The sequence below is a fragment of the Lonchura striata genome, chromosome 8, assembly GCF_050655825.1.
Source record: "Lonchura striata isolate lonStrDom1 chromosome 8, ASM5065582v1, whole genome shotgun sequence".
NCBI classification, from domain to species: Eukaryota; Metazoa; Chordata; class Aves; order Passeriformes; family Estrildidae; genus Lonchura; species Lonchura striata.
The window spans coordinates 5,233,968-5,337,422 of record NC_140710.1 but is presented as its reverse complement, the minus strand read 5'-3'; the positions used below and the strand labels follow the sequence as shown (position 1 = coordinate 5,337,422).

Below are 103,455 nucleotides of genomic sequence, written 5' to 3'. Positions count from 1 at the left end.
CTTAATACTGGGCAAAACAAGCTCTCTGGTGGGATTTATTATAAATAACCTGGTTGCAAAGGAACTGTCAATTTACACACAGCAGTTTATTTACAAAGACATGCCAAGCCCAGACTTGTTTTTGTTTTAATTTACTGCACCACAGATAGCAAAAGAGAAACAACCAGGCAAAAACTGAGCCAAAAGAACTGTCTTTGCGAGTATGCCCGTTTCTTAGAGATTGCCCATATCCCTTTAAGACAGCACAAAGCCCTTCTTTATAGTGGTTTGAAAATGACCTCCTAAATTAAGGCAGCAGGGTCAAACTGACCACACATTATCTAGTGATGGACTCAACTATTGCCTCATAACTTAAGAGATTTGTTTATAGTTCTTGTAGTTAGAAAAAATAAATTCCTCAGATCATGCTGATTTATCTTTTAAAAACAAACCTCTTTACAACAGCGTATTTTGGGAAAATTACATGGTAATCTTGAATCCACCTTTGTCTTGCAGGAACTGCAAGAAACAACCGTCATCTCCAAAAGCCACTGGAACACTACAGATCCCTCCTGCCTCTCCAGTTAATTGGCAGATCATTCTTGTGAGTTTTGAGGAAAACACCTCTAAAGAAGGGTCCAACCAGGCTCCATTCAGGATATGGTTGTTTATACCTGCAGTTAGTTTCCTTTAACATTCATCTGTACTATTTCTCTGCATCAGTCTATAAATAGATTAATCTCTCACACCATGTACACACAACATAGGTAGTAAAATAAACTTCAATCATAAACAAACAAACAAAATCCCCTCAGAACAGCACAACTTAAGATGTTCAGCTTGTAAAACCCAGTCCTTGGCACTGGGATGTGCCAGGATTAGAATTGCTGGTACAAACTTGACTCATGCCTACTCTAAATGAGTTACAGAACTGGAGTTATAGCATGACCTCCAGTTATTTTGCCTGGGGTTCCATATATTCAATGCACTGAAGACAGTGATTGCTGAATGAGCAGCGTCACTCATCTTTCTGTTTTCTCTTCATTGGCACAGTGTCTGGGCCACACAGTGAATGTATTTGCTGAACACCAGCCAAGCCCTGTGCAGAATACAGAATTATTCATTTACTCCAGAGCATTACTTTGGTGTCCATCACTGCAACAGCCTACTGATTTGGACACCAACATTTCATTATCATCACTGGAGGTGAGGAAGGGTGGGGTCAAGCTAAACCCCATTTTACAACAGGGGCCCAGAAGCCAAAATCTTCAGTTTGAGTGCTAAATTTGTGACAAAGAGTGACTGCTTCCCTCCCCCATCACTCCAGGTTATTTAGCATTTCCCATAATTGTCTATGGTAAAACTCATTTCCAGTTCCATTGGTTAAATTCAACCCTTGGTGCCCCAAACAGAACATGCAGAATTTGGGAGACTTGCAAAGTGGCCACATATGAAGAGCTGAAGTGCTGCACAGGATCTCAATGCAAAGCACAAAAAAGACAAACCCACATTTCCCTGGCAGTTTTCAGCTTGCAGTAATTACAAGAGTGGACTTTCTCTTCCTAAAACACACTGTGGTTGCTGATAATGCTTTCCCAGAACCGATTCCAAGTGTGTGCAAAGACAAAAGTCCCTCAGTACCCAACTTTGAGATGCAGCCATGCTCAACCCAAAACTTTTACCACCCCTGACAAGGTCCACAGTCTGTACCTGCTCTGAGCAGTGACCTCTGGCAGTGAGCAGACAGGAAACCCAGTGCCTTACAGAGCTACTGCCCCATCTCCCTGCTCCTCAGAGCTTGCCCTGGAGGTGGGCACATAGTCTGTCTCTTGAACTGAAACTTCAAACACTAGTAAGCCCACAACTGGAATTTGCTTAGCAAGAGCAGAGAACGATGCTTACACATAACCCTCAACAATCTTTGACTCACAGGCAGTTATATATTTCCATTCCTAATTCCAGCAAAATTCCTCCAGGGCTCTTGTCATACCTTTTCAGACAAGATGCAGTTATATACAACAGCCCACCCCAGCCCTGTGTTTTAGGAGTCAGATTTAAAAGTGGAGATATTCAAGAAGTGAAAGGCAAAGCCTGTAATTTTTTGTGTGTTTTGGGCAGGAGTAGAGAGGAACTCAAGAGTACAGTCAGCACTGGGTTCCTTTGATGATTGAATGAGTACATACATGTGGCTTCAGCCCTAGTTTTCTCTGCAATTCTTACTGTAGGAACTGACTCTTTAGGGAGACAGAAAAAGAAACTGTAGAGGAAATTCCTGAGCCATCACCATTTATTTGATGAATCAGCTTGCATGATTTCCTACAGGGAATTATTCCCACTTGAATTTGTGTTTTGTTCTCATGGCAGGCTCCAGAAACCCCATGTTCACCTGTCTCCTGACTGACTAGGTCTACTGTAGTCCCAAGATTTTTTTAAGGACAGAAAGGTGAGATCATCTCTAGGTTATTTTTTTATTTTCTGAAATCTGAGCATGGTGCAGGCTTTGCTCCCTCAGACATGAGGAAGCTGCACTGTTTGTTTATTCTGCACCATTTGTGCAAAGCCAATCTGGCAGATGCAAATCTCTACCATGAGTCTGCAGCAAAAGAAAGCAACATTCTACATCCCCTTACAACACAAGAGCTTGGCAAACCACATTCCAGGCAAGTCCACAGCATCCAAATGCATTTAATCCACACAGCAAATACATTAACACAGTACAGGTGATGGAAAATATCAAAGACCACAGAGGGAGGAGGGTATGGGGATAGTGGGGAGGATTCTCAACTTGAAGTGTAGTGTCTGTGATTATTCCACACAGACCTTCACTGGTTTATTGCATCTTTGGGGAGAAGTGGTGATGGGAGTGGTGGGAACGTGGCTGTCGTCGGTGTGTGAAACCCTGCAGCTACATCACACCTGCTTGAACAGGGAAAGCACTGCAAGCTGCCACCATTCATCCCACAGGGAAAGGGGAGAGCACTCTATGTGGCAAAGCACCTCCACAGCCAAGGGTGCTCCTGAGGCCACCTCTTATGGATTCCATACATCCACCCATCCCCAGTGCATCAGGCCCTCCCCAGGCAGAGCACCCATCCCGCAGGTGGGCATGTACAGGAGCTGGGGGAGGCCTGGCAAGCACAGAGCCTGCAGACTGCAGCACTTGCCTGTGACTGAACAGGTACCAGAGCATTCATCAGCAGGAGCCTGGCGCTGCCCTGGGAGCCGGAGGAGCGTGGTGGGAGGTGGGAAGATGGCTGCTGCAGGCCGCAGGACACCGAGCACAGCACACACAATGGAGCCTCTGTTCAAAGCACGCAGCAACAGAATTGAAACCACTTCATTTCAAGGGGCATTCAGGCCTGGAGCCGCGACTGGCACTGGGACAATTCTCCAAAGTGGCAGAGCTCCTGTTGAAGGAGTGAGTCCTGCCTGCCTCCCGTGGATACAGCAGCGTGCAAGAGCTTCAAGGACCAGGGCCTCTGCATTTGTCCACCCACAGTCTGACTTTTCAAAGCTGTGTCTCAGAAAATGAAGGAAGATAGTTCTTTTTCAGATTTATAATTGAATGCTTAGGAGCTTAAGCCTCTATTTCATGACTCCACTGTAACAGGAACACAGATCTGAACCATCAACCACATACCTCTTCAGATTTGCAGTGGGTATTATTTCAGGTACTCTTGATTGTAGCTCACTTATGGGAGGGGCAGGTTGTTCACAAGGTTACCAGAATGCTCTTCCACCTGTGCATGCAGCAGGCAATCCAGCAACAAGATGCAGCTCAGCTTTGAGATGAATAAATAGATGAAAAATATCAGGCTTCAGGGATCCAGTTTAGTTGCAACTACACAGAAACCAACTGTAAAAAGGCTTTATTTTTTTTTCTCAGTACCCAGAATGAAGAATTGAACTCGGGAGACTCTTCCCCTACCTCACAGAGGCTTCACAGACTGATTCTTATGTTAAGACAAAAGGACTTGGAACACCACCACAGTTTGCCAGGGGAAGAGAATTATTCCCAAAGCCAAAACCTAAGTAAGATGTTATCAGTTACTCAACTTCAAAGCGCACCCAACATACACTTCATATTCTTGTACACTGTGATTCACAGGCATGAGATACTGTTAAAGATGCACTTTTAAGTTAAGGCTTAAAAAAAAAAAGTCTTCAGCTCTTTAAATACTGGAGCTCTTAAAGAAACCACAAAAGCAATCAGCTTTTGAAAACTTTTCTGTCATAGGGAGAATGCCATGAATCACACACACATTGGCAGATATGTGCAAATCTCTGCTGCAACACAAGAACAGACCTCCACCACTTTGCCATCAAAAACTCATCTACATTTTAAGCCTGTTGTTCAGAACTGTTAACACTTAATTAGAACTTGCAGATTATGGCTGTGGGAATGTTGCAGAAAATACCACAGCAACAAAAAAAAAAACCTGTACCTGTTCAAAAGTGTGAAAAAATTATTGGAAACTTTCATCTGCGGTATTTGGGTTGCCAGTTACACCTGAGGTACCAGCTAAAGCACCAGGTGCACATTGCAATGCCAAAAAATATGCAAATTACATTATTCAATAAGTCCGACAGGCAAGAGGCCTGTCAGACCTGTGGTAGAAGGCAAGCATGGGGAAACTTTAGCTTAACCTTTAAACATTGTGAAAGGCTATCACCTGTGTTTCCTACGCAAAAAGAACAATATAATTCTCATTTCCACTACCAAATCTAACATCTGCAGTGTCTGCATTACAAATGTCTGCATTACAAAAAAATTACCTCTCTGCACTGAAGAAAGCAATATGCAGTTCTCACTGGAGATTCAGGGGTTTCTGTTTTACCCAAGCCTTACAGACACCCTATTACTACACAGCCACATCACACCAACATAACTAACCATGGCCAACCTCAAATCTTGGGCCCTCTATTAAAAAAAAAAAAAAAAAAACCACAACAAAAACCACAGGATTAACAGCACTGAAGGAAGATAGGAAGATTATAGTTTCGTTTCCCCTTATCAAACTAAATTCATTTGCAAGACCATTTAGCTTACTGTTCTCATCTTCATACTCCACACATTTTCCAATATAGGTATCACAGTAACTGGAGTCCATTTAAAAATTGAGTAATTAATTTTCAAATTATTTAGATAGGTTTTCAGATAAAAAGCTTTAAAAAAGCAGTATTTTTCACCAGAATCTACCAATAATGTATACCATTTTGAAAAATTTGGATGTGCTGCAAACATCCTTCCTACGCCCCGAACAGAAAGCTGTTGATCTAAACTTTAATTCCCTGTATCATTACTTGGTAGTTTTACTAAATGCAGTATTGTATCCTGTAAGTTTCTATATAGATCAGAACTTGGTTTGCTAAGTCACCTTAAAGATAAAATCTGAGCTGCTCGCTTTCCAGGCAGTATTTGTGTGCTAATAATGTGCCTTTCTGCACACCCATTTTATTCTGAAGGAGTATTTCCAGCTTACGGAGGAGCAGCAAATTTTATTCTTGAGCACATCTGTTTCCTACACTTAAACTACACTCTTGATCTAAAAGTGTTATCAACTAAATTTATGAAGCACTTAAGCACTAAGTGATTCTCTCCTCAGCCCCTTAACAGAAGAGAGTAGGGAAAGAACACAGTGTGAAAAACAATGAAAGATCTGAGTGTCAAAATAACTCTGGCAATCTTAAATGTCATAGTCTTACCTAGAAAGAAGAACTGGCACTTTCTCACTTGTGATATTAAAAGAAGGCAAGATTAATTTTACAAGTTTTATTATACAAAAAATTATCCAAACCCATAGGAACTCTTCTACATTTCTAAAAGTTTTGTTCTGCAACTTATACTTCCATATGCTTTTCCAAAAAGCCAAGGTAAAAAGCCTCATTAGTCCCAGTTTCTTCTCAGCGATAGTCTTGAAAAAACCAACCGTAGCTGCATCAAAATTTATTCTTTGTAGTCCAGGAATTGCTGAAGTCTTTTCTTATGTTCTGTAGACACTTGTACAGCACTAGAAACAAATGCAGAATATTTTACATTAGAAGTAATACAGCACAAAAATAAAGTCTCATGCCAAAACTGAGTGTACATTGAAATCAATTACACTGAAGCTAAATTTTATGAAAAACCATCAATGTTCCAAGACAAAGAAGCATATTAACCCCTGAAACTGTCAATTCTTACTCTCAACAGCTTCTAAAAAATACCTGTATCAGGAAACCTTGCCCATTTCCTTACCTCTAAACAGCAACTAATTAACTTGCAAGGATGATTTCGGTAAGAAAGAATCTCCTAAAATGATCTCTCCTGTATATTCAGCACTTCAAAACTGAGGGACATCTCATCCCCAGAGGGAGAGATGGGTAGCTACAAGGAAGTTTCAGTCCCACATATTCTAAATCCAAGTATGGAAGTTTGCCTGCTGGGAGAGTGGCTGAGGAAGAGCTGTTGGACAACCAGGCAGCAATGGAATTTCATTATTTGGACCCTTCATAGGATTTTCTCTCTGCAGAACAATTGCCTCTATTTGATTTATTTTCTTTTCAGCAACTCAGATTTATTAAACAAGTGGTATTCATGAACTGCTTCTAAGGAGTTCATGAAAAGTCACTAGGAAAAATTGCCCAAAAATCTATGAATAATAAATTTTGAAGGGGGACCATATATCTACACAGGAACTTTTTAAGGTTCCACAAATCAAAAAATACTAAAATACCATGTTATAATAATGACCAGAAGGGATTTTTTCCCCTAAACTTTGCTTTTCACAGGTCCTACAAATTAATAACGTTAATTAAACTAAATTTAACTAAATTCAACTGCTTAAGGAAGCAATTGTGAGGAAGCTCTTACTTCAAGTGTTGTCCAAAGACAGTAGTTATCCGGTACAGGGCTGTTTTCAGAGATGCTCTAAGTGCAAATCGTAGTGTTTTGTAGGATGTGTCCACCAGACTCCCTGAAATCCGGGGAGGTTTGCTAGAAACATGTGGCAGCTTGAAATGTCTGTCTACAACCTGATTGAGAAAAACAAACAGATTACTGTCATCTGTTCAATTATTTAATAATGTAACTAATTACATGTTTGTGTCAAATAAAGCAAAAACAAAGTGCAAGTTCGGAAATTCCACCAAGACACGAAAAAATGTTTTGGAGACTGAGCATTTCCCAGTCATCAGAATGAAGTTCTGTGAAATAAGATTCTCTGTTACTGAGTCTTAAGCTAAGAACATCACATGTTGCAGAAGAAACACAATTCTGTCCTCTATTATGACTTGTTTCTTTCACAAACAAGGGCATTGGCTTTTTTTCCCCCTGGTGCCTGTTCTTGGAATAGATGACTTACACTGAAGAACTTTAATAACCTCTAAATTCTTTCCAAGAACCTCCATTAGGGCAGTGTAAAATGGTTGTGTTAATAGGACACGGATAGCCTTGGAAATAAATCTGGATTTTTTAAAACACACATTACACAAGTATCGGTAATTTGAGAATAGTGTCTTACTATTAGCAGAGACACAGATTTTATCTCTTGAGATTTGCAATGTCTCCAAGTGCTCCATGTTGCACCAGGAATTGTGTGCAACCAGATAAAGTTCTAGCTCTGCAAAAGATATTGCATTAGAATTGCTGTATCCCTGAAATAAACTCTTCAACTGAGCACACAGCAGCATTTCTTTAAAATTAAATATTCCATATTTTCTCCTTCCACATTTTAAAAAACCAACAGGTTTTTTAATTCAGCTGTTTCATAGTATACATAGTGGCAACCAGCTGTTTTGGTTAGGTTAACTACAGAAGAGCTGTTTTAGTGGCAGCAATTTCAATGTTATGACTAGTCAGCAAGGTTATTATGTAAAATCAACAAGACTCCTTCTCCTCTCCTAAACTTGCTTTATAGCAAGGAAAAGTTAACAGTTTTACCTCCTGAAGAGTCAGTAATGTGTTCAGGATAGCTGGCAGTGTAGTTTGGACAACTCCAAACTGGTCTTCAGTGAAGGAGGCTGCTACCAAGTGAGACAGGCCTTTAAAAAAAAAGGAATTTGTTGTAACTAATGCTTCAAAAGGTGAGAATTCAGTATCAAAGATCATCGGGTTGCCTGAAGATTCCACTAGTGTGCTGGAATACCTCAGGACTTGCTGCTGCCAGCTGAAAGTCACCTCAGCTCTGGCTCAAGGACCAAACCACTCACTGGTTTGACAGGTGCACGATAGCTTGAGGTTGGTAAAGTCAGATTATATAAAAATTATGTGTGATTCCCATCTCCAGACTCTATATATCCCAAGCCATCACCTTCAATCTGACACAGCATGGCACATCTGCCCATGAATCACATCAGCAAGGAAACTGATCAACTTTGCATAGTCAAATGTAATAGAAGGTTCTATCAATATCGGTATTTACTTATGACTTTGAAAGAAAAAATAAAAGTCCTAAATGTAATTTCATATTGTCATTGTTCTTCCAATTCTCTGCAAATCATCTTTTTATTTGCTAAGTTAGTATCTGAATGCCTCCCTCAGCTTTCTGATAAACAAAGACCCAGAGCCTTTAGTCAGAAAAGCTGTTGTAAAAAGGCACCATAAATCTGTCACTACAAAAAATGCAAAAATGATACATGAGTTCACATGAGAGAGAAACACCAGAAATCAAGTTTAGGAATCTGTACAGAACATAAAGTAAGAGATCTCACAAGGGATCTCAAAACTAACAAGTGAATTAGACTTTAGTCATGTTGGTGTCTGAAATGCAGTTGTGTTTTTGTCAAAAGCATTTCAAAGATTTTTACTGTTACATTTATAAAGCACAGAGCTCAGAGAGTTTTCCATGAACCAACAGAGTGATCACCTGGAAACCACTCACCTTCCAAAGCCCAGATGTGCATTTGGGCATCACAGAAGACAGCCTGGATGGAGGCTTCTGGGTGCTGAGAAAGAAACCAAAGTGTTGTGAGTGCAACATTATTTATATTATTCCAACAACATTATTTATAAATAATATTGCCAAGCGTCCAGCTTTCAGAACAGACCTGCAAGGCCAAAAGATCCTGGGAAATAGCCAGAAAATCTGATCTAAAGAAGTAAAATTCTTTTTGGACAGGACCTGCCCACAGTGCTACAGCTGTAATTGTGAGGAGAAAAAAAAGGGGGGGAAAGGATATATACTAGCTAGTTTTAAAGGGCTAAGAATGTCTTAAGTAAAATGCAGTTTCTAACCAGATGAGTTTAAAAAAGCATTGTTATTCTTATTTTCTGTCAGTATGGGACAATCCTGCTGTAAAACCCACAGCAAACAAGAAGCCGTACTTATGGAAAGCTTTAGATGAAAATACAGGTTTTAAAGCCATTACCTGTGTCTCAAACACAGGACCACCCTTACCTTGCTGAAGAAATACATTATCAATGCCCGTTTCAACAGGAAGTTTTTTATCTGAAAAGAAACAAAGATTAAACATATCATCTGCATTTGTTTAAGGTATGCACAGTTAGCCCTTCTCAACCCTACCCCCTTCACGCAGCATAAAGGCATTAGGAGTGGAGGGAAGAATTTGTGGTATATAAGCTAAGTAGAGAAGGAAGTATTCATTCCATAAAGGGGAATGCACTGCAATTTTACTCCACCTGTTCTTGCTTGTTCTGAAGCCATGTGTAAAAGATAAATCTTGGCTGCACTGCCTCGCTGCCAGTTCTTACAGCAGAGGGCATTGGGGAGGATTCATGATGGGAACCATTCATTTGCTGATCTGCAAAAAAAAAAAATACAGTATCTCTAGAAAAACTGATTACTGTCACTTTCATCCTCACAATACTCTCCACTGACAAGGCTACTACACTTATGGCTGTGGAAAAATCTCTACCTGAAACCGATGTCCACAGCTTTGGTCCTCTTCTCGTGACATGGGGAGTTTGGACTGCTCCATGCCAAGGAGACTTTATATCCACAACTCCCATCTTGTAACTTAAAGCAGGAGAGCTGAAAGGTGAACCAACATCAGAGCCAGGAGATGCCTTCACAGGCATCAGGGATGGCTTAACCAGTGGAGACATGGAGGCTCTGAGGACAATGTTGGACCTCTGTGACTGGAAGGACATGTCTTCTACCCCAACAGCTCCTAGTGACAAAAACACGCTGCATGAAGACAACAGGCTGGCACAACGACACAGGAGATGGGTTTGTTATCTGACTGCAATTTCAACAACTTCTGTATCAGAGCCATTGTGAAAGGACATGGTTAGCACTCTGGTCTTGCCAAGAAGTACACATCAACTCAAGCATGGAGCATTTTCAAAGTTCATCAACTTAAAAACAGCAAATGATGAGGAAATAAATATAAAATATAAATACAACCATAACTATAAATATATCTTGTGGATTTATTTATTTTACTCCTCCTAGCCAACATTACAACACCCTGCTATATATGTACATAAAGTGAGCTCTTTGTAGTAAGTACTAGAAAAAAGGCTGTCCATAGAAGAGTGAAAAGTCATTCTGACTGGCATGTAGGAAAAGGCAGGTCTGTCTCCAAATCCAAGGATCAGCAGCACAAGAAGAAATTCAGCTGTGACACTCCAACAGTGCCTGCTGTTTCCAGGGCACTGCCTGCTGAGGGATTCCATTACCTGGCAGCCTGGTGCTAACACAGCTGTGCTGCCAGGAATGATGCCCAAGTCTGGCATGTAAAACACTCAAAATGCCTGGAGGCTGCTCACAGCACAGGAGTCAGACTGGGCTTTCCTCACTCTACAGTGATATTAGCAAATCACACAAACAGAACCTGATTTTACTATCTTAAACTTATCATAAGAGCAGTTATGCAAATTACAGAGCATCTCTTGGCAAGACCTAAATTCTCCCTGTGCTGTGTTGAGCCACTTACTGAAACTGTGACAATCAGACTTTTTTTAATTCATGCAAGTATTGAAGAAATAGTGTATTGAATTTAATATTATACAAATAAACAAATGAGTAAACATAATTGCATGTTTTCTAGCTATTTTGGGATTACTTCAACACAAATACCTAAGATTAATTGGGGGAGGATCTTTTTTGTCTGTATTTATTCACAGATATCCCCCATTTTCCTCATAAAATTTATTTGAGACTAAGGTATCTATTGCTACTTTCATGCTTTACAAACCTTTATGAGCACTTCCTGGAGTCTGTGGAGGCACTTTCAGCTCTCCCACTGGTGGCTTTGCTCTCCCATTTGCTGCTGCTGCTTCCTGCTGTGCAATCAGCCTCTGGGTCAGGTCACTGAGGAGACTCAAACACTCCCGGGATATCGCAGTCCAGTTGTGTGGGTGCCCACCTGGCAGGGCACACAAAGAGCAGGGTTAACCCAGCTGCTCCTCCCTGGATCCCTCTGACAGTGCCCATGTGCTCTCTGGAGCTTCACTGTCACAGTGCCACTCAGCTTCTAAAAAGCCACAGGGCATTTCCACTGTGACAGCTTGTTTGTACTGAGAAGATGAAAACATGGACAGATTCAATGGATAACTATAAAAATACTTCAGTGGAACCTGCTAAGCAAGCAGGCAACACAGGAGTTCAGCCTATCAGATCTGAAATCACTGAACAGCTAAAATGAACAAATACCAGTGGTGATGTCAACACAGTTTTGAAGCAGTACAAACACTAGAATTCCAGATAAGGTGCTACAAAAAGTTCCTGAAGGCTTCTAAGCAGTTTTAATTGACCTCCTCTGCCATATCTGAGTACAGCAAAAAAAGGATTGTGCACTAACTGAAGTTACAGCCAGTGTTTGCTCTCACAGCTGCAGTGGTGACTCAGTTATTTGTACCTGATTTCCCCTCACTCACACATCAACATTCAGCTTCCATACACATCTGTTAGGTTATCCAGTCTGGACTGTCTGACTGGTGGATGAAGTGGACCCTGCTTTCAAAATGCTAAACCTGTATTCCCTCCTGGCTATCATTTAAACCAAGCAGACACCACAACTGGTTGAGTTTAGCAGGTGAAACAATATGAATATAAATAATTCAGCAGTCTTTTGGAAAAGGCACCACATGGAAGAGGCTCCTGGCTTATGCAGCATACCTTACTACATTACATAATTTCCAAGAGTGTTTGACTAATGATTTAGAAAACTGAATCGACACAAAATAATTTTTATAATTACCTGGCTGACTAAGGCTAAAGACTTCCTGTCGTCTAACAGGAGAATACTGGGAAAGTAACATCAAGTCTTGTAAGGCTAAAAACTGCAAAGAAAGGAAAATGGTTTAATGCATGCAAAATCCAATGTATCTGCTAAAAACATATGTAATTATCCATACAAAAATCAATCCCTGCCAAAGAATGAGTTCACACTGGCTAAAACCAGTCATGTAACACAAGAGAATGGAGGCAAATTCCCAAAACCACCCTGGATGGGGCTGCAGAGCTATTAAGAGCTTTAGTGATATGTCAATTCTCAGAAATTCAAGATGATCTAACTAACTCTTGTTTGATTCTAATAGCTCAGGCAGAAAGATATTAAAAAGTCTAAGAAAATAAGTATTTTTGCAAACCAGAACTCAACTACAGTTTGAGGGTCAGTGCCTTACAGGACCAACCTACCAATGCTTTTTCTTGTGATTAAACAATGTGCCAAACTAAAAATAACCAGATTTCTCACAATATTCAAAACCCTATTATAAATTGGACATTTTAAAGACATCTGAGATCATGTATTAGATATCCTGTTCCTTTAACTGTTTGTACTCAACTCTTCCCCATCTATCCTCCGATAATGCAGCAAAGCTTAAAAATGTATTGTGTCATATTTTATCTCCAGCCTTATCAGAAATTTGTAAAATCAGTAAAGGTAGAATTTGCATGTGCAAGAGAATATTCTTATCTTTATTTACATAATACCTCTTAAATGAGGCCTCCAATTTCTAAGTGTTATAATCAGTAAGTCCTATTAATGTTTACCATAGACCAAAATTCCTCTTCCTTACTCACAGGTTCTAAGTAGCTTTCTACTATTGCCTTTTATAAAAAAGAAACCCAACTTCCAAACTAAGTATGGATGTATTTTTAATTTCAAGAGAGAACACACATGTCAAGACCCCAAATATATGTTGCAGGGACAAGATGTTGAGAGTACAAAGGTTTGAGAAAACACCTGCTTGTGTGACAAGACTCAAAGTTGAGTTACAAAAACTTGAGTGCCACTAAGCTGCTGGTTTTGCACCAGTACACACCATGACACTTCTGTTGCACACAGATCTTACCTGCAGCTAAATCAATCTTCAGCTAACAGTAACAGTGTGGTGAGCACCAGCAGATGTCACTACTAAACTGATTTTCATCATTAAATGCAACAGCCTGTGAGTGCTCTGATGCAGATTTTCAAGGAACTGACACCTCAGTGAACAGGAAGATGTGACTGGATGCCCTGAAAAACACCTTTTCAGCACACACCTGTCAGGGGAGAGGTAGGAGTTCAATTACCTTTATGAGGAGGGGAGGATTGCTGTTTAAGATTTTAGGCAGGCACTGGTCTGTCTCCTGAGCAAATGTTGGTTGAATGGGAAAATGATGACTCTAAATACAAACATCAAAACTTATGTTATACAGAGGAAAACACAAGAAAATCTTATGAAAGACCAGTAAACTGGCCTGGAATTTCTAACTTTTCTGACTTTTCAGTTAGCACATGCAGATATTTAAAAGCAACTTTGGAAGTTTTTTAGCTTATTAAGAAAAACAAAATTGTGTGGATAAACAAATCTTTTTTCACCATCCAAAAGGGCAAAGTCCATTTTATACTTACACAGATGGATTTCTTTTGTCTTCCACAGTTTTATAAGCAATACAATAATTAGAGATGTTGACAGGATGTTCACTGGTGCTTGTTATTATCCTTTGAGGCAGGTTGCTCACACCTCAGAGCTGTTGTCATGCTTGACTCATTGTTGACCTTTTCTCAATAAAGTCACAACAACTACACCTTTCTAATTAAAGCTAATTAAACACCCCAACAGCACTGCATTTGCCATTTCGTTCCATGAGTGCTTTGCAAAATGAGTACTTTGCACCAATACATTGAGCCAGGATTTAAACCTCACTTTTTTTTTCTCTTTTATCAAGAGTCTCATAGTGTTTTAATTAACAGAAAATAAAAATCAAGTTAGATGAACAATTTTTTCCTCTCTAAGGAAATATCTGGAAACAGAAGCTGAGGAGTAAGAGGAGGAGGTTGCTGTAACAAAACATGAATTTTGTAAGGAGCACAGGACCTGCTATGTGAAAAAAGGGAAAGTCAATTAATGCCAGCCCTCTCTTGACTATTCAGTTATCAGTTACTATCTGTAGTGCAAATTCAAGAACTCACAATGAGTTATTTCCTAGTAGAACTGCTTTTGAAATGAAAGAATTATCTGTGCCACACTGATGATGTAACAGGAGCACTGTCACAAGTACTGACCTCTGTGGCATAGATTTTGAAGAGCAGCCAAGCAATGTACCAGGTCATCAGAAGGAAAACACCACTCAGCCAAGTATGGTAAAACAAGGAGAGATCCAATAAGCCACTCAGAGTGTCAAGAGGATGTAATTTACTGCAGGTAAAAAAACCAAGAGGATATAAGTATTTTAGTATTCTTATTAAGAAAAATTAATGAAATTAAGGAAAATTAAAATGAATTAATAATGACTACAGTTTTAGCCAATTAAGGTATTAAGACTCCAGCTTCCCTATTTTAAAACAAACTACAGTCATAAAAAGTAAGAATGTTCCCCCTCCCCCCCAAAAAAAACCCTCACCATAAAATCAGATAAAACTCATAGATACAATCTGGAGTGTTTAGCCTAATACTTTAGAAACTTATAGAAAAGAAAATAAAAGGTGATTTCCTAACTACTATCTTAATGACAAGATGATTTTTACAAGGGGATGCTGGTTCCTTTAGGATTCATTTCAGAAATGGCCAGAGCTCCCCACATTCGTTGTGGGGAGGCAAAAACTGAGTCCTGCTGCCAAGCTGCACTTCCTCAGCAAAGGAACCTCTCAACAACATTCCAAGTTTCCAGCACAATGTCCTACACCTACCTGTCTATATGAAGACCCATCGTGGTACATATCCATACCCTTGGGATATAACCTAGGGGTTCAAAAAGAAACTCTGAAACAAATACAACACTACAAAACACACACACAGTAGGCCAAAAAAAAAAGAGAGAAATAGAATTCATGCAGAGACAAGAGAGACAAGAAGACCAGTGTCTTGTAAGGCACATGGATAAGGACACAATCTGCCTTTGGGGTTACTTTGTTTCAAGAAACACAAAAAAAATGAACAAAGTGTTCAGGCTAGCACTGAGGAAGCACTCTCAGCTATACACTGCTTTTCTGCAGTGAGTTGTGTTTCCTCACTAACAAAAGAGGGTTAATTGTAATTTAATATTAATTATCACTACAGCCCAGGCGGCAGCAAAGTGCTTTAAAAGACTTAATGGAATCTGATACAGAACCACCATACTTCTAATTTCTCCCCTGATGTAAATAAAGGGATAATAATTCTTGCATATTTTGACATCATTTAGGAGGATAATTACAACCCTAACAAAGAATTCCTGATTTTTAGAAAGACCAGTGCAATCATCTTCATCAGCACAAATTTATTTTTTTTTTACCACAGACCAGACTCCATTTTCATATGGGAGTGAGCCATCCTGCCTTTGTTTCCCTGGCTCCCTCCAAATAATATACAGGGCACTTGAGAGTAATGCCAAAGTGCTGATCTTTGCCTAAAAAAATGGGATGGTACAGCAACATTACACACAGTGAAGTCCTGTCCACTGCTGGAGTGCCAGGTTCAGCTCCAGGACTCCACATCTCCACTACCAGGCAATGGAAGGAGCAGTCCAAGCCTGATGGATCACAGTTTTCAAACACAGGAATTACAAATAAAAATATAGAGAATTTCAGGAACCCTTACCAAAAAAGTAATATGTGACACAGAAGTTTCTAACAAAATATAGTGATTCCACACAGCTGTGTTTTATCAGGAGAGGCAAAGATCTTCTGAAACGTAAATACTTGTATTGCTAAAAGCAAACAAAATAAACAGTTTAGTATTCCACATTCAGAACTAATCAATGAAACAGTTAATAAAAATAATACAACAAAAAAGGGCAAGGTACTTGAAAGTCTGAAGTCTAGATAAATTAAAAACTTAATTTAAGGTAATTCCAGGTGTTACATTTATTAATTATGCTCCCAGTCTTCCCTAACATCTCATAATCATTTCTAGTTCTTGTCCTGTTTCCTGCTTGTAGCAGTGAAAATGAAGAAAGGGGTAGACTGACTCAATACAAAAGGGAACAAAGCAAAATAACCCTGTCTGATGCAAAACAAAGGAAAAAGAAAAGGGCATATTTAATCTACTAGATTTCATTATATTCTAAATGTTCAATTAAAATATAGGGAAAATTTAGACAAGCCTGAGTTCCAGAGCAAGTAATCCTCCAAGCAGCCAAAACAACATAACACTGATGCTTTCCTCCAAATAAATAAACTATATGTTTCTAAATTACTTTAGTAATCCACATGACAAATGAAAACATGAAACTATGCAAATGCAACCAAAGTGATTTAATTTTTATTTTACTAGCTTGCATTAGGAAAAAAAAAAAAAAGAAAAAAGGAGAAAACAAACAAAGCCAAAACCAAACAGAAAACCCAAAGAAACAACAACAAAAAAGAAATTAACAATATTGAAATAGATTTTAAAAATAATATTTTAACTACACCACAGCCAAAATGCTGCTTGGTTTGCTGATGAACTGAATGGCCAACATAATGCAGCACACATGCTCTCCACTAATACAACCAACCTTGGTTAAAAACATCTCTTGCCAAATTGGTTTGACTGTGTCAGTCTGGGAATCAGGAAAAGTTCATGGCTGCTGTGAGGCTGCAGCAACAGAAGTATTTTTAAAGAGATGCTTCACACTGGTTCAGATTTCTGCAGGACTCCTCCAGAGGAATTAATGGAATTTCAGTTTCCATAGTGCTACACTATGGAATTAACACAAAAAGACTTCGGATGTTGAGCTCTAATCAAGATTTAATGTGCTGTTTAGACTTCAAGTGGTGGTTTTTTGTTTTGTTGTTTTTTTTTTTTAATTGCCAAGATTTTCAGCTTTTAGGTGACTCTTGTCAGTTCCTGAAATTGATACCTGGTTTGTGCACATTGTCTTTTTCCTGTTGTTCCACTTCAGCCAGCTTTTAACAGGCATCAGAGGGCTGTAGTCTAAATGTGAAGAGTCACAGAATTCCAGTTTCAGTGTTCATTGAAAAGGAGCATTTAAAGAGCTGACATTTAAAGCTGGGTGTACACTTCATCTATCAGTGACAGTAGCTGCACACAGGCAGCTCCTGCTGCCATACTCATAAATTATCTAGGCTTTATTAAGCACTGTTTTACTTATAAGTGTCTTTCTACAAAGATGCTTAAACCTCTTACCTGTATGATCGGAAATGGCAAATAATTCATGTTGTTAATAAGAAAGAAAAGGCTGTAGCTGAATCCCAAGAAAGCTCCAGAAAGTATAAAGAAGAGGTGATACTCATTTAGGCACATCTGAGGAACAGCATCTTCTAGGCTAAAATAGAAAACTTAGAATCAATTCTGAGTTCGAAACAAAAAGCTGTTCAAGCCTTAGGAAACTAAAATCAGAATTTTGGTTTTACTTTCCTGATCAGTACCTCTGATGATCTCAGCAAGTTGTTTGCTAAAGTAGGAATCCCACCACCAGTTTTTGTAATTTATGCATTAAATATATGCCATTGACCACAAGGCCAGGACTTAGTTCAAGTGACAACCAACTTGTCATCAAGAAAGAAGAATCCATTAAGAATCCTGGAAATGTATTTTTTCTGGTCCAATTCTCTGTACATTGTAACATGTACAAAAGGGGGGCATTTTTTGTTCTTTAATGAAGAAAATCAATGTATAATTGCTGGGTTTTGAGAATACCCAAATTCTTGGGATTCTTTTTGAAAGAAATGATCAGTAAATACATTTTACAATAAAAGTTCTTTGCTTATCTTTGACACACACACAATTACCTTTCTGAAGGTGTGCAGGACACAGCAAGAAACTGGAATCTCCCTTTTGTCATGACTGTAGCACACCAAGCAACCAGCATTCCCATGACAGCATGAACAAAGGAATGGATTACTTGCTGAGGGTGAATAATCTTTCCTATCAGTGCTAATCGAGAGCATGCTATCGATGGCACAACTGTAAATAAAAGCAGAAAAATCATTTCCACTTCTTACTAATAAAATCTTTCATTAAAATAAAAAAAGAGAAAAAAACCCACCATTGTCACTAAAAAACTTTTCACAGTCAGGATCAGTGACTAAATTATAAATGATCATCCTGTTTAATTTAGGTATCAAAGACAGTTCAACAATGTACACAAACCCACCTGCATAAAATTCAACGTTGAAGATGCTTATTATTATTATCACCACAGACATCAGGAAGATACAAAAGATGACATAAGAAGTATACAAATCATTGAAAGAACCTAAAAAATAAAAACATCATTGTTCAGAAAATTGCAGTAACACAGCAGCAACACAGTAACAGAAAAGAGCACTTAAGCAATGGAAAATATTCCAGTGAATGCTTAAAGGGGAGTAATGGTCAATGGACTTTCTAATCCCACATGAGGTCTGCACAAAAGCAAATTTAAACGTCAGAGAAACTGTTTTACATCCTTATAACTGGTTTTCTTATAAGTGAGCACTTTGAGTTTTGTTTAAAAAAAGCCCAAAACATTAAACTGTAGTTCAAGTATCACATTTCCCTTCATTTAAGAAAAGCTGCAACCATCCAGTCACACCAAAAAGGGAAGAAATTTCTTACAGAGTGGTTCTTTTGGGCTTTTCTATTTTCAAGGAAGGAAGGAAGTCAATTCACTGCCTGGAGCAGCTCAGTGATCACAGGCATCGAGATTCCAGCTAAGCATCTCTCAATTTTCATTGCAGGCACCCAGGGGAAGTTATTCTCACCATGCAGAGTGGCTGCTTCAGGAACTTCTCTTAGGATTCAGTGCACCATAGAGAAAACAAGCTATTTATGTAAATAGCAGCTGCTCAGGGTAGAAGGAGAAGTGTGTACAAGGACTCAGAGCAGACAACTAAAGCACTTAACCTGTTTTTTTTGTTTTTTAATTCTGTGAGGAATAGACTCACATGAACTTGCAACAGTAATTCCTACCTAGGGTGGACTGCGGCTGCTGCAGCTGTAACGAAGAAACATTTCAAAGGCCAAAAGCTATTCGAAACGCAAGGAGTGTAAGACGTTGCCACCGTCAGTTCCTGTTATCTCGTACTGAACCCAACACAAAGTGCAGAAAAAACCCCAGAAACGCAAACCCGTGAGAGAAAAACCAGCAAAACGCGGCCGGGCACCTACTGGAGATCCAGCGCAGCGGGTGGAACGGGTCGAGGCCGCTGAGCACGACGAAGGCCGCAGTGCAGAGGGGCAGCAGCAGCACGGACCAGGTCACGGCGGCGGCCACTCGCCAGCCCAGAACCTGCGGGGACACAGCGTGAGGGACCGGGACCGCCAGCTCAGAGCCTGCCCGGTGACAATGGGACGGGAGCGGGACCCGCCAGCCCAGCGCCTGAGGGGCGCGCAGGGTGAGGAGACGGAGCTCACCGCCCCACAACGTGAGGGGAGACAGAGCGAGGGGACCGGGGACCGACACCATCCGCCAGCGCAGCGCCTGCGGGAAGACAGCGGGATAGAAGCGGGATAGAAGCGGGATAGAAGCGGGATAGAAGCGGGATAGAAGCGGGATAGAAGCGGGATAGAAGCGGGATAGAAGCGGGATAGAAGCGGGATAGAAGCGGGATAGAAGCGGGATAGAAGCGGGAGCGATGCGCAGCCCGAGCACCGACCTGCCGGAGCAGCGCCCGCTGCCCGCCCGCCGCCGCCTCCATGGCCGCGGCCCGGCCGCCCGTTCAAAGCCGCCGCCCAACGGCCCCGCGTGCCGGCCCCGCGGCACTTCCGCCGCGCGCCCCGGCGGCAGCCAATGGGAGGGCGCGCACGCCCGCTCCCCGGGAGGGCGCGGGTGACGTCACTCGCCGCGGAAACTACAACTCCCGGCGTCCCCCGCGCGGCCATGGCGGCCTGAGGGGCCTGAGGTCTCCCCTAAGGGTCTAAGGGGGCCGAATGCAGCCCGGGGCGGCGAGGAAAGGAAATGTCACATTAGTGCTCATCACGTCCGTTTGTTTTCACTTTGAAAGCCTCGCTGGCGGCCCACCTCAAGTGGGTCCAGTCCTGTCATAACACCATGCGTTGGACCAAACCCTCCTCACAGAGCCTGAAGATGCTTTGTGCACAAAACGTCTCACATCACCTTTAGAAGGCTTTATTCAGAGGCAAAACAGTGTGGCGAGCATAGAATTAAAGAAAAAAACAAATCCCCCCCACCAAAAGCGAAAACAAAACATAAAATAATCCCAACCAAACAAAGCAACCCTTTCTGTTCTGTACTGGGATCAATGGTTCACTCTCCTCCTGGAACAAGCCAGTGTCCAGTGAGCATGGGGATGTCCACATGTCCATGGGACATCACTGTCTGTCCTGCTGCAAAACACATCCTTGTCCTTGACGTTTCCAAGGTCATCAGTGAAAAAATAATCTAAAATAAAACTACTGTCTAGATGGAGAAAGTGGTGCTGTCATCTGAAAGAAACAAGTAATTTCAATTAATATTTCAGCTCCTCATCTCAGGACACAATAGGGCACATATTTAAGTCTCAATACTAAAATCCATTACTGTCATATTGATTCTTATTAGGCATCTGGAATGAAAAAACTGATTTTGCAGGAGGAAAAGACCCTAAAATTGATTTGCATGAATGTATTGTGCAATTTCTATGTGCCTTTCACTAGGCACATGTGGCTATTTTTTATATTATTTATTTTAAATCTAATATAGCTTCTATTCAGTAAATGCCCTGATTTTCACAAACACACTTGTGGCCGGTGTACTTGGAATGGCCTGGCCTTTACATGTCTATTAGCCTGTTCGTAGACCTCCTCCACAGAATTATCCAACAGAATTCAAATATTATCTGCTGCTGGCAGCAGTCCTGGATGCCAGGAAGCAAATGCTCAATCTATCCCACAGAAAGAATGCAGTCCAGAGGGATGGATGTCTCAGGCTCTGAGCCCACACAGAAGTCCCCACACAGGGCTGCTGCTCTGGAACACTGTCTCAAACATCAACGGGAAAAACCCAATCTGCTTTTTATATTAAAAGGAAAGAAAAACTGGAGTGTAACAGTTTATTCCTCAAGTTTCACTTGTGCAGAATAAATTTAAATAAATGCTTTGGGGTTTCTGTAAAGGAGTGGCCTCTGGGATTTAGTATATTATTTATTTAAATGTGAGTATCTTTGCCAAGAGCAAACCTCAAAGAAAATGTTCCTCAGAGTCTCTTCAGTTTTTATATCTGTACTTAAAACTTACAACTGAAATAAAGTTAATAAATGCTACTTATATATAGACCCCATTTAGCAAAATTTGTCTGTTAAATACCTTTCCATTCAACCATAGGGATGGGGAAAAGTTTCAAGACGTCTGCGATGACTGCAGAAAAAGGAAGTTTAGATAGAATTCTCACCTTATTTAGTGACTCTTTGTTATTACTGTTGTTCCATTGTGAGCAGGGATAATAGGTGCAGGAATATCCAGTTCAGGGGCATCAAAAAAGTATGCCTACATTATCAGAGAAAAAAAATTATTTAGAGAGAAACAAAGTGCTGCCTCATCCTAGCTCTTTCTTTCCATACCCATAAAACAGAGGTACAACAAACACAGCACTGAAATGGCAAATTTGAATATTTTTCTATTTTTATATGATTATAAATGGTCAGTTAAAATGATGCTCTGAACTGTACTTGAAAATTTAACTGTTAGCAGCCAAGGTCTTTGAAAAAGACCTGTACTGGAAAGGGCTGGATTGCAGATCCAGGGAGAGATGTGTTTTGCTGTCACCTCCCTGCACACTGAGCTGTGGGGAGCCAGATCCATCTACTCTGGAAGCTGTGGAAACTGAGGACTGGCTGACACCCTTCTACCCACTGCAATAAGGAAACAAATAATTTAAGTGTTCATTGTGTATTTCAGTGGCCTTAGGGTCTTCTGTTTTCTAACACTTACTGTGTGTGAAAACATGTGCTAAAACTCCTAAGCACATTCTTTATATTGAACATTTAATCCTTCTAAAGGACTAAGCATAGTACTCATTGGAATAAAGTACAACTGGATTCTATAAAGATTGATACTTTGCTGATACTATGATGCATTCCAGGTAAATTAAAGACCATCCTGTGGAAGTTGGACTCAATGATCCTGATGGGTACCCTCCACCTTGGTGATATTCTATGACCCCATAATTTAATTTATTACCAGCACTGTCAGGGTCACACTGGCATCAATTTTTGCTGTGTTTAAAAGAACTGCAATTTTTACATTGGAGGTTTTCCAGTGACCAGCCAATCCTTCCTTCTCTGTCCCATAACATGCCACATGTCCTAGGCAATACGAGATTAGGGAAAAGGAATGTCCCACCAAACATCCAACAGCCAGCAGGGCGTGCAGCAGCAGGACGGTGGCCACGGTGGCCACCGCGATCCTGCGGTTGTCGTCACGGACCGCGGGCCAGAAGGTCATCACCAGCACGGAGCCCGAGACACACAGCGAGAACACCACCAGCACCCAGCGCACCACCTTCTGGGGGATGATCCACAAGATCTGGAAAAGGCAGGAGAAGGCTTGCAAAGAGGCTGTGTGTTCCGTGACACCGCCATCACTTCCATTTGTGCACAAATCGATTCACGCCTTCATCTGACACATCTCTTTTGGAGGATAGAGTAAGAGCAGTGATGAGCTTTACTCCCAGACACAAGAGTGAATCCCAAGTTATGCCACTCCCTCCCAAGGCCTGTCCCCAACCAGGGAAACTTGTCCTTGGAGCTTGCAGTCCTGCACATCTATCTGTTTCCTGGGGATACAAACATCCTGATTGCTGAGGCTGCCCTGGGCTGCCTGCCAGGCTCACCAGCAGCACCTTGCTCGGTTTTGCGGTCTCTGGGGAAATGATGTGTTCTGAGTTTTTCCAGCACCCACAAGACACCTTGACACTAGACAAGCTTCAAGAAAAAGAGCAAAAGATTCCCCCAGTCTCTAAAATTTCAACAAGTATCAACAATATTATAAGAAACAGCAAACCTTCTCAAGCAGGACTTGTGAGAGGGGCACTCTTTAGCCATACGTACCGCTGTGGGAATGTAAATGAAGAGGGAGTAGCCATATACACACACTATCTCCAGGAATGAGTAGGAGACAATGTTCATGACTTTACTGTTCCTCCACATCAGGAATCCCCAGAGAGCAAGGGGAACAAGCCAAGCATATGCATATATCGTTGTAGCTGCTATGGACACTGAAAACACAACAAAGGGTTTAATGTTCTACTTTGAATCCTGCCAGAATCAAAGGTGTAGAAGTATTCAGCATGAAAACTAGAAAGCTACCAGGGAAGATAATTCCAAAAGATGAAGTCTGAATTATTAATAAACTGAAAACTTTGCATTTGTATCTAGTTTACACCCAGTACTCTGCCAGTGCTTCAAGTCAGCTTAAAAGTAAAGATTTCTGAAAAAAAATCTCTAGGTAACTTCAATTGCTTTATTACGCCTGGGTACAAAATGCTGTCAGTTTCAGTTGGAAATTAAAAGCCACAGAGGCAGGAAAAACTTAGTTAAAAATAGAAATTCAGCTAATACTAATAGCTAGTATCAAATCTGAATATCCAAGTGACTGCATTCCCAAGTGGCAACATTCTTCCCAGTACACTAAGGACTCTGGAAAAAAGGAGAAGCTGTGTTCCTCTGCAGGGACAGCAGCCTCTCTCATAATATAAAAACAGATGTAGACAAACTGGCTCCTCACTCTAGTTCTTTGTGGAATAAATCAATTGAGCATCCTTTGCTCATTTTTTAATTTGCCAGAAGGTAACAACTTCCAGCCCTTGGTAGGTGGTATCAGTGATAATCTGATCTGGTAATTTTCTGCCTGAGGCCTGCAGGCTCTGGGAGGCCACAGATCCAGGAAGACCCCACCAAAGCACCACAGTGGCCAGTGCTGGGCTTTCACTCTCTGTACAAGGAGACATCCACTAAGGCTAGAAAATAACTAATTACTCCTGCTTGCTCTTCTAAAACTCCAAAACTAGCTTATGCTCTGAAGAAACAGGGTTCTGCCAGTCACAGCCCATCGTAAGGGCTGGTTTCACAGGTCTAAAAATTTAAAGACAGCAATCAAAAGACTTGTGCTAAATCAAAGCCATGACCTGGTTTTATATTACCTCATTTGCACATTAAAAAAAAGACAAAAAAACACCCAAACAACCAAAAAAGCCCCACAAATGACTACTTACAAACCTTTTCTGAACTCAGGCACGTAGCGGTACGTTGGTTTGCCCAGATGGATGAAAAAGTTTGAGAGATTGCCACTAACAGCAATGGTGAAGACAAGTGTAGCACATATCCAAAATGGACCTTAAAAGGAAACAAAAATCAATAGCACTTCCTCTGCTCTCTTGCTTTCTCAAGCCAGGAAGTAAAAGGTAATGCAGACTCAAAATACTTGGCACAGAAAATAACTTCTCCCACCTCACACCTACCATAAAGGTCAGGATTGCTGCGGATATACAGCCTTACAAAGTTCTTCCCAGGGACTGGGAACACTGACCCTTTGATTCTGTCCAGGACCTGTGAAACATAAGGATCTGTCTGACTGACAATGCAAGAAGGAAATAAACCTCAATGGATAAAGCAAAATTCAGACAACAGTTCTCCTCTGGAGCAGAGTATTAACCTGGTATGTGTCCACGTCGAAGAAGGTCTGGTAGTAATCAAAAGTCCAGAAAGGGGCACTTTTCTTCTGTCCTGCAAGCAGCTGGAGGGGGAGAAAGGCAACATGGAAAGTGTTACAAGCACACAATTTATACATTACTAGCTCATTTACACAGTAGTCACATTATTTTGGTATCTAAATGGAAAACAAACTTAACAGGGTAGTGCTTCCTATGGATTATGTAATGGTTTCCCTGTTCCACTCCAACAGCTGTAGACAGCCCATCTCTTATCTCCCTATAGGCAGAACCACAGCCTGAGGTTGTAAAGAGCAGCCTGCTACTACCTGCTGCCACATCATCTGGAACACACATCAACATGACAAGGTCCTTCTGCTGTCAGAACCACAGAATGGCCTGTGATTGAAGGGACCTTAAATAACATCTCATTCCACCCTCCTGCCATGGGACACTTCCCACCATCCCAGGTTGCTCCAAGCCCCAGCCTGGCCCACAGCTTCTCTGGGCAATCTGTGCCAGCACCTCACCACCCTCACAGGAGAGAATTTTTTCCTAATATCCAATCTAAACCTCTTCTCTTTTAGTCTGAATCCATTCTCCCTTGTCCTGTTCTCTACATGCTCTTGTAAGAAGTCCCTCTCCATCTTTCTCACATACCTCCACCATAGGGCTGAGAGCATTACCTCTGTTTTATCGGAGTCATCAGTGCCCAGTAACTCATCATCCTCCTCCCTCCCTGGCTCCTGCCGGTGGCTGTGCTGATTCTTGGGGATTTCGACTGGTTCATCAATGCTTATGGTGGTGGCATCAGGATTTGCTGCAAGCAAATTAGCTGCATCGTCAAATTCTGCAAATAAGTACATTACAAGACAGGCGATGATCAAGACACTAAAATTTTTGTTCTCATGGCTCAAATAAACACATAAAAACCCTGAGACAGAATAACCACTAGCTTAGGCATGTTGGGTATGACCTGTTTCCTAAAGTCCAAACTAAGACGGATCAAGTTGAACATTTAGTAAGTAAATAAGGTGTGAGTCCGCTTTTTCTGCCAATCCATCTGCAGGAAGTTACACTGGCACCTCTGGAGCCTGCCAGCAGCCCCGACCCGAGGGCCAGCAGGTCCCTGCAAGGGGAAAAGGAAAGCCGCCTCACTAGAGAAATGGGTACTTTTAATATTCTCCAAAACTCGACTTGAAATTTTTATTGAAGAATTCAGGAAGTCGGAAACCGGAGCCTTTTGCAGGTCTCAGAGCGCTCTGCCCCTTTCCAGCTGTCACTTAGGTACCACAAAGGGTTTCAGCCCACAATCTCCGTCAACACCGGTTACATTTTTTTATCTCGCCAGCAGCACAGTTCCGTCTCAGAAGGCTCAGGACACCTGACCCCACAAACAAAACTCCCGGGACGTTTTCACTCCGCGAACGCCCAGAGACGCTCCCAGAGCCTCCAGCGCCTGACGGCTCCCCCGGCTCGGGCCCCGCGCCCGCACCTGCGACACCGCCTTTACCTTGGAATTTGAGGTCGTCCGCCGTCGCCATTCATCCGCCTGGGCGAGGATCAGCTCCCCGGGCTCGACCCTCCTGCAAGAGGACAGGGGCAGCGCTGGGACAGGTCCCCGCCCCGTGCCAGCGCCGCTGCGCCCCGCGGCCGCGCCCCCGAGCCCCGCGGCCCGCCCGGGCCCGGCCCGGGACCGCCCCGCACCTCGGCACCGCCGCGGCCCCGCAGCCGCCGCTCCGCTCCCTTAAAGGCGCCGCGACCGCCGCGCGGCCGCAGCCAATCAGCGCCGCCGCTGGGCCCCTCTGCCCCCTCCCATCGGGGAGCAACAGCCCCGCCGGCGACGCGGCTGGCACCGACCAATCAGAGCCCGCGCGGCGCTTCCGCGTGCGCGCCCGCCCGCCCCCTTAAAGGGCCCGCGGCAGCCCGAGCGCGGCGGCGCTGCCGTCTGTGGGTGATCAGGCGCTCGTACGCCTGTTACAAACGCACATTGCGTGTTTGGGCAGCTGAGAGTTTTATCACAGAAACACACAACGGTCTGGGTTTGAAGCGACATTAAAGCTCATCTGGTTTCAGCTCCTTGCCATGGCAGGGACCCCTCCCACCAGAACGGGCTGGTCCCAGCCCGTGTCCAGCCTGGCCTTGGGCACTCCCAGGGATCCAGGCCCGGCCGCAGCTTCCCTGGGCGCCCTGTGCCAGGGCCTGCCCGCCCTCACAGGAGAGAATTTCTTCTCCATACCTACTCTAAACCTGCCCTCTCGGTTTGCAGCCGTGCCCCCTTGTCCCGTCACTGCCTTGCCTCTCTCCATCTCTCATCTCCCTTCAGGTGCTGGAAGGTCCCAGTTAGGTCACCACAAAGCCTTCTCTTCTCCATGCTGAACAATCCAAATTCTCCCAGCCCATTCTCACAGCATCCCTCTGATCTTGGTGGGTTCTTGAGGCCTTGCTCCAACAGATCCATGTCCTTCCTGTGCTGGAGACTGTGGGACTCAGATTCACTCAAAGGAAGAAACAGAGTTTCTAGCCAGGCAGAGGCCTGGGAAAGAGCTGGCAAAGAATGTAAATAATTCTTTATCTCTCTTGTTTTTCACATTTTTTATAGTTAAGTTCTATCACTGTGCGTCAAGCACTCTGCACCAATGGTGGTGGGTTGTTTTCACTTCAGAACCAATGGATTTGGTCCTTGCGGAGCTCTGTATAAAAGAGCAGTGTATTATGAATAAAAACAGAGTTTTACTCTCAACAGCCTTCTGAGTCAGAGCCTCTTCATTCCCGTCCTGCTTTGACAGCGACAGGAGACCAGCTGGATATTACATATACTGCAATATATATATATACATACACACACTTTTTTTTTAATCCTTCAGCCCCAAAATGCCAAACCCTGGAGTGCAGCAGAGCCCCAGAGCAGAAAGAACAGGGCACTGTTTGCATCTGCATGACCCAAGGCCTCAAGCCTTTACTCTGGGATTCAGGGAGAACACCCTGATCCAGCTCCCCTCATTTGTACAGCACAGACCACATTTGTGGATAATCCTCACAGCTCTGCAGTGAGCACCTCACCCCCACCCTGGCTGCACTTGATGCCTCTGGTGCAGCTGGAGGGAGCATGGCTGGCAGGATCCTTGCTCACACAGGGGCTGAAGTGCAGGAAGAGGACAGCAAGGCAAGGCAGAAACTCAAACACGTGAACGTTCTCCCTCCCCCTCACCCTCTACCTTTGCCCCTGCCTCTCACTGTGCTCCCATCACGAGCGGCCAGACCTCCCCAGCATGATGTCGGGCATCAGGGGAGTGCTACAGAAAATCCTGATCCTTCTGCAGGTTACTCTGACTGTTGTTGTGGGCAAAACACTGATGATACTGTTCCCCAAGGCCATGAAAAGATATATCCTAAAGATGGGAGAAAAGAGCAGAATGAACCAGAATCCAAAGTTCAGCTACGAAAACTGGGGCCCAACTTTCTTCAGCTTCAAGTATTTGCAGTTTGTGCTGAAGGTGAAGTGGAAGAGGCTGGAGGATGAAGCCTATGAAGGACATCCTGCTCCCAACACTCCCGTGGTGACCCTCGGTGGGGAAGTTTGTCACCTCCTGGATTTCATGAAAGGTCAGTAACTGAGTAGCTGGGCTGGGTTTGCTGAGAGCATGAATGAGGAGATGCTGCTGAGGGAGCAGGGACAGGCAGCTGGCACTGGAGTGCATCATGTGCAGACCACCAGCACTCACCTGCTGGAGAAGATGCAGCACATTTACTCCAGCTGCTTCGTGGTTGTGAAAAACAACCTGCATTTATCACCCTGTCTATGCTATCCCTTCACACCACAGAGCTTTTGCAAGAGCTGGCTCTGCCTAGAAACGCTTTTTGCTGAAAGCCAAGGTAATAATTTGTTTTAGGGAAAGAAGGCCCAGAACTGAAACGTGTGCAATGATTCCTGAGTGTTGGCTGTCATTCCCTGTCCACACAGAAAATTCCACACCAGCCCCCTTAGCTAGCCTAAAGCCTAGAAAGCACACAGTGGGTTTTTCCTGATCTAAAGTGGCTGGGAATAAAGCAGAAGTAGCTGCTTTGTATTTTGTCCACTGCCTCCCACTGAGATCCCAGCAGAATGTGGAATTAATCATTAAGCTGCAGCCTCCATCCCCACGGGAGGGATTACATCCTTCTCTCACTCTGCTTCCCTAATTATATATAGATATTTATGTAGAAAATGGGCTGCAAATTCAGAGAAGAGATACATAGTATCTACAGGAAGGCACCACTGTTATTTAATTCTTTAGGATGTGGATCTATGTTAGCAGCAGCTTTTAAGTTAAGCCATGCCAGAAAGGTCTTGAACAAATTCAATGGAATTTAACATAACCAGACTAAAAGAGGTGCTTAAAAATCCTGCAAGCTCTCTTAAATCAAGGCCTTGCAAACAGATGCCAACACAAACACAGTACTGTGTTAATTTGTAAGCAAGTGCAGATACTTTTGCCAGTGTAAGATCAGTTCAATAATAATATATAACCAGAGTTCTGTTTGGACAGGAATTGCAGAAATACATTGAAAGCATGAAAGCCTGTGATGCATGACTGAAAAGTCTACAGTTTCCCCTCAGCTCAGCTTGAACTGACACACCTAAAAAAACCTGGACACGAAAAGGCACTGGGACTCTGTCCTCAATGCCCACCCCTGAACCACTGTCCCTGGATGACCTTGCAGAAGGCCACATTTGAGATTTTTGATGTTGCTGCATACCAAGGATCTCAGGGAGGCTGAAATACCCATTCTGGATCAGTAACCAATCCCAAAAATGTTGGTAACTTGCAAATTTGCTCTTGTGATGAGGAAAAGAGAAGCTGTGTGACTGCCTGTACTGGACAGGGTTCTCTCAGGTAAACTCTTTGCTGGATGCAGCACAGATAGAGCCAGGCTAGGAAAAACACCTTTATGCCTGCTTTGCAGAGATGCAGAGGTTCTGCTGCTGATTTTACTGATCTAGGAGAAGTTTATGAAGTCACTTAGTGTTGTACAAGAATCCCTCCACCAGAGGCTCAGTTCAGTGTATTTAATTCTGTCCTTCCTCCCCTCACTTAATCACAAAACTTTTTCTTTTTTTTTTCCCAGATAACCGACCTTTAATCCTGAACTTTGGAAGTTGCACCTGACCTTCATTTATGCTAAAATTTGATGAGTTCAACAAGCTCATCAAAGATTTCAGCTCAATAGCAGATTTCCTTATCATCTACATTGAGGAAGCTCATGCCATAGGTACATTAAAACACCACAGTGGTGCCAACCACAGCTTCAAACATGTCACTTCCTTTAGGGAAAAAAAGTGTGCCAGCAAAGGAGCTGCAAACGAGACAGGAATCTTCAAATCAAGTGGCAACACCACATCTAGGCAACAGTTTGTGTCCCTAATTCTCCTAAGATTCTACTTACACTTCTGACTTTACACTGAGTTACTCATGTCAAGGACACAGTTGTAGCTTTTAACAATTGCTTCTCAATGTTAGTACAGCTCCTTTTGGAAAGAGGAAGAAAAGACATTTCATAGAACAAAAGTTAAGTGTACAATGTGTTAACAGGACAAAAAATTAGTTTTTAGTATTTTCCAAGAACAGGATGCAGACTCCAATTTGAAAAATTTAGCAAGCAAACAAACCACACTTGTTTATCTACACTGGATTCTAAGTAACACATTGGCACTGGTTTTATCCCAGGATTAAATGTTTTTCTAAAACCTAACATTTATAGTTTTGTAGCAATATGTCATTTTCAACAACTGAGAATCTGTTAATGACTAAGTCAGTCATGAAACCCTTTTACTAGTTTCTACTTTACTGGGAAGAGTTGTGTGCCAGTGTTTGTTTGCATAGTTCTGAAAAACAAAGGTGTGTCCTGGCTCACATTTCGCTTCTCACAGACCTGTAATTTTGGTTTATAGGCTTAATGAGTACCATCAAACAAAATTAACACTGACAAACCTTACCCAATACATGTTCCCCACCTGGTGTCTTTCTAGGGTAGATCTATGTGGGAGAATTTCAGCTAAGATCCATCAAATATTTCTGAATCCAGGGCAAGAGGAAAATACAGTTTGATGAGGGAAAAAAAAAACAGATCTTGGGATCACTTATTGGAAAGCTATAGTGCTGCCATAATTTGAGGGGGGCTTTCACTTCATGGCAAGTTTTGATGTTAAGAATAAACTGCAAGATTCTTTTAACCTAGTTTTGGGATATGACACACAATACATACCCACTCTTGCACCTATTCAAAATCTTCACTGCTAAATCCCTTCCTTATTTGTTTTAGATGGATGGGCTTTTAAAAACAATGTCATTATTAAAAATCACAGAAGCCTTGAAGATCGAAAAATTGCAGCACAATTTCTTCAGAAAAGTCACCCTTTATGTCCAGTGGTTTTAGACACTATGGAAAACCTGAGCAGTTCAAAATATGCTGCGCTGCCAGAGCGACTCTACGTGCTTCAAGGAGGGAAGGTCATCTACAAGGTAAAAAATATCAGTAGCAATGAGCACAGTATAGAGAGATTTTTACATTTCAAGGTAACTTGAGACTGCTTTACATTTAACAGTCAGTATTTCATTCTGTTTGAGACCTAAACATTTCACAATGCACTGTAAATGTGGAGAGAAATGAAAATGCAGCAAAACCAGTCTGGGCCTTTATAATGTACATATTTGATGTACACCTCAGTCTTGCTCAAATATTTATCTTTTGGCTCACTAGTAACCCGAGGTACATCTAAGCTGTGAAATCCAGGAACACTTCCCACTTCCAGGATTCAGACATTGGCTCTGTCCCAGTGACACAGCAGGGTGTAACTAGTGCATAACCATCTCCCAGGGATGGCTCTAGTGGAAAGGGAGCCCAAGGCACACCTGCCCACCGTTCTGGTGCAGCTGCTGTGCTCTGAAGGATTTCTGCTCTGTCTGCTTGAGCATCCCTGTGTCATTTTATTCCCTTTGCAGGGAGGAGTGGGGCCTTGGAATTACCACCCCCAGGAAATACGTGCCATCCTAGAAAAACTGAAATAAAAAAGAAGACTTTGAAGCAAAAACTATTTGGACAGAGAAGTTCAAAAATAATTTATCACAGATCTACATCTAAGGAACAAAAAACAGAATTTAAAAACAGCCATAGAGACAAGAAGAAGAATGTTGTATATGCAAGTATATGCATTGTTGTATATGCAAGGAGCACCTGGAATGAGGTTTATTATGTTTGCCCAGAAACTTTCAGGTATCATCCCTACAACACCAACTTCTGTTCTGCAGTAAATTACTACTCTTATACCAAATTCAGTAATGTGGGAGCTGAGTCCATTGAGCTCTGGATACCAACATTTATATTTGTTATAAATATCCTGCAAGATAAACTTCAGGGTGGTGACATTTCCAAGAGTCCACTAGCATGCAAAGCAACTGATTTCACATTACTATACACATTGCATTTGTATATATAAAATGTTCCCTTTCACTGACTTCAGGAGGCTTCTGAGCAAGACAATCTCTATCAGCATCTGTTTCTATGAGTATTTGTTATGATGGTCCCAGCCTAAAGCACTGGTGGCTGTGACCTGATTCTAGAGAATATTTATAGAAACAAGGGACTGATGTATAATTATTAAAAGCCTATCAAAACACTTCATTTGGTTTCTGATTATTTCCATTCCTTCCCTGCCTCTCTCCCCCAGGTTATTTCTAAGCATTAGCAGACATTTATATTCATTCTAACAATCTCTGAGTTTGAGCTGATCAGAGAGTTAGCAACTTAAGGACTTCTGAAGGACTTGTTTGACAGTGGAAGTAATACATCCCACTTAAGTAGCTCAAACTTTTTTTCCTATTTAACTCAGAGTGCAAGGGAAATATTTTACAGGAAATTAAGTTTTAGTTAATGTATTATGTAAACCTGATACAAATACACTACCTTAAATGGACTCAGTTACGCTCAGGTGTTCCAGGCTGACAGTTTAGGTTACAAAATGAAAAAGCTGTTACTACAATTAATAACTGCACTGTGTTGTGGTTGGACTTGATGATCTTATTATCTGTATTCTTCTATCCTATTCCATACATTAAACCAGCAAGGAATATATACCACATCCATACCTTCCAAAACCACTTTAATACAAGGTTCTAATAATAAACATTTTCTGCAGTGCAGGTATTGAAATTTAACTTCCTTATAAAAAAATAAAGTGGGGGCCCAAACTTAAGCTGGGCTCAAGTGTTCTCTGCTGTGCCCTCTGCCATCACCCGGTGCACTGACACAAAGTGATCAAAGCCAGATTTGATGATGAAGCGCAAGTAAGTGGCTTGGAACTCAGGAAGCTGCAGAAGGAATAAAATGTCATTGCATCCTCTGTAGTAACAAAACCACCAAAGCACATTTGCAAAAGTTTGTTAAACACGAGGATCTGGGTACTTCAGGGTTCCTTCTTGAACTGCACATAAATCAAGTTCTTTGACCTGCAACTCAAAAAAATCCCATCACCTCCTGAATTCTGTAGCCTTAAAGGCAGCAACTGAAGGAGAGGAAATTGCCACATTTCTGGAAAGGGCCCTTGCACCTCATTAGGAGCACTAGGCAGGTACAATTTCATAGCATAATCTACAGAGGAGCAGCTGGGAAGTGCAATTTCACACCACAATCTACAAACTCCTCCCTTTAACACCAACTGAGCAATAATTGTAAATAGAGACACATTTGGTTTCTTTATGGTTTCTCCCCACTCAATCCAGACATGCCATTTCATGAACCACTACTGATGTACACTGCAAATACTCACTGTAAATTCTTCCATTTGGAGCTGTCCTTCTCTGTGCTGCAAATCTACAAAATATATTTTAAGGTAAACAATGAAGAACAATGTGCAATGCAGTGAAGTTTTCACTGGACTCAGAGTTCAAGTGAGTTCAAGGACAATTAATTTACGCTACATATAGACATTGTTCTTTTTTATTTTTACAGGTGATTTAAGAGAATACATTTTTGCAGTATCCCAGTCTGTGTATGTATATATACATCCCACTCATTACAGTGTTATAACAAAGTCACCCAAGAGGCACTAAAAAAAGCCAATCCCCAAGCCAAACAATCCAGGAAATGGCACTCTATCATACTATGTAAGCCTGTTTTTAATTTTTGGAACATAAAGTGCACAAGTAGCACTTTTAGCCCTTATACAGCAGTTTACTCTCTGAACTGCTGCAGAGACCAGCAGTTAAAAAATTCACTTAAATGTGACTGTTACATTAATGTCTAATAAAATAATCATCACCCCACACTTTACTCAACAAATAGATGAGGGGTTACAGTGATTCACTGAAAAAAACATTGCCCCCCAAAAAGCCCACAAACTCAGTCTTACCTTTTTCAACACATTGTTCAAAACCCACAGGGTCCTTAGATGTGCTTCTTTCAATCCTTAAGGTCCGCACTAAAATATATATCAATTCAAAATATCAACACAAGTTCTGATTCTTTATTGACACTGATATCTATTCCATCACTTTACAACCACAAAACACTTTCAGAGCATTAACTAATTTTTTTTTTCTCTACGCTATGGGGATTGTGGATACAAAGGACAATTGCTTTATGAAAATGAATCTTTATGCAAAATTAAATCTTTATGTAAATTAAATGTTTACAAATCTCTTAAAAGTGGCTACATACCGACTATGACACTACTGTGGGAACTTTTAAGGCACAGACACGCATTTTAATATAGCACATATTTCCTATGGCAAGACACAAAGTCTTACCCAAATAACACTGGATGGCGACTTTGCTGATTTTTACACATTTGGGAAATCCAATAATCAGTTCCTGTGGGAACATGCCCGTAGTCGTCCAAAATGTTTTGGAACTTCTGTAGAGAGAACAGAACAAAATCCTCAACTGAAGCTTTCCATCTATAACCATCTTGAATGAAATATACCACAGAAAAACATGGAGTGGAAAGGAAGGGGAAAAGCGGAGGGGAAGAAGGGTGGAAAAGGGTGGAAAAACAGGGGGAGAGCGAGGAAGGGAAGGAGAGGGACGAAAACGAATAGGGGAAAGAGGGGGGAAAGGAAGGGGGATGCATTTTTATTTGGGGTGCTTTCAGCAGGGCCCTGTACAAGGACGGGGCCGCTCTCTGGGGCGGCCCCGCACAGGATTGCGGCGGCGGCGGGCGCCGAGCTCTCCCGCCGTGCGGCGGCTCCAGCGGGAGGGCGAGGGCCGCGCCCGGCGGGCTCCGCTCCCGCCGCCCCCGCCGGCCCCGCCGGCCCCGCCGGCCCTCACCCGTCCGCCACGCTCTCGGCGGGGTGCTCGGCATCGCTGGACGTGGCCAGGACCAGCGCGGCCCCCGCCGAGCTCCGGCACCAGTCGGCGGCTCCCATCGCCCGCCGCGGCGCTGCCGCTCCCGGGCAACCGCGGCGGCTCCTCCCCTGCGGCCGCGGCCGCCGCGGGGAGCCGGGCCCGCCGCTGGCCGGGCGGGGCCGCCGCGGGGAGCCGGGCTCGCCGCTGGCCGGGCGGGGCCCCGCTGCCCCGGGCCCCGCTGCGCCCCGCCCGCCGCCCGCGGGCGCCGCGGGGCGGGAGCGCCGAGCCCCGGCCCGGCTGACGGCGCGGCCCCTCCCGGGGCAGGTAGGTGGCGGCCGGGGGGATCGGGGAACCAGAGGGATTCTGGCCTCCCTGCCCGGGCGGAGAGGGGCGGGGTGGGGACCCTTCCCCCGGTGCTCTTCCCCCGGTGCCCCTTCCCCCGGTGCCCCTTCCCCGGTGCCCCTTCCCCCTGTGCCCTTCCCCCGGCGCCCTTCCCCCTGTGCCCCTTCCCCCGGTGCCCCTTCCCCCGGTGTCCTTCCCCCGGTGCCCCTTCCCCCGGTGCTCTTCCCCCTGTGCCCGTTCCCCCTGTGCCCTTCCCCGGTGCCCCATCCCCCGGTGCCCCTTCCCCCGGTGTCCTTCCCCCGGTGCTCTTCCCCCTGTGCCCGTTCCCCCGGTGCTCTTCCCCCGGTGCCCCTTCCCCCGGTGCCCCTTCCCCCGGTGTCCTTCCCCCGGTGCTCTTCCCCCTGTGCCCGTTCCCCCTGTGCCCTTCCCCGGTGCCCCATCCCCCGGTGCCCCATCCCCCGGTGCCCCATCCCCCGGTGCCCGTTCCCCCGGTGCCCGTTCCCCCGGTGCTCTTCCCCCGGTGCCCCATCCCCCGGTGCCCGTTCCCCCGGTGCTCTTCCCCCGGTGCCCGTTCCCCCGGTGCCCCATCCCCCGGTGCCCTTCCCCCGGTGCCCGTTCCCCCGGTGCCCCATCCCCCGGTGTCCCTTCCCCCGGTGCCCTTCCCCTGTGCCCGTTCCCCCGGTGCCCGTTCCCCCGGTGCCCTTCCCCCGGCGCCCCTCGGGGCAGTGCCCGCTCACGGCGCACTCAGCCCCGGGCACAGCCCGATCCCTTCGCAGACCCTTCCCAGCTCCTCTCCGGGTTGGACCCGATCCCTTCGCACCCGGCTCCCCATCCGTCCTGGTACCCCCGGCCCCCCTGGGGCAGGGCCCGCTTGCCAGCCCCGCCGGCCGGGAGGCGAGAGGATCCTGTCCCTGCCCTGCCCCTCGCCAGGGCAGGTCTGAGCTCTCCTGCCCCCCCCAGACCCGCTCGCCAGCCAGAGCCCCCTGGCACCGGGGAAGGGGCGCCGGGAGATGCCCACCCTCCCCGGGAGGGAGGTTCCAGCAGGCTCCATTGCCCAGCTGCAGTCAGACATGTGCCCTCCTCTTCCTCCTTCTTCTCCTGCTCCTGCCTGCAGCAGAGCCAGGCCTGGTTGTGCGGGCACTTCCCACTCAACCCCTCTCCCGCTGCCCCTGTCTCCATCCCGGGCCTGGGATCTATCCCGGGGGTCTCAGCCAGCCCGGGGTCCAGCTCCCACTCGGATGGGGTGGGTGGTTTGGTGGCAGGCAGCTCACGCCCCTGCTCCACACAGCCTGCCCTCCTTGCTACGTGGCCATGCTCAGGGCTCTAAGGGGAGCTGCCAGCTTTGGGGGCTTCCCTAGGTCATGTTTTTGACTGTGGCTGTTCTTCACTTGTCTGTGATTTGTTTTTACAGAGCTGATCGAGGGGAATGTCGTACTGTCTCCACTCAGAAAGCCATTTGGATACTGGGCCAATATACGTGCGTGAAAATGGGAAGCTGCATGTGGTAAATCGGGGTGCAGGCAGCGTACAGAATGTCACTCCCAAAGCAAGACCTTTCAGTCTGTTTTCCAGAACTTTTTCAGTGGAGCTTTGCATGAACAGGGAGGATGATAGGGCAAGGAGGCAGAGGACTGATCATTTCATCTTCACCTACACCAAGGAGGGGAACCTCCGCTACTCGGCCAAGTCCCTCTTCAGCCTAGTGCTGGGTTACATTTCTGACAATGTAGATCACATTGACTCGTTGATTGGTTTCCCAGAGCAGATTGCTGAAAAGCTCTTTTCAGCAGCAGAAGCAAGACAAAAGTTCACAGAGCCAGTGACAGGACTGAGAGCTCTGCAGAAATTCACTGAAGCCTATGGCAGTTTGGTGCTGTGCTCACTGTGCTTGCGGAACAGGTAAGTGTGTCCCCTAACAAATCTTGTCTTCTGCTAGCACACTTCAAACTTCCCCTAAATTAAATTAAATAAAAATACATTTTAGCCTTACAACACCACGTAACATTAATTAAATGCCCTGAGCACTATCTGATTCTTGTGCTTTTATCCCATCCCTTTCCTACAAGTGAAGCTGTAGGTTTCATTTTAAGATACAAATCATAACAGAGGTAACAGACTGCCTCTGCTTTAACCAACAGGGGATCTTATATGGAAGATTAAACCTGCAACTATTTTTAACAATAATAATAACTTCTGTGGAAATCCGTGTGCTGAGTGCCTTCTCAGGTATTTCATGGGATGTCTCTTTAATTGCTGTTTAAAAGCTTTTCAACACACTTAGCTGACTGTACAGATAAAATACACCCCTGCAAATTGTTCAGGTTTACTAACTATAAGCTTTCTGATATGTCTCATTTTGAGGGCTCAGAAGAAGATACAGACTTGTTGGTAAGTTGCAGGCTTTAAAATCAAGCAGATTTTACCTTGTTACCACCCCATATTGGCTGTACTTTAACGAGGTCCTGATTACAGTTCGGCACTAGTTTTTCCATCTTCTCAGTGCCCACATCTTTAACTGAAAGAGTCTTGCCAAGTTTAAAACTGGATTATGTTTTTAAAGCCTTGCTCCTACTGAAGTCTTTCCCAGTAATAGAACCCTTCTCTTCCATCTCTACACTTGAAAAAGGGATGGTTTATCCAGTTTAAAATCAAAGTACTGGCATATTCATCTGAAGTACCAAGGGTGTTCTGAGCACAGTGGGAATGTTTGAGTAGAAGTCAATTATCCTTTGTTTTATCCTTTAAACCTTCTCCCTTTTTATCTCTAGCACAGATAATTTTATGGGCTTAATTTAGAAATTAAGCTACTTCTGGCATCTTTTGCCATTACAGAAAGCTGAGTTAAGCATCAAGTCTTTGAAATCCAGGAAGTAAGGCATTAAGGCATTTTCTGATGAATTTTATTTCTAAGAGCCCACTCTCCAGAACCCCCCTGAGCTAATAATCTCTCTCGAGAACTGGCTTATGCTCTGTTTATTGTGCTTTTTGCAGAGCCAAATTGCACAGGCAAGGGGTTTGAGTGGGGTGGTTTGAGGGGTACAATTACACTGGGATGATATTAAGGTCCTCTTGTTTGCATGGACAAAGAGGTGTTCTTGGAGGGATCAGGTTAATAATCACCCCCAGTATATGCAGTGAAGATGCTGACCTCAGGGTGTGTCTTGCCATGGGGAATACAAGGTAAATTCAGGAGGTATCAGTGAATTTGGAGCTTGTCTTGCCACAGGGACAGCAAGAGGTGACTGCAGGGGAGGTACTGAGGGCTACGTGCTCATTACTGCATACTCATGCCTGCCATTCTTCAGTGGTTTGTTCCCATCTCTGAACCTCCTACTGAATAGCTCCAGCACAGATGTTTGCGTGGCTGCTGAGTGAATCACACCAGGGAACCAGCACAGCTGAAAAAAAACCCAGAGTAACTGCTGCCTCAGCTCTGGCCAGTCCTGGACTTCTACCTCTACTCAAGCATTTTATTGACATATATAAAAACTAAAATTTTGCTACTGAAAGGCTATCCTGTCCTGTTTAAAATCCATGTTTGAGGTGGATTTTAAACCTGGATGAATGTGGGTTTGTCTGTACCTTTCCTAGGAAGAGCAGTTTGTGAAACTGACTATAAACTGAGACATTTTGCATTATTCTGAAATAATACAGCAATAATCTGTAAAGAAGCTCCTAACAGCAATATTTACAAGTTGAATCAAATCTAAACCATGACAGTGATTTAAGGAGAAGACTGGGAATTCAGACTTGTGTGCCAGCTGCACATAAAGAGGTACTTAGTGCAGCTGGGTAATTTCTGTCAATTTTCGCATAGGTACTTGGCAGAAACGAGTGCATTGTGCTTATGGCACTTGGGGATGTGGACTTACATGCCTGAGCACTGAGGGCTTTTTTTTTTTTTTTTTTTTTTGGCTTTGCAGGTACCTGGTTATCTCTGAAAAGCTTGAAGAAATTAAGTCTTTCCGGGAGCTGACGTGTTTGGATCTCTCCTACTGTAAACTTGGAGATGAACATGAGCTGCTGGAACACCTCACCAAAGAGGCCCTGTCTAGGTACCAATTTCTTGAGCTAAAAATGACTCTTTCCTACCACTAAGCAGTTCAAAGAATCAGGCTGAGACTTTAAAGGGAAGTTTCACAGACTACGGAGTGTAAGGTTGAAGATTTTGGTTGTTCATAAAACCTGTTCTGTAGGTAAACAAAATACAGAATTTATTGTGCACAAAGCACATACTGAATCATAAAAAGTACTAAAATTATGCAAGATAATTTACTAGCTCATGTTTTATATAAACTTTTTATAATTTTTATTGTCTAGGTAAAAAATGCATCTTTAACATTTGGAACAGTTTTACATTTCCTATTTTAAGGGGGAACTTTTTCAGCCAGATTTTTAACCAAACTAGTGTTCTACATTAAGATTTCTGCAAGCAGGATGTTGATTATTTGGTTAGTTAACATCTCAAACCAGTAAATTTTGTAATTTTCTTGTGTACAAAAAACTGATGAGTAGATAATTTTGGAAGCATTAGGTAGGATGACTGCTAATTAAGGATATTATGTTACTGTAAGATTTTGGTGCATTTTGCATCAAGGTTTTATCTTGAAGTGCTCTGAAGAGCACTTAAATGTGATGTTTCTTCCTGAGTTTTGTTAATCTGTTATACAACCTCATTATTTTCTTAAAATCATTGCTTATGATCACTTATTGAATCTGTCCTCTCGGTTTGCCAAGCATTTTCTTCGTTTTGAGTGCATTTCAGTTTGGCAGCCTTGGTATAAATAACTTCAGGGTATAAAGAAGCTTATTGTCTCTGTTGGCAAACGTTTGGCTCTAGAATCAGTTTGTCACTGGAGCTGTGGGCATGGCTGCTCAAGTGGTGCTTCTGTTGAGCTAGCAGGGAAATGTAAAGATATTTGTTACTCCTGCTAACCCAGGCTCCTTCCTCACTGCTTTTTACAGTGAGCCTGTAGGGGCTGGCACAGGATGACCCTTCTGACACAGAGTTGTAGGACATTTTCTAAAACTCTGAGAAACAATGGCCATAAATTCCATGTTTGTATCTCTGCTGGCAGTGTGGAAAGGCTTCTCCTGAAGGACAACTCCCTGTCAGATGCCGGCCTGCGCAGGATGACAGCGCCCGTCCGCGTGCTGAAAAAGGGGCTTGAGAATCTGCTGGTGCTGGACTTGTCCTGTAAGTGCTGCATGGTCCCATGACACAAAGATCCTGTGTCCTTTCTGATAAAGAATTTACCCTCCTTAGCACTGAAGGAATATGATTAATTTGTTGATTCCCATGAGCCAAGTGCTCAACCCCAGATCTCACCAGCAGCCTCCCAGAACGCACAGGGCAGACCTGAGGTCTCAGGCATTTGCTACTCACATAAATACTTTTAGTAGTTTGAGAATTGGTATTGTAAATATTTGTATTTTGATAATTAGAGCGGCAAAGTCAGTTTTGTTCCAGTATTAGCTTTTGGAACAAATACTTCCATGGTATTTTAATAATCTTTTTCCACATCATGAAGCCTACTTGATTTTATGTGGCCTTACAGGTAACCCTAAAATCACAGATGTGGGAATTGGATACCTTCTTTCTTTCAAGAAACTGAATTGTTTGGACATTTCTGGGACAGGTCTCAAGGTAAAAATCATCTGAAAAAGTTTACTGGACAAGTGTAATAAAAATTCTTGCCTTCTGACTACTTTATTTCCCTTTTTGCCCAGGATGTTGATGCTGTCATAAAGCGGCTTCAAATGCAGATAGGCCTGGTTCACTCAAAAGTGCCTCTGAAAGAATTTGATCACAGTAACTGCAAAACAGAGGGATGGGCAGAGCAGGTAAGGAGGGGTTAAACCTGCTGTACTCTCTAAAAATTTGTCTTCTAGAATACAAAATCGCTGAATAGGAAAGAACAAGGGATGGAGCTGTTTCCAATGATATTTCTGTAAATTTTACAAGACACATTTTAACTGCTTCATCTGCTCTTTCAGACAGTTCTGCAGTGGGAGCAGGCAGTTACGGAGGCCATGAAGCCCCAGGACAACTTGAGATCCAGAGTAGCAGCTCTTCGCTTCTGTACGTAACTGCATGGACACCACAGGGCTGATTTATTTTCTTTTCTACAGGGACTATTTCCATACTCTTTTGGGTTATGGTACAAATAGCATCTCAGGTGTGCAATTTCAGCCCTTTGTGTAACTTCATTACAATGTACTTGAGTTTTTTTCGTTTGTAAGACTCCTGGATAATTCAAGTACAGCACATAGACAACAACTGAGTTTTTTCCTTAAAATTCTGAGTCCAAAATATAAATGGTATTTTTTTCTCTGCACATTTCCAAGCTGGCTTGGTGAAAACAATTTGTACCACAAAGTTATGCATTTTAAAGCATAATTCTCTTTTTCCCAAAATCTAAACTTGATTTTTTTTTTTTGCTTGTAGACGGCAAGACACGCAGAATAGAGGAAGTAGTCAAATGTACACTGGTCGAGCCAGAAACTAAAGCATCTGGAAACTTGCAGTTTTATAAGGAAAACGTTGAAAATTGCCATTTACCTTTGAAAAAGGAGGTTGCAGGCAGCCATGAATTAAAGAACAATAAAAAAAGAGCTTTGGCTGAACAAGAGAGAGAAAGGACTTCCAAACAGAAGCATCTGTGCCTCACTGTGGAGGACTGGGATTTGTTAAATACCTACTGAGTCAGAAAGAAGTGGGTCTTTTGTTTGTTGTTCTCTTGCTGATGACAGGATTTGGACATATTGAGAGGGAGTGACAAAGAACTGTTAAATCTGATTGCTGTGACATGCCTGTGTATAACCTGTGCTGGGGGAGAGATAGAGACAAGAAGATTGGTAATGCTACTGTATATTTTCAATACATAATAATTTTTTCAAATAAAGTTTTTGTTGTCATCCTTAACTAACTCTCCTGGTGAAGGTATTTGTCACCAAAACAGCTGGTCCTATCCCTGCTCCTCTCCTGCCTCTCGAGAGGCAGGACACAGATCACTGCAGCTCACCTGAAATGAAGCTGCACTGGGCTTGTCAAGTGCCATGGGATGTTTACAGTGCTGCTGGAGCAGAAACCTCAGCCTGAAAGCACAAGCTGTGCTGATGGGGCTGTGCAGAGGGAGGGAGCACAAAGGATAAGCACAGACCTCTGGGAAGGGAGGCAGAGGCAGTAACACCTCACCAGCAGCCATTGCAGAAGCCCAAAGTGGAACACAAGTCCCCTTTCTTTCTCATTTTAGCCCAGGAAATGAGAGCTGGAATGAGGTTACTGTAGAGATTATGCTCTGCAGTTGTAATATATTCTCCCTTACAAGCAAATTCACTGCATTTCAGATAATTCTGTGGTTTAAAACCCATTTTCAGTGTGCCTTTAATACACTAACTGTGCTTCTCCATCTGGAAACACTGAGGGGCATTTATAATTCAAATATTAATTATGCAGGTCAGCTGTAAATCACCTGGACACTCAGACCTGGTCTGTGTTGGTCTGTGCAGCTGCAATGTGCAGGTAACTGTTAAACATTGAACTCCTGCCCTGAGTCTTTCCATCAAAACTGGCTGAGGTGCACGGGGCTCATCAGTGTCTTCTTAGGCCTCACGAGGCCAAGGATTTTCTACAGCTTTCCCCTACTAGTGCTTCTTCAGAGGGTGTCTTCCTTTTACACTGGTACAGTTTACCATAATTCATCACCAAGAAAAGCAGCACGTCCTTGGAAATCAGGAAGAGGCCAAGAAAATGAACTTCAGCTCAGAAATGCCTAAAGAATAAAACCCCTTTGTTGTCTTTTCCTTACTGCTGAATTTTCCAAAGAAAAGGACTACACACAAACAAAACGGGAACACTTGCACTGAAATCCTACTTTCTTTTCCCAGAAACTCAAAGCTATTAATACCTTCCCCTGACAACTACATCAGCTCTCTTCTGAGACAGATTATGGCACAAATTGTGACTCAAAACAGTGGCTCAGTGGGGAGGAAGATGTGCAGTCTTCCTCCTCAAGCTGCCTCTGGTGCAATTGCCACCATGGAATTTTTGGCCACCCCTTCCACCATTGGAGACATGCACATTTTTTAACCAATCCTAATTTTGCCAAACTCTTTACCTGGGCCCTGTGTTGAGCATGAGGGTTCCTATATATATATTTTTTTAACAGCTGATTAGTTCAATCCTTACTGCACTGGGATGACATTTGATAGGCACAGGGAAAACAAGCTGTGCACCCTGGCCAGGCCTGGACAGAGACAGGTGAGTAAAAGCAGCTTTAACATTCCCCCATGCAGAGTTTTGCCATCTCGTTCCAGGCAGAGTGTGAGTCACAATACTGTAAAGCTATTTATAAAAAGATCTCTCAGATTTCCAGCTATATCCCAGTGACAAATTAGAAGCAACATTCACCATTGATCTGAGTTACAGTGACAGGCAGAGCTGCAGATCACAGGACTGAGAAGAAATGAGTGAACAGGGGTTTATTTTTAAATATCTGTGACCTGAGGTGGCAGTGGCAAGAAGATCACCTCATGGGGTTTTTTTGGACCTAGAAAAGTAAGAGTACTCACTGTAAATGTGGGGTTTTCCTCAATGTTTTAGACACAGATGAGATTTTCAAAGAAGCAGAATAAAACCTCATCTTTCTTAAATTTCAGTGTCATGTTTGTACCTATAGCCTGAGGACTGCTTTGAAGGCTTGGCTGCCTGCTTGTGCCCTGCTGGCAGAGGAACAAAACCAGCAGCAAACAGATCCAGAGTCACCCCACACCACCCTGGGAGCAGCACCTGATTTTCGGCTGCTCTCTGCTCCAAGGCTGAGACTTCCTTTTCCTTCTTTCTTTGCCAAATTCAGTGAGAGCCACTCCAGCTCCACGGCTGTTCTCAACCTGATGTTGCAAAAACTGCACAGCCCTGGGTGAAGAGCAGGTTATTTACACACTGGTTCCTGCCCTGGGTGTCAGGGACAGCTACTCTGTCCCAGGGACATAATTTATCCCCCAGACCGTGAAACTTCTCCAGTTTTCCATGCCATTACAGTCTCTGTGCTGGCCTTCATGGTTTGAGAAGAGAGCAGGAGGTAGCCTGAGCAGCATCTCCCCATGGTGTCACTCCCAGCACAGCATTCCCACGGAAGTGTCCCAGGAGCATCAACACAGATCCCTCAAAGTCACCGCTGAAACCACCTGCAGATGTGTTCTGAGCCCAGACAGAAGCTTCTCCTCCTGCCAGTGAAGATCAGACTATGAAGGTGTGCTCACCTCACCCCAGCCAGCTCCTGCTCCCCGGGGCAGCTCTCAGCGTGGCTGCCTGCAGAGGCCCCAGGGTGGGCACAGAGGAGGAGCCCCTGGCCCAGGGCTGGGAAGCATCTCCAGCCCAGCATCGAGTCCGTGCTGCCCAGGAAGGAAATGTCACTCCTGGCAGCTGTCCCACAGCCAGGGTCCAGCTGAGGGCTGCCACAGGCCTCGGTCCCTGCTCGGTGTCACTGCGCTGCTGGGGAGGATTTGCTGGGGCTGGAGCTTCCCGAGCAGGTGGCAGGGCAGCACCCTGAGGCTCCAGGGTGACCGGGAAGCAGCCTGCCAGGATTCAGGCTGTGCAGACGAACTCGTCGGACCAGTCCAGGCAGTGCTGGGCTCCATCCCGGCACAGCCTCCTGGGGATGCAGGAGCAGAACTGGAAGTGCACGGGGCTGCAGCTCCACCAGCCCGGCCCGCACGGGGGGCAGGCGGCCGCTGGGAAGGACAGAACAGAGGGAACTGAAATGCTTCTGCTGCACTGACCCCCTCCCTCCTTCCTTCCACGGGTAAAATCCTTTCATCCCCCAGCAGAAAAGCTGCTGGTCACAGCCCTGTGACTGTGAGCCCACCAAAGCAGACGCCGGCTTGGTGTTACCTGTCACAACCAGAGTGTGACATTGCAATGACTTCCATGGCAGAGAAGCCAACCTGGGGGGAACAACTAACTGTAATTTCCCCTCCCCCCCCTTTTTTTTTGTCCAAAAACCATGGGGATGACTTAGGAGCAAATCTGCTGCTCGTTTTAGCAAGACTCAGCTCCTGCACAGCTTGGAGATCCACCCATCTGCTGACCAGCTACCAAAGGCCAGTTTGAATGGTTGCTACTAACTACAGCCACACATCCTGGTGAAACTGCTCCACATCAGCAAGCCACGGAGGAAAAGCCATTTTTGGGACTGGGAACAAAGCATAGAGCCTTTCCTCTCTCAGGTGGCACCAGACTTTGATGCAGAAGCCTGGGCAGCAAGGGGGACTGAGCCTGCATGGTTCACACTCCCACCCCATCCCAGCCATTCTGTGTTTCAGTGGTGGGTGCCAGCCTCCAGGCATTTCCAGCAGCATCCACCAGCACCACACCTGTAGAAGCTGTTGCCACCCATCAGCAGAAAAGCCAGGAGCCAGCAGACAGACTTACAGCCCCACGTCTCGTCAGAGCAGTCCCCGCAGTCGTTCATCCCGTTACACCTCTGGTCAGCATAAACCCAGGATCTGGGGTTGCTGCAGTAGAACACCAGGTATCCTGGGAGGCTGTGGGGCAAGTCACCTGCGAGGGCACACACACAGGACTGCTCAACTCCCCCAGGCACAGACACACTGGCTAAAACAGGGATGGCATCCACCAAAGGCTGCTGCCAGGACACTTCCCCTGCAGTATCAAATGAACATGAGCAACGGGGAAGCTCTGTCATGGCACACAGGAAGGCTGCCCCAAATTCTGCTTTTTTTAGTTTTTCCCCCAGGGTGACTAAACTAAATTACCCATGTAGGCATACAGCTTCACTGATGGAGGAAAACTACATCATGGTTTAAAAATAAAACCCTAGGAAGATCAGACGAGCTTGGAGTCTTTAATTCCTGGCATTCCTGCCAGGTTTTGGGCAGTGCCACCTCTCAACATCTGCCCTACAAAGACTCTATCAAGCCTATCTGCTCACACAGGCAGCCAGAAGCACAGAGCAGGGTTAGAGGAACCCTGGCTGCTGTCTCACGACTGAAAGACCAGTGCAGGGGAGATGCTCACAACAAAACCACTCACCACAGAGCTGCTCCTGCTCATCCTCTCCGTTCCTGCAGTTGCTGACTCTGTCACAGACCCAGCTGGCTGGGACACAAGTCACACTGTCGTCACACAGGAAGCCTGTCCTGTTATTAGGGGCCGTGCAGAAGCGGTTCACTGAGGGGAAAGCAAGAAAACCTTTATTTTCCAGCATTTTTGTGATACGAGGAATAGATCAAAGGGAGTAAAGGGGGATTTCTGAAATTAACTTTATGTTCTGGAAATAACCAGGGGTCAGGATTAATTTCTGGTAGGTTCATGGCAGAATCTGAAAACCACACCAGTAGTCCTAAGCATGACAGTGCTACCCAGAGTTATGCCAGCCCTACAGAGCAGATCAGCAGAGCCAGGGAATGGCTGGTGGCCATCTGGGCTGAGCAAATCTGGTACAGCTGTGCTCATGCAGCACCATTTCTGCCTCCCTTACTGAAAAAACAGCCACTCTTGGGATACAACCTGGTGTCCGTGGCAGGAGTGCCAGGGCTGCCACCCCCGAGGCCACGGCGGCCACGAGGACGAGCAGCACCACGGCAGAGATGCAGAAGTGTCTCTGTGAGCAGCCAGTGCAGGCACCACATGGATGGCAGCGGCCTGGGGGAGGCAAGAGAGAGAGTGAGGGGCTGAGGAAGGGTCTGGGGTGTTTCAGAGGGGAACAGTGCAGGGACACGAGGCTGAGGTTTTGGGGTTTCTGCACGCAAGGCTGGTGGGGGCTGCTGGGGGTTAGGGCTTGATAGCTGGGTTTAAAGAGCCAAACTCCACCATTAAACACCTCCTCAGAGGGAACTTTGCTGCTTGCAGTGTGGAAGAACTTGTGCTGCTGCTACAGAGCACTGGGGTGGAATGGCACAAACCCCACATCTCCATGGAGCTCATCCCGTGGGCTCGGATGCAGAAGGATGAAGGACAAACCCCTGCCCACCCCCGTGGGACAGCAGTGACACTGAACCACACAGGGCAGGCTGGTGTAAGGCTGGGGAAGGTGCCCTCCCAGAGCCCATAACAAAACTCCCCAAGAGGTAAAATTTCATTTTACAGCACTTCAGGCTTTCTGCCCCGAGCAGGACTCACACTCGCATGGAATGAGGCTGGATGATCAGCACAGAACGGTGAGAAGGAACTGAAGAGCTGCCCTTTCCCTCCCTAACAACATCCCCAGGGCACAGCAACCTCCCAGGGACTCCAGCTCTCAGAAAGGCAGGTACATAAATCAAACCAACTGCAGAAACTAAAGGCCAATCCCACAGTCACTGCAACACAATGGTAGCACAGGTGAGCACCTGCCCTCACCTCAGCAACCTGCACCTGCAGCTTTGCCTCCAAACCAACAGGGTATTTTCCTCCATTCCTTCATATTCCCTGAGCAGTAGCAAAAAATATTGGTGTGGTCATCTCAGAAACATGTAACCAGTCACTTAAGACAATCCTGCCTGTACCATTGATTTCGGTATATCTGAACTTTAAAATCTTTAAATAGAATTTTAAAAAGCTTTCAGGAACAGAAAGAACTTTTCAGATAGTATTGTCTTAGCTGTGCTTTGTGTTTGCTTAGTTGTTTAGTGTTCAAACTCAAGGGAAGGGACAGCCTTTGCTCAACAGCAAAAGGATCCTGATTCCAGCAACCTCCCCCTCTGTCACGCTCAAGCAGGAGCCAAACAGAGAAGATTTCAGCTCAAAAGAGAAATGGTGAATTATAGCATGTCTGTGTCTACAAAATACCTCTGACTACAAAGCACAACAATTACAAACAAACTTGAGTATAAAATAATGGAGGTGATGAAATGTTGCAAGCTGATCTTCAGGCTTGCTACTTGGTTCTGTTTGATCTCACCTCATCCTTCAGAATATGGGCAAAATTTGCTGAAGTTTGGCTATTAAGACATAGGGAAAGGCCACAGCAAACTCATTACAAGCCTTTCTGTGACAGACAAGGATCACCTATGATACCATTACACATATGACTGCCAGCTCCAGGACAACACAGAACACCTGAAGTTTATTAATTTCATAGTCTGGACATTGCACTACATAGAAAGAGGGAAAATCAGTCCAAACAGACTATAAAGAGTGGTTGTAATTTATATTACATTGATAGTTTCCATTGATTTATACTTTAATAATAGAACTCTGCATTTTATTCATTACCTCTTTCTCCAGAGAAGGACTCTGTTGAACCAAAAGTAGCTACATCACTGTTTCTCTAGAAGGAAAGGGATAAAAGGGATTTACAGAATCCCACAGCCACACAAACTTCACCTTTCTAATTTTCACATCTTACCCAGGAATACCTCATGTACTCCATTATTGTTACACACAAGCAAAAATTGCCTCGGTGAAAACATGGCCCACCTTTAATTCCCAAACAATCAATCATATCCCTTTTTAAACCTTAATTACCCATTTGTAAAACAAATACTAACCAAGTCCAGCACTTTATATCAACTCTTTTGTATCAAGGTAGGTAGAAATAACTCAAAATCTCAGAGAAAGCAGTGATAAAGAGGTCAGGCAAACAGCACTGGCTCAAGGACACAAGTACTTCAGGGAGCAGCTGTATGTAGGATTTTTCTGAAGAACTGTACCTGGGGATGAGTTTTGTTCATGCTTCCCAGAGCTCCAAGGACCACAGGGAGTTCTCTGCACCTGAGCACAAGCGAAGTTACCAGGATACAAATCCAACAGAGGCAGGAGAGCAAGGAGAGCACCTCACAGACAGGAGGGGACTGGCAGGGCAGTGCTGAGCCTCTGCTCAGTGAAAGCCAACAACAAACCTCTCATTCTTCTTGTCTCAAACATGGTTTCGCAACAGGACATTAGGCAGCTCAGAGTAAACAGAGATTTAGGAAGTGAAGCCCTGCTGACAGGTTGGAAGACAAGCACTCACCTCTAGCTCATGCTGACTGCATTTATCCCTGTGGTCATGGAAAACCTCTTCAAAGTAGAGCTTGAGGGAAATGAAAGTCTCATCTTCCTGAAAGTCTCCTTTCTCCACACCTCCTTCCCAAGACAGAGCTGTCACATTGCCCTTGTGGCAGCACCAGCCCAGGCTCCTGCCAGGTGATGAGATCTCAGGAGAGCTGTGCAGGGCACAACCATCTGGAACAGCTTCCTTGCTTGGGCAATGAGCACAGGCACAGGAAATCCTCCAGGCTCCTTTTTTATTTGAGTGCTTGAATTTCCAGGCCTCCAGGAAGGCTTAGCAGCTCAGCCTGCAGCAAACATGAACTGACAAATACATTGGAGCTTTCTAAACTGGCTGCAGGTCTCAGCACAGCTCCCACAGAGAGTTTTACAGCTTCAAGGATGAAATTTCACGAGCAGGCAGCTTTTACATGGGGATAATGGGGAGAAAAAGCATCAAGTTTTTGAGGAGCCTGGGTTATTCTTGCAAGAGGGTCCACAGGACTCAAGTGCTTCCAAATTGTTGCCACCCCACAGGCCACGACTCCTCCTCAAGCAAGACAGTCCCACCAGGCTGTGGAAAGAGGCTGGCAGCCAGATTGTCTCTGAGCTGGCATTGCCTTGAATTGGCTCAAAGCACCACGTAATGCCTGACAGGGAGGAACAACTGCAGCTCTCCAGCTTCCCTCTCCATCCCCACACATAACACCACCGCCAATTATCTGGAGTCAATGCACTCTTCATGGCCAGGGCATCTCCAGCCCTGCCCTCACCGACCAGCCAGAATTAAACACACTCCTGCAGGAGTTCCTCCTTCAGTACAGCAGCATCAATTTGGCCAAAACAGAAGCTTCTGACAGGAATACCTCACTACTAAAGGTGGTGCTAGAAAACTCCTGTTTCAAGAAGGATTTTGGGTGAAAACATCCAATACCAAGCAGCAAACAGTCTGCAAGTCTGGGCAGCCACTGCAATGTGGAAAAATGTCAGACTAAGCAGATCTTAAGTTCTGGATCTCTTGCTCTTTAAAGAAGAAGTTTTAGTTTCTAATCAGATTTGATACAGGACTATTTTGAGCCTTCATAAAGCTTATTAGGTGATTGGGAGTTTGGTAACAGCCCTGTGTAAGAGCCAGGTAAAGCAGGCCAGCTGTGCATACCCTGCAAAACAATCTACAGTGAAGAGTTTAAAATGTGGAGTCAACCCATCCTTGGAGACAAATGCCTGTAAGAGATGTCCAGAGAAGGGCAACAGATCTGGGGAAGGCTCTGGAGCACAAGTGTGATGAGAAACAGCTGAGGGGGCTGGGGGGGCTCAGCCTGCAGAAAAGCAGGCTCAGGAGGGACCTTCTCACTCTCTGTAACTCCCTGAAAAGAGGTTGGAGCCAGCTGGGGTCAGGCTCTTTTCCTCCCAAATTACCAAGCAACAGGACAAGAGGAAACAGCCTCAAATTGTACCAGACAAGGCTTAGATTGGATAGCAGAAAAAAAAATTCTTTACTGGAAGAGTTATCAGGCTTTGGATCAGGCTGCCCAGAGCAAGTGTAAGTAACTCCCCTAAAGCCATGTGGCACTTGGGGACATGGTGGTGTTTGCAGTACTAGGGAAATGGTTGGACTCATTCTTGGAGGTCTTTTCCAGGCTAAAAAAATTGATGGTTCTACAACCTGACATCTACCACCATCTGTTTCCTGCTCCAGGATTATCAGACTCAGCTGTAGCCAACCAGGCAGTTGGATTTTAGAGCAGTTACCCCACATCAAAGACTGCTTAGAGTTCAGAAAAACGAGTTCATGACAGCGATGTAAGAAACATAAGCAAGCTCTTCTGAAGTTAAAAAAAATAGACAAATATCAGAAAAGCTGAAGAGGCAACAGATATCAAGGTATCCAGTATGATAGAAGGTTATTGTTAATTCTAGCCCCTAAAAATACCCATTTTCCCCAAATATACCTTGGCTATTTCTGCCAGCAGTAAATTGCACACACTTAAGAGGGTGACCTCATTTGTGTCCAGATGATTTAATTCTAAACCCAATACAGGTTCAGTTGAACACATGCCTAAAGAGAATATAAAATGCTTTCCTCCTGCAGTTTCAATAATTTAAGGCTCTTCATTTAAACAGTGGTTTTGAGCAGAGATCAAACCCAAATTGCAGCATCTGAAAATGGAGATGTCAGTAAGTCAAACATTTAACAAAAAATGAATAGGAAATGACATTTTGCAAAGCCAAATGCCAAGACAGCTTAAAGAGTCTATTTAGATTAGAAATCTTGAGAAACAGTTCAATTACTTGCTATGATCTGATTTTACTGAGGGAAGATCTTTTGACAAGTTTACAAATACAACACTCACCAAATTCCTCAGGCTCTGGCTCACTCTGGATACAGCAGTGCCAGTGCCACAGGCACAGAGCTCTCTGTGACCCAAGAGCACATTGCTGAATCACTGACTGCACTGCACAGATCACTCAGCTGAAATGCCATTAAACAGCAAACAAAAGACAAAACACCCAATGAAAGCACAAGTTGTTTGCTTAACTCGAGCCCAGGGCTGTAAGCAATGGAGTTTTGAAGAGAAAGTTTTGTGAAATCAAGTCATCAGCCTAACAGAGGTTGTACTGTCCACGCTGGAACAGGCAGAGCCACGTGTGCACAGAGCTGTTCCCTCTGCAACCACATGTAATGGTAAAGGAAAACATTTAAACAGACTTGCAAACATTTCCAGAAGCTATTCAGTTAGAAAAACGGGGATTGCTGCAGTCTCTTCTGGAAATCCCAAACCCTGCAGTGCTAAGATGGGCACTGATCCCTGAAGCAAAGGCAGCACTGGCAGAGTGGCTGCTGAACAGGGCTGCAGGAGTCACAGCTGAGCTCTGGCATCCCCAGCAGAGCGGGGCCGTGCTGGGCTTGGCCTGTGCAGCATCACTGACACAGTCACCTCCCGTCCCTCCCGGTGAGCAGTGTCCCCAAACACCACCCTGTCCCTTCTCACAGCAAGGCCTCTGCAGTGACACCTACACAGAGGGCAAGGCTCCTGGCACCCAAATTTCTGGGCTGTCCCACTGAAGAGTTCAGCATGAAGAGGTACCGATAATTTAAGACTTGAGACTGTATTTCCTGCAGGCTGATAGAAACCTGCTTCAAACAAACATCCTCAACGATCTGAAAACTCCTGACAGCCACACTGCTGGGCTGGGGTCTGCACATTCCTGCCTGATGGCCCCTGACAGGCTCCATCAGCTGCACTCACACAACCACCTGCTCACAGACAAGTGGGGAATGACCCCTGAGCCAGGTTTAAGTAAGGGAATACATCACTGTATCACCCAGAATCTCCACAGTTCTTTGTTACTTTTTAAACCTTTGAGGAAATTCTGTCTAATCAACAAAAAAATGACAGTGAATTGAAGACTGTGCGTTCTAGCCAGCATTCACTTAGACACCCTAAAATAAATCACCAACACCCCCAACCTGCCAACACTGTGGGAACCAGCATATAATAAGATCCACAAAAAATAGGTTAGACATGAGGGACATTGTTCATTGTTGCTGTGTTAGTAAATCACAGCAAAATCAGGTCACGTTGCCCATGAGGAAGGCTACAGACAGGCTTTCACACTGAGCCTGTTGTGGTCAATAATTAACCATGGCAAACAGCTCTATAGTCAACATTTTCTATACAGTCAATTTTATTTGTCTGCTCTCATTTCTCAGGAATCAACTTGTTTCTGTAAATGAAGTTTACAAGACCAGAATAATTAATCAAGAACAGAAAGTCAAAGTTTTCAGAAAACACAGGTGCTAACTTTACAAGCAATTTAAGACTTAAAAGTTTGACAAAATAACTGACCATGTAATGTTCTGCATGTGAAGGGATATGTCTGTAAATTTTAACACGTTTCCATCTTTCACAAACTGAATTCTAGCTTACAGTACCTCACGAATGCTTTCCACCTTGAATATTACCACACTGTAGAAAAAATATATTTCTATTTTTGAAGACAGGGTTGTTTGTGCATGGACATTAACAAGTACAAAAAAATTCCTCAGATAATTTTATAGTATTTCCTCTTAACTACAACAGAAAGTGCAACACTAGAAAGGCATGTCCTGCCTACTTAAAATGTTTCATACCTTTACAAAGCTAACTCTGACTGTACACATTACATCCTAGAACACACAAGTAAATTTAAAAGTATCCTGGCAGAAATATGGAAAGCATGCTTACAACTTTTGTAAGCAAAAAGACACAATAGCAAACACCAGTGAAAAGTGATTATACCTGGAAACAAATTCATGTCTGAATGTCTGAATCTTCTCTACTAGCTGAAAACAAAATCCCATGACATTTGTTGATTTTGCAACTTTATTTGCATTTAAAGACTGGCTGCTAAGCTTCTCAACTGAGGAACCACCACAATCAATCAGGAGTTTCTAGTTCTGTTAGAATTAGTCTATCAGATCCAATGGATTTAAATTGCAGATTGATCCAGATTGACTTTTGTAGGAAGAGGTCCTGCTTCTTCATGTTCCTCAGTCTTGCATCTAACCACAACAAGTGCAGAGGGTGGGTATCTGTTGAGTTTTTGCTCATTCATGTATTCCAAATCTCCATAGATGCTCAGCTTCTGAAACATTTAAACAAGGTACTTTAAGACAAAGACTCTCCACATTGTGAATAAAATGAACTTCATTATGCAGCTGCATTCCAGGTTCTGATGGCTGCAGCCCTGCAGCACAAAGCTCTCTGTAACATCTGAAATTCAGGGCTGGAACTAGACTTACATCCAGAAGAAATGTATGAAATCTGCCAGCACAAGGGTGGATACAGTGTTTGTGTAACAGCTCCTTTGGCCTGCTAAGACTGAGTCAGGACTCTCTGGGCACTGGGAGAGTGCCTGCTCCCCTCCATGAGACTCTGCACTCACCAATAACTGTGCTGTCACTCTGCTCTCACTGCTGATCCTCCTGCATTAAACCCACACTGGGTCCCCCCTACACCACCCAACCCTCAGAACAGCTTCATTCCCAGAGAAATGAGAATCAGCCTCCATTGTTCAGAGACCCTGAAGGCTGTTCAGAGTACAGCATTACAAACCAAGAGACATCGTGTCTGAATAAGGCTCAGAGCTCCTGTGAGCCACAGGAATGAGCAAGAATGCTCCGCTATAAAACCATCATTTAAATAAGCAGAATTGGCTTGCCATCCACAGCTGTGGATGGCAAATAAGAAAACCCTCCTTAACCAAACCTCCCCCAAATATTACTTAAGTCTCTGGACAGCTGTAACATAAAAGCAATATAATGAATAAATCCCAAATACTGTAGCTCTGAAATGCAGTACCTCAGATGGAACATACTGCTCTACAGCTGTAGCCACAGTTGCACAACAAATCCAGAGCAGCACCAGCACTGACAGGACAAGTGTAGTGGTTAAAATCCAACTGGAATTTCTGAAATGAGGAGAATGTTGATAGATTTCATAGACTGAATACAAGACAATGGACCTCTAAAAAGTTTGGCTCATTTCTGACTGCCTTTCCTGCCAATTCATTAGTCTCTGGCCCTTCCAGCTACACAGCCCACTGCAGACTCCTGGGTACTCTAATGCCTGTTTGATATCACAAAAGACTTGCAGGATTCTGTTATGGGGCCCTAAGAATCCTCCTTTTAAATCTGTTTACAGATTTAAAACCAGATTTTTCTGTTATTCATCTGCGGGACAACTCACTGATCCTTCATGTGTGAACTTTTAAGGAGAAAATAAGAAAGCTTTAATAAATACATACTGAGAATTTTCAGCCTGGACACAAGACCTACCAGTGTACTACATAACACAATCCCAAAACAAAGTGCTTTGCCCTAAAACACATCTGGAGCTAATGAACAGGCAAAACATAGTATTGATTAAACAGTTCCCAGAACACACTCAAGAAACAGTGCAGGAAATTATCAATATGTTGTTCACTAGAAAGGGAAAGGAAAAATCAAAGCTGGCAGGACAGCATGCAGAAAATACGGGGCCAGCACAGCAAAGCAGCACTAATGGTCAGATACAAAATTGTGATGCTGTGCATCCTGAGCCTACAGACTTGGACACCTTGAGACCTCCCAGCAGGGCTGCAGAGCCAGAGGAAAGGCCTTTACAGGGGGCACAGACAGCTCAGGACATACGTACATGGAGAGACACTTGAAGAAGCTGTCGTTGGCTCGCTCCTCGAAGAGCCCCCGGAACGTCTGCGAGCTCCCTGGCCGTCCGTCTGCTGAGGCACAACAGCACAAAGAGAGGGCACGAGAGCAAGGGAAGGGAAAACCCACACCCCACACACTTGGTCTGTGCAGACAGCATAAAAGGAAGCTTTTAAAACAGCCCCAGCTTGCAGGCTTCCATTTGCAGCAGAGCTCGGATTCTGCCACACTTTGCCAAGTGTACGCAGCGCGCTCCGCACAGTAAATAATTACATTGCAGCTTTCTAAAAATTTGCTTTCATGTGCCACCTGTAATGTCATTTTTAAAATTTGCATGACAGGGAACATTTGCATTTACTCTTCCAAAGCACAAAAAACAACTTACAGGCTGTTTTACTCAGCGACAAGGATCCTTTTGTATCTCCAGTTTCCTGATCAAGCTGTGGAACATACTGCACTTCTGGCTTTGACTAAAACAAAATAAGGACTTATGAGATCCTGCTAGAAAGCTTTCACTAGTTTTGATAATTTATATTTTCAGAATTAATACAGAAATTAACCTTAAGACATGCTCCATTCTTTTAAGTTTGAATTTTAAAATGGCTCTAAAGGCAGTGAAACACTAGGAAAAACTAAACACTTTTGATGGTGCTCTAGAGACTTTTCTCTGGCTGAAAGAAGCAGAGTTGAAGTCAGCAGCCAGGACACCTTAATCTCAATGAAAAAAGGAAGCACCTGGAATATGACAATTTTGCCATCATCTGCTTGAAGGTAGAAAGTCCATGAGGATGTTATGAAGCTCTGAGCTGAGTCCATCATGTCACTCCAGAATGATCTCACCAGTGTCAGAGGAAAGAGGAGATGAATCCGTGGCATCAGGGACATTAACTGCAAGCACAACATTAACATTTGTTCCATTTCTTTTTACATGAAAATGACAGAGGTTACATTATTGCTCACTCTTCACCTCATATCTAGATTTCAGTCCTTAGGAAGATTTATCTTCCATTTGAAGAAATTTTAAAAAGAGACGACACACACTGAACAGAAATAAGTAGGTGGTATTTGAAAAACATGTCACCTACTTACTTGCTCTTGCCTTAACTCAGCAAATGGCAACTGGTTCTGGCATCCAAGATGGCAAGCATATTGTTCATCAGATTGGGAGTATGCTTCAGTACAGGCTGCAAGGGAGAAGTTCCCCAAATGAGATGATAAATTCTGCATTTTAGTTAAGAAAACATTCTCAGTATAAGTTGGATCAGAAACAAAGCAGCAGTTGACAATCCCATTTTGCAGGGGAAGATATGGCAATCCCAGGGTAGCATTTGCTCTGAGGTCTAATGACAGAATCAGAGCCTCAACAGAGCAGGGAGTTGAAATCTGGCTGCAATCAGAGCAAATGATCACCAATGTTACCCTGGCTGAGCTCAGGGATGCAAGCTCTCATTGATTCTCCCACCACCACTACAGCTTTCCTCTACATATCACACAGAACATCACAGAACAGAGATGGAATCCTAAAGAGAACAGAGGGACCATCAGTCCATTAAACCCCTTTGAGATAACAGCAGAAACCATGGTATCACAGGAAAATCAAAGGAGCATTTCCTGCTAATACAGAAACTGCACTGAAAGTATTATGGAATAATTTCTTATAAAAAATGAAGCTAACTCTTTGTTTTCGAGAGAGCTTCTATTAATTGCTCACTAGAGATCACAAAGACCAAGAAACCTAAATTACTTGAAGAGAATAATTTAGTTTATTCTGCCCATGGACAAATCAGACAGATGATACACAGGCACATCTCTCCTGCATGATTCTGAAGCTTAGGTGGACAGTGTTGCAGTAGTACCTGAAGTAAAGAATCCAACTAAAAAGCAACACAGAGGACAGGAGCTCTCCCAGTTTTCCAGAGGGGCAAATGGACCATCCTAAGGACTAAGAAGCCAGCAGGAAGCATGGCAGCAGCAGCTAAACATTTGAGTGCTCAGCTCATGGCCCCTGAGCAGCCATTCCATGCTGTAACTGCCACCAAGTCAGTGTTTGCAGGAAGCACCGGAGACAGAACTGAGCAGAGCAGCCAAGATGGATCTGCCAAGCACAAAACAGTCAGGGCACCCAGCAGCAGATTACAGAACATAAGCCAGCAAAGACAACAGCCCCAGGAAGAAGAGTTAAATCAGAAATAAGCAACTGTTCCATTACTCTACATGTGCTCTATTGCCACATTACCCTGCTTTATGGCACTCTTTCTTCTGTGGTTTGACAACTACACTGACAGGCTGTATCACAGCTACAGTGTGACAGACTGGAGCATTAGCCCATATCTGGAGTATTTACTGCACTTTTGTAACACATTAGCATCTTTGCATGACAGGCTTTCTGCTTCCCTACCTGAGCTGGCCACAAGCTCTCTTGCTTTCAGGAGCTACTGAGAGGACATAAGACTCCCCTGAGTGCTGGCCTGGTGCTTAATGGTATTGGTAGTAAAGGTGCAGAGTTCCTGCCTTTCCTTTCTGAATACAACTGCGACTCAGCTTCCTCAGTATTGTTGGAACGAAGTTCTATGCAATTCCAAATCCACTATTAATTGGCCTGTATCACACACAACCCCTGGAGGGACATAAGGTGTGGCACTTGGGGACATTGGTTGGACTTGATGATCTTAAAGGTCTTCTCCAACTGAAATGATTCTACATTTCCTCTTCACTGTTACATCTTTGCTGTAACACAGACAGCCTGAGAGAATTAGCAACCAGTACTTAAAGGCCTATTCCAAACAAAGCTGTAGCTCATTCCCAAGGGGTTAGCTGCAGGAAAAGCTTAGGATGTAGGCTAGACCACAAGTTACAAGGCACAGTGAGATCTGTGCTCTTGCTCCACTGAACAATTTGCTTCTATAGACAGATTTGTCAGGACTGGCAAATGGGACTGATTGTCACAGGGAATTATTAAAAGGCAAGTGTTATTTGCCTGGATTTCCCCCCAGGCATTTTGTGTTTTCTATGACAAACTGTTTATAGTAAAATGCACTACTTCTAATTTATTTACAGACATTGATGCTACTTGAGAAATTCAGGAAAACAGCAACACTGCGGAGAACCTCACAGACAACAACCTTCCCATAAGACTTTTTTTATATATATATTCTGCATATAGACTTTAAGAAGCTGTTAAACAAACCCAAAGCAATAGAAAGGATGCCACCAACTCAACAGCAGCCCTTCAGACACTGCAGCTGTCCCTGCACTGTGTGTGCAGCTGCTGGGGTGCTGCAGGGCTCACCAGAGTCACATTCCTGTTTGGTGCGATTCAAGTCGGCGCCGTCGTCCACGAACTGGCAGATGGAGAAGAGCCGGCAGCCGCGCTGGCAGGCGTACAGCTCCTCTTCCTGGGGGGGCAAAGGAGAGGCTTGCACACCTCCAGTCCACAACAAATTGTCAGAAAACAAAACCTTTTCCTGTTGTTTGGCTGGGTGCTTTTGTCCTCCTTCCCTCCACCAGACGTGCAGCTGGCCTGGTGTGAGACGGGATGAGCTGCAATAAACCCGAGCCAAGCAGCACAAACAGCTCATGGATTTACCTGCAAACCTGGAGCAGCAAATGCTGCTTTGGAATTCCAGACCCACAACTCACAAGCAAAATGAATGTTTGAGAAAGTGCTGTGTTTGAAATTAAGACAGTGCTGTAAAGGATTTATTGATGTTTAATCCTACAAAGAGTAGGAAAGCTTCATTCTCAGAACTTAAATAGTAAAACCCAGCAGGAAAGGACCAAAATCCTCTAATGTGACAGGGGAATACAATGTATCTAAACAGACTACTGACTCTAATTAGAGCTGCAACAGAACTATCAGAAAAAGAGATTACTTTCTGATGTCCTACATAGCACCCTGGTTATCTGCCTACTGCTAGCTCCACAAACAGAAATGTTTATTTATTGTATTGAACTGAAGGGCAGAAGTGTTTCCCCACTGCCAACTATTAAAATTATGCAAATACAGAAATGCTACACCTAGTATTTCTTCTGTCCACAGTGAATCGAAGCTTCTGTGACAGAGTGTCCCACTGACCACACCCTGCCACTGACCCATGAATCAGAACTTCAAAGCCAGCAGCCACGCAGACTGCACAGGTGCAGAACGGGCTCTGAATTAATTTAACAACAACCAAACACACCACACCTCTTGTACAGCCTGCTGTAAATGACCTGGCCATTGGAACTGAGGCCACTCGAGTTCATCTGCTTTAAAGGCACGAGAGTAGAAAATTAAGAATATAAACTAAAACTCAAATCTGACACTGACAAGGTGGGTGGTGCTGTAGCAGAAAACGTTTTGTAATTTGATATCCAGATAAATGAACTGTACAGATATATTTCCATCACAGTCTCAATGAAGTTTGTCTTATTTTCCACCCATAACTAAAACAATTTTCTTTCAATTCCACCAGCAGTTTTGTGACAAACAAAACAAACAGTAAATGTAAAAGATGTGACTGTATTAGTGAACAGCTCCAACAATAGACAAAATTCTTATTCAAAAAGTAAAGTAATAAAATTTAAAAGTGCAATATACCAAAACAAGCTATGTAAATTTACTCATATTCCACACAACTCCCTGTTTCTTTCCATCTATAAAATCCAACTGAATTCCATGGGGAAGCAGACAAAGCCCTGTTACCTGATCCTGGCACTGCTCCACTTGCCTGCTGCCTTCCCGTGAAATCCCAAATACGGGGTAAGAGTTCCACCTGCTACACAGCTGCAGCTGACAATGAAGTTTATGGCCAACAAAGAACAAGGATATATGAGATTTGTGATCTGGGATTTTCCAAATTTAAGCCCATAGTTCAAAGGCGTGCCAGCATGAACCAACAGCAAACCCTGGGGGATGAAATTAAATTCCTATCAGACACAACTTCAGTATTTTATTAGGAGATAAAAAGTTCCCATGAAGACTCTGACGGGCAACTTGTTTGTCATCATTTATGCTTCACCCTTCAACATCCAAGTGCCACCCTGGCTCGGGATCGTGACCCTGCCACGAACGCAGCACTGTTTCAGTGCCCAAAATATGGAGCAGCCCAAGCCAAATTACAGCTGTCTTTTTAAGTATAGAATGAAAAAAACGAGCAGCCAAACGCCCCAAACCCACAAAAGCCCCAGCACTGACAAAGCTGTACTTTGACAACAGCGCTTCCCTGGCAAGCGGCAGCCTACCCATCTATTTACATCACGAAGTATCTGTCTTTGGAGAAGAGACGGAGCTGCAGGGGGAGAGGGGCGAAGGAAGGAAGGAAGGAAGGAAGGGCCGTGCCAGCCCGGGGGAAGCGGCGCAGGTGTGGGGAGGGGCCCGCCCGTACCTTGGGGTAGGTGTGCAGGGGGTAGGTCAGCTGGCAGGCGCGGTGACACGATGCCGTGTTGCCCAGCACGGAGTCGAAGGCCTCGGAGGAGGCGGCGGGGAGCTGTCCCGAGGCGGCTCCCGCCTGGATCACCAGGAACAGCGGCAGGAGCAGGAGGAGGACGGCGAGGCCGCCCCGCCGCACCGCCATCTTCGCTCCTCCGCCCCGGCACCGGCCGCCGGCAGCCTCTCGCGAGATGTGCCGCTCACGGAGCTTGCTGGGAGATGTAGTCCGCACCGCGGGGCATCCCCGCCCATTCCATAGAGCCTCGCCCCCGGCGGAAACTACCGTGCGGAAAGGGCGAGGGAGCGGCACCGTCTTCCGCGCGATGCCTGCTGGGAAGTGTAGTCAGCACCGCGGGGTACCCCCGGCCATCCCATAGGGCCTCGCCCCTGGAGGGAACTACCGGGCGGAAATGGCGGGGCCGCGTCGGCGGCTTCCGTGAGGGAAGGCGGCCGGGCGAGCATGGATCGGTTCGTGGTGCGCTGCCCCCGCGGCCCGCAGAGCCCCCGCCGGGCCGCGCCCGCACCCCGCGTCTGCCGGCAGGTCACCCTCGAGTCCCTCAAGGCAGGTCACCGGTGGGAGGGAGCAGCGGCACCGGCTGCGGCACGGGCGGGGCGGCGGTGCGCGAACGCCGGTTCTGCACCGAAATCTTTGCAGCGCTGCGGCGGGATCCGAACAGGGGAGTGGCTGTACAGTGCACAGGGCTCCGCTGCCTTGCAAGGGGGGCCGTGGGTTATAACTCGGCTGGGCACACATTCGAGGGCAGCCCGCCAGCCGCAGTATTTCCAGCGGGCTCTCATCCCTTTCCAGCAAGGAAAACCCTTCCGTGCATTTCATGGATGTCGTGTGTGAGACCTGCACGAGAGCTGAACCCCTCTTGGTCGCCTGCTTGTAGAAACACAGCAGCAAAACATCTGCTGCACCAAAAAAATCAAAACATAAAGCAGTGCAGTTGTCTGGCGTGCACTGCTGAATAAGATGCTTCGCATCCAAAATGAGACTGGCACTGTTTGCAGTCTGCTCTGTCAAGGTCTGTGGCAAAACCAGTGAAAAACACTGCAACTGTGCAGTGTATTCGGGTTTGCATTCGTGTTCCCTACTGCTTTGTTTCTCACCTCGCTGGCATTGTTTTACTTCTATAGGCAATCTGAGCTGGATTCTAAGGATAATCAGCCACCTCCCTCTTAATCCCTTTTGCTATTTAGAAACATTTATACAATGGATTCCTTAAATTCAGAACACTTCTAGGAGTTGTTTTCTGTTATGTGCCCAGAGTTTGGCAGACCAGGGTGAAGCCTTTCACTTTGTTTGCTGGTTACTTCAGTCTTTCTTGATTTGCAGGAGTTTTCTAATTCCAAGCAAGTACCCATTATATATTCTGTGCCATGATCAATAATTCATGTATTGATAACAGCCTCATTAGCTGAGATGTAGGTGGTGTCCTTACTTATCATAACAATATTCCACTTTCATAAGGAGCTTTTCTCTTTCCCAGAGAGTTGTGGTTGTGGAAGACATAAAACGATGGAAGTCTATACTTGAGCTTCCTGGGCAACCAAAAGAGAACCTGATGGAAGCTTTGGAGGAGCTGAAGAAGAAGATACCTTCCAAGGAAGTGTTACTTTCTACTAAAATAGGTACATCTGGTCTATCTAAACTGTGAATATTAGGCTGTCTTGTGTCTGCTTGGCTTGTCAGTACACTAGAGATTAGTTTGGAAGCTTTTTAAGAAATGAAGAAATTACTGGCAGTGAAATATTGTTGATATCAAGCCTGCAGTTTTCACAGCTGGTACTGAAAAAGTCAGCTGTCCTCTGATTCCTCCCAGGAAATACTGCATCACCCCTTTTGTGGTCAGAGCTTTGACGAGCTCTCCTTGGTAACTCTGTGGTTTATTCCTTCTCCTGCTGTCAGTGCTCATTTATCTGATTTGGCTGAATCCCCTGAAGGTGTGAGAAGATCTCAGAGTGGCCCAGAACTGCTTTCTGCATCCTCACGCTGAGGAATCCCCAGAAGATGGGCAGCTCCGTGCAAATGGCACAGCCCGATGCCTGCCTCTTCTCCACAGGACTTGGGGGAGGGATAAGGGTGACCACATGGTCCCTGCCTTTCCTGAACGGGGAGAGCATCCCGGCCTTTGTTTGCCATCAGAGCAGCCGGAGATATGTTCCCAGAGCCCTGGAAAAGGAGCTGCAGTCCGCCCCTTTCTCCGTCCTTCTGATCTGGCATTTCATTTGCCGTGTTCAGTTTATTCAGGCTTTTCCCGGGATTTTTCCCAATGCCTGCCTGAATAGCGCCGGCCTGGAGGAGGCACTGAAGCCTAACAGTGACATCTCCTGGCTAACAGCGCTCCTGGCCAGGGAAAAACACCCCTCTGGAAGCAGGAAGGTTCCTTTTGTCTCCTCGCAGGGGAAAGCCTCTTCTGCACTGCCAGGCCCTCTGGATGAGAAAGGTTCTGCTTGATCGTGGTGTTCCCACGTTTAAATACTACAGCCATCACCAGCAACATCTGATTCCTTAAAGGGGTTCCCAGCTAAAAACCAACACTTTTTGTAGGCCAAGCTTAAAAACCTTCACCAGATCTAGGATCAGTGAAAACAACTAGCGTAGCCTGTTAAATAAGTGTCACTCCACACCTGGGTGACTTGGGAAGGTGATTTTCACAATTCCTTGCTAATTTCTCAAGCTCCATTCTGAAATCCTCGTCATTTTCTGTTTATGTTTGTGTCAATGCTTTGGTTGTTTTGCTGAGGCTGCCCAAGCTAAGAAAGTGTGTGGCTGCTTTAGCACCCATACGATTTGACCGGTATCAGTTGTCAGTCCCACGGGAGCTGTTCCTGATTTCCAGGTCACACGGTGAACAGGATGCGCAAACACCCTGACCCGGAGGTGTCCAGCCTCGCCAGGGATATCTGCAGGGAGTGGAAAGCCTTCATCAGGGAGCACTCCAACAGGCCCTCCATCGAGGTCAGGAGCGACCCCAGGACCGAGGCCTTCAGGAAGAACGCTCGGAAGCTGCTCTGCGAAGCTCTGGAATTAGAGGTGCAGTTCTGTGGCTCCAAAAATCCCTTCCCGTGGGAGCAAGTTAAACCTTTTCCAGCCAAGCTGGTCCTGCCTGCTGAGTGGGGACAAGACCAGGTGATCTGTTCCTATTTTTAGGGATTCACAGCACATCCCTATAAGTAACATCATTTGCAAGGTAGATAATGGTTTTTGGTTGTTAACTAAGCAAACCTGCTAATTGTGAGTGAGGTGTGTGGCAAGCACATTTCTCTCTCTCTCAGGATTTTTCATAGAGGTGCACAGAGAGAAATGTGCTTGCCACAGAGGTGTATTTGTTGTCATTTCCATAACCTGTGAACAGATTACTTGTGTGGCCACTGCAGTTGGGCTGTACAAGGTGGAAATAAATAGAATATGAAGTTTGTCCTACTAAACAACTATGAAAGCAACAGTGGGACTTTTTGGGTGTTTCCTAATTAAATATTTGCATATTAAAATCTATAGCAAAAACGGAGAGGCAAGGTTGATAGTATATAAAGTGGTGATAAATACCTGCTCCCTCAGGTATGTTTAACTAAATGAACAAGGCTCTGCTGTAAGGCTTAGTAACTAGTTTGCTTGGTCTATGAAATGCCATAATAATTTTAATTTTCAATTTATTCAGTAATTATCCTTTCAATGGCAAGTCCAATGATAAACATTCAAGAGTTTGAAAGTTGTGTGTTTGCTAGCTGTGAGAACAACCTCTCCAGCTTCCAGTCTGGGACAGCATAGAAGGATGGTTCACTGTAGGAATGCCTCAGAAAGGTGGGAGCTCACCTTTGGTGAGTCCAGCTTAGTTCTTAAAAAGCACAGCTATGCATGGTAACTATAGTGGCAGTAAAGTCTAAATCTGTGGAACATAAAGATTTTGTTCCTAAAATGAGCAGAATTGGGTAAAGCAGAATTGCTTCTGAACAGGACTCACCTGAAAACACCTGCAGCCACCACATATGCAAGCAGAGGGCACAGTAGTTGAACTCCTTATTAAGGCAGGGAAGCCACAGCCGCTGCACTGACACCTGAGAGGCTGACAAAAGAGAGAAGGGAAGGTGGGACTGAGTGGACCCAAGGGGCTTTTTAGTGATGGGTAGCAAAACCTGTGTGGTGAAGGATTTGCAGGAATACTACTTAGCTCACTGGAATCTCCTGCATGCAATGCATGGAAGATTCCCCATCACAAAAGGCAGGAGAGAAATTAAAACCATTTCTTGAAGGGTGGGGGATTGCTTCCTAAACTGTGCTGAATTACAGGTTTTGGCACATGTTGAAGCAATAACTACATAATTAACATTTAGCAAATCCCTTTCTGCATTCTTAATTACACCTCCTTCTACAGACAGAGATCCCACATTTCCCTTTATAGCACCAGGCAGAGTTGCCAAGTGTTTGGCATGTCTTAGAGTTGCTGTTGGAATCAAATTTAAAATAGTATCCAAGGTACCTTATATCAGCCAGATCAAAAGTGAGCTTTATGGAGACACTACAGCATAGCTTATAATTGCAGTGAGCTTGATACCCAAAGCTTGTCACAGATTAGTTTCCTGTTGTGATGGCAAAGTACTGTCACCCAGCTGGAGGTGGGGATATGTTCCCTGCCACTGACCACGCTGCCTTGTCCCTTAATTGCTAGGGTGGAATTAAATTGCTCTTCCTGTTACACTTGTGATGGGAAGCAGATTTCCTTGAATCTAAGCTGATTAATGAAGAAACACCAAAAGGCACCAAACTCCAATTTCAATCAGCTGGCCTCCTTATTAAATGTAAAGATCTAATTTTATACTTTGCTGTTTTCAGATTGATCACCCACTGGCTGAAAATATTGAGCGCGAAGCTTTTCATCTGTGTTCCCGCCTCATTAGCGCTCCGTATCGCCGGGCCGTGCGAGCCCTTGTCTTCTCATTAAAGCACAGACCTGAGACCCGAGCAGGAGTCAAGGATGGCACACTCACCGTCCCTGCCTTTGTACAGAGCCATAAAAAGTGAGGTGCTGTGCTTGATCCCGAGGGAGAACTTCCTGTGCCTGCATCTGCGTGGATCTGGGAGCCCTTCCCACAGTGAGGGGAGTGCAGAAGGGCTCACTGGTGACTCCCTGGCACCACTCCACAAACGGGGCTGCTGGAGGGAAGGACTAATGATGGAATGGGTGCTGGAAATCTGACTTGCTGGAAATCCATGTGGGCCTGTTGCAAGGAAAGTTTCTTCTACTCTTCTGTGTCTTTTCCATCCTTGCTGACTCATCTGTTTCTCTTTTCTGCCTGTTGTAGCTTAGTTTAGCTCAATCCCTGAGGTGGATCTTCAGGTGTAATCAGCTGAATAACCCTTTTAAAGGAGCAGCTCTGTGCTCCGCTGGCTGGAAATACTGGTAATTATGGGTAATTGGTCCATGGGAGGGGATTCCTGGGGGAGAATTGCAAACTGTAGTTAGCCCTAAATCAGCCACGTCTGCTGCATCTGGGCCCGGCCTGTGGCAAGAGCTGTTTTGCCAAGGTGATTTCCCTTTGCTGCATTCCAGAACTGGATGCAAAATGGATTTCAGTAACTTCCATCTTCTCAGTCATCCTGTGATTTGGGGGATTTTCTAAAGCCCCAGGGTAAAGGTGCTGTTTAATGCCTCTGCTGTTCAAGGAGCCCCTTGTTCAGCCTTCCAAACCTCACTCATGATGTAAACATGGTGCTTGTTTTTACTGTAATGTGAAAAAAAAAGTCTAATGACTTATCTAAATAAAACTAAAATACTCCCTTTAAAGGCATTTTTTCTCTAAAAGGAACAGGGTTCAGAATGATTGCGTGAACAAATCTAAGCAACAAACTATTGTTTAAATTCTTTCTAGTTACTGAAAATTCAAGTTCTTGCCTCTATATTTGCTCTGATTTCTTTTGTGCCACAAGTTGTCTTGTTCTCTATAAGCTGTTATTAGGGCTATTCCAGGCATGGTGTTCATATCTTCACCTAAAAAAGGACTGACTGTCATTACTTGGACCTGCTAGATACTTTTTCATCTGTAGACCCTTAGCAGAATCACCCAGAACTTACTTGAGATGTTGAACTCCATAAATTTAATTAGGTAATTGCAGGTTCTCTTAAGAATATCTTAAACACTGTTTTGTTTGCTTGGGTCAGTGCAAAACCAGTTTTGCCTGTGCACATTGGAGGTGTTCTCAAACAGCTGAACACAGAAGTTTTATTTGTAGGAAGTTAAAGTCAGGTGTGTTGGAGGCAGAAGCTGGCAGATCCATGGTGATGGTGTGGGTAATATTCAGTAACATGTAACACTTGTTGACCAGGATGTAGCAAAACATGGGAAAACCCTCAATTTCTTACAAGCAATCAGCTCCAATTTCCATTTAAATAGCTTCAAACTGCACAGCTTTAATTGAATTTGTGTATCCTGGACCATCAGGAGGGGTTCAGGATCAATGAATAACACAGCTTTTGCATCAGAGCTGCAACACCAAGACCTGCAGTTATTTATTTTCAGCTTCCTGTTCCTGGTGCCAGGCTGTGTTTTCTCTATTTGGGTAATGTGAGAAGCAAAATTCCTGAAAATTAGGAACTTCTGGTCTAATAAGAGCCCAGTCAAAGAAGTTTCCCACACAGGTCAGATACAGTCTAGCTGTGCCAAGTATTTTTCATTTAGAAAGTAATTTCAGGGATGTGGAGTTGCTGCACATGACCAGAAAATGCCTATAAATTTCCTCTATTTAATGGTTGATGTTTTTGCCCAGCTTGTTTCAAAGGAACCCAAGTGTAAAGCTCTGGGTCCAGTTCTTTTATCTTGAAGTTAAAGCTGGTAGTAACATTTGGGCTGAGGATTCAGCTTTGCAGAAAACTGACTGGAGGATCTGGAAAAGAGTCTGGAGAGTTGGACTCAAGACCCACATCAGGAAGAATTCAGGGAACCAAGGAAGGTTTTAAGGACAAAAACAGGAAGGAAGGTTGGGAAAGAAAACAGAGATGGGAAAGCAACAGGCCAAAAAGGGCTTCATTTTCTCAAAGGGTGATGCTGAATGTGACAACAGGATACTTGATACCTGACACTAATGAAGTTTTTAATTAGTCTATAAAAACCAGATTCCCTCCATGGAGCAGCCTTACCTGCACACTGTGTTTGTTTATGCCTTGGGTTAGCTGCTGAATCAGTTTGCTGCTCCTTGGCTCTTCCTTCCCTCCTGTGGCTGATCCAGGCCAGTCTTCATGCTGGGGAAACCCCTCTACATTAAAAGGGAGGATGAAAGTGGCTCCTTTGTGCTTGCTTTCTCTAGCATGGAGACTGAAATTCCTTTTTACAGTGAAATGTTAAATGAGGGAAGCACCCAATCTAGAGAAAAGTTCTTATTTTCCCCCTTTTTCTTCCAGATTAAGCCTATCCCACAGGTTGTTTTCAGCAAAGAAGTACATACATAAAGCTGGCAGACTTCTAGAGACCTGCTGCACCCATCAAAGGGAGGAGGGAAGCACCTTCTGGAGGTGTCACCTCCTGATCCCCCTCCCCACACGTGGGGAACACAGGGCGGGCTCAGGGCAGCACCAGGAGGAATGGAAAAGGGAATTCACTCCTGCCAGAGCTGACTTCTGACCCTGGCTTTGAAGAGCAAATTTGGGAAGGCAGTAGGTGACAGTTTGCTCTGTTCCCCATCAGCAGGCACAGCTCAGGAGAGCTTTGTCCTGCTGCAAATTACTTGGGTGAAAGAAGATGGGAGTAGACAAGACCCTCCCTGTTCTTTGGAAAAGAGAGAGCTCAGCAGCTCACCAGTTTTCATCTTTCAAGAGGCTCTTCAAAGGTTTCTTCACAAAGAACCCAAACTTTTAGATCTCATTTGCTTCCCTGGCAGTCCTGTAATATGACGGGTTGGCTAAACTGGCCCTGGATTAAAAGACATTAAGACAAGAAAATGCCACAGAAATCCTTGGAGCCCAAAGGATGCTCCAGGAACTTCCCTCCCAGGGTATGTTACGGAGCAGAAGTAGGAGGCTGGAGCAGTGGAGGACAGAAGCAAAAAAGATGAGGTAGAGGGAGGGAAACACATGAAGGATTTTCCCAGCCCAGCTGACCACAAAACCAGCAAAACCTTGCTCCTCCATGCAGTGCACTGCAACATTCAGGTGGGTAAACTGGCACCTCACAGAAGGGGAAACTGAGACACAAAGGAGCTCTGACATGTCACAGTAAGTAAGAAAAAAAAAAAAAAAAAAAAAAAAAGAGAAGCCCATGCCAGGGTTACACTGCAATTAATGATGCTCCAGTTCTTGTGCTGGCAGTCCCCTGAACAACATCCATGGTCTCTCTCAATTAAACTAGATTATGGAATGATCCTTGCTAATTATATATTATTATCTAGCAAGCAGTTATCTTGCTATAAAGGTTTCTCCTTTAATGGACAAACACTGTTCCTCTAGCACAGCCAGCCCCAATGGCAAGAAAAAAATCAAAAGCCAAAATAATTTCTGCTGTGGCCAATATTTTGCCTGAGCTGGAATGTTCACATTGCAAACACTGCATCCTGTCCTAGAGAGAGGGAAGAGGAGGGGGAGGAGAGCTGCAACATGCAGAACCAGCCAGAGAGAGAAGGCAGGATCAAATCAGTACCCCCTAAGCTGCCACAAAGACACAACTGTAAAAAAAAATCAAAATCCAGCTGTGAAGTCTCCCACCCATCATGGAGCACTCAGCCTCCACACACCAAAATCCCCATGAGCAGGACCCTTTCTGTCCCTGGGGCTGTGATGATCAGGAAACTGGGCTTAAAATAAGCTTGGAAAACAACTCCTGCTAAATGCCGTCATTGCATTTTTAATTGTCCATATGCTTGATCCATTATGTTTTCCCAGATGGCTGGGCTGCCTGACTACTGCCTCCTCCCTCATCTGTGCCACTATGGCCAGGGTCTCCAGCAGGTACCTGGATCCCCAAGGCAGGGACACCCTCTGTGTCACTGTGGCCAGGGTGACCTACCTGTGAGCTCCATCCTTCCCAGCACAAATCCACTGACCCATCCGTGCCAAGCTCCTGGGGAGCCATGACTGGCTCAATGGCAAAAGGGGCTGGTGGCCTCCTGGCCTTACACACCAACCTGCAAGAAAAGCACCCTGAGGAGCAGCAAACCTGACCCTGCTCCAGCCCATGAACTGCCCTTGTGCTTGCCCAAGGGCCAGTCCCTGTTAAATTACCCAAAAATGTTTGAGGATTGGATGCACACCACCAGCATCCCCAGCATGCTCAGCTCCAGTACTGGCTTCCTGGCCATCACAAGCATCCCATTCCCAGACTGGGATTAGAATATAAAAACTGAAAGGACACAAATAACCCTCTGAGCAGAGCAGTGGGGGAAGGTCCACCCATGGAGGACCGTGAGTGTCCCCACAGAAAACTTCCAGTGAACATAACAGAATAAATTGCCTGGGAAGGGGTGGATCACAACACCCTGTGCTTGCTGGGCTCCCCAGTGGGATGCTCAGTCCTGCCCAGTGCCAAGGGTCTCTGGGCAGAGGGAGCAGTGCCCATTCTGGGGCACTTCCACCATCATTCTCTTGTCCAGTGCAGCAGCACAAAAGCACATCCCCCAGCAGCACACCCTCACAGTGCGACACATCAGGAAAACCTTCCTGGTAAATAGAGAAAACACAGAGAGCATGGCTGAGATTTTTCAGGTATTTTAGCACAGCTTCTCTCCAGCAGGAGCAATCTCCCCAGGGAAGGAGAGGAATGAACCAACTGATCCCCTGAGGGTTCTTGCAGTCCTGTTTTCTATGATCTACAATTTTCCAACAGTTCTTCACTGGATTTGCAGGCAGACATTTGCAGAGGGATAACAGAGGCTCTCCCTCCTGCACAACAGCCAAGCCTTTGCTTCAGAGAGACATGACTCCATGTCTATAAGCAAAGCCAGGAAATGGGAAGGCTGCATCCAGCCCGGCTCAATCCATCCATTGTGCTCTAAATAAATAATCAGATGGGCAATGGGAGCACTTCCCGTGCCTGCTGCTCTCCTGCTTGCTCAGGAAGCACTGGGCAAATGCTAAGGAGGGCAACTGAGGCCTGATGTGTGAGGGAAAGAGTGCTGGTGATGGATTCTTGATAGCTGTTTGCCACTCATCTGAGCAGCTTTTGCATGAGAAGGGTTTTTTCAGGAAATTACCTGGGCAGTCCTCCTCCCCTGCTGGGCTCCATCCCCAGCCAGGGCAGTACATCAGGGAAGACCTGGTTTGACAGGGGATGCCAGTGAGCAAATTCCTGCAGGACAGGGAAAGACCAGATGCCTAAATCTAGTGGAGAGACTGAGACATGATGGAGGAGGACTGGAGGCTGAGGAGGGCTGGTGTTTGGTGAGCACCAGAGGCTTTCCTTGCTCCAAGTGAGATGACTGGCTCGAGTGGCTCACTGGTGGTGGCAGATGCAGCTGTGAATGCCATCAGAAACAAGTGGGTAAAGGGCTTTTGGAGCCATTCAAATTGCATTAATCACCCTGTCCATGACCCCTGGACAACACCCTGCAGACCTGGGGCAGCTAGGGGTCCCCTTGACTCAGGAGCAAAGCTGCTCCCACAGCACCAGTCCTGCATCCACAGGGATGTGTGCAGGGGAGCACTTCACCCAGGGATGCTTGGGTGGCTGTGAAATGGAGCCAAAGCTGGAAACCCTCCCTGGGGTGACGAGGTCCAACTCCTTACTTGAGTGCAACACCAAGAGCTATCCAGAAAAGCCTTTTCCCCTGCAAATCACAGGGTTCTGGAGGCTCCAGCTGGGCAAGGAGTGCCTGTCCTGCAGACAAGGGCTGGATGCTGCTGGGTGCTGTGGGCTCCCTGCCAGGCACAAGCAGCCGCAGTGCTCACCTGTTTCAGCAAAATCTGGGCCACCGAGAAGGTTAATTATATCTTGAAGTTTCTTTCAGTTGTCAAATCTTGTAACTATGGTCTCAAGCTGACAGTTCTATACCCAGCAATTAACCGGCAGTGAGGCTTTGCAAGCAGCGGGGGAGGCTGGCCTTGTTTACCATCTCTGCACACAACAGGCTCTCAAAACATTCCCTTAATGGAGCTTAACAGTGCTGGCAAATATTTCCCTCGGAAATCTCGCATTTGCCGATGTGTTGCACCAACAAACGCCAAATCAATCCGGGCTCTGATAACGAAGGCTCCTCGTTAGGAGGCATGCGCAGCCCTGTGCCTTCCTCCCTCCCTAGACACTCTCTCAGGGCTGGTGCAATCCAGGAGGAAAAGCTGCTCAATCATCATCCTATTTCTTTGCTGCTGCTTCCTCTGATGCCCTGATGAACAGAGCTGTCCCAGAGGGAAGCAGGACATCAGTCAGGGCAGCCTTTCACCAGTGGGACTCTGAATTCAACAGCTCGAGGGGTTTGCTGTGCCCCTGAATGACCACACTGGGATACTTTACAATCTCTCCCTGCACTGCAGTATGTTTCACAAAGGCTGGAGGAGGAGGGGTGGCCTCCTTCCATAGCAAGATTTAATGTGGCTTTGACACACGCTGGCTCTGACCCACAGGGATGACCACAGGCTGATCAGTGACAGCCACCCCCTCTTTGATGCTGAAGGGAAATGCTCTTTGTGCTGGGGTGGCACAAGAGGCAGGCAGAGGTCATTCAGCCATCCATCAGGGCTCTTGGTGGGGATCCCCAGTTTTCTAGAGGGGCAGATGATCACAGGACTCTTCATGCTCTCAGGTGCTGAGCTCATCTTCTGCAGGGACCACGAGAGGAGATATGGTGTCACTGAAGTCCCAGCCTCTCCAGCCAAGGTTGTCTTCACAGGGTTACCAAAACCTCCACACTCCAACAACTCCCCAAGCTGTAGCAGGATTTGCTCATATTTTCAAACTTCAGGAGTAATGCTGGTAGAGAGATCACAGTCATGGATACCTGGATATGCTGGAAAGGAGGAAAACACAGAGAAGAGGATTGTTCTCCTCCCCTCCAGCTGCTCGTGGCTGAGGCACTCAGGTGAGTCCTGTGAGAAGGTGAGACAACATGAGAAGATCAAACAAAGAGCTCCAGGGCACAGCAAATGCATCATATCACCCACAGACACCCAGAAACATCACCTGGGAGCACCTACATGAGCTACATCTGTGTGTGCCAGGTGGAGATCCCTGTAACACAGCTCCACAGTTCCCCCCCAAGCATGGGCTGGGAGCATGGAGAACATTTGTTGGGAATATAGCTACATTTGGGGATGGTTTGTACCTCCAAGAATTCAGCTAGAAATAATTGACAGGAAGATTTGCAGCCATCGGCAAACAACGTTTCTTTCCTGAGAGCAGCAGCACTACAGGGAAAACAAATTGAAGCAGGTGCAGGAAGAGTTAGGGAGCACAAGAATTGCATTCCTGAGCCAAATGGACAGATTGAGACAGAGGAAAACAAATTGGGAAGGGAAATGGCTGCCTATCGCCCAGATTTTTCAAGCACTAAGAGAAGGTGGAGGTTGGGTTCAGGCTCAGTTTCAGGGCCTGAGAGCTGTGTCTCTGTTTGGGCAGCTGTGTTGGGGTTCAGCCTGGGATGAGAGTGGATTTTGGGGTGCCTTTCTGCCCTGGGCAAGACTGGGTCTGCAATCCCTGGAGCCTGGAAGGAGCATCCTACAGAAGCACCAGCCCCACCACTGCGATGACCATGAGGAGCCCAGCCAGGATGCAGATGCTGATGAAGACGATATCGCTGGTGTCCTGGCTCTTGATTTCATGGGCATCGATCACTTCCCCATCCCACTTCTGGGCATCCACCAAGTTTTCTGCCTGGCTGAGCCTGGATGGATCAGGGCCAGCAATAAGGGTCACTGAGGCTTCTTTCTTCTTTGGCTCACACTGCACCTCATACTGGTGGATGTCCTCCTGGTCTCCCACTGAAAAATCAATGTAGAGGGTGCTGACGATGACAGATGTGTTGTTGCGTCTCTGCAAGACAAGGGACATGGCTCATCAGGGCTTTGTGCAGCTCCTTTTCACAGAGGTTTGGAGGGGTTGGCCAGGAATCAGGCCAGGGTCTACTAGGAAAATGTGAGAGGGACTGGGAATACCTCTCTGCAGCACAGGGCTAACCATTTACACAGCTTGCTGTACAGGAGGGTTTGCTGCTCACTAACCTGGGATTCAGTGCCACAGGTGTCGAACCTGGTGTGTATTTTAAAGTTCCTGCCAACCACCTGGGCTGCACAGGAGGGGGTCCCCAGATAAATCCTATTCCTCTCCAGCTGGGCCAGGGACTGCACAGGGATCTGGATGTGGAAATCTGTCCGGGTGCAGCTGACGTTCATGGGCACAACTGTTGGGACAGAAAACAGGGTGCATATGTAGGACTCATGTAGGGGGGTTTCAGGAAAAAAGCTACCTCCAGAATGCAAAAAGCAATCAATATCAGCATTTTAGCCCTGTCCTATGCCAAGGACAGACATGGATGGCTTCCACAGCTTCTCTGCTTTCTGTCCAAGGGAGAGATCTCACCATCAACCCTCTTGAACCCCATCCTCCTTCTAGGGTCCTTCTAGGGTCTCCAAGTGACACATAAGTGCCATTACAGGCAACACCATCCTGCTGTCACTGCCACTCTCCATCACTGCAAAGCCAGCAGGACATTTGAGTTGCTGCCCAGGACCAGTCCACAAGAGCTTTGTGGATGGCTTGCCATGGGCACAGAGCTCCCCTGCATCCTGCAACACCCCTGCAAGAGACACTTTGATGAAACAGAGGAGACATATTTTGGAGGGACCCAATGCATGCCCTTGAGTGAGGGAGCTTTGTGGCTGCCACATGGCCCTCCTGAAAGGGTGAGCTGGGTCCATGGCCCTGGGGCATCCTCCTGGGGAGCGGCCCAGCCCAGGCACAGTTCCAAGCATCAGCAGCCCTCCACTGTTCTCAGAATGCTAATTTTGATGGGGAGCTGGTGAGCAGTGTATTGAGGGAGCTGCTGTTGGGCTGCTCATGATGCCAAAACGAAGAGCAAGGCACTGGTGACTCCAGCCCCTCTCCATCACTCTCCTTCTGGCACTGTGTTTGGCCTCTCTGGATGTAGAAAGCATCCACACAGGGAAAGAAGCAGGGAGGAAAAATACCCCCCTCTTTAAAGTGAATCCTTGCTCAGCAAGAACTAACCACTTGGGCAATATGAATTATTGAATTATTCCTGCTCCCTCTGAATCTCAGCCTTATGAAACTGGGAAGATGCAATAAAATCAATACAAAAAAATAGTGTCACTTTGCTTCGCTTAGTGCATTATAAAACCATTAGAAGATTTACCAAATAACTAAAGTGCATTAGATCAAGAGGAGGAGAAAGTGGATCCTCTCTCCTGGCATGAAGGCTTTCATTTCAATGGCCATAAATCACACATGCCCCACCCAAGCCTTGCCTTTTGGTGGGCCTGAAAGGGAAATACCTGCATGGCTGCAGGGCTGTGGGTGTGGATGCAGAGATTGAGATGTCCCTTTGCCTCTCTGTGGGCTCCTGAGGAAGCTGCTGGCAGGGAGAGGCTGGTGTGCCCAGCAGGAGCAGTCGCTCTCCTGGCAGTGCTGGCAGCTGGGTGTGACATTCAGGGCATTAATCACAAGCAGATGCTGGAATCACTGGGCAAACACAACCAGCAGGCTCAGCTCTGTGGAGGGAGGCTCAGTTTCACAGCCAAGCCTTTGTCCTCCCCTAGCATTCATCTGGCAGTGTGTACCAGGGGATGCAGGAGCCTTGGGCAGTTGCAGATGCCACACCCCTCTCTGTGATGGAACACCCCCCACTCTTGAGCAGCACCCCATCTATCTGTCTCCCTCTGGAGCAGTGACACCAAGATTTTCTCCTTCTCTTACACAGCTGTAAACCAGTGAGAAATCAGCAGGACAAGGACAGGGACAGACGTGCAGTGCACACTATAGCCCTACTAAATGTTCAGTACCACCTCTCTCCCTCCAGATGCTGCAGAGGCTCAGGACTGAACTCTATCCCATCTCTAACTCCAAGAGCCACGTATCTCCAAATCCCTTCGCTATGCTGGAAGTGAAGAATGATTTTGCAGCTGAGGGATAAAACCCAGGGCCAGCCTCCCCAGTGCCTGTGCTGCCAGTCCAGCAGCCCTGCTCTGGCCCCAGCCTTTGGAAAGGCTGCCCCTGGCTGAATCATGCCTGCCCCACAGGTCAGCTCAGATGTAATTATACTGCAATACAACAAATGCCATAAATTTGCTGGCGTTTGAGGTGCAAAGGCTGGCAAATAGAGCAGGAAGGTCACACACTGCTCCTCCCACCAGCTGCAGACATGCCAGACACGCTGGCTGGGACATGGCAGGTCAGCAGCAGGAGTGTGCCAGGCAGGGCTGGCCAGGTGGATTTGGGAATGCTGTGCCCCGGGGGTCCTGCCCTCCCTCTCGTGCTGCTGCCAGTGGAGGAGGAGACACAGGAGTTTATGCCTGCCTGCTCAGCCATGTGCTGGCAAGGCTGGAGCATCCAGGGGAGCAGGGAACAATGTTGTGATGCTTGAGCTGGTCACCTGCTTCTGGGCTTTTGGCCCATCAAAAACCCCCAGGTTTTCTCTCCCTCACATCCTGAGCGAGGAACAGGAACATGGCAGTGGCAGACACACATGAATTTGAAACTGGAAAGCCTCTCCTGAATACTAAACACAACGTGCAGCTCACTCACCACGTCTTCCTCTGCCCCACCCCTAAGGAGCCATGGGATCTGCTCCTGCAGACAGGAACCTTCACTGATGATCCTTCTGGAAATTACATGGTCTCAGGCATGTCCCAATGGAACCACAACACTGAGGAGCACCCAAATGGAACCTTACCTCCCACGTAGGAGATGGAGAAGCCCCTCTGGGCCATGTCGCGGTCAGTGTGGAGGACCAGGAGCAGCCGGTTGCTGCGGGAGGTGACGGGTGCCAGGCTCTCCCGCCCACACCACCGGCCCAGCAGGGATCCATTCTCAGTGCCACCATCAAAGGCAGACAAGTGATCATAGTCACAGCCACCCGTCAGGCTGCTCCGGCCCTCCAGCTCCATGTCCAGGAAGAAGACCTTGACCCGGTAGCCCAGGGGCAGGTGGATGCTCCACTGGCATTTGAGGTTGTTGGGGTAGAAGTTGGGGTACTGAGGGCTGGAGAAATTCCCTTTGATGGTGGTGAACACCTCCTGGCACTCGCCTGTTTAAGGAAAAAGGGGAAAGGAAAAATCAAAAGCAGACCTGAACCTCCTGGATGTGGATGAGTGATCACTTGTTTTATTGCTAAGGGATGCTCTGCCCTTCACCTCACTGCTCCCAGCCTTGTGTTTGGCCAATGGACAGACAGCAGTTTTTGGGGATGGAAACTCCCAAGGCAGTCAAAGTCCTACAGGAGCAACCCATATCCCCAGAGAATTGCATGATCAAGGGTGACTCCTGCTCAAGAAGGCAACCCAGGGCTTGGAATAGCCACAGTGATGCCGTTTGCACTGTGTGGTGGTTTACACTTCACACCATCATCTCATGGGCTCTCCCCTCCATGATCATCTCCTCTTGCTGCTATGGGAGGGACAGAATCACCACCCCAACCCAGTGCCTGTCCCCACATCCTTCCCATTGCCCTATCACCCTGAGACCCCTGCACCTGAGTAGAAATGGGCCTTGAAGCCCCTGCCACCGATGTTGAAGTCCGACTTGAAGACAATGAGGAGGTGTGGGGTGGAGGAGACGGTGCGGGGTGGGCGGGCGCTGCCACAGTAACGTCCCAGGCCGGGGGCAGCAACAGTGGGGCCATCAAAAAGGGCCACGTAGTCAAAGCCACAGCCTTGGCCCCCCTCCATCTGGAAGTCAGCAAACACCAGGGTGAGAGGGCCACCACCGCCGGCCCCCCCGATGCTCCAGCGGCACTCGGCATCGTTGGGGTAACTCTCGGGGTAGCGGGGGCTGGTGATCTCCCCAGAGAGCCCCGTCAGCTGCCCACCACAGGCATCTGCAAGGAGGCAAGGATGATGAGGGCAGTGGGAGAGGATAGATGGGGGGATGCTCAGTGACCACCACACCTCCCTGCTACCTTTCCTGTAGGCAGCGGCGAAGCCGTGCTTGGCCACGTGGCGGTCGGAGCGGAAGACCACGGCCATGACGTGCCAGGCAGAGGAGAAGGGTGGCGGGGGCCTGTGGCCACAGAAGGTGCCCAGGAGGTTGCCCCGGTCCCGGGCAGCCCCGTTGTAGACCTGGAGGTAGTCGTAGGCACAGGTGTCATGGTACTCCAGCTCGAAGTGACTGAAGGAGAGCAGGATGGAGGAGCCCTCGGCCACCACGATGAGCCACGTGCACTCTGTCTCGTAGGGATACAGCCCTGGGAAGTTGGGGCTGGAGAAATTGCCAGAGGGTGCTGAAAGCACGCCCCCACATTTGATGCCTGGGGGACACAGAACGGGGTGTGATGTCCCCTTTCCAGGGGAAGCCTAGAAGAATGGAGACAGGATGCCCAACACCAGCTCCATCCCACCATCACAGCACCAGAACACCAGCATCCTGCAGAACTCCACTGGGCTTGTCCACCCACTCTCCCTGGAGGGCACGTGTGCCCCCATCACCTTTCATCCCTCCCTTTTCCCCGTGCTGCCCCGTGGGGGCTATAGCAGGGCTCAGCTGTGCCCTTGAGCTTGTCCTGCCAGTGCCAGCACAGCATCCCCACCTGTTTATGGCTGGGAGAAAGAAAGTTGGGAGTGAGTTTTAAAGGCTCAGTGGTACCAGGCTTGCCAGTGCCCCAGATGCCCAGCCCTTCAGCTTTGTGCCTCCCACTGACCCCACTCCCTCCGTATAAGGGTGGTATCAGAGAATTCGAGCTGGGAGAAGCAGGGGTGAAGGGCTTGATGTGCTGAGCAATGAGTTATGCATGTAGGGATCGATTTCCTAATGAAATCTTTATACTGAGACATGGTTATTATAAAATAAGGCTGAGAGGGGCCGGCTGTCACCTGCCCCTGGGTCTGATTAGGGCTGGGGTGAAGAGGCTGATACATGGGGAACATACATCATGTCTGGGAGGCATACAGACCCTGCACAGCCCCCAGGAGACATGTGTGGGTTCCCAAACAAGGCTGGGCACTTGCTGCCATCAATCTGGGCCAAGTATATTGCAAATCAATAGTCAGCCTGTGCACATTGCTTTTCATCGTGCTCACTGGCACAGTGACCTCCCAGCAAGGGGGTCCTGGGATGTGTGGGATGCAGCACCACGAATGTGTTTCTGGCCAGATCTAAAATCACCTTGCTAATTACTGGGGATAGGCAGTGAAGTAATATGGGGCTGGTACTGAAGGAATAATGGTGTTGAAATAAATACCCAAGAGGAGCCTGTGGGAGACGTGAGTAGCCACAGTGAAGACAGATAGATGGATTAAGGGCTGGGAGCCTTGGGGTGTTCTGGAAAGGCCAGGTGTGGTATGTGGGGGGTGAGCAGGCACCCCAGGGCAGTGGTATGGCCTCAGGAGCACCTGTACCAGGGCCAGGGATGGGTTTTAATTTCTGGCTCAGCCCTTCTGTGAGAAAGGTGCTGCCATTTTGGGACGGGGGATTGCTTGGGCCACCCTATCACCTGAATTACTGAATTATTGTGTCATCTGCTAACCCTGCCCTGCATCCTGGGGACCTTTTATCTGGGTAAGGTGAGAGATTTATTGCATGCCTGCCACATACACATACATGCACACATTCACATATAAATGTATATGTGTATATAGATTTATGTAGGCAAGTGCAACTCCAGAAACTAACAAACCCTTCACCAAAGCACTTGTACACCACAACAGGACAACCCCTACCTGCACTCAGTAAGGTAAGCATGAAGCAGAAACCCAAGCACAGCAGCATCCCACACTTGCTGCCACAACAGTGACTCCACATCCCAGCTCCTTGCCTCTGTCCTGAGCCAGCCCCTCTCCCTGCAGGAGAGCTGGAACCCACTCACACCCCAGAGCCACTGTGGCACAGCAAATGGCCCTCCCCTCCTCAGGAACCATGGGTGCCCATCCAGCCCACCAGGAGCTGGGTCCAGGCTCTTACCTCTGCTCGGAGCATCCCCGAGAGCCCCACAGAGCATGGCCAGCACTGCCAGACAGCCCAGCCCTGTGCACCCCATCCTCCAGCAGGCAAATTTCCCCTCACCAGTTCCCAAGCATCCTTTTGGAGCTGTCTATCTGGGAGGAAAAAAATAAACAAAGAGAGAAATAAATAAAAAGCAGGAGGACTGTAGAATTAATAGTGGAATGAATAATTCATCGCTTGTTTGAATTAAGAGCAGCAAGGTAACTTGATCTATTCCTCCCTTCCTTCACTCAGTTTTAATGATCTGGATCAAATGTCCCAAGGATTTACACTATACCAGATACCTTGTCAATACACTATATTTAGAAGAGATATTAATGTTTCAGAAATGGTGTATAACAGCAATAAGTCTGGGCTGACAATATGCCCTTAAGGGGCTATGAAAATAATTTAGTTCGCCAAGCAAGCCAGCGAACCAAAATGGGAATTTCAGACTTACCGCGGAAAAGCATCTCAGGAATTACCATGATTTATACTGCGGCACCCACTGCACAAAGCCAGCTGGTGGCGAGGGCTGGAGAAACGGGAGCAGGATTGAAACGCGGCCGCGTCTCCGCGCCGGCTGCCAGGTCAGCATCCCTGCAGCAGGAGTCCGGGCTCAGCAGGATGCTCAGCCCGGGAAAGCAGCAGTTGTGAGCACTAAAGATAGCAAATCCCACCTCCCCCGAGGAAGATTACAGATGAATTGTGACTCATGGGCAAAAAACATCGATTATTATAGAACCTGCTAAGGCCTTGGAGAATTGCCACGTTCTTCCATGCTGGCTCACGCTACTTCTTGCCCAGGCTCTTGGATGCACGCAGCTGAAGGTAAGCAAGCCTTTGGGTTTGGTGGGAAAGATGTGCTCCTTGTGCCATGCCACATTAGCTGGAGAAACCCCAAACCCACCAGTGGCTCAGTTCCTTCCCTCCTGCCCTGGAGAGAAAAGACTTTCCTGCTGCCACAGCCCACACCCACATGAATGCCAGGAAACAAAATCCCACGAGGGCCTCCCAGCGTGAGGGACCTGTGCTAAAAAAGTCACCTTCAAAGCAGCAGGGAGAGAAGCAGTGAATATCTCTAAATCTCAGGCAGGAGACAAGTTGCATTTATTAATTAAGCAATGAGGATCAATGCCTGAGACATTTCCTGTGGATTAATGATGGGCTGGGAGGAGCTGATGGCCTGAGGTGCAGCTAAAGACCATTAACACCAACTGGTCATGAATCCCCAGGAAGTGCTCCATGCCAAGGTCGTTAAGTGCCTGCATATATTTATGGGGAATAACAACAACAATAATATTTGTACAGGCTCTCTCCCCACTGCCCAGCCTTGCTGGAGCCATGCCGAGGGCTGCTGGGAGTTCTGGGACATCCCAGCCAGGAGCCCTATATCCTGAGCCCAGCTGAGGCAGGGAACATTGGGTTCTGTCCTGGGGCATTGAGCACCACATCACCCCACCAGCACCAGGACTAAGAGCACAACAGAATGAGGAGCAGGGCAGCTCCCCCTGTCCCTGGGCACTCTGGGAAGACCCTGCCCCAGTGCAGGCTCTGGGAGATGCTGCAACGCTGGCACATCTCCTGCTGACCTTCCAGGAACATTACAGAGCTTAATTAGCTACTTGCCTAATGGCTTGGAGAGGAGGTCTGACCTCATCAACAAGTGTGGGCCCACACAGCAAAGATGCAGGTGAGGTCTGGCCATGGCACAGGAGCCTCTCCTGGGTATTTTCCATTGCCACAACCCTGGTTCATCTCAGAGGAGTGATCAGCCCTCCCAGCGACTATCACCTGGACTTAGGAACAAAGTGCTCCCTGACTTCTGCATTGCTGCACTATGGAGCAACATGTTTACCCTCATCATCAGTGGGCAACACCCAGTGTCTTCCAGCCTTTCCACCACTGCCCTGACCAGCACCAAGCCAGTGCCCAGGACCCCAGTACCTGCCCAGCTGCTCCTCTCCCTGCCCTTAGCTGTGCTCTGCATCAGCAGGCCCCAGGAGATGGGGGCCAGGGCTGTGCAGCACAGCAGCTGTGCCCCGCTCCCAGGGGACAGCATCCATCAACCACCGGCACATTCACCCTTCTCCTGACCCGGGGACGGCCATTCCAGGCTGGGCCTGAGCCCAGACAACCCGGCTGTCAGCTGAGGAGCTGGGTGGGAGGGTGGAGGAAGGCAGGGGGAGAGTGACATGCAGCAGGGAAGCAGAGGAGCCAGGAAGAGAGGTCTGGCTGGAAGGTGCTCTGGTACTTGTGCTCCAGCCACGGATATGGTGGGTGATTTCAAGGTGTGCCTCTGTTCCTCTGTGGGCAAATTTATAAATCATGAGTCAAAAAGGCATTTGATTCATTTAAACAGAAAGGCCGTGATCAGGACTGTGAGACTTCAGAGAAGATCAAAGGTTTAAAAATGGTCCCCAGGAGAAACGGGAATTATTTAGGCAGGAAATAATGAGATGAAATTAAGAAGGTATTTAGGCTGCACACAAGGAAGAAAAAAGGAAGTGAAGCAAAGCCCCTCTGCCCTGCACAGTGCTGCACGGGTGGCAGGAGCTTCCTGGGGGCAGCCAGAGATGAGGAGCATCCCACCAGCACGCCCCTGCCTGGCAGGAGAGGCAGGATGTGAGCCCCTGCCCTGGCTGGGAATCGGCCACCCAGCCGAGCTCACACACCTCCAGCTCCAGAGATGTTCCAGTCACCAACAGCACCGACACCAATTCCCACGAAACTGCCACCACGGGGAGGTTCTGGGCCTCCAAAGGGAAGGAAACCTCTCCTCTTCCCCTGGCAAGGAATATTCTGCACCAGAGCCTTTCCACTCCACATCCCTGCGTTTGCAGAAACCCACGCCATCCTCTGCCTGTCCCCATGGGGGATGGTTGGGATGAGGGGACTCGTGTTAGAGCCAGCCTCAGAAACAACAAAAGGCAGGAGGGGGAAGGGAGAGAAGGGCAGAAAATAGAGAACAAAGTGCCCGCGGGCGGTTTAAAGGCTCCTTGGAGCTCCTGCTTCCAAGGACATCATCTCCCCCGTGGAGAATGTCTCGCAAAGCCGCTGTCCCCTCGGGCGGGACATGCCCCGCTCCTCCCGCCCGGCCGCAGCCCGCCCTTGCAGGATGGCAGCCCGCAGCACTCACAGCTTGCTCCGTCTCTCACCACCCTCCCTCCGAGCCACGAACAAAGACGGAGCCGCGCGGCAGCACGGCCGGACCAGCTGGGTAGGGTTTAACCATCGTGGCCCATATGTGCTGAAATACCCAGACATATTGGGGTTGTGTTTAAAGGAACAGTCCCAGCTTTCACGCTGAAAGCCGGCGCTTTTCCAAGGCAAGCGTGAAGTTTTTTACCTTGAGCCTTTGCAAAAAGGTGGGGTGTGGTTCTAGCAAAATCTCAAAAATACATAATATTTAAAGCTAGAGGACTAGAAGCAAGGTTTTCAAATACTTAATAGCTGACAAAAATATTTTCTCCATATTCCTAGCTAAGACCAAAGTAGGGAGAGCAACTGGAGAAAGCATCTCATTATTTTATCAGCCTGTGTGTGAAGAAGCACCTTAACTACACAGTGACTTAGGGAGGCTAAAGCACAGCATGGATTGGAGACGAGAGCTGGCCTTGGACAGACCACGGACAACTTCCCTGGATCTCCATGCCTTTAAAGCCAGAACCCCAGTTTGGGTTAGGAAGATGGCTTTCTTGTCAGCCCTTTCTCCAAGGAAGTTAACATGAAAGCTGCAGCCACACTTGATTAATTCCAGGCATTTGGTAACTGGAGACAAATCTCAGCAGTGCAAAGGGAACTTACACTCCCTCCCAAATGTGTGAATCAAACCACTACTTCAGTACACGCTGTGGTTTTTGTGTAACAAACCACATTTCCTTTGTGTAAGGTGTAGTGTTAGACCCAGGTACAAAAGGAGCATGAACGATAATGCAATAATCATCTGACACAGCCTGGAAAACCCCACCACAGGATGAACTGGGAATGAACAGAAAAACACAAGGTGTGCAGGACTGTTGTATTTCCAGGCGTAGATACTAAACACACCAGTCTGAAAAGATAAAAGAGTGGATAGCACATACCTCAGAGGAAAAGCAGCAGCATTTTGGACTGAAAAAAAGAGGAAGAGGCCCAGGTGCCCAGGCTGTGTGCTGTGCCAGGCTGCCATCCCTGAGGCGGCTCCCCAGCTCTGCTCCCTGTCCCACAGGAAAGCACCCCAGCACACCCCATGCAGCTTTCCCTCCTCAGGTGGTGTTCCTGTATGCTTAGGGAACCTCCTCAGGCACCTGAGAGAGTCCTGTGACAACATCAAACAGCTGTTTATTTGTAAAGAGGTTCAATTTAATGAGCCAGGGTTATGATACAACACTAAGGGGACATGGAAAGCAAATAACCATCCTCCCTGACAGACAGCAGCCACCACCCAGCCACGCTCTCCCAGATTTAGGACATGTCTTTGTGTTCCCAGGTAGCATTTCAAGGGTTAAGCACAGGATAGGTACCACAGGCTGTGCCAGGGCAGGAGCTCAGCCTGCCTAAGTTCTCACTAGACAGAAAGTATCATTCCATCCTTATGGATACTTTTTCCATATACAGTTGGAATAGCTGTTTTCAGAGATCAGTGCCACCTTCTCTGTATTACTGTATAATGGGGCAATTGAGGCACAGTGAGATTGAAGGGACTTGCCTGACATGAGCCTGCACATGACAGAACCAAAGTGATCCCAACTCTGCGGTCCCCTTGGCCTGGCAAGGATCCCTGAGGATTGTATCTCTCCTCTGGACACCTAACAGGGCACACCACCACTGCAGAATAACACAGACTGCAAAGCAAGTCACCAATCCTCATGTTACAGCAGAGCTGTGTGCATGGATGCTTTCTAGTACCCCCTTAAGGAGATCTCCCTCTTAAAATTGCACTTGAAGACTTCCATTAAAATTGCCATGCAGTCCCTGAGGTATGGGTGGTAGACCATGTACCAGCCACTTTGGAATGGCACCTGTTCCTTAAAACACCCTGGAGTGAGGATCAACAAATAGTTGCTCCAAGGAGCTCAGTCTTCTGAGCAGGCCCATTTTGTGCAATGTCTGCAAAGAAACAAGGACATCCAAGGCTCAGCCTAAGGTTCCTCAGGTCAGGAATGTACTGTTAAAAGACAAAACAGGAATCTTCTTCAATTCCTACAACTTTCAAGTATCTACTCATATCTTCATTGAATGCAGAAGAGCCACAAATTAATACAAATGGCTTTCTTCGACAGGAATTTACTATTGTCTTCATCAAGTCTTCATTGAGACGACCAGTGTATGTGTTTTCCTGATAGCTCCAAGGAAGTTTTTCCAGTGAAGTTTCCTGGAAAGGTAAAAGGTTTGCTGTGTGTGATGTTAAAAAGGACAACATTCCTTAGAGCTGAATCTCCCTCCTCTCTTCACAGTGGTGCACAGGATGATTTTCACCTTTGTGAAACATATGGGTGACACTGACCCTTCCCGAGAGCTGCATTCCTCTTCTTAAGCCCAGATGAAATCTTTCCCTGCCACAGGACCCAGCCACTCACTCAGAGGGGACTGAACAAAACCACAATGTAACTATCACAAATAAATGCTGCAGAACCTTTTCCATTGAGAACCATCTCCCAAGGCACCCTTCCTATTCCCAAATCCCAAGTCTATTCCTCTCCATTGCCTCTCCCATTCCCAAGTCTCTTTCAGTCCCATCTCCCTTGACCAAAACTGAAAGAATCCAGCTCTGATCCCATGAGATGTGTCAGCTCCTGCGGTGCTGGATCCAGCAGGGACTCCTCTGCTGCAGTTAATCAGGAGCAGAAGGTGCTCAGATGTGGTGGTGACAGGCAGCACAATGAAATACAGACAGATACACAATCTCAAGAGGGAGGATGCACGAGCCAGCCTTGGACTAGCACAAACCTCCTAAGAGAGGAGGAAAAAGGGAGAGAGGAGGGCAGACAGTGTTGACAGGGGTCAGGTGGGTTTCATGCCCTTTGCTGATTGAATTTCAAGACCTCCTCATGCCTTTGAGACAGCAGTCAAAGAGTTTAAACACCCTGAAAAGGGTATTTAAGCCATGTCACCAGAGACAATTATGGTTATGATCCTGCAGAGCAGCTGAGGGGGTGCCCAAGTTACCAGCACATTTCCCTCTACAGTGTTTCAAATCTCATCTTGCCAAGGCCACGTGTGGAACAGAATGTATGAGGCAGCTCCACTGTGAGAGATACAAGAAATGATTCATCTGAGAAACTAAAAATGCAATGGGATTCATTCCCTTAGCATAAATAATTCTTTCTATATCCTCCCAGCAATGAATCCTCATTTCTGACGGAAATAATTTTTAACCACCAAATCCGTGCAGAACACGGGTAACTTTGGGACCAAATGGAAATGAAAAAGACTGCTCAAAATGTAAGACCATTGAGAGGTATGCCCTCATCCCATGAATGTGGCAGGAAAGTAATTTTACAGAGAGGGAGACAACTTTTAGAAGTTTAAAAATGGGTCAGCAAGGAAAAATAATTGCTGGGAAGTTGGTGCTTGCACACCAGAGGAGAGCTCTAGCCACGAGCAAAGAATGGAAGATAAGGAGAGATTAAGGCACTGGCATTAGGAAGAAGAAAACCAGCTTATTTGCTGTTTAGGTGCAACAACAACAGTCTGAAATGGGGGAGAATAACCAACAATGAATATAGAACAGCAGGTCCATCCCAATAGAACAGGGAGGCAAAACAGAACAGTGATGGCCATTCCCCAAAATTCTCCAGACCAGTAGCAGTGTGAGTACATGTAGCAGATTTAAGAACAGCAGCTACTGGATCACAAATTAGGCCAGATGACTGGGAAAGAAATAATCTCATGCTTATGGAAAAGTGGAGGAGGCAGAGGCTCATCCAGCACACAGAACCCTCATACAAACACACTTCATATCCATTTACTTACCTGGCTTAGGACATAAAATATTCTAATATTCCAGTACCGAGCCAAATCCTGCAGAAGAGGTTTTAAATAAATTTTGTCAAATGTAGGGAAGCAGCCAACAAGAGTCACAAAGGTTTCATCCTCTTCATCATCTGTTATGGACTGGAGGATGGGAATCATTGGTGCAAGGCCAGTGCCAGAAGCCAGCATGAGGAGTTCTCCATGCTAACAACAAAACAGAGAATTAGGAATGAGCTGTGGTGGCTGGAAATGAATGTGCTCATGGTCAGCTCCTCTTGCTGCCACCCTGGTAAAGGGTCTCTTGAGAAACAACATACCAGAAGGTCATGAACTGGTAATTTAAATCCCAAAATGTATTTTTCTGCAAAGGATTACACATAGCACTTAAAAGAGTTTACATATCAGATCTAACAAAACTGGATTTTACCCAAATATAATGATTTATCCTAACTTTAGCCTTGATTTCAATTAATTCACGTTTCAGTTTCAATTCTGCAGTATGCTTTGCTGACCCCCTGTGTTTTCTTCCACTGGGAATGCTCCCTGGGTTACTCTTTGTTTTTGCAAAGTAAAATCCCGAACGTCCCCTGGAGGCAACGAGTGTGTCAGGAAGCAGAACACAATTGCTCTGCATTAAGCTTGCCCACTCAGATTTTACTTATTTTTGTTGGGGAAAAAAAAGGCCAAACAAAATCAAATCCACCAAAAACCCCAAAAGGCTTTGGGATCTTAATGACCAGTGTTTCAAATTTGCTCCTCATTTGAAAGGTCAGAATTAAGTAACTGAATTAGTGTGTGTGAGAAGCCTCCCCCTGAAACCAGATCTGCCTTTCCCTGCAGCCAGCCTGGTATTGGCAGGTGGGATCAGCGACTTTGGGGAGCGACTTGACACCTCTACAGCTCAGGGAATACCCGAAAGAGGAGAAGATTAACACCTGCTCTTCACCCCTACTCAGTCACAACACAGAGATGTGGGTCAAATCAGGCAAAAACCCATCTACACTCATTGCTGGTGCAAAGAAAGTTCCCTTTGTTAGGCACATCAGGAATTCTTAATGCAAGTGATGAACACAGAGCCTTGCTAATATTTTCCTGCCTCCCATCCATCTCCTCTTCCCTCTTAAATATTCTGCAGTTCAAGAAAGTGCTCCAACTGACTGCTAATGCTGTCACACTGTACAGTAACCCAGGAAGTCTCTAAAATAATCATGAAAACAGTAATCAAATTGATGTCTTCCCTTCAGAGTATTGAACAAAGCTTGCTGCCACAGGCTGAAGCATCCTATGGCTCTTAGGAACTAACCTTATTAGGTTGATATGGGAACCCTCCAAACGGCCCACGCCAAAAGACCACGTCTCCTCTTTTCCATGTTTTTATGTATTGTGACATTAGCCCAGCTTCATAGCACTAATAAAAAACATTGCACAAAAGAAAAGAATAATTATACTCCATTGGAAAGTTTCCCAGCTTAAAGTCGATTATAAAGTTATCTACATTTAAACGAAAAGGGGACAAAAAACCATTTTGTGTATTTAAAAAAGAAAGAATGATCTGTTTGAAAAATAACTCAAAGTTATACCCAAAACAAAGACATTTAAATTAAATCATATTGGAACCACTCCAGCTTGACTATAATGTAAACACAACCCCCTTCTCACGCAGCCTGAATTTCCAAAACTGGAAAAGCTTATCAGAGTTCTTGCTTACAAAGCACACAGAGAAGAGTGTCTTGAATGCAAAGCACAGAGCAGGCCTTCAAGTGTTCTCCAAATCTCAGGGTATGGGGGTCTGGAAATGCCCTCTGGGTACTGTTAGTTATATAAACACCACATAGCTCTTGCTTTGTTTCAGTCTCTCAGATGCTGCACTGATACAATTACTGACCCAAAGTCAGGTTTCTCATTTGTAAAACTCTTTGTTTTCAGACCAGATCATCTGGATGCTGAGGGATGCCTCCATAGTTCCAAAAGAATACGTGGAAGAAAAACAGGAGCAAAAAACCTGCTTCACTTTCCACCAGGCACAAACAACATTATCCAGGCTGTTGCTTGCAGGAATGCTGATCTCATGACTGAGGAGAAGCGCTCAGTGCTTGCTGGAAACAGAGAAGGGACAAGAGGCTAGAAAATGAAGGACTTGTCCAAGTAGTCATGTTGCACCCATGCCCTAAATGTGTGACCACTGAACGTTTTAGGAGGAAATGTGAGCAAAAGAGCAGCCATGGTCTGGGATGTGTCCAGAGAACCAGGACTGACCCAAGCAGCAAGAGCTGAAAGCCCAAAGCTGCAGCACACAATGGGTCTCACAGGATAAGCCTGGGGAAGAGCAACACAACCAGGGGTCAGAAGATGGGGTGTGATACAAGCCCTTGGCAACTCCAGCCCACACAAAAGAAGTGTATTTGGGGTATTTCCTGCACAGGCATTGGAGAGAAGCCTGGCTCCACACCCCAGTGCCTTGGCTGGCCACCAAGCTGCACTGCAGGCAAACAAAATTGGTGAACCACAAAGCAGCTCAGAAAAAGCGAGTGAGGGAGCCTGTGCTTGTGACTGCAAGCAGTGTTAGCTAAGAAAGAAAAAAGATGCTCCTCCCTTCCCAGCCTCTCACTTAAAACCTGAAATATTAAGAAGTATTAGCACCAGTTGTTACATTCAAAAGGTAAATCACACACACATCCAGGCTCTGAGTTACTGTCAGAATTCTTTTATGTTCAGAGGGCTCTGGGCAGGTGCTAAGTCTCATGCAAAGAGTGTGCACTTGCTTCAGAGAAGCAAATTTTATACCTCCCTTCTTCAAATACATCCAGAAACCCAAGGCAAGAGCAGAAAAGTTCAATTACTGCCTCTTCCCAAAGGACAGGGTAATGGAAACTAAACCAATCCTTCTTTCACCAAAATTATTTCCAAAAAAAATTGATGTGAAAAGTGATTGAGTAGGTTAAAAATGAGTTTTTCTAAATAAAAAGAAAAAATATATCTCCTGGGGGAAAACTTCCACACCCCGTTTTACATGGAGAGAAACCCTAACATTATAAAATCACTCAAAAAGAGGGTTATGCTCTGTAAATGGCAACTCCCTCACTCTTAACTGTAGTATCACAAATGCAATGCCATAATAATAGGAGACAGAAGGGTTTGAACAGTGCTTGGATTACATAGTAATAATAATATACTACTTTCCAAAATTGCCTCAATAGTGTGAAATATACCACAACCTACAGAGTGAGTTATAAAAATGGCTGCTTTACACTGGGTGTTACCAACCTCTTTTGTCACTGCCAAAGAATAACTATAGCTCCTTTTGGGATGAAAGGTTCTATATAAAGGAAAGGTATCATTACAATCATTACTATTATTATTGAAATGCAAAACCTGTGAGTAATGAGCTGCTATACATGAAATTTCACAGTCATCCTATGAATGTATCCTATTAATGCAACTCAAATGCAACGTTTCTCTCCCCTACTATACAACAATTGCCACAAGAATGGGGAAATGACCCTCCCACAGGTGTCCTAGAGAAGCTGTTCACTTTTCTAAAGAGCAGGGTTTGTGTTAGAACATACAATGCATAATAAACCCCAGAAATGTGAAATCCTGGAAGACAGGCAGAGAACAAGTGGCCCTTTTCTGCAAACCACCTGGGATACCCAGCACTCTGAATTTCACACCTGTACTGAAGTCTGTGTCTGCTCTGAGGAGTCCCTAGTGACATACAGATGCAGTATTGGAAAAATGATCAAGTCAGTATTTGCCACACAAAATAATAATAATTTATGAGCACCCTGAAGACTTACATGAGACAAATTTCTAGCCAAATCTTCTATAAAATCATTTTGAACTCAACCAGCATTTTGTGGTTGACTCCATAAAGATGAGGACATTTGTCCAAAATGGGCTCTGCCACCATGTCCACCTCAATAGCTGTAGCCTGTGCCTATGGGACACCTCTCTGCCCTGTGGGCCACAAAATCCCTCTCAAACTGCAGCTCCAGAGCCCTTTCTTAACACCAGGGGCAGCTGCCCAGTGACAGAGGGGTGTTCTTCAAGTAAAATACAGGGGGAAGGATAAGGGCAGACATTTCCCATAATCAGTGGTTCAGCTGGGCTGACAAATGGGTGTGATTTCAAAGACAGCCTGAAAAAGCCAAATGAAAGGAGAGAAGTGGAATGGACACATCTTTCCATCCCAGGGGCTCTCCCAGGTGATCCCAGGGCTTCTGCTGCAAAGCACATGTTTGTGCGTCAACTTATCCTGCTTTCAGTTTTGTGGGAAAAACTGCAATTTTTATCAGCAAAGCAAAAACGCTTCAAAACAACAGAGAAACAGTCCATGAGGGATTTGAGAGAGTCTCACTTGAAACACTGAGGGCAGGCTTGGTTCCTAAAGAAAACACCTTATACTCTAATCCATATTGTCCAGGCTTACTTACTTTAATTAGAACTTCAAAGTAACCTTCTGCATTCCTGGGGCTAATTGGAGTATAGGCTCTCTGGACCTCCAAACCATTCACCACTCCTCTGAGAAGAGAAACAGGAAACCCCTGTGACTTGGGTCTTTAGGGGGGCTCCTGCAGCTCTCTGGGAGACAGGCCCTCTGCCCAGTGGCCCACCCTGTGCACAGATGCAAAACATTTCTCTTCCAGAGGCAGAAATCCAGGGGGAACTTAATGGCTAACAGCACCTTTTGTTTTCCCGATGGTGGCCTCAGCTGTACCACATCCAGCTCCTGGACACACCCCTGAAAGGGATTTTGTAAAAACGTGCATGAGTGGCAAAGGGGAGAGAAAATGCTTAAGTTTGCTGCTCCTTTAGAGCTGGGGTCACTTTCTGCATCCAGTCAGCATCTGGTAATCAAATAACAAAAGCCAAGGCACAGCCTTGACCTCAGGCCTTGTCAATATAGACTGTATTTTCCTGTAAGCCCTCCCTTTCCATGGAATTATCCACCCTGCTCTTTGCTACTGACCACGGGAATTGATTGAAGTGACCAAACCTTTTTCTGTGCTGTGTGATGAGCCAGGGCTGGAGGGAGGAGCGTGTGCTGTCAGCAGAGCCAGCTGCACACACCAGCCCTGAATGTACCAGGGACGTCAACAGATGCACATCAATGGCATCCTAACAGGACTTTCTCTATCTGGCAATGATCACCACAGATGGCTCAGAGACAGAAACTTTCCCCAAGTGGCCCCTTTCTGGCAAGCAGCAAACTACACAGGAGGATTGTTTTGCTAGAAATCAGTCAGGCAGTGCCTGGGTACTGGGGTGCTGAGTTACCCCAAGATACAGGGCCTAAAATACCTAGCTCTGGGGCAAGTGCAGCTCACTGTCTTCATTCCAACACAGTGGAGTAAATAATCTGTTGTAAGATCTATTCTTTTAAATCTTTCTCTCTGCAAATGTATTTTCTTAATCACACCTAGTTCTTTGTGAGCCACCAACGCAGGGATAATGCTGAAGAAAACTACAGCTTTTACCATAGAATTAGTAGAGGCAGCGAGCTCACGAGCCCTTTCATCTGTGTCATTGTGGAGGTACAGAAATCATGATTTGCCTGCTATGAAGCCTTTGTCTATTGACAAAACCCTACGTGTTAGGTTACATAATGCAGACTGTTTAACTAGCACAGAGAACAATACCTTAACACGATATGTTGTCCTAAACTCAATTGCAGGCTGCTATTTCCCGGTAATTCAAATTTGTACTGGTAGGTGTCCTCTGTCAGCTGCTCCACCAAGCTCACGCTGAATGCAGTGAATGTATCCGGATTCAGCTCTGAATTATTGCTCTGCAAGAACAACAATTAATAATTACTTGGTTAGATGGTGTCTTTTATTATTTCATTTTTCTCTGGAAGCAAACGTGTGTGCTCATTTAGTGCCAGAGATACTCAGGACGTATATTAAACACTGAGGGCCGGTGCAAATTCCAGCTCTCTGCTGATTCATTATCATGTTCTGCAGCATGCACTTTGGGATCTTGCATTTCTCCCCACCACCACCTTTTTAAATTACTTTTTTTTACACCTTACAGCAAGGTCATCCTATTATGACTCACTGCAATCATTTTCTCATGTCTGGAAACAAACAGAAATAATTCTGCTAAAAAAGCCAAGTGCTGCTTTGGGGACAACTTTGCAACCTGCTGATGGCCACAGTGAACAGAAAATATTGTCAGTTGTTTCAGCTGATCTTTTTTGCTTGACCCAGCATAGTTAATCTAATGTAAAAGGGCAATGACAGACTTAAAATTACACTCTGAAGACAACTGCTCAACCACACACAACGCAATTTTTTGTCGGTATCAAAATACAAGTCTAAAAATCAGGCAAAGATGAGAAAGGTGAGGAGAACAAAGCTTCTGCGAGGAAACTCAGAGAGGAGAAGCTGCAGAGCCAGAGCTGTAATGCGACACCAGGGAGAACTCTACACTTGGAAAATCACATTACAGCAGGGAGAGAGTGGCCAAGGGGGAGGGTGAAGGCTGACTTTGGAGAATTGCATTTACAGCCCTCTCTTAAGGCACCATTTGAATTTACCCCTGCATCCCTCGCCCAACACCACCACCCCACACTGAACAAGTACGATCAAAGCACAGGCTCCAGAATGCGATGAAGAGAAATCGACCTGCTCCTTCTTTCCCATGAGAAGGCTTTTGTCTTGCATTGCTTTGGCTCTCTCCCACTGTGCAAGCTCCTTCTCGTACACATCGTAGATGCAGGGCTTGCAGCCGCTGCCGCAGCACTGGGATGGAGAAGGTTCCTGGGGCCTCAGAGCCAGCCAGTCCTCCTCGTTGTCACTCATTGCCTGCAAAACACAAGCCCTGCATCAAACCCAGCACGATGAAAAGCAGCGCGTGCTCATGAGCTGGGTGTTTTCGGAGAAGGACAGAAAATCTCTCTTGAGCATTTTGCGTGTGTGTCAAACCGAAAATCTGGAGCTGGTCTGTGTCTGCAACACCCCATTTTTGCTCTAGTGCTCAATGCCCCTGCACAAACACCAGACCTCGCAGCCACCAGCCCAGAGCAGAGCCTCAGCCCAGCCTTGGGCCCTCCTCCCCAGACAGGCTGCCCAGGCAATGCTACACCCTTTAATCCTGCTCGTTCCGCCGTGGTGATTTCCTACAATAGAGCCACTTGGTCACCCGGAGCAGAAATATCTTAAAAATCTGCTGCTCGGTCCAGGAGAAAGGGCAACAAACCCAACCACCAGGACAATGGGTAACAAACCCAGCCACCAGATGCGGCCCGAGTTCTGTGCAGCTTTGGAACGGGGGGAAGGGCAGCGAGCTGAAAGCAGCCTGCAGAGCCCAGAGACTTGAGGCAAAGAGGGCAAAGTCTCGGTGAAACAACCACTTTGGTCATGGGCTTTGACTATACGGCTCTAAACGCACAGGTAAGGAAGCACAGGATTTTATAATTCTTGCTCCCGTTGCCTCCAAGCGAGTTGTAGGCTCTCAACAGTCCTGAGGCCAAAAGCGCTGCAGGCCTCGTACACACGGGAGGAGCGGAGGCTGCTCACAGCGCGCTCGGGCCCGCATCCCTCGGACACAAACCGGTCCGCAGGAAATTATGAAGCCACGGGTGACGACGTGGAGGAAGCGAACACTTAGCGCTTCCAGCAGTTTCACTGTCAAGGTCAATTAATTAACTAACCTCCACCCCTGTAACAGAACACACTCATTTCAAGGAGGGGGGGCGAACGGAAGAAAGAACCAAAGGCGACTGCCCCGGCTTCCTACCGCTCTGTCCGGGGACGCGGAGCACCCACGGGCTATCAGAGGGGGTTAACCCGACGTGGCCGCGGGTGAGTCCGAGACGCCCGGGCTCGGGGCTGCGCAGATTTACAGAGTTTCGAGCACTTACTGTGCGCGCCCGGGGCTTGGGACGGACCGGCCCGGGGGCTCGGACTGACCGGCCCGGGGCAGAGCGGCCCCAGCCCCGGGACACCACAGCTCCCGCCCAGGGACGGTCTGCCAAGTGCCCCCCCCGCCCCACAGGAGATGAGGCGCCTCTCCCCGCCCACCTCGCCGCTCACCAGCCCAGCGCCTGCCCTCACCGCCAGGCAATTTGCCGACCCTCCCTTACGGCGGGGCGCGCCTGCCCGCCATTGGCCGCCGGCGCCGTCAGTCACCGCGGGTGGCGGTGGGGGACGAGCCTCGCCAAGATGGCGGCGGGCGGGCGCTGAGGCGGCGGCGGGAGGAGGAGCAGCAGGAGGATGGCGGCGGGGCCGATGGCGCTGAGGCGGGCGGGGGTGGTGGCAGCGGCGGCGGCGCGGGGCCTCGCCACCCGCGCGGGGCGGCCCCGCCACCGCTCGCCGCTTCCGCGCACGCCCTGGACCGTGCGCGGGCCGCCGCCGGAGGTGCTGGCGGAGCTGGCGGAGCCGCGGTCGGTGCGGGAGCAGGTGGAGCTGGACGCCGTCACGTACGCGGAGCGGCTGCACTACGTGCCCGGCCTGGCCCGGCCGCGCTTCCCGGCCTGGGAGCGCGGCTGGCGCGACCCCTGGCACTCGCCGGGGCCGCGCTACGAGGAGATGGCGCTGTACAAGGAGCGCGGGTGCTACATCTGCCACCAGGGTGTCCGCATGCTGGAAGGTACCGGGCACCCGCGCTGGCCCCGGCCCGAGCACCCGCCCTGCTCCTCCTGCCGAGGGTTCTCCTCGCACAGAGTGTAAAACACGGGCTCTGCAGAGCCTGCCCAGCCCCATGAGCTGCCGGTCACGCATAGAGTGGCTTGGGCTGGAAGGGGGCTAGAGCATCGCCACTGTGAGCTGTGATAGATCACGCTGGGTTGTGTTTCCAGGAGTGCGGCAGGCGCAGTGGCTCACCAAGACGAAGCTGGTGGAAGGTTTGCCCCCAGCCGTGCAGGGCATTCTGGACAACCCGGCCCTTGGGCTCCAGGAGCTCGAGGAGAGGGCGGAACGCATGGTGTCCCACGCGCGGCTCTGGGACACGGCAGAGGTTGCTCCCAGGAGGGAACGATATTGGTGAGTGCTCAGCTGTAAGGGAGGTTTTAAACGCTACAGAGAAAATTCATACACAGCTCTTCCGTGGAAAGACCGTCAGATTGTCAAACCAAAAAAGCAACAACCAAAGCAACAAATGAAACCCAATTCTGAATATTGGCAGTAGCACTGACATAAATACTACGCTAGATCAAAGCTTCTTTCAGGCCAATGTCTCTCTGTGTCAACTCCCGATCTACTTCTAGCTGATGCAAAGTATCAGTTTTTAAAATAATTGTAAGCATTACCTCTGCCAACTTGAAACAGGCTTGGTGTGTGTGATACCAATCTGCAATCTCTGTTAACTGTTTGGGAGTGTTATGCCATTGTATGTTTTACATACAGTAATTTTACAGCATTAGTGCCCCAGAAGCATCTGCCTGCTATTATGATCTCATTTTTATGTAACTGTTTCTTTTCTTGTTTTACAGCCCAATGCTGTTTGAAAACCTGATACATATATGCCGGTTAATGTCTGGGAAGTTTCCTTCTCTGAGTAAAAGGATGTTGGCTAGAAACTGCAGGATAGCAGCAACGTGGGAAAGAGGTCAGTTGCTGCTGTGGTGGAAGCTTTTAGCTCTCTAAGAGGGGTAGCAAAGCTCCTGCCTTTAAGGCTGAGGACTTGGGAAAAAATTAAACAATTTCTGGAACCAGGTAGTTCTTTCTGGTTTAAACAGCGCTATTGGCATGGGCAGCCAAGGATGATGGCAGGATGCTGTCCCTGAGGAGTTTATTAGCTGTTACTCAATATTGACAAGATAGTGGGAGAAGGGAGCCAGTCTCTTAGACCTGATTGTTTATTTTCTGTGTCCTAAATCAGTGCTGTTGTTTTTCTAAGGATGTTTAGTTAAGAACTTAGCCCTAGCAATTAACGTTGGCATTTTAGAAGAACCTACACGAGTTACTATTTAAGATAGGTTTGGAGGTGAGGGCGAGAGAGTGAGCCTTGCAGAACAGATTGGCAAAAGGAAATTTACATCTTTCCCTGATATTATTTCACCAATGTTTGACTGTAGCCTGATTTCCCTCTCCAGAATCCATCCTCCTTCAGGTCCGTGGCCCGAGTGGAATACTCATGAACTCTATGACCCCAATACCACCAGTAGCCTCCAAGGAGGAGATACTGGCCACCAAAGAACATGTTCTGGAGACCTTCTATCCCATTGCGCCTACAATCGATCTTCAGGAGGTGAATGTGTACAAAGAGTTCAATGATACAGGTCAGTGTTGATGATAATTATCTGTGTCAGGGTTAACTTGGGAGTCCTTGTCCTTCTGGGGACACCTGAGAGTAGGGACTGTGTGGGAGTGAGGGGACAGAGGAGTGGGCACAGGTTTGCAGTGTGGTGTGTATATTGTTGCCTAAGCAGGACTGAGGACAAGAACTCCAACCCCAGCAAACTACTTGAGCAGTTCCTGAAGATAAGGGGAGAAAACCTTGGCTGCACAGTGCCTTCCTGAGCGGTTTCTGACATGAGTGTGTGCCCTTTAGGTTTCAGAGATGGTTATCCCTACTCTCATCCTCACACCCTGTTCCTCCTGGAGTCTGCCAACATTCGCACTAACAGGTTCAGACCAGAACAGCTCCGTGCTAAAATGCTGATGTTTGCTTTTGGCAACGCGCTGGCCAAGGCCAAGGCGCTCCACGGGGTACGTATGGGATCCTGCTGCTGGGCCTCTCTTCTTCCTCTGCTGCTGCAGCCACTGCAGGGAGGCCTGAGAGCTCCCTACAGTCATTTTCACATCCAAGCTTCCCAGTCCAGAGGTGAAAACCCAACCTTCAGAGATCCAGAAATCCACTGCTCAGCAGTGGGCATGTTTGTGATGCAGTGGGGTGGTATGGGCAGGAACCAGGGAATAAGTTCAGCTGTAAAACTCTAACCCATCCCACAGCTCAGTATGTAAATTGACAGTTCATTGCTGGCTGAAGGAGGAATTTTAATTAAAATACAAAATCTACATTCAAAACTTGTTTGACTAGAGTAATTTTCTGGGCAAGGTAACAATATATTTATTAAAATCTTGGCTTTAAACCAACCCAAAGATGCAGAATCAGCAAGTACTCATATGATTTCTGTTGTAACTAGCTTTTGAAACATTCTCCCCCACATGCTCCTTCTTTTCCTAGAATGATCCCAAGGTTTTGGAACAGCCAGTAGTGGTGCAAAGCATTGGCACAGATGGACAGCTCTTCCAGTTCATGGTGTTCCAGTTAAATACAACAGACCTTGTCTCTAATGATGGCATAAAAAATCTAGTCTGGATTGACTCTGATCAGAACCTGTATGAGAGAGCCCAATGTGTCCCAGAAGTCAAGAAGAGAGTTGTTACGGTAAGGAAAACTTGGGAAAGGTAGTGGAAATGGTGCCCTTTCACCACAGCTGGGGTCTGGGAGCTGGCACAGTGCTGCAGCAGGTTTTAAACTTACTGGAGGGACCTGAAGGGGACATTGGCCTAATTTTTACCTGAACAGGTATTTCTGAAGGTACCAGTTCCTGAATATTTGTAGTGCTGATGTGTGACATGCCAAGCTTAACATGAACTCCTCCAGACAGATACCCCCAGCTGTAATTCACCATCTCATAATGTGCTTGTTCCAAGCCAGCTCTGAGGAAGGGAACTCCCACAAGAGACAGTCAGCCTCTCTGGGGAATGAATAGAGCACGGGGCTGCCAGGACTGGTTATACTGGGAGGGTATCTCACTCACAGGCAAAGGGGTTCTGCCCTCTGAGATTGACACCAGTGGAAGTACCCCCGCACAAACCCTTCTGGGGAGGGAGAGCACAATTTGGAAGCTGCCATGCCTGAAAGTCTTATTCAAGCATGTTTAAAGCCGTTGTTTGTCTACATTAATCACTTCACTGCAAACTGAGCATCCGTGTCTTTTTCTCTGCAGAAGCCCGCTGGAATTTCTGGCTTTCAGCCAGACACATTCAAGAAGTTTCTGGCACTGTATCTGCATGGAACTGTGTGAAATTCAGCTCAAATGAAAATACTTCACCAACTGTACCTGCTGCTTCTCTTTGCCAGAACCATCACATAATTAAAGAAAGGTGGATTAATTTACTTTAAAAAATAAATTATATTGTTACTGAAAGTAAAATCTTTTTTTTAACTAAACAGTGCATGAAGAAACTCTTTCATTTTAGGGGCTCACCTCTGGATTTGGGTTAGAGAAGTCATCAGATGCATCCTCCTGCACTCTTCCTCCATTGCCTGGGAAGAACATAAGCCAGTCATTATTCCTCTGCGCAGGCTCTGCTCTCAGTGTGCTTCTGCACAGAGCCAGACTCAAACCTATTCCCGAGGTTGCTTTGAGTCCCTCTGAATGCAGAAGAGACTTAAAAAGCTTCAAGGGGAAAGCCTGAGCTACGAGGCTTTTTCATTCTGCCTGGCTTTGACTTTGTTTTACTCCTGGCTGCCGTGGGATGCGTCGTGCTGCCCTTTGCTTAGTTCCCAAAGCACTTAATCGGAGGGATTGCTTTGTTGGATCTGTAGAACCACAGTCCTTTTATCCCCCAATCCTGGATGAAGAGACCTGTGCATTTGGGGAAAGTGGTGTAGAATGTAGAGGGAAACTTTGGTGCCTGTAGCTGGTATTTGCTGCTAAAAATACAAAGGAAGAATTTCTTCCTGCCACACAGAGTTAACTGAGCAGGAAGCATATTCTTTTTAACATGGGGGGATTAGTGTGGGTTTTATAAAATGAAAGCTAAATTAGCTGCAGCCAAATGTAGAATGTTTTGCAGTTCTGGTACCCTCCAGCACATGGGAAGGGAGAGGACAGCCTGTGCTATTTTAAGGTGTGGAAGAGCACATTTCCAAGAAATTAATCTCACTTCAGTGTCTTGTGTCAGAGGCTGGTCTGTGCTTTGTGATCCCTGGCCATCTGGATGAACACCCCAGTTGTGTGTTCCAGCCCCAGCCCATCAGGCAGCTCCACTCTGCAGCTTTCGGGAATGTTCTCCAGTCACATTTGAGATCAACAATTGCACCCCGTAAATTGGGATGCAGTGGCTGCAAGCTAAATTAACAAATCCCTCTACAGTTAGCAGAAGAAGTGCTTGAAAGAGAAAAAGCCTCATAACCATTGCATTGCTCTGCATCATCTTAATCCTGCCTGCTCCAGGGATTCCTAATTCAGCTCAACGGAGTAAATCTGTTCAGGTCTGTGATTTGCACCCAGGTGTTTGGGAATACATTTGAACAGAGCTGTGCTCTGTGGAGCCTGTCACACGCAGTGGGTGTTTCTTTCTCGGGCTGTTGCCTCCCTGCTGTGTCACAAGGACCCTGCTTGACATCCCCTCGCTCTTCCAGCTTCGGGTCATTACCCGTCCTAGGGAGGAAGCCCTGTAGGGCAGCCAGCTGCCCGTTAGCATTCCTGAGGAGAGAATTTCCCTGAGGAAGCCTGGTGGAAGAGCAGCTGTGCTGGAAAGGGGTTGTGTAGAGGTGAAACACCTCGTGTGCTTCTAGTAGATGTGGGAATTTGTGGGGATGGTCTGTCTGGAAGAGGCAGAGTCCCTTCAGCTGCTTTTACCTCTCAACAAAGACATCTCTGTCAGGGCAGGCAGTTGAAGGGGAGAGAGTGAGGGAAGCTGGAACCCTGCTGTGTCCAAGCTGAGCTGAGACAAAGCACAAGCACAGGGAGGGATGGACGAAGGCAGAGCAAAGGCAGTTTTGAAAAATAGCAGAAGCAGGGAGACATGGGATGGTCAGCAGGAAAACAAGGCTTCAGGGGTTGTGCGAGGCATCAGGAAGCTACTGCAGGTGAGGGGAACATACACAAAGCTGTGTACATCCCTGCTTTGCTGAGGCACGGCCACTCTCACCTGAGGCCGGGGGGAAGTGGTACCTGTGTGTCACTGGATTGAGCTGGATCTTTGTGCAGGGAATGCTCCTCCGAGGGCCTGGAGGGGAGCTCAAGGTGGAGGTGAGTGGAGCTCCCAGCACGGCACCTGGCACCATGCTCAGGGCTGCCGTGGTCCTCGAACCAGGCAGCCCCTACCACCTGTCCTTGGTGTCCTGCTGCGCTTCCCGAGCACTCTGCATGGCTCAGCTCTCCCAGTTCCCCCAGTGGGCCTGCTGGAACCGGCCCAGCTGAGGGAGGTGGGATGGGGACCCCAACAATGGGTCACAGGAGCACATCTGGGTTGGCATCAATAAGTTATAAAGGCTCGTCAGCAGACAAATGGCGTTACCTCAGCACGGACCAGGGCCAGGCATTAACTTTTCATGAACGGCAGCCAGGGAAGCAGAACATGCAAGAATGGGGTGGCAGGAGCCTGAGATGAGGAGGCAGAGGAACCTGGCTGCCTACAGGAGAACTCTGGAGGACCCAGAGGAGCCTGGCTACCCACAGGAGAGCTCTCCACCACTCCACACTCCCTTCCCCTGAACTGCTCCCACTGCAAAATCCAGCTCCACAGGCTGCACACATCATGCCAACAAGTACACACTGTGCTGAGCCTGGAGCCCCTGGTTGTTCTGATCCTCCTCCTGCATTTAATTTAATGAAAACTAATGGGGGAGACAATTATCCCTGAGGCTGGGCTCAGGAGACGTTTCGAGGAGGGAACTTGGCAGTTTCACGGTGATATTTAATAATACCAGCCTGTAACCCTTAAGAAGCAAAAGGAAGGACTTTCTGTACCCCACAATAAAAACACAACAGGCAGCAGTGCAGGAACCTGCTGCTCTGAGCAGCTGAGCAGGGCCTGGGTAGGCAGTGATGGCCACAGTGGTCTGGGAGGGCAGGATTTCCTCGTCAGCCTCAATCCCTCAGGAGTCATGAAACCAAGTGATGGGCAATGCTCATACTCTACTTTCTGCAAGGCACGGGGGGATGTGATTGCCTGGACCAAAATCCACACTGGGGATGGCTGCAGGCCCTGCACATGGACATCTGTGGTATTAGCCTGGAAGCAAACCTGCCCAGGCAACAAAGGTTGCAAACACACCCTGCTCCTCTGCCGATGGTGATTCCCAAACCCAGGAGCCATCCAATGCATTGCCCCCTTGCCCTTCTCCAGGAGCATCCATAACCACACGGTGCCCGCTGCTGGAATTCCAGCAGTGACGTGGCTGTGGGTGCCAGTGCCAGGTGGGAGCATTCCCCAGGAGCAGCAGAGCTCCAGGATGGCTCACAGCCCCCCGAGCCCACAGCCCACGCCTGAACATTCCCACAAGGAGGGGGAGAGCTCACAGCCAGCCATGTCCTGCCCCAACTAGTCAAAGGCAGAGAACAGGTCTCACACAGCAGCTCCTGGGAGCGTTTCAGGCACCTGGCACTTGCAACCACCCATGCAAAGCCTAAAAATTTCCCAATCTTCCCCCCAGCCTCTGATGCTGCCCCTTGGGGAACCAGGTTGGGTTGCCTGGGTTTCTTCATCCCCAGTAGCTCCTGGAGCTGTTTGCTCCCGTGTGCACACACCCACCCTGCACTGCAGCTCTTGCCCAAGGAGGGGGTCACAGACCCCACTGCAAGCTCAGTATTTACACATTTGGAAACAACATTTGTGTATTCCCCTCCCTTTCTTACCTCCCAGCAGTGCAGGACCCTGGCAAAGGGAAGTAGCAGCACCCAGAGCCAGGGAGCTGCTGCAGGGCAGACCAGCCTCCATCATCACGCTGGTATCCCAACTCCTCCAGCCTCTAACGGGCAAAGCCTGGGGAACAGTGAACCAAAATTCCCTTTTTAGCCCCTAAAATACCCCTCTCTGCCTGCAGTCTGACGGGCTGGGTGTGGGGAGGGCAAGAGTCCAGCCAGAACATCCTCAGCCTGCTGCAGACAACTCTGACCATTTTCTAGGCTAAATTTTCAAAATGCTTTAAAAAAAACCCAAAAAATTCCAAGAAACACACAGGCATCATTAAACCTCACCTAGGTCCTGAACTGCATCCTGAATGGTCCTGAATACCTCTGGGATTTTGAATTCCCAGGCTCAGTCAGCCCCTCTAAAATGCCTCCTCAGCTCTGCATCATCTCTGCTCCTGCACCCCAAATCTGGTGTTTGGCCCTTGCTAAAGTTTGGAAAAAAATACCCAACTCCCACCCTGGGTCTGGCAGCAAACACCAGAAACAAACTGCAGAGCACCAAAATCAAATGTTTATGTTGATATTTATTACAGCAGGGGGAGGGGGCAGAAGGAGGGGGAACCGTTTCATTCAAAAAACCATCCCATACCAATGAAGACAATAATTTAGCTATTAATTTTAAAATACATTAAAACTGGTCCTTTCATTTCCTCACATCAGAACAAAAAAAACTAAAAAAAAAAAACAAAC

General features: G+C 46.4%; 11 protein-coding genes across 31 annotated transcripts; 4 read left to right on the top strand and 7 right to left on the bottom strand.

The window, feature by feature from the left end:
• Positions 1-3,831: 3,831 nt before the first annotated feature.
• Positions 3,832-20,014, bottom strand: NDC1 (NDC1 transmembrane nucleoporin). 3 transcript variants are annotated; one of them, XM_021530401.4, is made up of 18 exons: positions 19,915-20,014; positions 19,427-19,547; positions 18,432-18,533; positions 18,067-18,241; positions 17,462-17,600; positions 15,932-16,040; positions 15,043-15,094; positions 14,419-14,551; positions 13,443-13,535; positions 12,124-12,205; positions 11,119-11,289; positions 9,835-10,089; positions 9,599-9,720; positions 9,357-9,407; positions 8,841-8,904; positions 7,901-8,001; positions 6,833-6,993; positions 3,832-5,990 (listed from the first exon to the last, which is right to left on the bottom strand). In XM_021530401.4, exons 1-18 carry the CDS (start codon positions 19,954-19,956, stop codon positions 5,927-5,929), a joined length of 2,037 nt encoding a protein of 678 aa, XP_021386076.3. In that variant the 5' UTR covers positions 19,957-20,014; the 3' UTR covers positions 3,832-5,926. The 3 variants fall into 3 exon arrangements, with proteins under 3 accessions (XP_021386076.3, XP_085442368.1, XP_021386085.3); XM_085586242.1 differs by lacking the exon at positions 19,915-20,014 and having other exon boundaries at positions 19,427-19,808; XM_021530410.4 differs by lacking the exons at positions 19,427-19,547; positions 19,915-20,014 and adding an exon at positions 19,229-19,279.
• Positions 20,015-20,371: 357 nt separating this feature from the next.
• On the bottom strand, positions 20,372-26,671 carry YIPF1 (Yip1 domain family member 1). 4 transcript variants are annotated; one of them, XM_021529674.3, is made up of 10 exons: positions 26,610-26,671; positions 26,416-26,488; positions 25,589-25,752; positions 24,908-24,988; positions 24,714-24,801; positions 24,472-24,588; positions 23,305-23,471; positions 22,598-22,780; positions 21,648-21,742; positions 20,372-20,704 (listed from the first exon to the last, which is right to left on the bottom strand). In XM_021529674.3, exons 2-9 carry the CDS (start codon positions 26,444-26,446, stop codon positions 21,653-21,655), a joined length of 921 nt encoding a protein of 306 aa, XP_021385349.1. In that variant the 5' UTR covers positions 26,447-26,488; positions 26,610-26,671; the 3' UTR covers positions 20,372-20,704; positions 21,648-21,652. The 4 variants fall into 4 exon arrangements, with proteins under 4 accessions (XP_021385349.1, XP_021385358.1, XP_077641473.1 ...); XM_021529683.3 differs by having other exon boundaries at positions 25,589-25,722; XM_077785347.2 differs by having other exon boundaries at positions 26,416-26,671.
• A 1,419-nt stretch (positions 26,672-28,090) lies between these two features.
• On the top strand, positions 28,091-32,564 carry DIO1 (iodothyronine deiodinase 1). The gene is made up of 4 exons (XM_021529696.4): positions 28,091-28,508; positions 30,012-30,155; positions 31,206-31,405; positions 31,886-32,564. The coding sequence occupies exons 1-4, from the start codon at positions 28,175-28,177 to the stop codon at positions 31,949-31,951; spliced, it is 744 nt and encodes a 247-aa protein (XP_021385371.2). The 5' UTR covers positions 28,091-28,174; the 3' UTR covers positions 31,952-32,564.
• A 461-nt stretch (positions 32,565-33,025) lies between these two features.
• On the bottom strand, positions 33,026-35,351 carry IFT25 (intraflagellar transport 25). The gene is made up of 5 exons (XM_021529707.3): positions 35,208-35,351; positions 34,688-34,794; positions 34,291-34,359; positions 33,709-33,752; positions 33,026-33,250 (listed from the first exon to the last, which is right to left on the bottom strand). The coding sequence occupies exons 1-5, from the start codon at positions 35,303-35,305 to the stop codon at positions 33,143-33,145; spliced, it is 426 nt and encodes a 141-aa protein (XP_021385382.1). The 5' UTR covers positions 35,306-35,351; the 3' UTR covers positions 33,026-33,142.
• A 141-nt stretch (positions 35,352-35,492) lies between these two features.
• LRRC42 (leucine rich repeat containing 42) lies at positions 35,493-42,496 on the top strand. Of its 2 annotated transcripts, none has more exons than XM_021530422.3 (8): positions 35,493-35,549; positions 36,979-37,466; positions 39,491-39,622; positions 40,646-40,764; positions 41,126-41,214; positions 41,298-41,411; positions 41,565-41,649; positions 42,016-42,496. In XM_021530422.3, exons 2-8 carry the CDS (start codon positions 36,994-36,996, stop codon positions 42,270-42,272), a joined length of 1,269 nt encoding a protein of 422 aa, XP_021386097.2. In that variant the 5' UTR covers positions 35,493-35,549; positions 36,979-36,993; the 3' UTR covers positions 42,273-42,496. The 2 variants fall into 2 exon arrangements, with proteins under 2 accessions (XP_021386097.2, XP_085442350.1); XM_085586224.1 differs by having other exon boundaries at positions 35,493-35,620.
• Positions 42,497-43,892: 1,396 nt separating this feature from the next.
• On the bottom strand, positions 43,893-49,406 carry LDLRAD1 (low density lipoprotein receptor class A domain containing 1). Its single transcript, XM_077785346.2, has 6 exons — positions 49,224-49,406; positions 48,787-48,841; positions 47,101-47,235; positions 46,624-46,761; positions 46,003-46,131; positions 43,893-45,302 (listed from the first exon to the last, which is right to left on the bottom strand). The coding sequence occupies exons 1-6, from the start codon at positions 49,242-49,244 to the stop codon at positions 45,157-45,159; spliced, it is 624 nt and encodes a 207-aa protein (XP_077641472.2). The 5' UTR covers positions 49,245-49,406; the 3' UTR covers positions 43,893-45,156.
• Positions 49,407-53,203: 3,797 nt separating this feature from the next.
• TMEM59 (transmembrane protein 59) lies at positions 53,204-61,310 on the bottom strand. 2 transcript variants are annotated; one of them, XM_021541905.3, is made up of 8 exons: positions 61,099-61,310; positions 59,022-59,127; positions 56,822-56,916; positions 56,468-56,620; positions 56,118-56,202; positions 55,722-55,806; positions 54,888-54,996; positions 53,204-54,171 (listed from the first exon to the last, which is right to left on the bottom strand). In XM_021541905.3, the coding sequence occupies exons 1-8, from the start codon at positions 61,285-61,287 to the stop codon at positions 54,016-54,018; spliced, it is 978 nt and encodes a 325-aa protein (XP_021397580.1). In that variant the 5' UTR covers positions 61,288-61,310; the 3' UTR covers positions 53,204-54,015. The 2 variants fall into 2 exon arrangements, with proteins under 2 accessions (XP_021397580.1, XP_021397588.1); XM_021541913.3 differs by having other exon boundaries at positions 55,722-55,803.
• Positions 61,311-61,571: 261 nt separating this feature from the next.
• Positions 61,572-66,935, top strand: TCEANC2 (transcription elongation factor A N-terminal and central domain containing 2). 4 transcript variants are annotated; one of them, XM_021541927.3, is made up of 4 exons: positions 61,572-61,704; positions 62,636-62,777; positions 63,989-64,182; positions 65,980-66,935. In XM_021541927.3, the coding sequence occupies exons 1-4, from the start codon at positions 61,603-61,605 to the stop codon at positions 66,166-66,168; spliced, it is 627 nt and encodes a 208-aa protein (XP_021397602.1). In that variant the 5' UTR covers positions 61,572-61,602; the 3' UTR covers positions 66,169-66,935. The 4 variants fall into 4 exon arrangements, with proteins under 4 accessions (XP_021397602.1, XP_085442359.1, XP_085442361.1 ...); XM_085586233.1 differs by having other exon boundaries at positions 63,989-64,278; XM_085586235.1 differs by having other exon boundaries at positions 63,989-64,339.
• Positions 66,936-73,347: 6,412 nt separating this feature from the next.
• CDCP2 (CUB domain containing protein 2) lies at positions 73,348-83,429 on the bottom strand. Of its 5 annotated transcripts, XM_085586220.1 has the most exons (8): positions 83,350-83,429; positions 80,671-80,810; positions 80,190-80,319; positions 78,193-78,540; positions 77,767-78,111; positions 76,969-77,322; positions 74,282-74,460; positions 73,348-74,093 (listed from the first exon to the last, which is right to left on the bottom strand). In XM_085586220.1, the coding sequence occupies exons 3-8, from the start codon at positions 80,263-80,265 to the stop codon at positions 73,779-73,781; spliced, it is 1,617 nt and encodes a 538-aa protein (XP_085442346.1). In that variant the 5' UTR covers positions 80,266-80,319; positions 80,671-80,810; positions 83,350-83,429; the 3' UTR covers positions 73,348-73,778. The 5 variants fall into 5 exon arrangements, with proteins under 5 accessions (XP_085442346.1, XP_085442349.1, XP_085442348.1 ...); XM_085586223.1 differs by lacking the exon at positions 83,350-83,429 and having other exon boundaries at positions 78,193-78,586; positions 80,190-80,323; positions 80,671-80,841; XM_085586222.1 differs by lacking the exon at positions 83,350-83,429 and having other exon boundaries at positions 77,767-77,962; positions 80,190-80,323; positions 80,671-80,841.
• A 788-nt stretch (positions 83,430-84,217) lies between these two features.
• On the bottom strand, positions 84,218-95,327 carry CYB5RL (cytochrome b5 reductase like). Of its 7 annotated transcripts, none has more exons than XM_085586227.1 (7): positions 95,204-95,327; positions 93,794-93,973; positions 92,807-92,955; positions 91,601-91,688; positions 88,471-88,575; positions 87,168-87,371; positions 84,218-85,566 (listed from the first exon to the last, which is right to left on the bottom strand). In XM_085586227.1, exons 2-7 carry the CDS (start codon positions 93,968-93,970, stop codon positions 85,363-85,365), a joined length of 927 nt encoding a protein of 308 aa, XP_085442353.1. In that variant the 5' UTR covers positions 93,971-93,973; positions 95,204-95,327; the 3' UTR covers positions 84,218-85,362. The 7 variants fall into 7 exon arrangements, with proteins under 7 accessions (XP_085442353.1, XP_085442357.1, XP_085442356.1 ...); XM_085586231.1 differs by having other exon boundaries at positions 95,192-95,292; XM_085586230.1 differs by having other exon boundaries at positions 95,225-95,248.
• On the top strand, positions 95,310-99,290 carry MRPL37 (mitochondrial ribosomal protein L37). Its single transcript, XM_021542889.3, has 7 exons — positions 95,310-95,759; positions 95,968-96,151; positions 96,601-96,716; positions 97,204-97,389; positions 97,662-97,819; positions 98,298-98,501; positions 99,067-99,290. Exons 1-7 carry the CDS (start codon positions 95,384-95,386, stop codon positions 99,142-99,144), a joined length of 1,302 nt encoding a protein of 433 aa, XP_021398564.3. The 5' UTR covers positions 95,310-95,383; the 3' UTR covers positions 99,145-99,290.
• Positions 99,291-103,455: the final 4,165 nt, after the last annotated feature.

What these genes read in the sequence shown, in the direction of transcription:
- LDLRAD1 (XM_077785346.2), bottom strand. Translation starts at nt 49,244, where the DNA reads ATGAACAAAACTCATCCCCAG. An exon ending in ACTCCTGCCACGGACACCAG is followed by an intron (nt 46,762 to 47,100) that starts GTTGTATCCCAA and finishes CTTTCCCCTCAG; the next exon opens with TGAACCGCTTCTGCACGGCC. An exon ending in TGAGCAGGAGCAGCTCTGTG is followed by an intron (nt 46,132 to 46,623) that starts GTGAGTGGTTTT and finishes GTGCCCTCGCAG; the next exon opens with GTGACTTGCCCCACAGCCTC.
- IFT25 (XM_021529707.3), bottom strand. Translation starts at nt 35,305, where the DNA reads ATGGGAGCCGCCGACTGGTGCCGGAGCTCGGCGGGGGCCGCGCTGGTC. An exon ending in GCCGAGAGCGTGGCGGACGG is followed by an intron (nt 34,795 to 35,207) that starts GTGAGGGCCGGC and finishes TTCTCTCTACAG; the next exon opens with AAGTTCCAAAACATTTTGGA. An exon ending in TGAACAATGTGTTGAAAAAG is followed by an intron (nt 33,753 to 34,290) that starts GTAAGACTGAGT and finishes TATATTTTGTAG; the next exon opens with ATTTGCAGCACAGAGAAGGA.
- CDCP2 (XM_085586223.1), bottom strand. Translation starts at nt 80,698, where the DNA reads ATGGTAATTCCTGAGATGCTTTTCCGCG. An exon ending in CAAGGCCCATTTCTACTCAG is followed by an intron (nt 77,323 to 77,766) that starts GTGCAGGGGTCT and finishes TTCCTTAAACAG; the next exon opens with GCGAGTGCCAGGAGGTGTTC. An exon ending in CCTGTGGCACTGAATCCCAG is followed by an intron (nt 74,094 to 74,281) that starts GTTAGTGAGCAG and finishes CTTGTCTTGCAG; the next exon opens with AGACGCAACAACACATCTGT.
- NDC1 (XM_085586242.1), bottom strand. Translation starts at nt 19,724, where the DNA reads ATGGTGTCGGTCCCCGGTCCCCTCGCTCTGTCTCCCCTCACGTTGTGG. An exon ending in TCAAAATCTATGCCACAGAG is followed by an intron (nt 13,536 to 14,418) that starts GTCAGTACTTGT and finishes GTTTGTATTTAG; the next exon opens with AGTCATCATTTTCCCATTCA. An exon ending in TAATGTATTTCTTCAGCAAG is followed by an intron (nt 8,905 to 9,356) that starts GTAAGGGTGGTC and finishes TTTCTTTCTCAG; the next exon opens with CACCCAGAAGCCTCCATCCA.
- TCEANC2 (XM_085586233.1), top strand. Translation starts at nt 61,603, where the DNA reads ATGGATCGGTTCGTGGTGCGCTGCCCCCGCGGCCCGCAGAGCCCCCGC. An exon ending in TCACCCTCGAGTCCCTCAAG is followed by an intron (nt 61,705 to 62,635) that starts GCAGGTCACCGG and finishes TCTCTTTCCCAG; the next exon opens with AGAGTTGTGGTTGTGGAAGA. An exon ending in GTTACTTTCTACTAAAATAG is followed by an intron (nt 62,778 to 63,988) that starts GTACATCTGGTC and finishes CCTGATTTCCAG; the next exon opens with GTCACACGGTGAACAGGATG.
- LRRC42 (XM_021530422.3), top strand. Translation starts at nt 36,994, where the DNA reads ATGTCGTACTGTCTCCACTCAGAAAGCCATTTGGATACTGGGCCAATA. An exon ending in TCACTGTGCTTGCGGAACAG is followed by an intron (nt 37,467 to 39,490) that starts GTAAGTGTGTCC and finishes TTGGCTTTGCAG; the next exon opens with GTACCTGGTTATCTCTGAAA. An exon ending in GCTGGTGCTGGACTTGTCCT is followed by an intron (nt 40,765 to 41,125) that starts GTAAGTGCTGCA and finishes GTGGCCTTACAG; the next exon opens with GTAACCCTAAAATCACAGAT.
- YIPF1 (XM_077785347.2), bottom strand. Translation starts at nt 26,446, where the DNA reads ATGGCGACGGCGGACGACCTCAAATTCCAAG. An exon ending in CAGCAATCCTGACCTTTATG is followed by an intron (nt 24,589 to 24,713) that starts GTAGGTGTGAGG and finishes TTTCCTTTTAAG; the next exon opens with GTCCATTTTGGATATGTGCT. An exon ending in CGTGCCTGAGTTCAGAAAAG is followed by an intron (nt 23,472 to 24,471) that starts GTTTGTAAGTAG and finishes TTGTGTTTTCAG; the next exon opens with TGTCCATAGCAGCTACAACG.
- MRPL37 (XM_021542889.3), top strand. Translation starts at nt 95,384, where the DNA reads ATGGCGGCGGGGCCGATGGCGCTGAGGCGGGCGGGGGTGGTGGCAGCG. An exon ending in CCCAGGAGGGAACGATATTG is followed by an intron (nt 96,152 to 96,600) that starts GTGAGTGCTCAG and finishes CTTGTTTTACAG; the next exon opens with CCCAATGCTGTTTGAAAACC. An exon ending in AGCAGCAACGTGGGAAAGAG is followed by an intron (nt 96,717 to 97,203) that starts GTCAGTTGCTGC and finishes TTCCCTCTCCAG; the next exon opens with AATCCATCCTCCTTCAGGTC.
- CYB5RL (XM_085586227.1), bottom strand. Translation starts at nt 93,970, where the DNA reads ATGAGTGACAACGAGGAGGACTGGCTGGCTCTGAGGCCCCAGGAACCT. An exon ending in GGACAACATATCGTGTTAAG is followed by an intron (nt 91,689 to 92,806) that starts GTATTGTTCTCT and finishes TTCTCTTCTCAG; the next exon opens with AGGAGTGGTGAATGGTTTGG. An exon ending in TATTTTATGTCCTAAGCCAG is followed by an intron (nt 85,567 to 87,167) that starts GTAAGTAAATGG and finishes TTACCTTTCCAG; the next exon opens with GAAACTTCACTGGAAAAACT.
- TMEM59 (XM_021541905.3), bottom strand. Translation starts at nt 61,287, where the DNA reads ATGGCGGTGCGGCGGGGCGGCCTCGCCGTCCTCCTCCTGCTCCTGCCG. An exon ending in CTGAGTTAAGGCAAGAGCAA is followed by an intron (nt 56,621 to 56,821) that starts GTAAGTAGGTGA and finishes TTGTGCTTGCAG; the next exon opens with TTAATGTCCCTGATGCCACG. An exon ending in GCAAAATTGTCATATTCCAG is followed by an intron (nt 56,203 to 56,467) that starts GTGCTTCCTTTT and finishes ATTTTGTTTTAG; the next exon opens with TCAAAGCCAGAAGTGCAGTA.